The 144,179-nt window shown below is 36.0% G+C and overlaps 7 protein-coding genes and 1 pseudogene across 11 annotated transcripts; 3 read left to right on the top strand and 5 right to left on the bottom strand.

The window, feature by feature from the left end:
• Window positions 1-26,576: 26,576 nt before the first annotated feature.
• On the bottom strand, window positions 26,577-29,485 carry LOC148789638 (high mobility group B protein 10 pseudogene; annotated as a pseudogene).
• A 5,977-nt stretch (window positions 29,486-35,462) lies between these two features.
• Window positions 35,463-41,838, top strand: LOC104592348 (SH3/FCH domain protein). Its single transcript, XM_010251676.3, has 4 exons — window positions 35,463-35,613; window positions 35,745-35,827; window positions 35,998-36,088; window positions 41,608-41,838. The coding sequence occupies exons 1-4, from the start codon at window positions 35,585-35,587 to the stop codon at window positions 41,636-41,638; spliced, it is 234 nt and encodes a 77-aa protein (XP_010249978.1). The 5' UTR covers window positions 35,463-35,584; the 3' UTR covers window positions 41,639-41,838.
• A 4,126-nt stretch (window positions 41,839-45,964) lies between these two features.
• LOC104592347 (uncharacterized) lies at window positions 45,965-46,381 on the bottom strand. Its single transcript, XM_010251675.3, has one exon. It carries the CDS (start codon window positions 46,379-46,381, stop codon window positions 45,965-45,967), a length of 417 nt encoding a protein of 138 aa, XP_010249977.1.
• A 4,334-nt stretch (window positions 46,382-50,715) lies between these two features.
• Window positions 50,716-55,603, bottom strand: LOC104592346 (cytochrome b-c1 complex subunit 7-2, mitochondrial-like). Its single transcript, XM_010251674.3, has 4 exons — window positions 55,436-55,603; window positions 55,196-55,353; window positions 54,166-54,213; window positions 50,716-51,103 (listed from the first exon to the last, which is right to left on the bottom strand). The coding sequence occupies exons 1-4, from the start codon at window positions 55,530-55,532 to the stop codon at window positions 51,035-51,037; spliced, it is 372 nt and encodes a 123-aa protein (XP_010249976.1). The 5' UTR covers window positions 55,533-55,603; the 3' UTR covers window positions 50,716-51,034.
• A 5,259-nt stretch (window positions 55,604-60,862) lies between these two features.
• On the bottom strand, window positions 60,863-63,031 carry LOC104592620 (transcription factor MYB98-like). The gene is made up of 3 exons (XM_010252063.2): window positions 62,395-63,031; window positions 62,154-62,280; window positions 60,863-61,819 (listed from the first exon to the last, which is right to left on the bottom strand). The coding sequence occupies exons 1-3, from the start codon at window positions 62,946-62,948 to the stop codon at window positions 61,235-61,237; spliced, it is 1,266 nt and encodes a 421-aa protein (XP_010250365.1). The 5' UTR covers window positions 62,949-63,031; the 3' UTR covers window positions 60,863-61,234.
• A 29,314-nt stretch (window positions 63,032-92,345) lies between these two features.
• Window positions 92,346-99,247, top strand: LOC104592345 (potassium channel AKT1-like). Its single transcript, XM_010251673.3, has 11 exons — window positions 92,346-92,675; window positions 93,371-93,736; window positions 93,824-93,881; window positions 93,969-94,286; window positions 94,590-94,835; window positions 94,922-95,020; window positions 95,251-95,283; window positions 95,410-95,595; window positions 95,905-96,099; window positions 96,206-96,281; window positions 97,971-99,247. The coding sequence occupies exons 1-11, from the start codon at window positions 92,491-92,493 to the stop codon at window positions 98,837-98,839; spliced, it is 2,631 nt and encodes an 876-aa protein (XP_010249975.1). The 5' UTR covers window positions 92,346-92,490; the 3' UTR covers window positions 98,840-99,247.
• Window positions 99,248-104,996: 5,749 nt separating this feature from the next.
• LOC104592344 (putative boron transporter 7) lies at window positions 104,997-111,286 on the bottom strand. The gene is made up of 14 exons (XM_010251669.3): window positions 111,006-111,286; window positions 110,038-110,143; window positions 109,580-109,662; window positions 109,236-109,428; window positions 109,012-109,150; window positions 108,742-108,907; window positions 108,475-108,641; window positions 108,048-108,221; window positions 107,868-107,963; window positions 107,657-107,773; window positions 107,148-107,470; window positions 106,746-107,028; window positions 106,535-106,656; window positions 104,997-105,357 (listed from the first exon to the last, which is right to left on the bottom strand). Exons 2-14 carry the CDS (start codon window positions 110,139-110,141, stop codon window positions 105,297-105,299), a joined length of 2,028 nt encoding a protein of 675 aa, XP_010249971.1. The 5' UTR covers window positions 110,142-110,143; window positions 111,006-111,286; the 3' UTR covers window positions 104,997-105,296.
• A 9,995-nt stretch (window positions 111,287-121,281) lies between these two features.
• LOC104592343 (EG45-like domain containing protein) lies at window positions 121,282-133,305 on the top strand. Of its 5 annotated transcripts, none has more exons than XM_088892590.1 (4): window positions 121,282-121,454; window positions 132,420-132,538; window positions 132,695-132,995; window positions 133,091-133,305. In XM_088892590.1, the coding sequence occupies exons 2-4, from the start codon at window positions 132,421-132,423 to the stop codon at window positions 133,095-133,097; spliced, it is 426 nt and encodes a 141-aa protein (XP_088748716.1). In that variant the 5' UTR covers window positions 121,282-121,454; window position 132,420; the 3' UTR covers window positions 133,098-133,305. The 5 variants fall into 5 exon arrangements, with proteins under 5 accessions (XP_088748716.1, XP_088748714.1, XP_010249970.1 ...); XM_088892588.1 differs by having other exon boundaries at window positions 132,415-132,538; XM_010251668.3 differs by having other exon boundaries at window positions 121,282-121,537.
• The last annotated feature ends 10,874 nt before the right edge of the window (window positions 133,306-144,179 follow it).

Below are 144,179 nucleotides of genomic sequence, written 5' to 3'. Positions count from 1 at the left end.
ATAAAATAGTCACAAATGCTTATTTAAGTGCTTATTAGAGAAAAAGATTTACCAAACACCCAACCTAATATAAAATAGGTGCTTATTTTTTAAAATAAGCATTTGAAAAAGTTGGATGCCAAATGCAAATAAGTGTTTATTCGAATAAACACTTAATTTTAACTTAAGCACCCCCAAACATAGCGTAAGTGCAGGCATTGTTACATCAGTGCTATGTAGGCATTTTGAGTTTAATGGTCAATTTGTTGTTTGGTTGGAGACTGTTTTGAGTAAAAACAGTCATAAAACGATTGTCGTGAAAGTCTATGTAGGCAGTGTTTTAAGAAATATGGCAAAGTCTAAATACTCTGATTGAAGTGATTCCGATATGTGGATTATGTTTGGACCATGCCTTAGCTGGTCGAAGGTACCACGTGGATGCCTCTATGGCCGATGTGTTCGGACCATGTTAGTGTGCTGCCTACCAAAGAACGTGGATAATCACTTAAGTTAAGACCTCGGAGATAAGCGCAACCCCTCATGGATAAGGATAAGTGTTGCCTCCCAAGGATAAGCGCCCCCGCCAGGGAAGGCAAAGCCTTTAGAAGACCCTAGTGGGCAGCCTCATCCCTACAACCCCGCAAGGAGAATGTCCAAGTACAACATGAACACTTGGCTATTTAAAGTTATCTCCCTTAAGGTTCACCATCTTTACCCCTCTCACTCTCTTGCTCTTATTGCTCTCTTACTCCCTCCTTGACTTGGAGCAGTTTTTCCTTAATAGCTCAGCCTGACGGCTTCGCTCTCTATTACTAATTTGAGCATTAGAGTGCCTTCCTTGGGTACGTCTTCCTCGGGCCTCTGACTTTCTTCTGTTTGCAGATCTGATTCATTCAATGCACCACCTTGTCCTTACACTTCGGCTTCGTTCAAATTGATGAGATTATCTGCTGCATATCTGATTCGACTATACCTCGTATCAGACAGCATCCAATTACATGGATGAAAAACACATAGTTTTCGTAAAAAATTGAAATACAAAAAGTAGTGTTTCACCAAATACCAAAAAAAAACAGTAGTGTTTCAGTGTGAAACATTGATAGTTAAAACACCAACATAAATGGTTGGATTCATTTAATGCTGATTCCGAATCCAGCAATCCTTTAAATGTGGAGAAATGGCAAAATGGATTAAACTGCTTTGCGCAGTTCGGTGGGCGATATAGGTAACCTTTGTGCTTGAGCTCCATAAAAAAGTTGCATGGGAAATTGGGTGCCCTGTGCTCATTCCCTTGTTTGCTTCTTCAATTTAATGACACACCGTTTATATAACTGATTTCATAGTAACAGAGTGGGGGAATGATTTTGCCACGTCAATTTTGATAATTGGGCACATCCCCCAATCAGAAAACAAAAGATATTAGATTCCCCTATGGTCAAAACTAAAAGACGCTCCTTTTGTCTAATCCTTGGGGTTCTCAATATCGATTCTTGAAGTGTCAAAATCAAAATAAAAAATTTCTAGGGATGGAGACTCCCTCGGATTGTTATTAGAACATACTATTTGATAATGGAAAGCAATTAAATACTACTAAGTTAATGCTATTATGCTTTTGATTGCAAGCAAAGCCATCAGAAGCAGTGCTATAATATTAGTAGCTGTTGACAATACATGAATAACTGAATGATAATGAATTCGATGGAATCGAGTTGCTGCACATCGAGGGATTTTTGGTCGAAAAGACTGGGGAAAAGGACGGTACACCACGTGCTCTTTGATGAACAAAAGTTCCGGCTGTTTGGTTGTCCAGCTCAGATGTAAGAACTGGTCCCAGAAAGCAGAAATGGGCTGAAAGTTGTTTTTTTCTAATAATTCTTTTTTTTTTCTGATATGATGATTATGGGCTGAAAGTTGAAGTTCACTAGAGGAGAAGAGGGTGGCATGCAGTTATTAACAACATCAACATGTGGATTGTCAGCCAGCTTATATGTTCCATTATGATTCTCTTCAGGTGCTTTACTATTTAGGCTCAATTTGGAAGGAGTATAAATATAAAAATACAATATAAATACATATAAAATAATACAAAATACAAGGTTTTTGCATTTCTAATTCTGACAAAAAATACATTAAATCTCATATTACATTGATGTATATAGTCCGAAGAGATAAGATGAGAAATATATCACCATATGGCCGCAAACGGATCGGATTGAATCAGATATAGGCATATCCGAATTTGATTTGTTAACATTTGAATCCAAATCAGATCATATTTATTAAATATCTAACTGATTCTAATTGAATTTGGATTATAATCGGATATTAAATAATTAAACTAAAAATAACCAAAATATAATATATTATTAATAAGATGAACTAAAAATTATTTTAATAACATATTTTATTAACAAAATGAATTGAGAATTGCATATATAAAACTTGAACATATGAAAATTTAGTGAAAATACAACATTAACACCAACTTCAACGGTAGATATAATATATTTTTTAAGTATATATGAACATATATATTTAAGTCGAATCAAATTGGATTATATTGGATCGGATATGTACAGATTCATATTTGATCCAATTATAAATGGATTGAATTCGGATCAGACTTAATAGGGTCGAATTCGAATTCGGAATCAGATAATCAAATACCATTTGCAGCCCTAGATCACCAAACCAAGTTGTCGAGGTGTAAATTGGGCCGACCTGACATGACTTTACAAGGATACCATGCTTTGGCGGGTCATGCCATGCTGGCCTGCGGTCTGTGCTTGCTTCCTCTTGGATACTTTAGAGGTCAGGCCCAACATGAGTCCAAGCAGGCTTGGGCCAGGCCAAGATATGAGAGGCATTTTAAAAACAATTAAAAAAATTAATAAAATAGACACAAATTGAAAAAAAAATAATCTCGAAATTTTATTTTATATGAATTTTTATGTATACTATCATTTATATATAAAATTATAAATTCCAATACAATTAAAATAAAATAGTATAATAAAATAAAAACAACATATATTATATAATTATTATATATAGGCCATGACGGCTGTCGGCCTAAAAACCCAAACCTGACACGACCCATTTGTTATAGTGACTAGACAAGCCTGACCTGATTTATAGCTCTACTATACTACCAAAGAAAACCAAGTAGCCTTACTTAGAGAATGATAGCTAGTGCTATCAGTGGACTACATATTGGTCCAATCCGATCTGGTCCATTACTTTGAGTCCATTATAGATTCAGGCCCAATTTAATTCAATTAATTGCTGACTTGTGAAATCAGCCCATGTGAGGTACACCAAGGCACCAAATTGTTGACAAACTAAGATCCTGCAAAAACGCGCTCAAACTCTGGAATAAAACCTAGTTTGGCCAAATACAAAACCACATCCGGGGGCTTTCTGAGAAAATATCAAATTTACAAATGAGGGCTCTATCAAGGGAAGAACAGCAACAACTACACTCTTTTAAAAACCAATATAACTACTGGCTGGCCAAAGAAGAGCAATTGTGGAGAGTGAAATCAAGGGATTTATGGCTTAGAAAAGGTGACAAAAACACCAAATTCTTTCACTACATGGCTAATTTCAATAACTCTAAGAACACCATTGATTGGCTAAAGTGTTCAGAAGACTCCTGGTCCTCTAATAGGGACTCTATAATTAGTATCTTCAAAGATGCACTTCTTCAATTGGGAGGCCTTCCCGAAGACTTTAATCCAGATCAACTTAATGATCTAAACCTCCCCACTCTATCCCCACAACAATGGGACTCACTTTTAGTTCCACCTACCTATGAGGAAATTTCATCAGTGGTTCAACAATTTAACCCTCAGAAGGTCCCATGTCCTGATGGCTTTACCCCCCTTCTTCTTCCAGTATTTATGGAATATAACTGGTTAGGACATTTACTCCATGGTTCTTAGGTTTTTTAACATAGAATTTTTGCCTAAAGCAATAAACAACACAAATGTTGTCTTTGTTCCTAAGAACAACAAGCTGGTTGATGTCTCCAGCTTCAGGCCAATCAACTTATGTAATGTTCTCTAGAAGATTATAACAAAATGGATGGTGTAGCGTCTACAACCAATTCTACAAGACTTAGTCTCACTCGATCAATCGGGTTTCCTAAAAGGGAGACAAATTATAGACATTGTCTTGCTAGTGAAGGAGATTCTACAAAAAATGAAATCTCAATCCAAAGGTAAGAAATACATGGCTATCAAATTAGACATGTCAAAAGCTTTTGATCGTATGGGCTGGTCTTTCTTATTTCATCTACTTAGTAAGATGGGATTTCCAGATAAATGGTGCAATTTAATTCACCAATGTATATCTACAACCTCCTTCTCTATAAAAATAGAAGGTGAATCTCATGGCCACTTTTCTCTGAAAAGAGGATTAAGACAAGGTGATCCAATCTCTCCATATTTGTTCATACTGGGGATGGAGGCCCTCACTCAGCTACTAAACAAAGTAGTGTCCTTGGGTCAGCTTGAAGGAATAAAATTAAGCCGCTCCGGTTCTCCCATCACTCACATTCTCTTTGCTAATGACTGTATCATCTTTTGCAAAGCGGAAGCTAGGGAAGCAAGATCTTTGGTTTCAGTTCTGCAAGAATTTGAACAAATGTCAGGTTAGAAAATAAATTATTCCAAGTCAAGCCTATTCTTTAGCCGAAATGTCCCCAAGCGTCACCAAATAATCCTCTCCCAAATGCTCCACATATCCCGATCTATGATTGGCTCTAAGTACCTCGGTACCCACATTGATTCAAACCAGTGCTCCTCACATAAGGATATCATAGAGAAGGCTTCTTCAAGAGCCTCGTCTTGGAGCTCACAACTTCTTTCTAAAGCTAGGAGAACTACTCTAGTTCATTCGGTACTGCAGGCTATACTAGTGTACACCATGTCCATAGAACTAATCCCTCAATCAGCTTCGGTGAAGTTGGAAGAAATTAGAAGATCATTTTGGTGGGGGAAGTCCAATAAAGCATCTACTCATACAATCTCATGGAGCAAAAAATGTCGGCCCAAGAACCTGGGAGGTTTAGGCTTCAGATCAATAAAAGCCATGAACAAACTTATGTTTCCGAAGCAAATATGGAGACTCCTAACAGCCACCTCAAGCATTTGGAGATGCCAAATTAAGGCCAAATACTACCCTCACAGTTCGCTTTTCGCAGCCAAGAAATGTCACCGGAGTTCCAAATGGTGGCAGCATGCCTTCAAATTGCTACAACAGCTTCGGGGTAACCTTCTCTGGGCAGTGCACAAAGAGAACTCCATCCATGCAATTTCAGACCCATGGGTCCCTACCCTTGCTGAGAATAAACGACTTCTAAAAGACCCATCATTACAACCAACATCCACCAACCTACTTGCCTCTAACCTCCTAAAACCAGATGGTTCATGAGACTTTCATAAGTTACAACATTTTTTCAAGATTTTTCTATTACACATATCACAAACATCACTCCAGAGCCTAGCTCCTCGAATGACAATATGATTTGGAAAGGTAACTCCTTGGGAACCTACTCGGTGAAATCAGGCTATAGACTTTTCGTATCAGAAGAGGGTTCCACATCCACAACCTTTTATGAGTGGAAACTCATAATTCCATATAGGTTCCAACTATTCTTATGGAAGCTAGTGTGGGAAGGCATCTCAACTAAAAATAAATATCATGTTGGTTGTGGGAAGGGGACCAATTATGTGTTCTCTGTAAGTCCCAGGTAGAGCGGTTTGGTGTAATGCTCAAATCGGGTTGGTGTGATGCTCAAATCAGTTTGGTGTGATGCTCTTTTACTAGAGCGGTTTGGTGTGATGCTCAAATTGGGTTAAATCCATCATCCTTGCCCATGAAACCCATACATAAGATCATAAAGGAGTGGTCCATGAATTAACTATTCATTTCAGTAAGTAGCAAGCTATAAATAGCTTAGCCAACTTCAGCATCCTAAACTATCAGATCTGGAAAGCTAGGAATAAATAATTATTTGAGTTGGTGGATTTAGATCCGAAACAAATAGCCAGCCTTGTGTCCCACTTCCAGTACGAGGAAACAACAGCACAAGCCTTTCCTGACGCAACTAACCGATCTCTCAGTGGCATGGATACATATTCACTTTTTGTAGACGGCTCTTTTGATCCTTATCTTGGCTGTGCAGGATGTGGGTTCTACATCAGCCACTTCAATCACCACCTGGTTTTCGCAAGAGGAACACCTTGCTGGGATGTCAACAGCCACGACGCTGAAGTTAGAGCACTCTTAGATGGATTACGGGAAGCGTATGGCATTTCTCATCTGAAGGTTTTCTCTGATAATGAATCTTTGGTAAATATGGCTAAGTTTGGCACGTCAAGTCACTGAGTTGATCAGCTACACATGAGCCAACTTAAAAGTTTAATATCTACTTTTAATTCTATCTCTTTTGAACATGTACATAGGCAGTTTAATCAATTGGCCCACACTTTTGCTTACTTATCATGTAAGGGCCAGTTTAAGTTACAATTCAACCCACGCTTTTCTCCTTTTATCTCCTCATGTAACTTTCAGTTTATAAATATATATTCTATATATTTTCAAAAAAAAAAAAAACTTTGTACCCAGTCCATTTAATATATATTATTGATTTATTCAATCCGTTCAAATTGATTTTGATTTGGAATGGAGTCCAATCTAAACCTAATCCATTAATACCCCTAATTTTAACCAAATGATTGGCTACTTGATTGTCATTTCTACAGACATGATGAATGAGATTGACTTTAAGTTTGAACCACTAGAAAGAATGAATTCAAACAAATTTCATAACTCAGTCAAAAAATGATTTTTAGAACCACAAAATTAGTAATTGAAAGCATACCAAACGCAACCTAAGTCACGAGAATGAAATATTCTTGATGAGTAGTCAATTTGCCGGGTCTGGTTTAGAATAGGGTGGACCAATTGCGAACCAATTATTAAACAGGTTAATCGGATGTAACCCAATTATACTCGACACATATAATTTTGCCTATGAAATAACAAATTGGACCTTCATTGCATAACCTTAATAAAAGTAACTGTAAATACTATATTATTTATATATTGATTAAACAAGTGCCTTTAATCAAACTTATTTATATATTATCCATAGTTTTAAAAATCGACCTAGAAATGGAACCATTCTGGCCACCAGTTTTTAGGTTGATGATTTGACCGTTCGATTCGAATGGACGACCCGTTTTAACAAAAAAACTTACAAAAAATAAAAAGTAATTAAAAGTAAAAAAACTGCCAAAAACTATTAAACGGGTTGACAGGTTGACGGTTCAATCGCCCGGATCAACAAATTATTACCTGATTCAATGCTTTTTGGCCAAAGACGGGGTTTGGGGTAAAACAGAACCTATTAGTTAGATGGTTCATAGGCTAAATAGTCAGACTGTGCAGATCAACAGTGATTTGAAAACCATGATATTATCTATACAATTTATCCTTTCAAACATAAATATAGCAAAAAGACACTTTATATATTATTAACTACATAATCAATTCAGGTCTTAATTAGTTCAAAATCAACATAGCAAGATTCTCCATTGACTTGTTTTCTCCCTTTGATGCCTACATTTCCTTTTTCTTATTTTAATATTTAATAGTACCCACATTTCGTGGAAGGCATGAATTGCATTCCCCAATGTTGAGCCACGTTATCTGCTGGAAACATGTTCAATACAAATTTGTAAAGTGAAAAACCTTATATTTTATATATATATATATATATATATATTTATACTCTACAAATTTGTATTTGTATTCTTTGCAAACCGAACCTAATGCCCAATTTGTCAAAACTAATAAAAAAAGTCATTAGTGGATGCAAATACGCATAATGCTCACTAACAAGATAAATGGATAAGTGCGGTTCAGATGAGATGATTTGTATTAATGGCAGTTATTTCTTTGGTAATACTACTTATCAAATATATATAATTTAATTGTTCCTAGGCGAAGTAGCGTGTAGAATTATTAATAGTCACTGCTCCAAAAATGGTGAAGATGAAACATAACTGGTACACTTTGAATAGATTGTTCAGTTGTTGTGAAGGTGATCTTAACCATGTGCCTGGAGTAAATACCAATTGGGAAAGCTCCTTGTCATTTATCATGGGTTTCTGTGCAAAGTGCCTTAAACGCTGTCCTCGTTGGCTGAGAAGAACATGAATCTGCTGCTATTAGTGCTGAAGTGAAGGGCCCGTTCAGTTGCGTTTTTGATAAGAGACCTTACCAACGACTCGAAAAGAATCTAAAAGCATAAAAAATACTTAAAAAAGTTATAAACATTTTAATTACATGGGATTTTTCGGTCTTCCTCCCATTTTCGACTCTCCCCCACCAAGCCCTAAGCTAGAAGCATCCATCGGCATGATGTCCGTAAATGTAAAAGCCACCGGTGGATAACATTAAGGGCTACAGCGTAGCCTTGTTTGCCGCTGGATAGCGCGTATTGTCGTCTCCGTCAACTACCGTCTTTCGCCAGAACATCGGTACCCGACACTGTACGACGATAAATTCAAAACTCTGGAGTTGCTCAACTCTAGAAATTGCGAGGGGTTTCAAGTTAATGCCAATATCACTTCTTTATCAGTACCTGAACCCCTTTTTCTCTTAAATGAACAACCACATCCCCAAATCGTTGGTATCTTGATAGAAGGCAATCCACCGAAGTTCCAACAGTTAACTCTCTACACCTGCTTTGTTTCACCAAATCAAGATGGGCATTTTTCTGCAAGTTGTAGGCTTTGCAAGCAACGAGTAAAAAAATCCAAGTTTTATTTCTTTTACTTGTATCCCAAATTCAGTTTGTAACAATGACCTTGAAGTGAAAGACTTGTGCATTTAAAATTGGTCCCCGTATATATAAAAAAAGATATTGATTAAAGTTAGTCAAATGAATGGTATGTATGTCTAACAAATCATTTTTAGCCAAAATTTCTAGTTTCGCATCATTATTAACAAATTACAATGGATGAGTGTGTTTTTGTATTTCCCTGCACAAAGTGCTTGGCTTGTCTCAAATGTCTTGTCACTGAGATATGTATAAAATCCAAAAATGTATTATTCCAGTTATAATGCATATGGGGTTTCATGGAAGAAGACGAAATTTGCCCGTAATAACGCCGGGAAAGACAATTTTGCGCTCTTGGGAGCCCAGAAAATACAATCCATGCATCTCTTCTTAAGGTTGACGTGTCCTTTCATCCATGCGATTATGCAATGAATCGTACAATTTTGAACCAATGCAATTTACCATTCATTCTCTTTAAATTATTCCAAAGCTGGATCACCTTTTATGCACCAAGCCAAACACACGGTGTCTCAAAGTTTCTTTTCTTCTTAAATGTGAGATGTCCCCGACCCGGAGTCCACCAAAGAGGACGACAATGCCTTTAGGCTACGCCTTGGTCTCTTCTCCATGTAAAGCGGCTGCTGAGCCCAACACTTGTTCTCTGAATTTGAGGACACCTATCTGCTTGATGCTCTGCTTTCCTCAGAGATGGCCCCGCTTAAGATACGATGGCTGTGGGTGAGTCGTGAGTTGGACTGTATTGTCTTGTCTTTTCATAACGTTGGCCTTTTTGAAGGAGAGCTCAGAGCTCCTTTTAAGCTTTAACTAACAATCATGACTAATGAGACAAGTACGACGTTAACAATCTTCTATTTTCCTCTCTTGTGATGCCACCGTGACCATTTGACTCCGTCGTCTCAATTCGACGCAATTGAAGCTGAGGTCCACAGTTTGGAGGTAGAAGAGGCGGTGGTGGTTGGGCCAGTGCCGTCCGGTTCGTGCAGAGGATTCGGGTTTCATAGTGGTTGGTTGGCTCAACAGTTCTGGGAGTGGTCGGTGCAACTTGATCCGGTACTATAATGGCGTTTTGTGGTACATAATTCTCCAGCTATAAATCGTGTAAAGCCGATCTCCTCTAAAAGATGGTGGCGGCCGACACCACAGGTTGGCGTCAATCGGTTGACACTCTGTCGACAAGCTTTTGACGACGCATAGATCGATTTTGCGTCGGCTCCGGCCATGCTGCGTACAAGAAATTAAGAAAACGACACGGCAACAAACAATTGAGAGTTGGGTCTGGGAAGTGAACCCTCAGTTTGGGACAAGATCAACGGTCATCAACCATCCACGTCCCCTGTACGCTTTATAATGGAAATGACTTCTAACTTTTTCTCTCCAATTCAACGTTAACCTTCGGCATTCACTGGGTTTCTATTGGGCTTGGGCCCTATCTGTGAGTGGGAAGTGGGAACCTGATAGCGATCTGGGGCCCATAGACAAGAAGAGCTCTTGCCTCTTTATTGATCCACTGCCCACCGCACTTATTTATTTATGGGCCTGGAGATGTCAACATGAACCCGGGAACTACGAGGCGGATTCAGCAGATTTCCTTCTTGGAAATGTGCAAGGGGATTTCCGTGCTTTCAGATTTCGGAGTTTCAAGGGGATGGCAATTATTTTAAAATCTGCAGAATTGGGGCAAGTGAGAATTCAATTTTATTCCTGCCCAGTTGTCCAAATTTGAAATTTCCTAAAAAGAACTAAAAGCTGACGTCAACTTAGCTAGTTAGTTGTCATAGAGACCCTTCAAATAAGACTGAAAGGAAATGAAATTAATCTAAGTTCACCTTCTCTCTTCTGTATTATCAACATTACTCATAGATACAAGTTCTCTCAAATTTTCTGAAAGTTGACGACGCTGTACAAATATAATTAAGATAACTAATTGCGTTATAATCAAGTCGAATTAAGCTGTACAAATATAATTCGATTGGAACTTTTTTTTGGGAGAATGACGGTTCAGCCCCGGGTCAGAATTTGTAGGTTCAAAATATTGTTGGGTAGGTGTTAGCTTGGAATTGATGTTAATTCACGGATGGGTATTGGTGCATAAAGTATAAGTTATTGACATTTTGAATATTTATAACTTTGCAGTGGAAATCAGAAATCTGCATTGGGCCTATCCGTACTTTTTAATTTATTATTTGGTTTGATATCGATTTAATTAGACATTTGATGAATTAGAGCTTGACCCAAAAGTTTGAATTATTTGAACATTTTTATTGGTCGAATTTAAGCCCGGACTATATTTTATTAAAGCTCAATTCAATTGCATCCCTAAATTGCGTTTCTTCTGTTAGATGAGTTGTATGGGTCTGGAGCCTAATTCAAAGTCATATTTTATAGGGACGCAACAATAGCTTGACAGTTCTGTTTGATATCTTTATCCAACTATGGAAGCAAGAGAGGTTTGCTGAGGACATTATCAGTCATTTTCCTGGGCTTTATTCAACCAATTCAACACAAACAGCTGCAGAGACCACAAAATAATGAGAATTCAATGAATTGGATATGGTCATGTTTAACAGCTGGACTGCTCCATTTTGATTCATTGTATCAGTAAGCAGTTTAATTAATCCAGGTTGCGTGAAATGTAATTTTTTTTGTTAACTTTGAATGTCCTCACATGTAAGGGGTGTCAATTGGACCAGATTTAGTCCAATCCGATTTGATCCCCATATGAGTCCATTTTTTATGGACCAGGTCTAATCCAGTCCGATAAATACTCTGGACCATTTTAGACCAGTTCAATTGAATGTCTAGACGGTCCAATACGTTCAAATTGGCTTTAATTTAGATTTGTTCTAATCCAAACCTGGTCCATTGGCACCGGCATTCTTGTCTTCTATCAATGGACCTGGTATTGATTCAATCTGACCCAACTAATATAAATTCATTACGGATGGGCCAGGTCCAATCCAATCCCATAAATACTTTGAACCATTAAATCTGGACCGGTCTAATTTAATGTCTTATTGGACCATCCAATCTGTCCAAATTGATTTTGATATGGATAGGTCTAACCCAAAATCGGTCCATTGACATCCCTACTCATACGTTACTAAGACTACATTTGGCATTCCTTATTTTAAGGACTAATCATCTTTTTTTTGCAGTTGAAATGCCCCTATAAACACTGACTTTTTAATTACAAAAACGGAAATAAGCCTTTAAAATAAAAAATGCCAAATGCAGCCTAATGCCTTTACAATAATCAACTTCTGTGAAACTAACTAGAATTCTAACTATAAAGAGTTGAACAAAACAATCAAAGTCATAGAACCCTACTAGGGCAATCCAAATCATAGATAAATAAAAGAATGAACGAGAAGGTGGCTTGTTACTATCAAACCAGTACCCTTTAAAACATGGGCTCATGGTCTCACATGGAATGTCCAATAACGGATTGTGACATGGGCTCTGATTTTAAATATTACTAATTAAGTGATGATAACCAAGTATCTTTCTTTGTGATGGCAACTACTTAATTCTGTATTTTCTTTTTCAGCCTGCAATCTATGTATTTTAAATATTCTGTGTTTTTTTTTTTGAATTTATGACTTTCGACGACTAAATATTTTTCCTACTAAACAGGAAAAAAATAAAATCATAGATTGAGTTTTTAAAAAAACAACCTATACGAAAAAACATGCCAAACGGAGCCTCAATTGACATAGAACTAAACTTGGTGATACTTTTTTATGTTGATATCCGGTAGTAGCACATATGGCTCCAAATGCTGAGATGTGGCAAAGCAAGAACGATAGCAAAAGATTAGGTTCACTGAATACCTACTCATCAATAATTATATTGAATTTTGAGCTAATAGAATAATCTATTAGGTGGGACCCTTTCAATGGTGGGTCCTGATCATTAATCCTCTGTTCACTCGACTTTTTCCTTTGAAATTTTGTAGGCCTAAGCACGTGTGGATCACATTAACGTGCCAGCATTTCCATCTGATTATCAATGTACTGAAATATAAGATATGAATGGAACAAGACTTTTGGGGTGGGGTCACACGGGAAGGGGTACGTATATTGGGTCTATTTAAATTGTCTTATACCAACAAGCAACAAGCAGAGACAATTGGGTGGCACGTGCATCAGTTTTTGGTGGGTGGGTACATATGAATTTTTTTCTTTCTTTTTTATTTTTATTTTTCCTTTTCGTGGGGCACATAAAGTTGGTTAGAGAGGTGAATGCAACCCTGATTAATTATTTAAATGTTTTCTTTTCTCTCAAATAAATAAATAGAGAAATAAAATCCACAATCTTTGTATTGATGCACACGTGCAAAAGATAATAATTTTTGGAATGTGAAAAGGGCAGCATTAAATGGAAACTTTTTTTTTTTTTTCAACTTCCTTGTGTTCTAAAGAGAAGGGTTGGATTTTTTTTTTTTAAATTTTAACTATGTAAATTTTTTATCAAAATACGGGAGAAACATAATAATATGAAGGGAAAATTTTAACAAATTTTGTAAGATTCATTAAGAATTTTCTATCAATTTTCTGCTTATTTCTTATTTTTTAGCAAATCAAACACAGCAGTAAGAATTCATTAAAAGTTTCCATTTATTTGTTTATTACTTGTATTTTTTATCTTTTTTTATATTGTGATGGGAGGGAGTTGGGGAGGTCTAGGTCCACTACTATTCCACTAGGCTTTGCCTTCTGTCCATGGGTTAATCAAGTTTCAGCTTAGTAGCTCTTGCTTTTTGGCAAAACAAAGGATTGGTGCAGCTAATCATGTAGGCTCTATTTGGATTGATAGACGAGGAAAAACAGAAAACTGGGTCAGAGTTCTTAAGAAATTTGTTGATGATCGATGAAAATTTTAAGCATGTAACCAATAACACCACTTGTGGGAAAAGGCTCTAGCTTTTAGGGTATAGAGGATTAGGGGTAGATTTGAGTTGAGCTGAACCAAATAGTAGGTTATTTGAGCTTAGCTTAACAGAAAAAAAAAAAAAAGAAAAAACATGAAAATCAAGCTAGAATAGAATATAAAAATGAAAACTTGATTGGTGTCACGTTTTATCTTATGGGAAAATAAAGAAAGTAAATTGATTGAGGAGACCGTCCTCCTCAGGTTCTTGATGTTGAAATGGGAAAGGAGTACTAATGGAGATGGAGAGGTACATGTGTGGGAGTTCATGAGGAGGTGGAGAGACAGACGTTAATGGGCAAGCATACATGAAATCACAGGCATGCATGTACGTGCATGGCTAGATTCAGTTTTGAGTTAGAAAGTATAGTCAATTTAAGCAATGGGAGAGCCAGCTGGTTTTGTTGTTTAATTTATTATTTAGAGGATACACTTGGTTAGAACTAACTTAGAACAAGGATTTCATCCTTCTGTTATATATGGGTCAAATGCGCTATCAAACAAGAAACTATTATCATTACTGATGGAGACATATGGTTAAATGTACAGCGAGCGACCAGTAAGACGGAAATACATCTTCTTTTCTTTTTCTCTTTCTCAAGGGATCTGCATTATCTCAAGGTACGGGGGTTCTCATCCTGTCATGTCGGCAAATACAGATAAAAGCCACAGCAAACCAAAGTATCAAACAGATGATTTCTTTCCCCAATTAAACCAACCATTGTTAATTATTGGGAAGCTTTTTTTTTTTTTACTTTTCCTTTTAATTAAATAATAAATCTCTCTCTCTCACACAGCTAATATTTTTAAATTGTCATTGACTCGGATGGTCAAACCGTTCAACCCAGAAATGAGCATATTTGTGGTTCCATTTACCTTATGACATGCCATTTAGAAAAAAAAAAAAAAAAAAAACTATTTAATTTAATTATCAACAAATAATTGACCTGACCGTTTAAACCATTGAATTGTTTAACCCATAAAATGGCTCGTGGGTTAACTATAGAAAACATTTTAAATTAATCAATTAATTTATGAAAAATAACAAAAAAGAATCTGTTTTTATTATTTTATTTATGATATCATAGATTGATTCAGACGGTTGAATCACTGAACCCTGACCAAAAACAAAAAACAATTCTATTTCGGAGTTGTTTTTTAAGACGTTACTCCAAGCCTTTCTTCCGCTTTAAGCTTCTTTTGGGGTGAGGCATATGGATAAATACAACGCAATAAGCAAGTAAATGATGGCGTCTAAGGAATTAAAACAACTAGTAGTGACCTACAGGTCGTGATTCAATTCATACATGACTACGTGAGTTGCATTTCTCTCTTGGCTTATACCACAAGGTCCAAAATTATAACACGGTTTATATGGGGTTGGCCATCGTACCAAGCCTATTTTGTCTTCTATTGGATTGTGGGCTTTGTAAGAACCTATCTTGGGCTGGGTTGGTTGTTGTGGAAAACAGCATATTTTCGCTAGCCCAAACAACCCAAACAAAAAGGTCCTTCTTTCCACTCTGGATCTAACCACAAACTTTTCTTTTTTTTTTTTCACATTCCCAATTCCACCCGCAAAAGACTATCACCATGTATTTGGGAATATCTCAGAAAAATATTCTCATTGCACGCCTGTAGTATTCCGTGGGTAGGAGGAGGGATGTGGGAAGAGTTTGCGGATAAGAGATCCGAGATCAGTTTCAACCTGCAAACTCAATAACCAGACAATGGGCATTAAAAGCGGCCCATGCTTCTGCCACACTAATTGAGCAGTTCTAGTGCGTAAGATTTGACCCCGGTTATCTCTTACAATACACCCAATTGCAGCTAAACTCAATAACCAGACAATGGGCATTAAAAGCGGTCAATGCTTCTGCCACACTAATTGAGCAGCTCTAGTGGGTAAGATTTGACCCCGGTTATCTCTTACAATACACCCAATTGCAGCTGATCAGTCATTTTTCCATAATGGTCCATTTGGTTGTGGAGAAAGGATGGGATGGGATGCGAAAGGATGTGATAAAAAGAGAATTTTTTTTTCTCAATCCTGTCACCTGTGTTTGTTTGTTGAGATCAATTATCTTGCCAAATTTATTTCTCACTATTTGATTGCAGAGTAAATTTTACAGGATTGTTAGATTCATCCCAATTTGACAAATCTATGCATTCTCCAATTCCACATCACAAGACTTGTTTTGGGGATGACGTGGCACAATATTATTCGAACAATGAAACATGTAATATTGACATAGCACGATTAAAAATTCCTATGTAGTAAATATAAATCATACTTGAAATAGCTAATATAAATAGTTTCGTCAAAACATGTCATAGGTCAGTTCCCTAGGTTTGTAACAACCAAATATTTGTAGCCATCATTTGAACAAGTATAAGATTGACATAACCACCAAACTAATAACCAACACAAGAATGACCATTGATGTGAACGGTCTTCTTTTGATAAATAGAGATGACTTGAAAATTTACGATAATGATGATGCATGCTACTACTACTGGTGTGGAATGAGATGACCTGAAAATATAATAGAAAATATAACCCACCAGAAATTGTAAAAAGAAAAAAAAAAACAAGCATAATATAGAGATCTTTGCTGCTATGCATCATCATTTGTAACAGAGTACTCAATACCCAAATTAATATATACTATTCCACTACAAAAAATGAAAACCCCTTGCATGGGTTGACTGAGATGTAATACCTAACCTGAAAACCCCTTTCGTTGGTTGCCTAAAATGACCTGAAACACAACAAAAAATGAAAACAAAAAAAAATACAGATATGAGATCAAGTATTATTGAGATAATAAAATGCTAGAAGCCTAGAACTGGAAAAAAAAAACAAAAATCTATAATAAACCTAAAACAAATCTACAACACAAGAAATCTAACATAGACAAACGTATTTCAAACTAACACCATTAGATCTAACGGCAATTCTGAAAAAAATATATATATATAACATAGAGCAAATCTAGAAAAAAACACCGGATATAGAAAAATGCAGATACCAGAAGCTAGATCTGTAGCTTCAGCGTTAAAACTAACGCCTTTAATGGTAGATCGGATGCTTTTTTGGTTATGGGCGACCACAGATGGCTCTAGTTGTTGGGAAAATTTCGTGGGGAGCTCATTCAATGAAAACAGGTAAAAATGGTACAGAAACGAACGGAAATCATGAGAGGAACCCAAATATAAGTTTACCTTCGAGAAAGGTTGCCGGAGATGGCATCGGTGAATATATGGTTGGACAGCGACTGAGAAGAACACAATGCTCAACTTGCCTCCTTTGGTAAAAGTTTCTCAGTTATTTCTTTTCTCAATGGGGTCACACCTATTTGGTGAAACCCCGCGTCCCAAAAATTGAGAACACAGTTCTTATCGCATCTCATCATTTCACCCAAAATAAACATGAAAAAATAAGAATCTTTAAAGAATATTCTTATTTTCCCATCCTATTCGCACAAACCAAACATACTATAAAGTATCGAAATTAATTTTTAAGTTAGAATCACTAAGCAGGGTCCATTTGACCCATTCTGTTTGCCTCTCGTGGGCCCTCTTAGTGCCAAGGGACACCAAATTAGACTCTTGATAATCCTCCTTGGCCTTCTCCAATAACGTTGCTGGAGGGAGGAGCCTATAAACTTCTGCAAAATGAACTTCTAATGCTTTATTTTGGCCCGATAAGCCCGATAAGCCGTGGAAGTGCTTTTTGAAAACCCGCAAAAGCAACGTAAGTGGCTTCTCCATCTTTGCATTTGCGGCTTGGACAGTGAGTCATAGAAGACCATTCAATCAATTACTGCGCCCTAGTCTAATGATTTACAAGTTGGGTGAAGGTTTAGTTTCGTAAAGGTTTCTGGTGTTGTCTGTATGTACCTGTGTTTGTTTACTTCTTAAAGAAGCTTGGGACCGCGCCAGTACCAATTCCAACCTGAAAGAATGGATAAGTTATAAATTCTAGTAATTCATGACATAGGAAATTGGAACTGGAACATCAGAGTACGTACCTTTAATGCGCCTCTGTCTATGTGTTTCATTTGATGTTGGTAAGCTTCCTTCTTCGGTTCTTGTCTTAGACATTTGCATGGATTTGTTTGACAAATGCTTTCAGAAACTGGCCTTTGCTGTATAGAGAGCTGGGGACCATGACAAATTCTTGTTTCTTGTTTCTTGTTTTCCAGAAACTACTTGATATATATGGGGTTTCTTTAAGAGATCATTGATGAAGAGTTGCCCGTGGAATGCTTGGGTATGGCTGCCTTGTGTACTACATCTGTAAATGTACTCATGTACATGTCTGAAATAAGAAAAGGAAAAAAAAAACAAGGCCAAAAGACAAGCTTTGATCAAGTTACACATGATTTCATTAATTTATGGTAAAGTGTAAGAAAATGCATATACATCACCTCCTTGAATTTGTTATTAGAGCATAAAAAATAAAATGTTTTAGGTTGTGTTTGGAAACAATGCAAATGGAGTGCAAATCCCGGTTTAGGATAAATTATGCAGTGACAAATAACAGACCAATGCATATTTATATTGCTAATAAGATATAAAAGTACATCAATAAAAAAGAAGTAAATTTGCATTCAAGTGGGTTTTTGATTAAAAAAAAAAAAAAACATATGTTTTATTGGAATTCATGTTTGCATCCATTATAGCTAAAAGTCTGTTTGGTAAGAAGGTAAATTTGTCTGTGCAAAACTAACCCAATTTTGTAATTTATATGAACCATTTTACACTCTACATATTTGCATTGTTTCCAAATGCAGCCTTATTGTTTCCAGAAAAGGGTCATCACCCATTGCTGGACCTAACCCTGGCAATAGGGTGTCAATTGGACTGGATTTTGTCCAATCCGATTCAGTCCAATGTGAGTCCATTATAAATGGACCAGGTCCAATCCAATCCAATGAATGTTCTGGACCAATTTGGACCGGTCCAATCTGTTCAAATTCATTTTGATTTTGATTGGTTTTAACCCAAACTCGGTCCATTGACACCTATATTCTTTTCTTATATCAATGGACTAAATATTGGTTTAATCCAATATAAATTTGTTACAGAAGGATCAAGTCCAGTCCAGTCCAATCTAATAAATATTTTGAACCAGATTGGTCCAAGCCAATATATCTTGTTGGTCTGTCCAATCCGTCCAAATTGATTTTGGACTGGACGGGGTCCAATCCAAAACCGATGACACCCTTACCTGGCATCTTTGGAAGTAAGTTGTTGCTCTAGGATTCTAATTTTCATTTTCGTAGTTGTCAGTCAGAGAACATTTTAATGTATTTATTTGAAAAATCCAATCAAAATCGCCAAAAATAATCTTAAATCATGGCCCTGTATAAGTCCCCTCTGTGGCATTTCTATGTACTCCATGTGCATAAGGTGTTGGTCCCATGAATGCGAAGCATTAACTTGCCCACTCATAATAGCTTGCCAACCTGCTGCGCATGATTTTGTCTCTAATGTATCCGCGTGCGTTCAATTTCACCATAGTTTGATTTTATTTGAAATCTTGCCTGTTTTGCAATTTAAAAAATCAAAGAGAAAAAAAAATACAGGATTTTTTAAAATGAAAACAGGGTTGTGTTAAAGAGAATCAGAAAAGAACACGGGAGCAAGCCCTTCAACACCTCGTTGAACTGGACTGATGTTGCTGCTGCTTCATGGTGTTTTATAGCACCTTCCTTTGATGAAAATGATCCTACATGACAATTTTTCTAGTGGGTTAAAAAATCAATTCCTAAGGCTGCATTTGGCATTCTTATTTTAAGGAATTATCTCCTTTTTGTAATTAAAAATTCAGTGTTCATAGATGCATTTTAACATGAAAAAGGAGATAAATCCTTAAAATAAGGAATGCCAAATGCAGTCTAAGAGGTGTTTCATGTTGTATTGATATGTTGTTTTCACAGAAAACGTTTTTTGTTTTATTTGGCACTGTTGCTCATTCTGCCACATAATCATTTTTAGTAACACATCAGCATACTGTTAAAATGAAAAGCACCAAAAGAGGTGCTTTCTCAGATCAAACCTTTATTGATTTCCAAGACATTGTCTGAGAAAATATTTTTCGGAAAAACATATAACCAAACATCAGGTATAGATTGAAAAAACGGATTTCAAACATGACACTGTGATGCCGTTTTACAAGAAAACGACATCTGTTGCAAACACCGGCATCATCAATAGAATTCTTTTGAGTTTTAAAATCTTGTCAATGGAATTTCCTTTTTGATATATTAAGTAACATAAGCATCATACAATAACAACATTCTTTCGATTTTTCATCTCTCTTATGTACTACTTCCTCAATGGGCATTTCTTTTAACGCAAGATCTATGGTGCACCAACTGTACCATGTAACAACAAATGTGAACCAATGATAAAATTACATATTACAACTGGCATATTTAATGTTCTGAAAGTCTACATGGTTATGCACCTTATAAAAATATAAACCCAAAGTAATTAGACTACAAAAATATTTAACATGATTTGAGATCTTAATTTAACATGTACCAAATATTAGTGAATGCATTGTAGTTGCTCTCTTTAATCTAATTCACTAACATGTATTAGACAAAAAGCCTTTGTTTAGCACATAAACAAAGGGTATGTTTACCCTGCTACATCAACACCATCTAGGCATTTTGAATTGCAATGAGAATTTTTTATTTGGTTGAGATTGTTTTAATTCAAAACCAAGGTTTTGAAAACTGACCCGGAAGCAGAATCATTGTGACCATCGGTTTTTTGGTTAGAAATTTGACCCTAGAAGTCGAATAGTTCAGGGGTTTGATGAGATTTGAATATTAGGGTTAGGGCTTCATTCCTTTTACTCTTTTACGAGGGAAAAGAAAGTGGTTGTCGATTGAGAGAAAGATGAAAGTTAGAAAGGAAGAAGGGAAAAGAAAGAAAGGAATGGAGGGAAGAAGAGGAGGGGGAGACGGCAACAATGGCATTCACCGGTGATGGAGATGGTGACGGTGGTGTTCACCAGTGATGGTGATAGCCACGACAGCAATAGAAATGCAGTGGCTAGGGGCAACCTTTGTACTTGTCTCCAATCTCAGATTTGCTCTCTCTCTCTCTCTCTCTCTAGGATTCCAATGATATTAAATCTGAGATCATTTTGTCTCAGTCCCTCCAACTCTCTCAATCTCCTGATTCCTTATTAACCATGAACCGTTGTCTAGGTCGAACAGGTCGATGGTTCAACTAGAGGTGTAAAGTGGGCCATGTCGGGCCCCATGTGGGCTTGTACCATGCCAGGCTGGCCCGTGGGCCAAGCCTTGGCCCAAGTCGGGCCATGGACCAAGCCAAAGCTATTTTTGTCTACTTATTTAAAAAAAAATTGAAAAAAAAACTTAAAATTTTAATTTTATATGAATTTTGATGTATACAATTGCTTATATATACAATAATTAAATAAATTAGTATAATAAAATTGAAAAAAAAATGTTTATTTTATTAATATATTATATACTATATATTATTATATAATTATAATTTACATAATATATTATATATATAATATAAATATTATGTATATATATATAAAATATATATAAATAGTATATATGGGTCGTGCTAGGTCGTGCCATGCTGGGCCGACCCATGGACTTCAAACCACAGGCCCAGCACAACACGGACCATCGTGTCGGGCCTGGCACGGCCCGTGGACTATCATGTCGTGTCTGGCCGCAGGCGGCCTGGCCCGATTTACACCTCTAGGTTCGACCACTCAAGTCAATGGTTTTTGACTAAATCAACGGTTTTTGGACCAAGAACGGGTTAAGAGGGAAACAGAGCCAATTAGTTGGATGGTTCCCGTGCCAAGTGATCCATCCCTTCGGGTCAATGACGGTTCAAAAAAGCTACTTAAACAGTCAAAAATTTTTTGTCTAAAAATAGTAACGAGGGACGTTGGAGGAAATGTCAAACTGAGGTTTCCCCCAACGGCCATTGTGTCTCACAATGTTTTAGCTGATATGGCACTTACCTGTCATTCGATGTGGCATGGTGATGAATTGATACAGTGCATCATGTATCATACAACACTTCAACGTGATATTGGAAAATTCTTGTCAACTAGATTGGCATAACAATAATTAGAAGTAGGGGTGGCAAATGGGTGGGTTGGGTTGGTTTGGATAAGGGTTGAATACCAATCCACCCATCTTGACCCACCAATCCACCATAACCCATCATCAATGCTTGTTAAAGGGTCAACACCCACCCTAACCCTGACTCACCCTGACCCACCCATATTGACCTACTTGACCCATTCATATGACCCTTGCACACCCTCACCCATACTAACCCACCTACCATCGTATATAAATACATAAACAGGTCAACCCAACCCGTTTACCCTAAACAACAATTTTTGAGAGAATCAACTCTCTCGAGACTATCAAGTGGTATACACGGGTTGGATTGACCCATGTACCTGAAAATAACATTTTTTATGAAACACCTCTCAATTAGACCTGTTCATGGGTCGGGTGGCTCGACGGGCCGGCCCAGCCTGGCCCGACCCCCGGACGGGCTTGAACAGGTATATAGGCCCGTAGGCTTAACCTCGGGCCAAAAAGCCCGGCCTGCAATAAATTCGAGCCGGGCTCATGATTTGTCAAAATAGCCCGGCCCGGCCCAACCTATAACTAAACCTAAAAACCCTAGTTGAATATCCCTCTTTTCTTCACCTCTTTCCCTTCTTTTTCCAACCAAATTCTTCTTCTCCACATCCTCTTTCCCTTCTTTATATTCTTTTTTTAATATAAATAAATTTTGAATTTATATATTTTTTTAATGTAAATAAATTCTGGTTTATATTGATTATTGAATAGGGAAATTTTCTAATTTTTTTTATTAGATCGGGCTTCGGGCTTTTTATTAGGGCCGGGCTCGGGCCCAAGTTGTAGGTCCGTTGGTTGGGCCGGGCTCGGGCTCGGGCCTAACATATTTCTGTTAATGAAGAGTAAAAGCCCGGCCCAAGCAGCCCATGAACATGTCTACTCTCAATGATGCCATATGGCAGAAATGGGTCGTGTCAGGCCGTATGCCCAAAAAAACAACTTTTTGAGAGAAACAACTCTCCCGAGATTGACGTGTGCTATAAACGGGTTGGGTTGACTTGTATACCCAAAATAATAGAAAATACCAGAAAATGCTGAAATTAATCAAAAAATTTTGCAAAAAATTCACAAAAAATGCAGAATTTTGCAAAAAAAATTCAAGAAAACGCAGAAAAATACGAGAAAATTGCAGAAAATGTAGAAAAAAAAACAGAAATAGCAAAAAATGCAAAAAAAAATGCAGAAAATTGTAGAAAATTAAAGAAAATACCAGAAAATAGCAAAACAAAGCAGAAAATTGCAGAAACTTCACAAAAACTGCAGAAAATTGTAGGAAATGCAGGAAAATAGCAGACATTTGTCGAAAAATAGCAGAAATTTTAGAAAATATCAGGAAATAACAGAAATTTGTAGAAAATGCACAAAATATAAAAAATGAAGAAAAATACCACAAATAGCACAAAATTGCAGAAATTACAGAAAGTTGCAGGAAATGCAGAAAATATCATAAAATTGCAGAAAATTACCAGAAAATTACAAAAAAATGCAGAAAATTATAGAAAATGCAGAAAATATCAGAAAATAGCAGAAATTTCAGAAGCTCGGCCCACTATTTTGTTTGTGAAATGAAGGAAAAAAATAGACAATATGAGAAGAAAACTAGAGGGAAATGATGATGCATATATATATATATATATATATATATATATATATATATATATATATATATATAATAGCGAGGTTCTTTAATATGAGATGCACATGCTCATTGATTTCTATCGACCAGTTGATGGACCCAACATAAATGATCCCCCCCCGCCCCCCCCGACCCAAAATTAACAAAAACTGATGGACCCCGCATGACTATTGTGTATTTTCTTTCTAGATTTGTTTCTTGACTGTCTACCCAAACAATCTAATTGCATATGTAGCTAATTAAACTCAAATAATTAAGCAGATTGATAAGCATGAGATTATAAGTGGTGGCTTTTATGTTCAATTAAGAATTAGTCCTATAAAGAAATTATTTAGCATGTGTTAATACTGTCAATCTCTAAAACTGAAACTAATTCAAAGGAAATTAATGTAATCAAACGATAATAACATGAACCAAAGTTATTAAACATTCTACTCATCACTAATACAAAGTCTATATATATACTATGCTCGATCAGCTATACAATTCTAATTCCCTTCACTAATATTCATTCACCGATCTTTAGTCTCAAACGAGTCTTTTCATTTTAATAACGTGTTGGTTAAAATGCCTCTTTTCTCTAGCCTATCTAAAGCTTCGATTGAGCTTCGACTGAGCTATTTAAAGCTTCGATTGAGTTTCGATAGCGTGTTGGTTAAAATGTCTCAATCGAATCCCAGATCCTAGAGCCGCAAAATTCCTTTCATGTGAGTGATTCCTACTTCACTATGCCAACCACAATATAATATCTATGATATTCAAGAAGATGAAAAATGTTTAATAGATAAAAACAAATATATTGACAATTAATTTGAAAGTAAAACGATTTTCTTGCCTTCTAGTGCTAGGTAAGCAATTCAATCATTTTGGGTCAAATAAGTTAACAAATAATACCATAATTAAATAATAAAAAATTAACATAAATAAAATATATCATCCAAAAAAAGAATTGGGTATATCTAAAATATTGTATATTAATTATACTAAACAAAAATAAATATGGAATGTAAGAAATATTTTTATTAATGATGAAAATGGAAATTCCAAATTTAAAATCAACCTATAAATGAAATGATATTGTAGTCAAATAATAAAAATTTTAAAAATAATAATACAAAGAATAACAAAAATAGAAAAATAGAAAAAAATTTGGGCATATGTCTAATGTTATATATTTATAAAAAATAAAAAGAAAAATATTGGGTACATTTCTAATGTTATGCATTCATTATATTGAACACAAGTAAGTATTATATAAGAAATAATTTTATTAATGATGGAAATGTATTACAAAATTTAATGTCTATTTAGAAATCAAACTATTTTCCTTTTTGGGTGGTGGGTTAGTGGTTTGGGTCAAATGGATTAGTCGATGATATAAAATTTAAATCTTTAAAAAAATAAAAAAGTACAAGTAATTAAAAAATTATATATTAATTAATTATGTGAAACAAAAAATTAAGTATGATAAGTCAAAATTATTTATATAATATAGATGAAATATATAATTTAAAACTGATATGAAAACAAAGTAATTTTTTTATCTGGATGGTGGGTCAATGATCCAACTTTTCAAAGAAATCTATGATGTTATAATTGAATAATAAATATTTAAAAAAGGGTAAATTACAAAAACCCCCTTTTACTATAAGATCAGTGACAAAGACCCCCCTGCACTATTTTTTGTGACAAATACCCCTTGAACTTTGGCCATTAGACAAAAACCCCCCTCCATTAACAATCTGTTAGTTAACTTTGAAAAAAATATTCTCACCTAACTGATTAAAGTTTTTAAAATGCCCAAACTATCCTTTTCTAACTTAACTTTTTTCTCCTTTTCTACTGTTATCTTCATCCCATTTACTTTTGCTCCACAACGTCTTTGCAAGGTGTTTTTTTTTTTTTGTATTCAATATCCGCTATTGAGAAATTGCATCTTCTGGTGTTAAGGATTGTTCTCTGCATCGAACGCTGTCGTTGATCTCAACAAACTGATCTCGTATGGGAGGCAACCGGATAATTGGTTGTTAAAAAAAGCACCTCCACCAATTGTGCCTTTTAAATAGGCCAAGCTACTAAATGAAAATCGAGTTAGCTGGAGGAGGTGAGTCAGATGACAAGTTAACCAGGAGCCTAAACAGAAAATCCCCAACAAATTCAATATTTGTGTGTATGTGCATTTAGAGAAAGACCTACAAATGTTTTTCCCTAAATGTTGTGTGACAGTAGTGTAATCATTTCCAGAATTGAAGTGTAGGAGGTTGCTTCCAGATTCCCTCTCATTCCAATGCCTTGATCAACGGGTTCATGCCATAAGCACAATCTGCACCGGAAGATGCCAGAAAACAGAGCTATGAAGAAAAATCAATAACCTCAAGAAAGGGACCTCAGATATGTTGGGTTGTCCTCCTCATGAGGTGGAATCCATAAATAAGAAAGACAAAAATGAAAGAAAGTGAAAGGATAAAAAGGGAAAATCAACAAGAAGAGCCTTTTGTATTCTTGGTGTCCAACGAATTGGGAGAGTTCATATATTCCACTCTTTTAACTTCAGCAACTCTCTATGAAATAACAGAGAATAGAGAAGGGGTTTTAAGAAATTTTTGGAAAGAAGAAGGAGATTTACAAAGACTGAAACGAGGAAGACAAGTCCGTTTTTCAGCATCTCTTCTTGCTTCCATTGCTGTATTTCCACCTTTGGTAAGAGATTTCTTGTTTGCTATTTATTCCATTGATGTTTTTGTCGTTGGAACACGAGTTTTCTTAATAGTCATCATCAAATTCTCACTAGATAGAAAAACATTGTATCTCATTCTCATTGCTGATAATGGATGATTTTGACTTCAGTTCTGTGGTTTTTACCCTCACATTGAGGGGTTTTCTACGTTAAAATTTGGTGTCTACTGTTACTTGCTCTGTTTTTTGTTATTCATTTTCTCAACAATATATATTGAGGTTTTCAAGCATTTGATAATTTTCTTTACTCCAAATTTTCGCTTTGATATCTCTCTTTATCATGCAATCCTTTCTCCTGATAAACCTGTTTTTCAGCCTCAATCAGTTTGCTCCATAGGTGTCCAATCTTCTTGCTGATGACTTTTTCTTACCCATGGTGCAGAGGCTTCAGTGAGGCATAATGCTCAGCAAAAAAAGAAATTGTAACCACTCCTGTTTGGTTTAGGATGAGAGGGATCCTTCAATGCCAACCTGGATCTTTTCTAGTGACAACAAGGAGGTATAGTTGAAGTATTAGTACCCCAGGACATCACAATTGAAGTATAAGAAATCAGAGGCATCTGTAACTCAGGAGGAACATGATACAGGACACCTTTCAACTTATTGGGACCAAAACTCAGAGTCACTAAATATCCATTGTCAAATTTTCCATCAATTGTCCCAGTAACCCGACAACTAACACTCAATTTTGAAGTTTTTGCTAACCCATCCATGGTGGTTTGTTTCTCACAAGTAGATGGTGTGGCTCCTATGCAACCGACAGGGCTTTTGGCTACAAAATTAGATGCCTGGATTGAAGGGTTGTTTTTAGGAAAGGAATACAGTGTTCATAATGGTGAAGCAATGATATGTGGTACTTGTACAATGCAAAGGATGCGTTAGTAATGGTGCTTGGGAAATTGAAAACGGTAATGGCATCTCTCCATTTGCGATCTCTTATAACCTCCTCAAGACCACCCTGTGGTGAGTCGATGTAGATCTAGAAACTTCCCACCCATGGTAGGTACCATAAACTTAGTTCCCAACGACCTGTGAAGATCTTTAAGTGTTTCTATGAACAACTTCCTCGTATTTCGTAATTGGCCAAGGGTAGAGCTTAGAAGGGTTTGATTCTTCATATGTGTTGTTCGGTGGTGTTTGTGGAGCCACTGTTGTTTTTGTAGTGGTAGCCATTGAAGTCAATACCAACAAGTGCCTTGACGTTGTTGTCCTCCGATGAGTGATCACAGTAGAAGCCAGTGTATTTGCAGATTCCGGGGCCTACCCGCACTGTTGATGGTAGAAGTCAGAGTTGGGCGATCTTCTCTGCCCTGCTCGCTGGTTTCTTGTATGATGCCGAGAAGGGAGTGAACTAACAAACACCCCCATTTGCTAGTAATTGAGGCCGGCTGGAGGTGGCAGTGGGGATGTTTGTTCCGATTGTTACGATTCTCGTCACGGTGGGAGTGAACGAACTAACACCCCCATTTGCTTGATGCGGTGAATGAACTATTACGATTAAAGGTTTTTTTTGGTTAGTAATGTTTTAAGGGAGAATGGTAATAAAAAAAAAAATAGAAAAAGTTTAGTGGGGTATTTTGATAATTTAATGTCTTTCCTTATCTGATTTAGAGAAGGGGTTTTTATAATTTATCCTATAAAATACAAAAAAATGAAAAAGTATAGAATTTTGTTAAAAAGATTTGAAAATATTTCTAATATTATATATTTATCATTTATGATAAATATAAAATAAAAATTTAATAATAATTATAATTTAAAATTTTCATTTACAATGCACATGCATATTTACTATAATATCTAAAATGAATAAAAATTTCTTAACTACAATGCACGTGATTAATTATTACTCCGAGGAATTTGAGCTTCTCATAATCCGATTGAACTCAGATGTGGCTGGAAGTCGGGGAGCCTATCCGAATCCTTGGTCAACGGGTGCGGTCTCGCCATCGCAGTAGATTACTGACTTTATATCCTTCAATTCCATTATAAGATGCTGCGACGTCACTCGTCAGACGTGGAGTTGGACTTTCATCCAACTAAACCATAGAAGATTAAAACCATCGATCATAAACTTTTACAAATGAATTCATCGTCTGATTGATTTGTGATCCGACGATTGTTGTTGTTTTGGGTTTGGGTATCCTGTTCCATTACGCATAGTCTTCACTAAAGCGTAAACAGAGTAAGGCCACTCATCGCCTTTAATCGCAAACTAGATTAATTATCAGCAGGGATGATTTTAAACTTTGTTCATTCATCATATCCATTTAAAAATTAAAACAGTCCAGAAATAATTACAGGAAAAAAAAGGAAGCTAATGGAATTTCGGTTGTGTCGACAGATTTGTTCCCAGACAAGCACGCCGGAAAGATTCACCGGCAGTGAAAACGTTCCAGAGGCCGAGGATCATCACCGATCGGATCGACTCGGAATATCCGAAGCGAGCCGGGACGCGATCGCCGAGTGGTACATGATGTCGTGGAAGTTTGCGTTCTCCATCGTCTTTATCCTGAGCTGTCTGGCCTTCTCTTCCGTCAAGCATCCCGGAGCGAATCGAGATCTTGGGCGTGCGATTTCGGAGCCCGTTTCAGATCTATTATTTGTATCTGCCGACACATCGGAGTTGCCGCTGCTGTTGTTGTTGTCGTCAATGTAGTCGGGATCGGCAGCCCAGTCGAAGAGTGGGGCCCACCAGTTGGATGAGGAGGCTTTCCGGCGATTTGGGTCGGGCTTCCTCTGAGGCGAAGAAGCGCAAGCTTGGATTCCAGTAGGTCGGAAAGACAGGAGAGTGGTCGCCATGAGGGAGAGATACAGAGATACAGAAATAGAGACCAGAGAGGGAGGATGAATGTACAAGAGTTTATTAGTATTTTAAAGGAAAGACGAGAGGAATGGATAGGATTGTACATGTGGCGGTCTGAGCAGAACAAGTTCTCCGCGGCCCGCGCTTTTTGCTTTTTTAAGCGCTTTTTACCGTCTACTCCGGTATTCTCTTGCTTTTAAGATTAGGCGGAGACTTGGACCGACAACATGTGAGGAAACCGGCAAAGGCCCATAGCAAGTGATATTTTTTGAAATATCTTTCCCAAATCCCAACAAAAGAAAATATGTACCGTAAACATATCTTGATGAACTGATGTGTATGTGAGGCGCCCATTTGTGAGGAATAGATCCCGTGTCGTTTAAATGCTGGGTCCATGAGCATGTTTTCTTTGCAGGAAATTACCAAACGGGAACTCGGTTGCTTTGCATGAAGTTTCGAAGTATTTTTTTTACCGACACGTGTCGTTATCGCTCGGAATTTACATCTCTGTCGCATCGTGCTGTTGTGGAAACTGTGTGGAAAGACAATTTGCAAATTGCAATGCAAGAGCCGGCGAACTTACACTGTTGAACGCTGACGGCCAAATTTGAATACTGGATTCAAATTCGATTCCTTTGTACTCGAATTTGGATCAAATCTTAACCATGGATTTAGGAATATTCGATATTATTGATAAACTAAGGTGTGTTTGGTTCATTGAAATAGGGTTTAGAATCGGAATTGGAATGGGAATCCGAATGGTCCATCCTGATTCTGATTTCAATCGTTTGATTGGACGAATTAGAATTTTATTTTCATTTATCCATTTAAGGGATTCCTTTCTCCTCTGGGAATAAGAATACATTCCAGCTGATTATGATTTTGATTCCCATTCTAACTATAAATTAAATGGATTTTAAATTTAAAATAAGCTCAGAATGTAATGAAAAAATATAGGCTTAAAAAATTCATGAAAATATTAGTCTCTTGGGAAAAGATTTTCTCTTCTACGTAAATTCATTTATTGACTTTGTTAAGCATCCAATAAAAATGAACAACTGTATTGCTAGGAAAATAAAATAAAATACCTTTTTTTTACATTATAATTATGTAACTTGTGGAATGCACTGAATGGCGGTTGGCTTAAAAAGGGCATGACTGAACACTCTCCTTTATATCTTTGAGTCAAGATTCAAAGTATCGGATACACTTAGCATATCGGGAAGGCAATTTTAAGATATATATCGAGATATAACATAAAAATTAAGATACGCATAAAAACACTATAAAAACTTCAATATAACACAAAAATACATCAATAACACTAAAAAGTTTAATATACCAATGACCAGAAGAAAGAAACTTTTAATGTCTCAAAAGGAAGAAACTTGGACCCATTGAACCCCTCCCAAAATAAATAAATAAATAAATAAACTTTTTCTCCTTTTAAAAAGGTGGAAATGGCTTCCATTCACTATGGATGACAGGTCTGTGCTTCTTTGTTTCTGAAATTTTCTCTTCCCATAAGGTGGCTTTAGATATCCCGTAAGGATCAAAAGATTCAGAAGCTAATCCGCTTTATCCAAAATCAGTACAAAAGCTTTATTTAGAAGTATTTGGTTATATCGTGGTTTTCAAAATCAGACCGGACTGAATGGTCGGATCAGAAAAACTGGAAACTGGTTAGGTGATTGGGTTCCTTTTTTCTCCAAAATCGGATATTTGCCAAAAAATTGACTTGGGCAGTTGAACCGTTCGCTGGTTTTGACTGTTTTTTTTTATTTTTATTTTAATTTTTGGTCAGAATGGGCCGACCGTTTGACCCAAGAACCGGACCCTGGCCGATTTATTGTCCAAATCAGATTATATAGAATACATTCATTAACTACTATTAATATAAGAGCATGTGTTATATTTGCAAGTATTAACCATATATGATATATGGTATTTAGATTTAACTTTTATATGACTTGCAAGACGTATTACTTTATATGATATATATATTCTCTTCGGTTGGTTGATCTCATTGCAGTATATTTGTAATGAGTATAACAGTATAACACTTTGGCCCATAGTTTTGTCTAAGCTTTTATGCATTGTCTAATGTGTGTTTGCAGTGTACCATTATCCCTCCTAGTTGTATTGAAGCTTTAAAAGAGAAAATCCCTAAAGGAGAAAAAAGAAGCCTAGGACTTGGCTTTTCGATATACCACTTATGTGGGTTGTGGACTACAAAATTTATTGCATTAGTTGGTAAAAAATGTGAGGGAGTGTTCTATAATGTGGTTGTGGCTCATTTCCAACTATATAGGGACCTTATTTTACACCATTCCATTTCCTTGTACATGACCTTCCTTTGATTTAGGAGGTGTTTGGGATCGATGCTAATTGCTTCTATGGGACTTTTCAAAACTTAGTGAGATCATTGATTTCTCAAAAATTAGAGAAATTGTTTATTTGGCACCCTTTCTACCATGTCAGCCAATTTCTTATAAATTACTTATGAGTTTGTTTAGTAGTGATAATCAATAGTGATTTTTATGTTTGTAGGAATTATATCCCCTATCCATATCAAATGCTATATCATTAAAAAATAATTAGAATCGGCTTAAAAAGACGAATCATCAAATTTGTTGATTTTCCTATAGCCCAATTTTAATAATCGTTTTCTTATCAATTTGACTCTCTTTGCTTTGTGGGATGGGAAGGGAAAATATGAAATATCCTAAAATATTCTTCCTTCTCATGTTTGGTTTGAAGGATGTCATGAGATGGGATGAAAAAATGTGAGATTATAGATCCCATTCTTGGGAATGGGATGTGAAATCCTACCGTTTTGGTGGGACACAAGTGAGAATTGATTGGGGAGCTTATTTAATAAAAAAACATCTTCCATGTAGTATTTCTAAGAGTTAATATTCAAACCATGGCCTATTCACAAATGATTAATTATTTCATTACATATTGATAAAATAGTTTAATTAAACTAAATAATAAATAAATTAATATAATTAATAAATAAAACATTAATCAATTAAAAATAATTTAACAATTAATTAGTATTTCACAATAAAAATAAAAATTATTAATTAAGTAATAAGTATTCATAAAATAAAATATAAACTGAAAAAGTTAAAATAATGATTAATGTTAATAATTAATTAACTAATTATTAATTTTATAATTAATAATTAATAATAAAAAGTATTATTACTTAATGAATAATTAATTAACAATCAACAACAAAATAGTTAATAAATATTAAAAACCTTAAATAATTAAAATAATGAATAATAAAATATATAAATTGTTAATTAATTCATAATAAATGTCAATAAAATAAAATTAATTAAAAAGGGAATATTAATTCTTAATTAATAATTAATTAACTAAATCTTACTATTAATTAGATAAATAATTAATTACAAAACTAATTAATAATTGTTATTAGGGTTGATTTTCCCTTTTCCAACCAAACAATGAAACATGAAAAATTTCCACCCATTTTATCTTTCTCTTCTCATCCCATCCCATGCTATCCCATCCCATAAAAATATTCCATCAAATCAAACGCAACCTTTGAAAAATCGGTTCACCAAACGCCAAATAATCAGGTACTTTTGTATCGTTGATGTGGCATCAATTTCTGAGAAATCAAAGTGGGCCCCAAACACCAACTTAATAGATGCTTTGTTCTTTTCAATAAAAAAAAAAAAATTAAATGGGTAGAATACAATTTATGTCCAACCCATGACAAGCTTTAATCCCATGCTCTCATCTTTAATCTTCGCCCTACACACAAAGTGGGGTTTAGGTCTAAATCAGATTTCATCCTCGCACGTCTTCACAGTCCCACGTGGCCATACATTTGGAATATTAACCCATAAATAAAAACATATAAATACAGATATATTCTCATTGTACGACTGCAAAAAGCTGAGGATGGTGTAAGAACGGTTTTGTCAAAATGAAATCTGAACTTGTCAGGATCTGCCTAATAACAATATGGTCGCAATAACGTGCCAACAAGTTATTACATGCAGCCCGTAAGGATGAGATAGGATCTGCTCCGCGCTTCACATGCACATCTTATCATGCATTTGGGATCATCTCTTGTATTTGTTAATTATTATTCACGGGAGATGTTTTCAATGCATGGTGGATGTGCCTGTAAGACGTTCATTTGTGAGGAGCAGATCCCGTCACCATAAGAATGTATGGGAAATCATATTCAATCCTCACAAAACCATCCTTACATCCTTGCATGGTGCTCATAGCCACATGTAGTTGTCATTGGGAATAGGGGTGAGCATAATTCGATTAAAAATGAAAAACGGTTTTGGTTTAATTGGTTCAGCTTAATCGATTTTTTGGTCGGGTTCATATTTTTTTGGTTTTTTGTATTTCGGATTTCGGTTTCGGTTATCAGACGATAAATCGGTTAACCAAAAAAAACTGGTTAAATATTATAATTTATAATTTAATTTTATATTAATATTTAATAAATTAAGAAGCATATTTGGCTATTTGCCAAATTCTAAAATATGCAAACTGCAAAACGCCTTAGACAATAAACTTTCTTGTCACGCGGGCATCTAAGAGTCAGACAATCACTCTGTCAAAGACTAAGACCCTTTCTCCTTTCTCTCTATTCCTATCTCTTTCGACTTGCCATGGGGACTCTCGTCTAATTGTATTCCAGTTCCAAAACAGAGTCCAGAGTCTCGTCTCTTCGATTGTCGCTGTTGCCGGATGTCACCGGCTCACCCAGCACTAGCAGGAACACTGAACACAAAGTCCTGAATGGTGTTGACTCGTTGCCAAGTGTCGCGGCTGCTGGGTTGCATCTTCCTCAGTTTGTCTTTTTGACTACCGCGGCTGCCGGACGTCAGTTCAGTTCGTCTCTTCGACTGCCGTGGTTGCCAGATGTCACCAGTTCACCCAACACCAGTAGGAACACCGAACACGAAGTCACGAACGGCGTTGACTCGTTGTCGAGTACCGCGGCTGCCGTTGCTACGCTGCATCTTCCTCAGTTCCTTCAGGCTCTAGGCTTTGGTCCTCCTCTTCGTTCTCTATAGGCTCCGAACACGAATGGCGTTGATTCATTGCCGAGTGTCGTTGGCCACCTGCATCTTCCTGCGCTGCGTTGTATCTTTCAGGTTAAATAATTTCAGTTTTAACCGAAATATCTGAAATAACCAAAAAAATTTTGGTTTGGTTTATTCGATTTTCACATATTTCTGTTCGGTCTACCATATAATTAAATCGGTTTTTAAAATTTCGATTTTTTTGATTAAGTTTTGAACTGAAAAAACCGAATGCTCACCCCTAATTGAAAATATCTCCCATAAATAAAAACATACAAATAGAGAAATATTCCCGAAACCAAATGTTCACCCTTAATTGGACAATATCTCACATAAATAAAAACATACAAATACAGAGATGTTCCCGATGCACAACTGCAAAAGAATGTGAGCACAATGTGAAGACAACCTTGTGAGGACCGAATCCGATCTCGATGTATGGCTACAATGGCTTGTTGGGACGTAGTATATTTGGAGAAGATCTGAATCTGGGACCCATGCCAAGGATTTTGGGTTTTTTATCGTTCAATCCACCCCCGTTAAATTTACTATAGTTTGTAATTTGTACAATTGGAACTTTCTTGGTAAACATCGTTCGAGGAATGAATCAAATTCAAGGGGGTAAAGAATCATAGATGGATGTATTGATAAATAAAAGGGAAAATTCCCGATTAGTACCATGTACTTTAGGCCTAGTGTCACTTTGGTTCTCGAACTTTAAAATGTGATAATTTACTATTCGAACTTTCAAAACGTGTCAATTCAATACTTACCGTTAACCAGCTGTTAATTAATCGTTAAATGACATTTGAAAAAAATACAAATGCCCTTCTAATGTCATATAATTTTCTTTATCAATTACCCAAATGTTATAAAAAATACAATGCCCTTCTAGTGGGCATTGGACCTCAACTTTATTGAACAGAAGAAGCAAGGATTTTTGATTGTTAATTTTTTTGTCAATGTTTGGATGCTTGATAAAGAAAGTTAGATGACACTTGAAGGACATTTATGTCATTTTAAAAGACATTTAAAGGCCGATTAAAAGCTGATTAAGCAAGGTACAAGTTTTGAAAGTTCATATATTGAATTATGGTATTTTAAAGTTTAAGGACTAAAATGGCACTAGGCACAAAATACCGAGTAGTAATCGAGAATTTTCTATAAATAAAACTCAAAAAAAAAATAATAGTCGATGAGGTGGACTGAGCTCTAAATTTCTAGAATATCTTAAATCTTAACCACGTGCACAAAAGATTGCATATTCCACAGTGCAACTCTGGAACCACGATCAAAAGCTATATCCCCATTCACCTTGTATTGAAGGTCGGAAACTGGAGAGATTAAAAGACTACCATGGCATCCTCAGCCGATCTTTCCAAAGGGTGAGTTATTCGAGTTTTATTCCTTTGATCGTTTTGCTTGCCTACCATTAATATTCATTCCTATGATTTCCATAAGAAGTTGCATTTTTTCCCTGTAAATTTCGCTTAAATATGATCCTTTTTGATTGAAGAGGGGTTGCTGTGACAAAACAAAACAAAGGTCCCCCTTTCAAGTTTCTGGTTCCTCTTTTATATGCCCCTGTCCTTCCCCTCAGTAAGTTTACTTTTCTTTTTTATTTGTTTTGTTTAGCTCTTATAAGTTTTTTTTTTCTTGGAATAAATTTTCAGCCTGTTATTTGTTTTCAGAATTAATTCAATTTCTTTTTCTTTTTTCGCTGATTTTCGTTGATGTTTCGGATTACTTTGGTGCATTTATATTATCAGTAAGACTCGGGCTTCGGAGGAATCCAGTTTTGAGGGATCGATTGTTCACCGTTGTCTTGGCAGGCGGTTTTCTTCATGGATTTTATTTGGTGTATCCTTTTTTTATTCTCTGTCGTGGTTTACTGTAGTCTGTTATAGTCACAAATATCTGAATCATCCTATATTGTTTTACATTTTATCTTGTAGCATTTTTGTTGATTTGTAACATATTTATATCAATTTTATGTAGTAATCATTTGGATTGTTTAATGATTCATTGATGTATGAAATTGCCGAGTTGTTAGAAAGGGAAAAAAAAAGAAAAAAAAAAAAAGAGAAGAAGAACTGAAGAAAAAGAATAACCTTAGGCTGTGTTTGGTTTGAAAGAAGAGGTAGGGAAATCTGTACAAGGTTTATATGGGTTTCACTTCTTTTCTCTATCTTTTCTTTCGAACCAAACACAGTCTTTTATTGCCCTTAGGTGTATGCATGAGGAATAATGTTTGGTTCTGTTTATGTGAACCACGAGATCCCATTTGTGATGAATGGCCAATATCTATCTCATAACTTGTTTTTTAGACACTATCAAGCCTGAATTGAGGTTGGTTTGGAAGGGTGCCAGTATAAGTTGACCATAGAAGCCATGTGAGCAACAACTGAGGCTCCGTTTCAGATGAGTGTGTTAGAGAATATCAACCTATTCAAGGACCTCACCTAATAGCTTAAGCTTTTAGATTGAATGGTTCTTTGAGATGGTATCAGAACAACTTTGACCAAGTGGTCTAGTGTTCGATCCTCATTACCCCCATTATAATTAATTAAGTTTTAGTACAAGGTATGGGCGAGCCTGTACTTGTTCACACTTCAAGCCCAATGAGCTTTCGTGTGAAGGGGCGTGTTAGAGAATATCAACCTATTCAAGGACCTCACCTAATAGCTTAAGATTTTAGGTTGAATGGTTCTTTGAGAGAGTAGAATGTGCAAATACAAATATGTACGTGTCATACACAGGCTGCATTTGTATTTGAACTGAACACATTTGTACTTACACTCTTCCCAAATGGATCCCAAGTTGCACTTAAATTTTATAGATGGAGTGGAATGGTGAAGCAGGATTTATTTGGCCATGCCAACCCCATATAATTCAGATGAGGTTTTGTTGATTTCAGTTGAGTTTGATGTGGGCACCGGAAGCAGCAGCAGTAATTTAGTGTTCTTAGCAGCAGCAATTTAGTGTTCTCATCCTATCTTATCTGCTTTCAGTAGCAGGGATTAGTAAGAGTCTTATCTATTCAGTGTTCTTATCTTATCAGTTCAGTAGTATGGATTAGTAGGGAGTCTTATCTTATCTTATCTTATCAGTTCAGTAGGATAGATTAAGGAAATCTTATCTTATCTTATCAGTTCAGTCTTATCTTATTAGTTTAATAGGATAGAGTAGTAGATTAGCAAGGAGTCTTCCTAAAAGTAGGATTCTACCTCTTGTAATCTCCTATTTAAGGAGCTGATATTATTCAATAAAGGTATCGAAAATTTCAGTCAAGAAGAGAGCAAAAGGAGAGTTGGTGATCTCTTGAACAAATCACCTTTAGGGCGGCAAGATAGGTTCTTCAACAGGAGGTTTCCCCGTGGACCGACCCGTGACGAGATCCTATTCCCGGGTCCATAACAATTTGGTATCAGAGCAAGGCGTCATGGGTGACCTTGAGCAGTTGAAGACTAGGGTTCAGGATCTGGAGCTCAAGATCGTGGAAAACAGCACGGAGGTGTGCAAGATCAAGGACGACGTCCGAGAATTAAGGCGCTTGATGGAGTTGTACTTTTCCAGCAAGGAAAGGAACCCGGAAGGGGCTGCAACCACAACCGGCCGCCGACCAGACGTGGCAGAATCGTTGGGCGAGCAGCAGGTCGTTGCCCCTAGCGCAGGTTAGCAACATCCAGAATGTCCCGATTAAGCAGGAATCCGGTGTCGTCGAGGTGTTGCAGAATCTTGGGATTGCATATCTTCAAGTTGTTGTTGGTGCTGGGGCAAGTGCTGGTGAAGGAGCTTGTATGCCTCATGTTGCGGCTGCAAATGTTGCAAAAGATTGTTTGTTAGCTGCAGTCAGATCAGATCCTAGGGCTGCACATATTTGGGTGAATCTTGCTAATGCATACTATTTGGCTGGTGATCATAGAAGTGTTGGAAAGTGCCTGGAGAAGGCAGCAAAACTGGAGCCTAATTGCATGTCAACTCGAAATGCTGTTGCGCTTCATCGTATCAAGGATGCAGAAAGGTCTCAAGATCCCACTGAACAACTTTCATGGGCTGCGAATGAAATGGCTTCAATACTCAGAGAAGGTGACTCTGCAACAATTGAGCTTTGGATAGCATGGGCAGGACTAGCCATGGTTCACAAGGCTCAACATGAAATTGCAGCAATAATTGGAACTGGACATAATGATTTGACGGAAGTGGAAGAGCGAGCTCTGTACACACTAAAGCAGGCAATAGAAGAGGATCCAGATGATGCGGTTCAGTGGCACCAGCTTGGCCTTCACAATCTTTGTACTCTACAGTTCAAGGCATCTCAGAAGTACCTTAAGGCTGCAGTTGGCCGCGGAAAAGAATGCAGCTATGCATGGTCAAATCTTGGTATCTCACTACAACAGTCTGAGGATGAACCCTCTTCATTGGAACCCGATCCAGGAGGGCAAAATCATTCCACCTATCCGGGATTCCTTTGACTGTGTTTCAAGACACCCATCCTGAATTCGAGCTTGAGGACAAGCTCGTAGTCCAGGAGGGGAGTAATTATGTGGGCGCCGGCAGCAGTAGCAGTAATTTAGTGTTCTCAGCAGTAGCAATTTAGTGTTCTCATCCTATCTTATCTGCTTTCAGTAGCAGGGATTAGTAGGAGTCTTATCTATTCAGTGTTCTTATCTTATCAATTCAATCTTGAGCTCCAGATCCTGAACCCTAGTCTTCAACTACTCAAGGTCACCCATGGTGCCTTGCTCTGATACCAAATTGTTATGGGCTCGGGAATAGGATCTCGTCACGGGTCGGTCCATGGGGAAAACCTCTTGTTTTCCCTTGTTCCTCCCTTTTCTTGAAGAACCTATCTTGCCGCCCTAAAGGTGATTTGTTCAAGAGATCACCAACTCTCTTTTTGCTCTCTTCTTGACTGAAATTTTCGATACCTTTATTGAATAATATCAGCTCCTTAAATAGGAGATTACAAGAGGTAGAATCCTACTTTTAGGAAGACTCCTTGCTAATCTACTACTCTATCCTATTAAACTGATAAGATAAGACTGAACTGATAAGATAAGATAAGACTTCCTTAATCTATCCTACTGAACTGATAAGATAAGATAAGACTCCCTACTAATCCATACTACTGAACTGATAAGATAAGAACACTGAATAGATAAGACTCCTACTAATCCCTGCTACTGAAAGCAGATAAGATAGGATGAGAATACTAAATTGCTGCTGCTGAGAACACTAAATTACTGCTGCTGCTGCCGGCGCCCACATCAGAGTTTATGACGCATTAACAAGGGACTATTGCAACAAATTTTTAATCTTGTCAGTGAACTATAAAGAACTTGAAATGGGGTGTCTAGTTGTAATGGTCATTCTAGTGCCCGTTTTATTCAAGTGGTATTTAGGCCTACTGAGAGGAATGCGACTCTCTCTCTCTCTTTCTCTCTCTTGTATGGATTAGTTTGTATTGAGAATCAATGTGAACATAGAGACTATTAAAGGTTTAGAGTCTCTTTAGTGGAGTTAGCAGAAGAAGATTTTTGTATGAAATATTTCTGATCATTTTTGGATTCTAATATCCCTTCCATCGAGTCCCTTGTCTGTATTTAGATCAGGCAGAATTAGAATTGTTGGTGGAATTGAAGGGGCAATTCTATGAGTCTCTGGATTCAACTTTTTGCGTCATTTCCATTGTGGAATGCAAGTCATCAAAATTTAGATTTGTAGCTTCAGATTCCGCTTCTTGCAGAATTAGGCATTGCAATCTTTTTGAACATGCTCTTATTTTAAGCAAGTATTGGATGTGCTTAATGGAGCTCTAGGTGGTCATCTGCGGCTTTTGGTCACTTTTCAATTTAGACTTTAGGATCATCTCATGGATGGTTCTCAAGATTCCATTGATATCTTTGGTATGTTTATAAAATGTGAGAACTTTTTAAAACTAGAATTAGAGTCTTGGTGTCAGATTGAAGTGAAAAATTGTGGCCCGAAAAGGATATTAGGTTGAGATTGGTAAGTCATTATTCATTGCTACCCTTCTGTTGCAACCTGCCCTGCCTTGAAGTCCAACTTCCATCTTTTTTTTTTTTTACACTTCAATCTCGAAGTTCCTAAACCACTTCAAGTCTTGCAATTTGAGATTCCCAGTGTTATGAAGCATGAAAGAATATCATGGAGCCATTGAATGGTAGGATGTGTAATCCCCTCTCTGTTTTTTACTTTTTCTGTTGGGTGGGGTCTGTGGCTAACTTCATCTCTATTCATCAATCAATTGGTAGAAATCTGCTCTGATGGTATTTGAAATTTAGCTGGTTTCCTTTCCCTTAATTGTTTACTTTTGTAACCAGTGACACATGGACAGGGACACAGGAATGAAAATCTCATGCATATCTAGGTGTCTGACTCCCCAAGATGAATAGACAAGGACTTGCAGACACATCTATAGAAAAGTATAAACTGTTAAAGTAGTTCACCTTTTTTTTTTTAAATAAAAGTAGTTTATCTTCCTTACCTGATCAAAAAATAAAAGTTTATCTTCATTACTTAACATTATATTACCCATAGAATTAGAGCAGGATGGGCAAAATGGAGGAGTGCATCTGAACTTTTATGTGATAGGCGGATGGCACTTAGATTAAAAGGAAAATTCTATAAAACAGTTGTAAGGCCAGCTTATGTTGCATGGAGAAGAGTGTTGGCAGAAATGTAAATGCTAAGATGGATGAGTGGAAAAACTAGGAAGGATAGGATTACAAGTGAAATCATCTGTAAGAACCTAAGATGGTTTGGTCACATGCTTAGAAGACCACCAACAGAAACAGTTAGAATAAGTGATTTGTTACAAGTTGTAGGGGCTAGAAGAGCTAGGGGTAGATCAAAAAGGACATGGGTAGAAGTAGTACAAATGGATTTAAGCACTAATAATTTAACAGTGGGTATGTTTTTAAATAGAACAGATTGGAAAAACAGGATTCATGTAGCCAACCTCATATGGTTGGGATAAGGCATGAATGATGATGATGACTTAATAATATTTTTATGGAATGTTAGTTGTAATTTATGCCAATTATGCAATGAGAGAAGGGAACATGTTATATAAGAAATGTCTCTTAAGATCCATGGAGTGTCTGGACAGACATGTCCGACACAGGTATTTCATTTGGGAGAGTCCTTGCAACACTAAAAACTAAGCTCAAGCCAGACTAATTTTTCCATAGTTTCAATTTGAATAAAATGGTAAATTTGTATATCATAGGAGTTTATCTCTGAGATTGGAATTTACACTACAAAGTATTTTTGATGAATTCTTCTGGTTCACTGGAGGTTTGTAAATATTCTTCTCTTTCTATCCAGATAAGCATTTCCTTAAATTATTCCAGAACTGACTTGTACGATATTGAGAGCAAGTGAAATTGCAGAGGTTGAGAGACGCATTGTTTCAAAGCTTATTGGTTTTGGTTTTTGTTTGAAGAGATAAATGTTCAAGAATTGCTTGTGACAGACTTGGATAAGCATTCTTTTCATTCCTTTATGAGAATTAAGCTGTGTTTTGTATTACATTTTCCAAATAAAAAGAAAAAAAAAGACCAAAATCTACTTTGACCAATTCATACAAGCTCTCTTTATTGGTGAAGTATTAAAATGCATATGCAGCCATCCCCCTGAAAGTCTGGGAAAGTAGTTCAGTCTGTTACTACTGCAGAATGGGAAACCAGTGCATATCTGATACTATTTTGTACCCTCAAACAGAACCCACGGCGGGCATTGGAAAAGGGTGATCGATAATTTTTTTTCCCTTATTACAAGAAAGAATTAGAGAAGGTCGACTTGAGAGTTCATTTGAGAGTTGAGACTGTTGCTTACCACTATTGCGTACTGTTATTGCCTGTTTCTGTTACTGCCTACTTCTGTTAACAGTTATATTATTACACCTCACCTTCATGCACACTTAAATTTAGATTTAGAATCCCACACTTGATCGATTATCCTATGCTCAGTGTGAAGGTTTAAACTCACTGATCTGGGGTTTTCACAGCCTGGTTTACAAAGTTATTACGGAGTGGCGTTAACAACCATTCACAAGCTGTTGCCATTAATGGCGATCCCTTTATTAACAACAAACTGTCACAACTGAGAGACAAAGTTCCCCTCTTACAAGAAAGAAATTGAAATTAAGGTCTTTGGGTATACTGTTGTCCAAAAGTTGTCTCCTGTTTGGGCTAGAATCAATAAATGGGGTTGGATTGTTGTAAGATGTTTTTTAATTTAGAGCAAAACAAAACTTTATTGCTGGAGGGAATTAGCAGAAGATACAAAGAAGTCCTTTTAATCAAATGGGGGCCATATGATTGTTGGTTCTGGGTATATGTGTGATGCTTACAGAGTGGAAACATGTGAAAAGATGCAAAATATTGTCTATGAAGCCTGGTTGAGACCATTATCATTCTGCTTTCCTGTCTTGAAGTTTCAAAACCTCCTCTTTTGCATCAGAAAATATGATTAATCTTTTAATACCGCACTCAACAACTGCTTGTAAACCTGTGTTCATTGCCCATGGTTCCATAGCTAACTGTTGGTAATATTTCAGACCTTGCTCGCAGCTGAAAGGCAGAGATTTTGAGCATTAAATAAATATAACTCACTCCTGCTCTTTGAGTTTCTGGATCATAAAGTCCATCAACATATAAACGTGCCAGGTTGTCTTGAATGAATGTGGCATCTGCATTAAATTCCAGTTGTTATAACCTACTCCTTGGAGCTAAAAATAAGGATATCATTTGGTTTTTGGACAATGGTACCATTTATCTGGGTCTAGTGCCACTTTGGTCCCTGAACTTTAAAACATGACAGTTTATTATCCAAATTTTCAAAATGTGTCAATTTAGTACTTACCGTTAATCAGTTGTTAAGTGGCACTCGAAAAAACACAAATGTCCTTCGATTATCATCTAATTTTCTTTATCAATCATCCAAACGTTGACAAAAAATGAATAGTCCTAAATCTGTCTCTTCTATTCAAAAAAGTTGGGGTCATATCAAGGTTTAAAGTATCGGAAACGTAAGGTGTATTGGAAAGATAATTTTAAGAGATGTATCGGGATACACTTTGTATACATATGGATACGGACGAAAAATCAAGATATGCATAAATATGCTAAAAACTCAAATCCTAAAAAATATATTAATAACGATAGTTACAAGTTTTATGTGATTGTAAATAAGTTATTTAAAAGTAAAAAACTTTAATTTAATGGTCTATATAAAATTTGAGATACCGGGACAGTTAATAATTATTGATAAATGATGGAATAACTAAAACGTGAAAAAACAAAAAAAAAAAACTAAAATGTATATTGATATACATTAGTTTTAAAATAATCAATACGGTTTATCTTAATATTTATTAATACATAAATTTTAATAATTAATTCTAACATTTATTAATAAGCATACACTAAGAACAAGAGAAAATTTACTTAACAATAAAAATTCATAAACCTATTGCAAGCAAATGGGCGTGGCTTAGTGGTGAACCTCTAATTGTTAAAGCCTAATGGCTAGTGCTTGAATCTTGTTATTGCTAAGTTTTTAGTTTTATACTAACAAAACGAATTTAATGAGAAAGAGGGTTATTAATTAATGAAACAAATGAGAAGAGAATTCCTATTAGGTGCTAAAATTGAAATTCAAAATTAAAATTATGCATTAATTATAAGAGTAATTAACTAATTAATGAGAGTGAAATTGCACTTAAATATAGGAGTAAATATAAAATTAATAAGAGGTAATTCGGCCCTAAATATAATTTAATGAAATTAATGAGAGAGAAGGGGGCTTGTATCAGGCTGTATTTTCGAAACCATATTGGCCGATACAAACTCAAAACAGTTCGATACAGGGCCCAAAATAGTCTAATACAGACCTATACATACGAAAAAGAACGCTACAGATAATTTCTATGTGTTCCATGTATCATACTTGTACCAAAACGATACGTATCGGTTAATACAATCCGATACGTTGTGAAATTTTGAAGTTTGGGCCACGGCTCAGTGGGCATTCTAGTGACCCCAACATTTTTGAATAGAAGAGGCAAGATTTGAGGCTGTTCATTTTTTATCAATGTTTGGATGGTTGATAAAAAAAATTAGATGGCACTCAAAGGGCATTTGTGTTTTTTTCAAATGCCACTTAACGGTTGATTAACTGTAGGTACTGAATTGACACATATTGAAAGTTCGGATACTGGATTATCATATTTTAAAATTCAGAAACCAAAATGGCACTAACGCCAAATTACAGAGTATTAACTAAAATTTATGATTTCTTACATCACAAAGAGACGCATTATGCCAAAGAGATTTTGCTTCTAACGTTTGATGCTTAGATTAATGCCAAATGAGACACATTTGAAGAAGAGATGGTTAAGTGTCTCTCTTCACGAGGAACACAAAAGACAGAGGTCCTCCACTTTTGCTTTTCTTTGGTCCATAAACCTACTTCTAACAATTACCTTGTGAGAAAAGCTTGTATTTATGAGTGAGGGATATTTGTCTTGTAGATGCGCATCCATTTGAAAAATCCACCAGATGATTGAGGTTTTTGCTGAGGAAAGTTCTTTTCCACAATAATTTATCTCCTTTGTTCTGCTTGGGATTGCTTGTTTAAGTATTATGGTGCCAATGCAAGTTTTAAAACAATGGCGTTGGAAAATGATTTTGGTGGCAAGAAATTTGTCTTCATGTTGATTTTCGAAATGACAGCTCCAGTAGGGAGGATTATAGGCTGGGACTGTGCTGAGCACCTATTGTAGGTGTTTGGCATTGATGCCATTGCTTCAGAAATGTTTTTTGAGAAAACAGTACTGTATGCATGAGGGTCGTTTTCTCAGAAAATGGCTCCTTTTTTTGTTTAACATCGATGCTGTTATATAGGTTGCTTTTTGAGAAAACAATACTTGATTTTGTTTGGTATCAGTGCTGTATAACTGTTTTCAGCATTGGTTTACATTATCCAACACCCTATGACACATTAATGCCACACCATTGCACTGCGGCAGCAATGGGCTGTTTTCTAAGAAAACATTAAATTTAATGTTTTTTCAGACCATATTTTTCTGATTTCCAAGATATAGTCTGGAGCAATGTTTTTTTTTTTTTTTTAAAAAAAGGATACTAAATAAAAGGCCATTTTCTGAAGCATCACTTTTTCTAACATGACACCGATGTGGTATCATTTTCTCATAAAACAATTATCGATGCCAAACAGTGCCATTATTAGGGGCCTGGCTTGGCCCTCCCACCAACTTGGGCCGGGCTGAGGTTGGTGTGGAAAATCATAGATTAATCCACAGTTGATTAATTAATTAATGACTCAAGTAAGAGCAGTTTTCTCATCAAACCCATAATAATTCCATGTATCAATATCATATTATATACAACTTTGTTTTAGAAAATCATATTATATACATCGTAATGATTGAATCTTTAGTTTAATTTGTACAAAATCCAGCATCATCTTTCCATTTGATTTTGAAAAAAAAAGGAAGCCAAGAACAGAAAAACAGGTAAAAAACTAAGGCTATGTTTGGTTTCATAGAAAATAAGAGGAAAATTTGTTAAGGAATTTCAGATTATTTTCTATCAAACCATACACAGCCACAAAACTAACGGATATTCATTTCGAACTTCGTCAAGTATAGTCACAGTTTTAGAGGGACAGGGAAATAAATAATCCTTAACCCTCGTTGGAGTCCGGGGATCCTTCCTCATTGGCGCGATTCGGGGGATCCGAAGCGAGTCGGGACGCAATCGCCGAATGGTACATGATGTCGTGGAAGTTTGCATTCTTCATCGTCTTCATCCGAAGCTGCCTCGCCTTCTCTTCCGTGAAGCAACCCGGTGGGAATCGAGATCTGGCTTTCGCCGCTTTGTAATGAGTTTCAGATTCGTTCGTTTTCTTGGTAGAGGCGTCGGAGCTGTCGTTGTTGCTACTGTTATCTTCAGCATGGTCGGGATGAGAGGAGCAGACGAAGAATGGGGTCAACGAATTGGAAGAGGATGCTTTCCGACTACATGAATCGGGTTTACGGCGACCGGAGGAAGCGCATGCTTGGATTCCGGCAGGTTGAAAAGACAGGAAAGTGGTAGCCATCAGAGAGAGAGAGAGAATGAGTTACGGCAAAGGAAGGGGGGAAGAGTTTATTACAAATTTAAAGACGAGGGAAGGGAGAAACGGATAAGACCGTTGAAACAGCGGTTTGAACAATGAACAGAGCGCATCCGACGTGGTTTTACAATTTTGGAACCGTTCCTTCACCGTCTATTGCGGATTCCTGTCGTCAGGTTGGCCTGTAACCGATGTAAACGGGTATCCGATTGCTTGGGTGTACAATCTACGCGGCTCCGGTTATATATGATTTGATCATAAATTTTGGACCCGAAGATAGTTGGATAATTCAGATCTACGTATTTCAAGACCTATTAAGAATCGGATTCAAGGTCAAATCCACCGTTTTTTTCATTTTTATAAAGTTTAGAGTTTTGTGTTATTCATGGTAATTTGTCCGTGTTCGCACGTATCCGAATAGTTCTGATCATTTGATGGGGTCCGGTTTGGAAAATTTATATTTGATCCATACCCGATTATGCCGGATTTTGTCTTTTAAGGAAATAATAGAGTGTGAAGTGCATTACCATGATTAAATATTTTTTTTTAGGATCATTGATTAAATTAAACTCATGAAGAATCCAAACTGAAATAAACCGGGGTGGAGCTGTGGAAGCCTGGAAACCTTGAAGGAGATATTATATTAGTTGGGTCCTGATGAGGGCAGATTTGGCCCTCCAGTGAAGTTGCGACACGTGGTACCTCGTGACAACTAGGCAAGCCCCCAGGCAACAACTTACCAAGTTGGTCCCCCCCGGGCATCGGTCTGGCTGGCCTGGCGCGACCTGGCGCGGCCTGCGCGCGACCTGGCACGGCCTGCGCACGACCTGCGCGGCATGCGTGAACTGCGCGAACTGCGCTTCCTGGCCGGATGAGCCTGCCACATGCGCCGACCTGGCAATCTGGCCTGGACGCAGGCGCCGACCTGGCGATCTGGCCCGGACACAGGCGCCGACCTGACAACAAGACCCGGACACAGTCGCTGACCTAATGACTTGACCCGGACACAGGCGCTGACCTGGCAACCTGGCCCGGACACCGACCCGCCGACTGACACAGGCGCCGACCTGGCGATTTGGCCCGGACACAGGTGCCGACCTGATGACCTGACCCAGACACAGGCGCCGACCTGGCAACCTGGCCCGGACACCGACCCGCCGACTGACACAGGCGCCGACCTGGCGATCTGGCCCGGACATAGGCGCCGACCTGACAACATGACCCGGACACAGGCGTCGACCTGATGACCTGACCCTGACACAGGCGCCAACCTGGCAACCTGGCCCGGACACCGACCCGCCGACTGACACAGGCGCCGACCTGGCAACCTGGCTCGGACACCGACCCGCCGACAGACACAGGCGCCGGCCTGGCAACCTGGCCCGGACACCGACCCGTCGACTGACAGGCGCCGACCTGACAACCTCGAGGAGTTCATCACCGTACCCCGGTTCTGACGGGATATGACGTCTTACCATTTGAAGGCTTTTTACCCACCTAACCCGCGAGGGCACCACTATATAAGGACTCCGACCCCCAAAGCCAAGGAGGGGAAAAAAGAGTATGGTAACCCCCGCTCTCTAGCTCTCTCATTTCTCTCCAAGCCCTCTGTAATCAGAATGCTAACTTAGGCATCGGAGAGTCCCCGCCGGGAAAATACCCCCGGGTCCTCTGATTCAGTTCCCGCAGGTCCCTCAGCTCCCGCTGTCTACAAAGGAGAGAAAATCACCTCACGCAGGGGGTAGTCGGGTAGCGCTGCACCAGGGAGCTCCACCATCCTCTGAGTTGCAGACCGCCTAGGAGCAAGTCAAGTGACGAGTTCGCCATTAGGGAACACTACCAGGTAGTTCGCCACCAGGCAGTTCGCCATCAGGCAGTTCGCCACCAGGCAGTTCGTCATCAGGCAGTTCGTCACCAGGCAGTTCACCATCAGGCAGTTCGCCACCAGGGAGCACTGCCGGGCAGTTCGCCACCAGGCAGTTCGCCATCAGGCAGTTCGTCACCAGGCAGTTCGCCATCAGGCAGTTCGCCACCAGGCAGTTCGCCATCGAGCAGTTCGCCACCGGGCAGTTTGCCCCCAGGCAGTTCGCCATTAGGCAGTTCGCCACCAGGAAGCATCACCAAGCAGTTTGCCACCAGGCAGTTCTCCCCCGGGAAGTTTGCCACCAAGTAGCTCATCATCAAGGCACGTCACCACCAGGTCAAACACGAGGTACTTAGCCAAAAAATTTTACACATCCCAAAAAATGGTACGTGACCAAAAACGGTTACATCAGGTCCTAAGTCCAAATCGCACGTTTTCTTTGCTATCATTTTTCTATTTCTTTCGCTGTTTTGTCAAATGCTTTAAAACTACCAGAAATGCAATTTTCAAATTGAGCTAATCCATTCTCATGACTTGGGCGGGTCAGATTGAGCTTTTACCAAAATTTGAATGGATTCGGTTGAAAGGCCCAAGCCCAACAGCCAAAGTAATCCCTCTATATTCATATTCGCAGGGATGGAGACCGAGCTGTTGACTGTATCGCGAATGAAAAAGTTTTGCGAATGTGTCGTCCACCTATTCTTCTTAAGAACTAAACTACATTTTTCCTGGGTTTTTTTCTTGAGATACTTCCTGTATATATCCAAAAATAAAAAGAAAAAAGAAAAAAAGAAGCCGCCAGTTGCAATGTAGAAGTAGAACCCAATAAAATAGAGATTGAAGGAAGAGGTGAACAACTCTACAATTCTGACTTAGGCTGCTTTTCTTTGCAGGTACATACAAAACAAGTCCGGATCTGCTATCTCTTCTCAGTAGAATATGGACATCTTTGAAAATCTTCATATGTTAGGAACTGATAACAGAAAATTGTGGTATGTCTAGCGTAACGTCTAGTGTTGTTTGTAGGTAGCAGATCCAGATGCCTCACGGGGACAGACCTATAGTATTTTGACTCTGTATCTCCTGCCCACTAGAATTTTACTCACGCCTATCCACAAAACACTACCTCCATGCATTGAGAACATCCACATGTAAGAGGATAAGATGTTCCCCATGTGTAGCTGTGATGTGTAGGTGTGGGTAGGAAATCCAAACTCTTCAACAAAACTTCTTCCAAATTATGGCCATGCTTAGGAGTGTTTATGTTAAAAATAAGTGCTCAAAAACAATTGCTTATTTGAAGAAACACTTATTTGTATTTGGCACTCATTTTAAATGCTTATTTTAAAGAATAAATACTTATTTTATATTGGCTGTTTGATGGTCTTTTTCTCCAATAAGCATTTCTGACTCTTTTGTCCTTTATTTTCTTTCAAATTTTCAAAATATACCTTCAGTTTTTCAAACTTATGTGGGTGATTGGTGGGCTCTCTCTCTCTCTCTGCCCTGCCCTCTGAAATAGGACATTTAACTTTCAGGAAAAACAATTATATTTGAGTGGATTAATAGAACAGCTGCAAGAAGTGGATTACTATCTGGTTTAAGACCCTTTGACCATTTCATTCAAAGCAAATTTGAGTCTCAATATGGAGAACAAAAGTAAATGATTAAACAGCGACGCCTCACTGTAATATTCCAATTAGAAAAGCATTAATTATTAAAACCAGGTAATGACCAATTTCTTAAAAATGTCGAACAAAATTCTTGCTAGAGCCCACAATTAGGGAAAAAAAAAAAAGAACGGGACAATCGTAACATGGGATTGGGCTTTCACAGAGTTGGGATGCTTGTCTTTGACCATTTCACCTGTATTGCATATATGGACCTGAACTCGTTTTCTGTGACGGGAGATTCCAGTCTCTCCCGATCTTGGGATGCTTGTCTTCATGTGAGAACAGCAACCTGATGCAACTCTTGTAGATAGGGAAGATGAACGGAGAACCAATTGATGGAGAGGAAAGTGGAAGGGAAGAGGAGGGAGAGGAAAGGGTGAGCAATGTGAGGGAATAGAGAAAGACCTAAAGGAGAGAGGTTCTTGCCACTACTCTGTTTTTCATCTCAAGGTAAGAGATGATCAACAGTAAAATGGAAAAGGTGTTTATTGTGTAAACACTTGAGAAAAGCTGAAAATTTGGGCTTAAAAAATAAACTCTTATTTCCTAAACACCAATAAATGCTTAATGATATAGTCCCAACTCTTTCTTCAGAAATATCGTTTTTATTTCTCCAAATATATCATCCTCATAGAGAGAAATAAGGATGATATCACGCCAAATCTCTAATTACAACCATAATTTAGCTCAAATTATTGAATCCGAAAGTTAAAACTCTCTCATGCAGTCATGCCAAATGGGGATGGCAAATACAGTGATCAAGCATAAAACGGCTGGCCAAATGAATAAGTCCACACAACTACCCTTCATTTTCCAAATCAGTGCAATGTGCAATAAATACTACTCAAGTTAGTTCAACAACAGAAATTCATCCAGTTTTGGATAGGGATTATTACTTGTTAGCAAGTAAACCACTTGCTTAGATATGGCAAAAATGATGATCGAACCATACCCAACGATGCCAAAAGAAATTCGTCAACAAAATACGATACCATTTTCTGAGACGAATAGATACCAAACGTCTCAGTTATCACGGTCCACCACTAAAGAATCTATCAGAAAACATGATGAACAAGATCCAGGACTGGTGCAACAATATAATCAGGGAATGGTGCGTTGATAAAGAGGTAATGCTCCCAATGCCTCCCTCTCTGCTCTTTCCTTCTTTACCTGCATAAAAATATAACCCAACATTGATCACAATTGGAGCTTATTGTCACCTCAACACAAAAGAGACATTGCAATAGCTGTTTTACAGATTTTGTGCTGATAGTTTAGGTTTACCCTGCAGAGATCAACCTGTTTGAAAGGATGATATCTGTATTGAATGGAAAAAGGAATAAAGTGACCACAATCCATTCTCAAATATTCAGTGCAGGTAATTGAGAGCATCTAATTAGAAGGTGCACATTCAACCTCCAGACAAACCAAACAGGAATACCATGTAATTCACATGTAGAGCTAAAAACTAGGAAAGAAAGTGAACAAATAAAAGTGACAAAAGTATGAATTTTTTATTTTTTCAAGGTGTAAATTTGGAGTGAAGTTATTTATCGTGCATTTGTTTAAACACTGCAGGAGAAGAAAATTCTCCTTCACTGTTTGTGTGGGCAATCATATCCTTCCAGACCTGAGATGCTCACAAATTAATATGAATTCAGAGAAACAAACAAGGACTTTACAATTGGATAAATTGAATAGAAACTAGGAAAAAGAAGAAAGATGTCAGTCACTAATCATGGGCATGATCATGAGAAACTCATACCCTCTTTTTTGAATCAACCACCCTTGGAATTGTAGTTCCAATCACTGGCGAAACAAACTACAAACCATACCCACTATCAAGCAGAAAAGGGAAGAGACAATCTCAAGAAGTGGACAGTGAACAGCTAGAAAGAAGCTAACCTGCATAACCCTTTTAGAGTGAGCAGTGCTACCAATGCAGTCAAGTATGAATTTTGGCTTCCTTAGTTGATGCAATGACAAATTGGTGGCTTTTTTTCGAAAAGATAAAGTAGTTATGACTACTGCCAAAGAAAATAGCTCTCTTGCCATATGAAAATCCACATATGAACGGCAGTCGTATGGGAATAAATAGGATCTTTTCTGGTGCCATATGAACTTTCATAAAAAGATAAAGCATAGCAGAGTCGAAAGCACTTTTTGTTCATGGCTGGTTACCACAGGCCATTTAAAGTGCTACCGTATAGCAGTTTTTTTTTTTTGGGTTGGGATATTTTATTCATATAATCATATGTATACAGAGTATACACTTTATACAGACCCATTGTACAGCCCTTTGTGTACAAGGGTTTTCACACTTTTCAAATATTATCTTTTTTATAAGTACTTTTAAATATACTCTTATACATTACATTTTTCCAAAAAAAAACAGAAAAAAAAAAGATTTCAACACAGAAAGATCAGTAGAATGTTTTTTTTTTTTATCAGCGAAAGATCAGTAGAATGCTGGAATTATTAATAGATCCCAAAACCTTCATAGAATAAAGCGGTGGTCCTTTGAGACACTAAGAAGCAAGCAGTTCTTCAATGGTTAGCTAATCTTGTTAGTAATAGTTTACCGAACTCATCACAATCTTCTTGGCCCAACCAGTTCTTCAATTTGTGCCCAAGGTGAGAGGCGCACACCTTTTTGAAGCAAGGTGCAAAAATACAAAAAAATTGCTAAAAATAAAAAATGTCAGAAATATTCAAAAAATGCAAAAAATAAAAACATTAAACATAATATTAATAAGAAATATAAACTTAAATGTTAAAATTAATGGTTTAAAAAAACCTATTATCTAAAATTAAAATACATAAACTTAACATGTAAAGCATATTCAAATGAAAATTTAAAAATAAAATCAAACATATAAAACATTTCCAAGCATGTAAAGCCCACAATCACTTTTTTTCCTCAATTGCAATACTTCAAGTAGCTAATGTGATGTAAAACATATTACATTTTTTATTCTACAAGTCCATGTTAGGGCCTTAAATTCTTAATTCTCACACAAAAAATAATGATTTTACAATTTTAATTGCCTTTTAAGAAGATATTTTACTAAGATGAATGAATGAATACCATTGGGCCAAGGTGCAAGGCACATCAAGCACACGCCTAGGTGCACCCCTTTTGAAAGTGCTGCGTCGCCTACCCTAAAATGCGCCTCGCCTGGGGGTTCTCGGAGCTCCGGTTCGCCCCCAGCCTAGCCGTTAGGCCAAGGTGAAAGGCACATCAAGCACACGCCTAGGTGCACCCCTTTTGAAAGTGCTGCGTCGCCTACCCTAAAATGCGCCTCGCCTGTGTGCCTAGGCGCACTTGAGGCACGCCTTTTAAATCACTGGGCCCAACAAAATTGTGAAAAATATATTGGTTAAATAAAAGAAAAGAATTAGAACAAGCACTTGAAGGTAGTGGTGATCACCCCTATTTGAAGGAGAAGTTACCCCCCAAGAAAATGATTCCAAGCCATGACTGAAACCTACTCAGAGTTTTCCTTCTTTTGAAAAGTAAGAAAGAACATATGTAATGAATACTATAGGGGAAAGAAATCCCTATTGAATTTAGAACATGCACAGATATCCTCAAGTAAAAGGAAACCTGAAACAAAGTAGAGTTTACCACTTTATCTACTCCCATTACATCTCTGTGAACGAAGGAAACATATTTTCCTCTAAAGAATAAACATAACATGTTCTCAGACAATGAATAAACAAAAATAAAATAAATGAGAAACATAACATGGTCTCACACTCAAATGCAAAAAAGATGAACCTTACCCACCTTGATCTCCATCAATCATAAGTTGGTAAATGTTTGACTAGAAACTTCCACAAATAACATAACAAGTTATATTATTTTTATCAAGGAAAGGAACATGGCATAACATTACAAATGTTAGAAGGATACCTCCACAACCAAATATGATAAATCACATAACAAATATAACAATTAATAACGCATACACCTCAAAGGTAAAATGCAACCATTCAAAAGTTAACGCATTTAGCTGACAGTTAAGTTCTGTAGCAGACAGCCTGGCCAAAGCAGGATCTCATAGGGATTTCTTATATAGCGATAGAGGATAGAGTTAAGCCTATGTAGTGTTTAAGTGTGTTTTAGTGCTTCCATTGTACATTCTCTCATATACACTTCCTCTTTTAATGAAATTTGTTACCTTTTAGCTCAAAAAAAAAAGTTAATGCATTTAGTTAGGACCACTTACTAGAGTTAACATGTCCTGAAGATAGCTCCTAAACGGTGTCTGCATTGCCTGCAATAATGTAGAAAATCTTATTGCATAAGAGAACACATACTAGCAATTAATAACACATACTAAGTAATTGTATCTAATTAAGAATATTTGCTCAATTTCTTTTTTTTTTGGTTTCTTTTAGTACAGCAGGAAATAAAATGAGCAATAAAAAATAGACAAACATGCTGCTAGAGATTCACTCTGTGACTTTATTGCATTTGGAACCTCCTAGAATGCTCAAAATCTAATATTAACTAACCTGCATCATTACACCTTAAGCCAATTAAGTTGATTTCATCACAGGAATCACTAAGACAAAACCACATCTGAATATAGAATTGCATTTCAAATAAATCGGTTCCAGATTTTACCTATATTTAGTGTTATATGAAGTTACCTGTACATACATGAAGGGATGCCTTTGATTAGCATGTTCAGAGCATCGGGTGTATGAAATGCATTAACAATCAGATACATATTTTCTCATTTTAGTGGATGTATTATATAGTTATATTTAGTATTGTGATATATATATATATATATATATAGATTTGTATGATGCACTGCAACATACGGATGCCTTGTTCCTACATTAGCAAGCGAGATGCAAAGCATAGGCTTGATACATAAGCATGACAGGAAGAAAAAACTCAATGCTAGTGACATTTATAAGAACGATAGATAATAACTGCTCTACAGCTATTAACCTGTGAAAGCATATAAATTCCCAATTCGTTCATATCACGTCTACAAGTATACACCTAGAATTTACGGTTACAATAATGAGTATACTGCATCCATGCCCCACCCTTCCCCCAATTTTCTGATTCTCAACTTGCAACGATGCCAGTAAAAAGTCCAGTGGAACAATGAACAAAAGGGATTCTGCAGAACGGTCTAAATGAAAGATTACAGAAAAGGAAATCAAAATACAAACAATAGAATATCAAGAACAAAGTGAGGAAAGAGAAAATTAGCACAAAAGGAAAAAAAAAAGAACCTGTAAATCTTCGGGAAGGTACTCGTGTTTCATGGAAAGATCCATGGCGCGCTTGAGACGCTGAATCCTTGCGTCAACGATCTCACGAGGAAGGCGAGCCAGTGCTTCCTTTATGTCCAAATCGTACATCGGATCGTAGAGGTCATCATATCGAAGCCCTATAATGCATAAAGAAATCAACTCAATCAAATCCAGAAGACATAATAAGGAACATTAACCGGAAGAAGAAGAAACCCTAACCGTATTTCCTGAGGCGTTTGGAGAGGGCTTTCATATGCTGAGCAGCGAACCAGTTCTTCGATGGATTTAAGAAGGATTGAAACAGGGACGAAGCCATGGCTACGAACTTCTCTGCAACTCTCTCTCTCTCTTGCGCTTCCTCTTACAACTTTCACAGCCAAATAACGATTAAAATGAATTAATCATTCCCTCACGGCTTACCCCGTTTTATGACCATTGTCGATTAGAGCCGTTTGATTTGTGGACCATAACAATTTTGATGATCATCCAGTCCTCCACAATCCACATGAAGAAATCCGCGGTGGCCGATCCAGAGGGTCTATGGGCCGGGCTTTTAGGTCAGTTCAAGCTAAACGTAGGCCATGGAACTTGTTATTAAGTCTGGGCCCAGCCAAAGTCTACTGTCCTTTTAGCCGCACCCAGACCATAAGGCTTTATTTGTCATTTGCTTGCAGACCTGCAGTGCAATTTCATTTACTCTGGTGTAAAAGTACGAGAGTATAAAATAAATGAATTGAATCCAAAGTTTGCACTAATTTTGTTGTAAGTTCTACTTTTTATCGTTTGTTTGCGGTGATGGAAAAACAAAATAAAATCTGAACTAAAAATTAACCAAATTTTGCAATTACTGATTTACACCTCTTATACATTTGTACCAGTGCAAATGAAAAATTGGCCAACAAGCAGAAACTAAAGATAAAGCCCAGCACATTAAACAATGTATATCTAGTTTCTTTTTCCCTTTCGCTTACAACATAAGGATCCATATTCAATATAGATTCAGATGAAAAGAAAAGAAAATATATTTACAATAAATTCATTTAAAATTTGACCCAGATATCTATTTCTATACTAATATAAAAAGCACGAATAAATCATGAGATTTCTTGGATTTTACTTGACTAAAATACCCCTGATTTTGAATTTAGACATTCTTTATTTTGAGGGGTAAAAAATATAATTTCAATACCACTATTCAGTTCATTCAATCCCCTCTCATTAAATCCTATATTTAAGGTATTAACTCCTATTGATTTCTAAAATTTTTCTTGGCTAAAATACCATTCATTTTGAATTTGGACAATTTTCATTTTGTGGGCAAAAATATAATTTCAATAGTACTATTCATTTTATTCAATTCCCTCACATTAAATCCCATATTTAAGGTATTAACTCCTATTCTCTATTGTTTACAGAAAAAAAAACTATTCTCTATCACTGAATACTATATTTAAAGTTTTTTTTTGTTTTTTATTTTTAAATTCTATTAATTAAGTCTATAAATAATGATTTCCATAACATAAAAACCTATATTTTTAAAAACAACATCGAAATGAAACCATTCTTTCATCTAGGTGGTGGGTAAGTAGTTCAACAATTTGGGCCAAATGGATCAATCCAAAATGTCATAATTAAATAATAAAAATTAAAAATAGATAAACATATAAAAGAATAAAAAGCAAAGAAAATTTGTAGAAAAATTTGGACACATCACTATTGTTATATATTGTCATATTAAACATAAGTTTGATATGTTTTTTGTAAACTAAAACTATAAAAAAAAAAGAAAAAAAAGGAAGCTTATACAATAGAAGTACCCAAATGGAGTATGCAAAAACCTGGGCCATACAATAGCAACCCAACAAATAAATATGAAAAATATGAAGTATTTATCAATGATGAAAATAGAATATAAATTTTAAAATCAAACAAAGTTAAAACCATTTTCTATCTAGATGGTAGATTAATGGTTCAACCATTTGGGTCAAATTGGTCAACCCATGGCTTCATGATTAAAAAATAAAAATAAAGAAATACAAAAATATGAAAAAAATAAAAAATAAGGCAAATGTCTAATATTATATATTTGACATATTAAAAACTACATGTGATAAATAAGAATTGTTTTATTACTAATAGAACTTGAATATAAGAATTAGAAAAATTGATGTCTAATTTGTGATTCCACTAGCTAAGTTAAATGGTTAAATTAGGCCACCATGATGATAAGTAAATGGTCCTTTGCAAGTAGGTGATTTGGTTGTAAATGGACTAGAAATCATTGTTAGGTGATGGATTTACCCATTTGACCAGTTTATTTGACCATAAGATAAAACCATGTTCTAAAAGTCAATTGCAATTGCATTTCCCTCCCAATTAAATAAGTTAACTTGTAACGTCATAAAATAAATAATGAAAATACAAAATATAAAAAATTATAAAACTTATAAAAAATTTGAACATGTCTTTAATATTATATATATTCTTTCTATCTATGATGCTAGAAGGTATGATACCAAAAGAATTTTAACTAATCATACCCCACTAAGAAATTTTAATGAATGTCACTTGATTGGTACCTGGCATATGAAGGAACCTAGAGTAGCTCAAAAGGAGAAAATTGAGAGAAAGTATATTGAGATGATTTGGTCATTTGCATGTAAAACCATATATAAATCTCTTTAAAAAGGTGTTCAATTTAATCTTGAAGGGCTAGAAAAGCCAAGGATAAATCAAGAAAGACTTAGGTGACGATGATAACCATGGTGAAAGGGGATTCATATAGCTGATCCCATATAATTTGGACAAAGCTCTTAAAGGGGATTCAATCACTTATCTTTGAAACACAAGCTCTAATAAGAGCATTTAAATTTTAGTATCATTATCTTTGGAAATTGCCACATGCAATGCATGTGGACATTTACTAGTTGAACCAAAAAGATGATAAAATCAATCAATTGGGATACTGAGAAATACTTCAAAAATTTACAACCAAAATTTAGAAAAACAGGACCAGGCATCAAACTAAAAGTGGCTAACTAGGCACTTTGACATCAAAACTACTTTTAACAGGCAGATTTTATTGAATGCCCTTTTAGGATAGCCGAGTTGAACATTCAACTAAGCTTATTTAACTGTTTTGAGGCACTCTAGATAAGTTATCTAAAGAGGTTGAGGTGGGCAACCCAAAATATGACTGGCTGACAGCTGATTTTCAGGTTCTTTACCCAGCATAGCTTAAAGGCTACCAGTGTAGGATCCACCTCGAAAAACCAGAAGCCACTGAACTTCAGTTGAAGAGTTTGCATGCGCACCCCATAGAAACATCCCAACCATGTATTAAGAACATGTAAATGTGGGGTACACTGAGATGTTCCTAATACACACTGAGATGTAAATGTGGGGCACCAATGTATAAATTCACTTCAGTCCTAAAGGCTTTCAGGTGGCAGCTTTTGACTTTATAAGATGGTATCTATCCAGATAGCGTATATGCAATATTCGATAAAAAATGTATAAAGCCCAAATATACGGTGGTTCAGCCAGAAAATGTGAAACTTCTTTTAGTAGTTTCCTCAAAGCAGCATATTAAAAGCATCTCAAGCAAAACTACAGGCTCCCTGTCCGTCCAATTTTCAAAACACATTTTGATTGTATTTGGTTTAAAGGAAAATGTAAGGAAAGGAAGGAAAACTCTCAGCATAATAACTTATCGTTTCTTAAACAATTAATAGTTTCATATTATTCTTTCGACACATACTATGGAATTGACATGATGGCTCCATTCATTTCATGATGAATGGGACTGAAATCTTTTTCACTCTAAAATGTTTCAGCTATACTTGGGGGAGTGGTTTGGGCACATCCCTTATTGATTAAGAGGGATACATGTTAGGAATGGCAATTTTCTTCATTCCTGATAAGGATCTGACTTCTCCAATCTGATGGGGTCGGGGACGGGGATTGTTTTGGTAGGGAGGGGATAGAGACGGGGATTAATAGAAATCTCCGATCAGGTTGGGGTCGGGGATGGAGGACAAATTTTATCCCATCGAGGATGGGGATGGGGTTAATTTCAGAATCGGGGACGGAGACGGGGAATCCCTGCCCCGTTGCCATTCCTAATACATGCTTAATTTAAAAGATAGAAGCTTCCCTATGTTTTGATTTTGCAAAAATATTTCAGTAGGGATGTGACCTAATCAGTCATGATTACTTTATATTTCTACCAATTTTACTATTAAAGTAAGGTTTTCTGAGTGATCAACACTTATTGAAGCAAATGTTGTTGGGAATTGAATTTAAATGTATAGAATTTGGAAAAGTTTATATACTAGAATTACTGTATATTGGAAATTAATTGTTTTGATTGTTAGAGAATAAAAACTTATTTAGGGACCTCACCTAACACTTTAAACTATTATGTTAAACAGTTCCTTGAAATGGTATCAAAGATTGTTTGACCAAGTGATCTGGTACATATTCGATCTTCATTGCCCCCATTATAATTAGTTAAATTTCAGTACAAGACATGGGTGGATAGGTGCTTATCCACGCTTCAAGCCCATTGGGCTTTTGTGTGAAAGGACGTGCTAGAGAATGAAAACCTATTCAGATACCTCACTTAGTTTAAGCTTTTGGGTTGGACGGTTCTGAGATGGGTGATGCATTGGAATTGATCCACTTGATCAATAACAATACAAAGTGCCAGTTAGACCAATCCACCTGAGTCATGCTTCAATTACAGAAGACTTAAAATAACTTTTGAAAACTTTGCAAATATTTACTCGGAAATACACTTGTTTGATGTGAATTTATGTTCATTTTAGACTTGGTTGGTTAATCTTCAACTTAATTAGGACTCATATATAAGGCAAGTTATATAACCCTAGAAAGTTTGTGGATCATGTGTCCCTAGGCCTAAGCTTTTGCTTTATGTTAAGTTGAACCATAGAAAATATCTTTATCATATATCTCTTTTATTAATAAACTTTTCATCATATCTCTTTTTCTATATTTTCTTGTTTTAATATTTCTTCCATCTACATAAATATTCGTCACCATTATCATGTTAAGCGATGTATGTCATGACATACCAAATAGTTTCTTATTATTTTTTCATTAATATTATATTTGCCAAGTCATATATTGTCATGGATCAAATCATTGTTTATAATTTTGCATATGATTAGTCAACTTTCTACTACACAATTATTTTCTGACATTTTTCTTTTATTTGATATTTACTGATTTTAATTTTTTATTGAACATATGAAGGCTTCTATCATTGTTGGGTTGATTTTGTTAATTGTGTTTGGTTGCAATGCAAACAAACTTGTACCGATGCAAAGCTATGGCAGTGCAAATGATTTTAATGTAAATTCTGACCTATTTTTGTTTCAAATTTTAACTTATTTTGTTTGATTGCAGTACAGATGAAGTAAAGAAAGACATGAAGCAGAATAAAATAAAACCCAAAACAAAGTTAAACCAGAATTTGCATTTTTTTTTTCATTTGCACTCCCATGCATTTGTACTAGTGCAAGTAAAATTGCACTGCAACCAAACGCAGCCACCTCATGCATTGGGTACATTATGAACATGGGAATTGCTTAAAACAACATCAATTGGAAATTTAAACTCAAATTCTCAAAAATGTATGAATTGGAATTCCACCATTGACACATTGGGTACATTCAAACGCCCAAAGCCAAAACTCCAACCTTCAACCATCTCATGCATTTGGTTCAAGTTTTTTTTTTTGGCAAAGAACATTTGTAATAAAAAGTTGAGAACACAAGTAAAAAAACCAATTGTTTTATTTTTATCTTCCTTTCTTTTCCCTTGTATTCCCTTTGCTCTTCATCTTTAAAATCACCAACCCATCCATTCCCTCTTGCTTCTGCTCTTAAGTGGAAACAGCAATTAAAATGTTCAAGAAAAATATCATCCAAACTAATATATACATAGCTTGTATTGCAGGGGTGAAGTTAAATGGGGCGACTTGTTAGAGCTTAATTAGCTGTTGCCTTGAGTGATCATCTCCACCAAATCCATTTCCCTCTTGATCACTTCACCATCCATCAACGGAGACATATCTAAAGGCATATCCATCTTCAAACTTTTCTCATCCACAATAGATGCATAGGGCATCTCCTCAAGTAAAGATTCAATGCTGCATCTCTCAGGAAATAATTTGGTGCCCGAAGAGAAATCCGTTGTATCACCAAAATCATAATCAGAGACTAAATGATCAGCTGAGCAAGAATCTGTACTCTCTACTTGAGTTGGTGATCTTAGCGTGGTATGAACAGGCAGCATGTTTGAGTTGGTGAGCATGATGTGTAGTTGATCCGTCTTGGTTGATACTGCAGTCAAGCTCATGATGTAATTCTGTAGGAGGGAACTTGCTGATGATTTGGAACACTTGGAGCTTCGGCATCTTCGCCTTGAGAATTGTCTTCTTTTGGTTGCATTCCAGTGATTTTTTATGGAGTTCTCGGTTCTTCCTGGTAACCTTTTTGCGATTTCTGCCCATTTGTTTCCTATTTCTGCATGGACTTGAATTAGAATTCTGTCTTCTTCCTCACTCCATGTATCTTTCTGCAAAATATATAGAATTTACCCATAAAATTATCCTCCACAAATAAATGTATGCTTTGTCATGAATTTATCATGAATAATGTATGAATGAATGAATTCGAAAGAAGAAGAAAAAGAAAACCAGTATAAATTCATGCATTTAGATATGATCAATGTGTATGCATGATAGGCAGGCCGAGTCATAACACTTCCACATACATGCAAAGATGCTCGTTAACATGGATATATATCGATGTATAAATGCATGTATGTATATATAGTTACTTACATGCTTATACAATATTGTTATCTGGAATGACTGAATTCAAATAGAAAACAAACGAAGAAGAAGAACCTTGATATTAGGCCTTAAATGGTTGTGCCATCTCTCTCGACATTGTTTTCCTATCCTCCCATTCAACTTCTGAGCAATTTGAGACCATTTTCTCATTCCATACTCTTTCACCAATTCGACTAATTGTCTGTATATGCACATTTTCATGATCAATTCATCTACAGTTCTACTATTGAAAAGAGCACCAAACACAGAAATCCAGATGACTTAAACAGGAAGTAAATTAATAAAATATTTGTACCTGTCTTCTTCAGTGGTCCATTGCCCTTTAACTAAGTTGTGTCTGGTACGAAGCTTGCTTGTCTTTCTCATCGACACACCCCTCTTGTTCAAGCCAACTTTCCTATAAAATTCATTGTTTGCAGTAATGCATGAAATTTCATCTGAAAACTCGAAGCCAGACGATTCAATTTCATGGAAATTCAGAGGAGGATGACTTGTATCTTGTTCCATCACATCGACTACAGGAGTCATCTGAGGAGAATACAGTAAACCAAGTGTCCCCATTCCACAATCGTTTATGAAAGGCTTAGACTCGGAAGCATCCAAAACTGTTGAATATCCATTTGCTAGTGTTTCCAGTTGATACAAATACGCACTTGGAAACCCAAATTTCATATTTGATGATGACCCATCAACATGAAATTGATCAAAACAGTGATTTTCTTCAAAATATCCATTTGATGAGGAATTTTCTAAAGAAAACCCGTCTCCGAAATGGGGTTTCGAGCAATTCTCTGATAAAAATATGGGCTCGAAAGCAATATCATCTCTGTAGTTTTTATCGAACTCCATGAGACACACCGAGAGAGAGAGAGAGAGAGAGAGAGGAGAGAACCGTGGAAGACGATTGAGTTGAATTTGGTGCTGTTGGATGTTTCCAGCTAGATCAGCTCCCTCAACGCACGATAAAGCAAATAAAGACTCCCTTCCTTATCTTCAGTTACTACTCTCTCCTCTCTTAAATTTCATCAGTTACTTGAGCTAAGATTGCCTAATTTTTATCCCTTCGTTTATGAATTATATACTCCGTTACTATTAAACCCCATTAATTATATATTCTCTCTCTCTCTCTCTCTCTCTCTCTCTCTTCCTACCAGAACGTTCAATGTCTTCATATATGCGTTAGCTGTATTTAAAGCTCTCTCCAGTTTCCGTTAAATTCCTATGGGACCTCTGTTTGAACTGTTGGATCTCTCTGGCTTTAAACCATCAGCTTCCGCTTCCCTTTTGATTTCCTTAATTATATTATAATAAATAGTAAACGATGAAGTTGTACCCGAGAGCCCAACTCTTTATCTGGAACGCAGGAATGTTTTCGGTGATGAGAACAAGAGACAATATCTGCCCTTTCTGTAGAACACAGGCGAGAAAGCAGGAAAAAGTAGATTCCTTCTCAGAAGACTGAAAGATACATGGGATAAGTCCAATATAGCTATTTAGACGACTGTAGGGTTTTGTGTTGGAATACTGGAAACCCAATCAGGAGGAGAGTTTGGAGACACAGCTATGGCATGATGAAGCATGCATGGTCATCTAGGAACAGCAGCAGTGGACTGCGTTTGATTATAAAAAGAGAAGGCAACTGTATTTTGCAGCTGCTGCTGCAACAACTCCTATGCTATTTAACTGACAGTTCTTCAGAAATTGCTGAACCATGAATTGCCCAAGAAGCATTGCTTCTTGCAAGTTGCAACGACTGAGGCTGCAAAGATTATCAAACTCACTGAACATTATCAGATTAATTTCTATATAAAAAGAAGCGTGCCTGTCTCCTCTGGGAGATCAACTCGAACTTCAACTTTATTACCCTTTGTCTCCACTCCAGTTTTCCTCTTCAATTTCGTGGGATTTCAGCAGTGTAGTTATATCAGAGTTTCTGGGGAAAGTGGGCAAAAATCATGTTTGCTTATGCCCCTCTGTGCAGAATCGCCGATTACCGCATAATTCGAATTTTGTGGAGTCCGGATCTGCTGCACTCGTCTTGCAATTGCACTTCGCATTCAAGTTTGTAACAGATGTTTCAGTACTACACTATGGTCTCAGTTCAAACAAGTGCATGCGCAGCATATCCCAACTCGGTACTGTGGTGTTTCGTTCCGTCTTCCATCCAGACAATGCCACATAGGCGATTCAATTTGAAAGAAGCCAGATTTTCTGTAGACCCAATGAATGAACGCCACCTGTTGTTTGCATAGGTGATGGTGCTCCCATGTATGCTTTACTACTTAACACACAACCCACTGTTTGTCTAACAGCAATTACTTCTATTACTTGTATTTTTAATTTATGTACACGTAGCCCATAATTCATGAATCCAAAAATTTCATGTTTTTTCTTTCCTTCCTATTTTCACTCTTCATCTCTTTCTTACCTCCTCTTCCTTCCCTAAACCCTAATCTACTGGTTTTCTGGTATATGGACTGAACCAAAACAGCCTAAATTCTTCATAGAAGGATCAGCATACTCCAAACTCTCATATTTACATATTTGTCATTGGGTAAGTCTTAGATTTAATTTCAACCATCTAAGTTAAATGGTTTGATTATTTGAATCCAATTTTCCCCTCTTTTGACTGACAAATAATTATTATGTGAGTTTTTTTTTTTGGGTAGAAAAGATAATCCATTAAGAACAAAAAATTATTATATGATTGTTTTAAAACTTCTGAAACTTCGGTAGAAATTGAAGTTAGAAGTAATCAATCGAATGCTCCAAGAAAGACTTTCTATTGAAAATTATTGTTAACAAAACTTGAATTCTTTGGACTGGATCCTTTCCACATTACTGTTCTTCAACTTTTCGCATTGAAAAGTACAGCAACAGCTGGTCACTTCACTGGGTATGATTAATACATAAACAGTTCTTTTATTCAAGTTCCATATGCGAACAATGCTTGCAGAAGAATAAACTTTTGCCTAAATTAAATACAGGCCAAGTAAAAAGAAAGTAGAGAAGCAAGGATATATTACAGTAGTTAAACTTTAGTTGAGGACATGAGGTCATGGCTTTGGGTAGGGTAGGTTAGAGTCTGGGGAAGAAAGACGATTACATGGTGGTCATTCATTGGGTCTACAGCAAAGTCAATAGCTATAGGTCTATAATAGATCCGGCTTCAATTTGAAATAGGATTAATACAATAGCTTGCCTTTGAGTTTCCCTACATGCATGCACACTGAAACAATAGCGCATTCACTTGCATTAGGTTTTCCATAGCGAGTTTACATCTGCGCCCCACAACGTCCCATAGCACATCTCCATTATGTATTGGAAACATCTCTCGATGATAATACCAGAAATAATAATATAATCATCGGGAGATGTTTTCAATACATGGCGGAGATATGCTGTGGGACATTGTGGGGTGTCCCCTTATGGGGCACAGATCTGAACTCCCCTGCCATCCCAACTCATGAAGTAAAGCCTGTTACAAAATAGAACGGAGAAGCTATGTTGGAATAGCTTTAACGGAAAGTGGATTTTTCCATTCATGTAAGCTTTTTTTTTCGAATTTCTGGATTTTTAGCTCATGCAATGCCAACGCTAGAAGCCGTTGTGTGAAAACCCTCCCAAATGGGCACTAAACATACCACAAGCAGTTTCACTTTTTCCCAAACAAACAATTTAGTTAAAAATACAATACAACTTATGAGACTGTAGAGACCAGTCATAGTGGTTATAATTTCAACAATTTAGTTGAAAATCCTAAGAGCTTTGAAATGTTAATTGATAGATTTTTCAGAAAAGTATGGACAGGCCTAATAAAGATTTCTGAATGACGCTGCAAATCTATAAACATTCGAAAGATTCAAAATCTACACTCTGTGCATTCATATCTATCCGTGAATTGGCATTAATTCCAAACTGGCATCTACTCCAACTGTAATTTGGGCTTATAAATTCTGATCCTAGGCTGAACAGTCATTCTCCCTATATTTTTCTACATCTTGAATTATAGATGTCATCTTCTCTTTTGGCTCCCTCTGGAAAGAATACTGCAAGTACAAATATGATCCGTGCAAACCTTGTATATGTTTCATACTTATTTCTTTTTTTTTTCGATAATATGATCAGTGCAAACCTTGTATATGATCCATATTTATATTTCTTTGTTTTTTTTTTTTTTTTTTTTGATACTACAGAGAAAAAACAACAAAAGGAATCGTGACGCTTGGAGAAATGCCCCCCAAACATCAAATTAACAAACAGTTCATATCCGAGATACACGAATGTCCATATTTATAATTCTATGCAAAGCCTTTGCTAGTTGTTGTTGTTGTTTTTTTTCTCTAGTATGTTTTCAAAGGTCATATAGCCGAACGTGAGAACTCAAATCATGAGACTTTGAGTAATACATTTTCCGTTGAGAGCCTTTAATTTATTGCTTATTCTCCGTTGAGAGCCTTCAAAACTTAAAATTCCGTTATTTTATTAGTATGGAACCAGCAACATATGGTTAGGATTAAGATTTAAGCTATTAAAGTAATACATTTTCTGCTACATTAGAAACAATTAACCTAAGGGTAGGCAACGTTTTGATTAAAATTCTGCTCCAAAAAAATCACTATTTGAAGAATGAGTCCTGAGCTTAAAGAATCAATTCTTAGAACGAGTTTTGAAATCAGAAAAATAATTAATTCCAACAATTTTCATAAATTTAAACTTAAAAGTGATTGAAATAAAAGGATGCCAAACAATAAGCCAAAAAACCACCCAAATCTCATTCTTGTTTAAAAGCCAATTTCATTATGACTAGGGATGGCAACGGGGTAGGTTCGGGGTGGGGATCATATTCCCCGTCCCCGACCCCGATTATGAAATTAACCCTCGTCCTCGTCTCTGATCTCCGTTGGGGATAAAATTTGTCCTCCACCCCCGATTTCCAACGGGGATGGGTTCCTCGCAGAGACCCAAATCCCTGAATTTTTTTTGATAACAGTATTTATTTGAAAAATAAATTTACTTAAATAAATAAATATTTTAAATTATAAATAATTTGTTAAATATATTATGACATATATATAATACAAATAATATAATAATATATATTTAATATAAATAATATAATATATATACATATTCGGGGTCGGATTGGGGCAGAGACCTCAATCCCCATCCCCGACCCCATCGGGTCAGGGAAGTCGGGTCTCATCGGGGATGGAGAAAATTGCCATCCCTAATTATGACCTACTAATTAATGAGTAAAGATCCAAAATGTGTTATGATCACTGAGACCTGCTCCCTTGAAATCTTTGGATGATTGATCAGAAAATATTAATGCTATGGAAACGCTCCAGTTTCATTATGAAAATGCAATTCTCTAATTATTCATATTAGGAAGCTATTCTTTCACTTGCCCTAGGAACTTTCTTGGAGAAATCAAATAAATAAATTTATACTATTATTAAAAGTGTGAATGAGAGTGTTAAACATTTGTTTTACCAAAGTATTCCAAATTTTTATTTAGTTGCTCTTTAATTGTAAGTACAAAAATATAATTTTAACAACCATTTTTCTCTTCATTCAAATCTCTCTCATATTAATACTTGTACTTAAGATACTTATTCCGGTTAACATTCATTGAATCATATTCTAAACTAAAATACCCCTACTTTTGAATTGGGTCCCTTTGGGCACAAAATATAGTTTGAACTATTATAATTCTCTTCATTTAATTCACTCTCATTAAGCATTATATTTAAGGTATTAAATCTTATTATTTCATTCAATCCTATATTAATTAACCATATTAAAAAAATAAATATGGCAAAGAATAATTATTTTTATTGACGGTAGAAATAAAATGCAAAATTAAAACTAATACGAAAAAAGAAAATTTCCTATTTGGTGGCAAGTCAAATGTGTATACCCTTTATATCATAATTAAATAATAATAAAAATTTTAAATAAAAAAGATGAAAACACACATAGATATAAAAAATACAAAAAAAAATTATAGAAAACATTTAGACACCTCTCTAATATTATATGTTAATCATATTAAATAAAAATAAGGGCGACAAATAAGAATAATTTTTATAGACATGAAAATATAAAAGATTTTTGAAAATATATTATTTATTATGATCATCATCACCATCATAAAAAATTGTGATGTGCAAAGCACATGCACAATTAAACAGTAATTTATTAACTAAACAAGACAAAAACGTTAGTTTCCCTCATTGTTAAAGGAATTTCCATGTATATAAAGCTCAGATATGTGATTCAAATTGCTGACGAGATGTTCCTCAATGATTAGTGAAATGGAATTAGCCCCAGGACTTTAAATTAAAATGGTTGAGATATGGGTTGGATCAGAGTAGAGCCTTTTTTTAAGCCAATTGTAATGGCACTGCTCACAAGTCGGGTTGTATCACAGACTCGAGAAAGGATGGACAAACAGACCAAGTAAAACAATTTACGACTGAGGTAGCATGCTTGGCAAACTTGTGTGAAACTGAGCAATGGGGAAACCTTTTTTCATGAATTCTCTGCAATCAGCGATGAGATGGAGGAATCACCGCGGAGGAGAATTACTCTACTCCAACAGAGCATTAATGCAGGTCAGATGAACCCCTTGAAAAACCACATCGCTATTCCCAAATTAAGTGTGAACTTGGTACCTTCCAAGAACACCATAGCTTCTAGAGTCAGAGGTAGGGGTGTTAATGGACCGGTTTTGGATTAGACCCCATCCAAATAAAAATCATTTTGGATGGATTGGATGAACAAACAAAACATATTGAATTGAAGCAGTCCAAAATATTCATTGAATTAAATTGGACTAGATCCATCTGTAATGGACTCACATTGTATTGGACCAAATCCAGTCCAATTGACAGGATCGGACCCAGGCACCTGGAGGGGCACGAGCACAGTCCAAGACCCTCAGATCAAATGATTTGGTCCAACCAATCTTTTAGGTGGGACAATCCTAATGAAGGGCCCAGATCAAATGATTCAAATCCTCAACACGCATAATAATAGTCAGTAATTGATGGGCCAGAGCGTTTTCATGGGTCATATAACCTTGGACACTAAATTTTCTCTTGTGCAAAGAGCAATTTCATTGCAACCAAGATGGGCTTGGGCCGATGTCACCATTCTTAACTCTTACAGTGCGAGGTGCCTAATTGGCACTAGAAGGAGTTTTGGATTCTGAACATACAATCAACCATGATGGCTTAAGTTGAAATTCAAATGTAATGATTCAGAATAGAATGAAATCTTGCTTCAAGAGACCAACCAGCCGATCCTCTTCTCCCAGGCCTTGATACCTGGGTCAAGCCTGCTCTTATGGGCTCGTAGACCTCTAAGGGTTGGATCGGCCAAACCTCCATTTTCAACCAAAAATTCCACTCATCTATGCAATCTGTCGACCACAAGTCTGGGCTTTTCATATTTTTCTATCATGTTGACTGTCTTCATTTCTATAATGGCTTCAAACCAACTAAAGGAGACACACACACCATTAGTGGAAGTCTGTCAGTCCAAAAAGACTCTAATTGGAGGTAGCACCTGCACTCCCTATCCACTCCTTTCATGGGTCAGATTTAGCTAGTCCTCTCCTTTCCTTCCATCTAGAAACCTTGTTTAATTCAGTCTTTTTCTCTCTGAAAATATCTTTGCTTTCACATCTTTTTCTCAACATATTCATCTAACTCAAGAGACCCCCCCACCCCCACTGTAAAGAATAGTAGACCACTTTTAGTTATTCAAAAAAGAAATCTAAAATCGGTGGTGGGGTTGCAAATTTGGGTTAGGCCAACTCGGCCGAACCCAATCTAACCTGACTAAAATAGGATAGGGTTGAAGTTAGGGTCGGAAAATGCTAGCCCAATATAAAATTTAGGTTGGATCAGGGTTGAGAGGTTCAAACTCGGAAGATCAGATTTGATTAGGGTTAGGGTTGAGAGTTTAACGCATTTGGGTGAGGCTGAGTTAGGCTCAACCTGAGCCAATTCAGCCTGAGTTGCGTCCCCTGGTTAGCCAAATCAAGTTGCTGAACAAAAAAAAATGGTTTGGTGGAACAATTCATCCATCTCATCATTCAACACCCCACATTTTATTGGGTTTGCCACAAAAAGAAGTGAAGAGAAATGATCAAATAGGAAGAACAGGCCCATCAATAATCTCCCTGGTGATTTGTTTAGTTTTTCTTTTCGATCCTGAGTGAATCTTGAGCATAATTGTAGTTGAGTATATGGCCCCTCCAATAAAACCGTAATGGTCTGAAATGAAAGCACCAAGCTATGGTAGATCATCCCTTCAAACGTTTCGAGATATTTTCTGAAATGAAAGCACCACTCTCCCCCCCCCCCCCCCCCCCGACACACACATTTAGTTTAAAGTTTAGAATAACTGTCCAACTCTCAACATTTAATTTAGCTTTGATCATTGATCTTGTTTTTTTCTTTTTTAAGTAGCTTGATGATTGATTGGCCCATATGCACCAATATCTATCCTAGCCTACATACTTTTTCAACTTTTTTTGTTTTATTTTTTTAGTGGATAGCCCACTTCTTACATGACCCATAAAATAAAAACCCTAAAAACCAAGTTGGTTTATGGGTTAAGGCTAAAGCATTTCACACTCAAGGTCAAATTGAATTCGAATTAATTGAACAATTTAGCTGTTCAGTAGGTTGTGGAACCAATGATGAGGTTCCACGTTAATAATAAATTTATGAGCCCCACTGTAAAGATGTGGAATACATATAACCTTATCATTAATTCCACACCCTATTCGTTAAACAGTTAAAGTGTTCAGTTACGCCTTATTCGTTCAAATCAGACGAACTTCATATTATTGAAGCTTCTATTAGTTCCTGGTGATCATTTGGGTTCGATATGCTCAATTCTCAAGCCAATATGACTTCCAACATGACCTGTTCATGGGTCGGGCCGGGCTTTCATTATGTATTAACAGAATTTTCTAAGACCCGAGTCTGGCCCTCATAACAAGTCCAAAGCTTGGGCTTGGGTCCGAGCCCAAAATTTAGCCCATACTGTTAGCGGCTGAGTAGAGAGAGAGAGAGAGGACAAATCCTAAGCCCGGCCCAAAACACAATCGGGCTTACTGTGTTAGGCCCGAGATTAGGCCCGCGGGCCTAATTACATGACCAAGCCCGACCGGGGTGCGGGCCGGGCCATCGGGCTACTCAGCCCATGAACAAGTCTACTTCCAACCTATCCCATCAAATTATTAACCCTCAAATATGGAAGGTATTAGAAGAGACCCGTGTGATATACGGGATAGTGTTAAAAAGATACCTATATTACATTCATTTACTTAATTGGTTGTGGATCAGCTTAAAAGCCCAACATTTAAATTTTTTTATTTTTAAAAATTCAAAAAAAATCACAAAATTATAAGGGAGTTGAGAAGCAATATGAAGAGTCAGACGTGGACGACACCATTTTAAGCATATAGATTAGAAGAGACCCGTGCTATGCACTGACTGGTGTTAAAAAGATGTCCGTGTCACATTCAGTTTTATAATTAAACTAATTGAGACCCGTGCAATGCACGGGATTTCTGATATAACGTGACGAAAAATGATCGACATTCTAAAGCTTTTCGTATTCAAACAAAAAATAGTTCCATATTTAATTGATTGTGGGTAAGGGTGTCAACGGACCGTTTTTGGATTGGATCCCATCCAGTGTAAAATCAATTTGGATGAATTGGATGGACTAACAAGACATATTGGATTGGATCAATCCAGTCCAAAATATTTATTAGATTGGATTGGACCTGATCCATCTGTAACAAATTTATATTGGATTGGGTTGGATTAAGCCAATATTTGATCTATTAATATAAGATAAAGAATATATGTATCAATGGACTGGATTTGGATTGAAACCAATCTAAATTAAAATGAATTTAAACAGATTGGAGAGTCCAAACATTAAATTGAACCGCTCCAAATTGATTCAAAACATTTATTGGATTGGATTGAGCCTGATCCAATGGACTCACATTGGACCAAATCCAGCCAATTGACACCCCTTATATGTGGGTGAATTTAAATAACCCTATATCTATTTATTATTTAAGAAAAACAAATTATGAAAGAGTTGAGAAGCAATACGAGGAATCTGTTATGGACAGTTGAGTTTTAAGTATATAGAGAGATCGGAATCCCCAAGTTTCCAAGTTTTATTTCCAACCATAGACTCTTCTACACGCAAGAGTAGAACACAGACAAAAGAATCCGCGTGGGCCCTGTTAAAATGAAGTGAACAATCCATAGGTACATGGGTCGTGGGCCTCGTAGTTACAATAATTTGAGCAATCATGCAACGATGTGAACGTATTAGAGATTCGGTGTGTTGTAGGTTTTGGCCCATGGTTCCATGCCAAAAGTTAAAAACCGGTGGCCACACACACGCCAATGAGACAATTCTGGTCACCCAAGTCCCAAAGGGACAAACTGGAACAACCTTTTCTAGATGTTGCCCTGCTCCACCTTCCAAGCTGTTGTAGGACCCACAACCTCCGAAATCTTCTGGTTTGAGCAAAGGCCATCTTCGTGTTCCTCTCACCATATCCATTCATAGGGCTTGAACGGGTCGGATATATACTCGATCCATTTATGATTCGGGTAAAGCACAGGTTGGATCCTAATTAAACAAATATATGTACATTTTCATATATACTTGGCCGACACTTATTATTCACTCAAACCGGGATCTCCTGAAAGTGAAAAATGTGTAAATAGAAACAAATATATGTTTTGAAAATAATGCATCCTGAAACACATTTTACAGGTATTTCGGGAATTTATCTTTTTTTAATAAAAAAACTTATTTTTAGCTTCCTAAAAAACTAAAATTTGAAAGAAAAAAATTAAAAAAAGTATTTTGTGTGATTCTAAGTACCAATATGATAATGCTAGCGTATCAATACTTTGAACCTTGAGTATAGTATTTATATCGTACTTGTATGTTAAATTTACAGGGAGATGTATGTCATGTTCTCATATTATTATTTTCCTATTATTCTATTTATTAGTGAAGCAGTTAGATTTCTAGATACCAGTTTCTTTTATGGCATTGATTAACAAAAACTTCTCACAATTATTCATATTTTATAAAAATTAAAATGTCAATACAATACACCAAAAAAAATTTATAGATACAACAAAATACTAGGGGTTTGGGGTTTTTGAATTTTGGGATGATGAAACAGAATGGCATCCCCATCAGGCTAGCTGTTAAAGTTCAAATCAGATGAACTTCATATTATTGATACGTATCGATATTTTGAACCTTGACATTACTTTACTAAAAATAGACGGTGTGAAAATTGGCAGTTCCAATTCTGTTGGGTGGTGTCAAATTTAACGCAAACCAAGAGATTTAATAGAACTTTTCCCTGTTTGCCTTTGAAAAGTTAATAAAACACATGATTGAGATTACTTTTGAAGTTGATTGGTATACAAATATGAACACGTGTGAACGCATGATAAAATTTAGTCTAAAGGCTACTTGTGATTTTTCTATGAAAGAGCCAATAAAACCAATAAATCAACCATTCAAAACATGACCAAATTCTGATAAGGAATTCATTCAAAAATAATATATTAATAATCAAGGGTGATTTTTAGTGATTATACAGATCAGATGCCTCATGCATGCAACCTAACAAATGGAAGTTGTTGTAATCGTTATTCATGTAATTGAATGAAATTACTAATGGGAAAAAGAAAAAAAAAAAAGTTAAATGTGGAATAGGGTGTATCGTACTTTGAACCTTGCATCACCTATTTTTTTATAGTTTTTGTTTCAAAAAAATGTTAGAGATAGGTCTTAATCCTGTCTACCCCTGAAAAAGGCTAAAACCCCAAAACAGCCTTATTTTATTTTATGTATCAACGATCCACCGATACGATACAGATACTGGTGTGACAAAATTTTGAAAGAATTAATCCTCCTTGTCGAGCTTAACACTTACTATTCTCGCAAGTGGGTTTTAATGAGAATATTCTCTCACTGTTTAGTACTTTAGTTATTATAAGGAAATAAGGTCGCACAATTGGTGACTAAGCAAGCTCTGTTAAATGATGCACCTACCGAGCTGCCCAGCTAATGAATGACTGGGCATTTGGCTTAAAAGAACAACACAGAAAAAGTGGGTCTAAGGTTCAAAGTATTGATGTATAGTGTTGATGGCTTCTTGATACGCTTCTCCAGAGATTGTATTAGGTTAGACACTGATTCAAAAGGTAGTCGGGCCTTAAACTAATTTCTCTGAACTGATTTAAAATAAATAAATAAAACCTAAACAAAATACGGATACAAGTCATTAACTACATGAATGAGGGTACATTTTATGGTATAACTTAATGAGTAAAAATACAAATATATATGGTATAAAACCTTATTTATATATAATATTTCTAAACCTTGTGCAAAAACTTACATACAATATTTTTAAACTTTGTATTTACACTCTTTCCAAATGGAATATTAGTCCAATTGCTCTAAGATCGAAGAATTTAGTAATCTAAAGATTGCAGTAGGGCGAGGGCGTTCAGTTGTCGGTCCAATCCGATTTGCAAAACATGGGTGAAAGTAGGGCCTTGGGTAGGATCAACGTTTTCACCCCCCAAATGAAGAAAAAGAGAGCATAATTCATTGCATGAATTAATGCTTTCAGGATCACATGAACAAACAATGTACTCATATCACATGCTTGGCGTTTCTTCCTATTTCTTTTTCTACTGGGTTTGGTCAAGTTTTCTATTCAAAGCAAACACGGGAATTAATAGACTGGTTAACTAACACAGACAGTCAAAGTAGTACGTTCTAAGGTAAGATATTTTCTTGTGATAAAGCTTAAACTATTGACCCATTACTATGTTGAAACTTAAGAAACATGCTATTGCTAGTGGGGACTTGTGCCATGTACAAGTTTTGTTACATGAAATTGACAAATTAAACGAGTCCTATATATATGCTGTTTCAGAGGGGAAGACAGAAAATATAAGAAAAGTACCTTTCTTCTTAAAATTAATTAGGCTTAGATAGCATTTTTTTTTTTGAACTTGACTAGTAGTGAATGGCCTATTGATCCATTTGAAACATTGATTGAACCTTTTGACCCAGTCAAATGACAACAGGTCAGATATTAAATACCCTTTTGTATTTTTTTTTTGTGTTTTTAGCCATTTTTATCATTAATTAATAACAAAACCATTTATGTTTAGTATGATGAATATATAATGTCATTTGTTTTATGTAGGTTTATAATGCATGTATATATGTATGATATCATATAATTGCATAAAGGTTATAATTAATAAATTTAATGTTTTATATTTATATAAATTTATTATTGAAACTTCAAATCCAAAACTGATATAAAATTGAAATATTGGATTTGGAATCGACTTTGAATGTGGCTAGAGCCAGTTAGGTTGTTCCAAGTTAGCATTTTACATTGCTTTGAGCTTGGCCCTTCTGATCAATCCCACAAGTTTGACAAAAGCCTAACCCGATCAAATTCACCCAAGTTGCACCCCTAGATCCAATCCAACTTTAACTCAATTACAGCCCCAATGGCTAATTTTTCTGTAATTTTTGTATTTTTTGCATGTTTACATGTTTTTTATATTTTAGTCTATGATCTATGATGTCATATGTCCATATAGTTGAATTGTTGACCCACCTTGGGTCCAAATTGGCTGAATTACTAATCTGGAACCCCTCCTTTTTTATATATAATACTAGTAGGGCCTTGTGAATCGCACAGGCTTGGTTGAAAAATGGATTCACTGTTCTAGTACACATTAAACCAACCTCACAGCATGTTTCAATTGTGCATCTGAAACATATCATGTACTTGTAAATTTTTATTCATGGGGAGATGTTCCCAATGCATAACTAAAACGTGTTGTGAGGTTAATGTGAGACGTGCTCTGTCAAGAGCAAATCTGAATTTGTAGGAATAGACCTAGAAAAATCAAAACAATACTAGTTTTAGTTCACAAATAAACCCAACAATAGATAATAAAAAATCACCAAGTTACAATGATATATACATCAAGCATCCATTCAAGGATCTTAAATGCTTTGTGTTCTAGAGAAAGTTTTAGATAATAGTGTAAGGTTGAGCGATATGGATATGAATAGCTACCAACTTTAGAATGGTATGATTTTGCATTATAATGGTGGAATTGATAGACAAAAAATTGCATAATAAGGTATCCATTCCTTAGAAGCTGACGAAGGGCAATTTGATCCTCTAGTGATGTGATGATACGTGGTACCTCAAAGCAGTTTCGACATCTCAGCACCACATAAGCAGACTTTGGGAGCGCCTCAGACATCTTGCACCCGCTCTGATGACCTCGACAGACTGAACTGCAAACAGCCCAGTAAGACTTCAGGTTGGTGTAAGAGGTGACCTGGCCCAAGTTCAGCTAGCAACCTGCCTGACGTATTGGGTGACCTCCTTGTTCAGTGGGTTATCATCTCCGACTTCCCCGGATCATGATGCCACGTTGGAAGAGCTGGTTATCACTCCGCCCGCTTCGGATGGGACTAGATAGACACTACCCGCTTATGCAAGTCCATTTCTGAGTGTAAAACCACCTCCGAACCAAACATGTCGGAGATCTTAGACGTGCTTTGTGAGTCTCACAGTAGCTAACCTATATAAAGGCATCCCCATTCACGGAAAATGTATGCACGATTTAGCACTCAAACTCTCTAGCTATCTCTTAGAAAACTCTAATTCGCTAACTTAAGCATCGGAGTGCCAACACCAGGTAAAGTAGCTCAGGTACTCTGATCTTTTCTCCCTCTCCTTATAGTTCGACCAAACAACCTATCTAATCCGGCATCCGAATTATCCTCCAACAAGGAACTATTAGATCGTGCACCATCAAAAGCCGAATTTGGTGCTGTATTGGAAATTATATGTCCTTTGTGCTCTCAAAAGAATGAAAAACAGATAAATATTTGTAGTTTCAAACTCAAAGAAAATTATGGAAGAAAATCTACAACGTGAAAGATTAATGACATGCATATCTGCAATTTCTTATATGTCAAGAGGGTCATAATTATAATTTTCATATACCTCCTGACGACCTTGCTGCTTATATTGTAAGCCAAATTAAGAGAAACCTCTTGGACTTTGTTTTTCACCTCTACAGACTACAAACAGAGAGAGTCATAGAGCTGTGAATGTTGGCCTCCCAGAAGCTTATAGCACCAGTACCATAGATCATGTTTCCTGAGATACTAGAAGCCCAAGCTTATTCCTCATTGTTGGACCTCACATTTCTTCATTGACATCACCCTCCAGAACTTCTGTCATACTCTCTCAAACCCATTAAGGCCCTTGTTGTATCTACCTTGGCTGCTTCTCTTCACTTCCTCTTTGGTGGCCCAATCAATGCTTATATTAATCGGAGGTCATCTTTTGACCCGAGTAACGGAGAATGCTTTGGTACGTAGTGCAAACATCTCCATTTCGTTTAAATAAAACCGATAGCAACGAAATTATTAATCTTTCATTCAGACACTGCCAAAAAAAAAAAAGGTTCTCAACTTTGAAAAAACGATAAGAACAGAGTAAGAAACAATAATCTTACAAAGGACTTCATTCCAGTTTCATCCAAAACCTATGCCAAAGTAACAATGAAAATGAATGTGAGAAGAAGAAGATGCGATGGGATCATGAACATGATAAAAACTGCAATGGATTATGCAAGATTGGTTAAATTAATGAAATTTAGATATCTCATAAACAAATTCAAATAAGAGTAAGCTTAAACCAATGAGTTTATACTAGTTTCATTTCTATAGCTTGAGAAAAATAGAATTTAACTAATAGCTTAAACATGGTATAAACCGATAGCTTGAACACAAAAACCTTAGTTCATGTCTTTATGGGTGAAAATAGTAAAGAAATGATGGGTGAAAGATGGTATTGAACTAATAGACTTAGCATTTTTGGAAGATGTTTCAGTTTTGGACGAGAATTGAAGGGGTAGTGAAGATGGAGGAAACCCCCTCATTTCAAACAATTTAAAAAAATAAATAAATTAGAAAAAAAAAACATAAAAATCAAAAATTAAAGAAAAGAGATAAAAGATAAATAAGGGAGAGTGCCGATGTGGATGACTGTTGTAAGGGTACTGGTTTGAATGTTATTGGGAGAAATTTGTTTCTTTTGTTTTAAGAGATTGCAGGTTTACTTTAGTTACATTAAGTCAAAGGTTGATGTTTAGAGGAGATGTCTTAGGTGAGAAAAATTTTAGGAAAAGAGAGTAGATATAAATATTTTAGGTGAGAGAGATTTTAGAATTAATTGTAGAGTGGGGTAATATGATACATTACTAATTGGGGAGAGAGAGATTAATAGAGAGGGAGAATCTATAGATAGGGCTTAATGGGGGTGATTGGAATGGAAAGGGAGAAAGAACTAAGGAGAATGCAAAAAGGGGGTTTAGAGAAAGGAGAGGCCATGTGATACGGAGAATCTATTGACTTGGATTAATGGGAGAGGTAGGAATGGGAAGGGAGAGAGAATTAAGAATGCATGAAGGGGGGTTTGGACAAAGGAGAGGCCATGTGGCAAGGACAACCTTGCTTTATATATATATTACTAGTAGGGACCCATGCGATGCACAGGAAATTTTGAAAGATTGAATAATTTTATTTACTATTAATTAATTGATAAATTAATAATCAAAATTTGCTATTAATTAACTAAAAGTATTCAAAGTTATTGTTAATATTTAAAATTTTAATAATTGTATTCTCATTTAATATTGATTTATAGAAAATAATTGTTGTTAATTTAATATGAACATTTTTTTAATAAATTTACTTTTATTAATCATTTGTGGTAATTTTAATATTTTTTATTATTTTTAAATGAAACTTTGATTGACTTTAAATAAATAAAAATAATTACAAAAGCTAACATTTTTATTAATTTCACTAAGAATTAACAATTATATAAGAATGGCAATGGGGTGGGTTCTAGGCAGGGCACCTCATCACTGTCCTCGTTGCATAGCCAAGACACTCTACCCCATCTCCGCCCCGTCCCCAGTGTTAGGAGGGTTCAGGGCAAGGCACCCACTCCTCGTTAGCGGGATAGGGATTCCTCGAATTTCCTTGCCATGTCCTCGGTATCGGGTGAGTTCAGGGCAAGACACCCACTCCTCAACAAGGATGAGGAATTCTCAAATCTTCCCCATCCCATCCTTGGTGTCGGGTGGGGTTCAAGGCAAGGCACCCACTCCCCATCAACCCAATATTCAATTTGATGACAAAAATGTTCAAAAGGATATATACTAAGTATCAAGCACATGGTAAATTTCTAAAAGTACACTAAATTGTCTTTAATTTTAAAAAATGTAATTTTATGAAAATTTTATTACATTTGTGTAATTTTAAAAATTTATTTTTAAATTGTTATTAAATTTATTTTCTTTTTGAATGGTTTACTTACATAATTACACTAATTTGTCTTATATTTTCTAATATAAACCAATCAAGAATTTCCTTTTTTCCAATATTATACTAATTTATCTTAGTTTGTTTAATTATTGATTCAAATTACTGTTTTCCCTTTCCCATACACATTTATCTTTAATAATTTTCAATAATTTACAATGAGTATTATATATTTTTTCAATAGTTTTCCAAAATCAACCAAATGTAATCAATTTTCCTAAAATTTCCAAAATGTTACTTTACGAAAATGTAGTTTTATGAAAATTTTTGAAAATTTTATTAAACTTGTGTAATTATGGAGGTTTATTAAAAATTATTTTAAATTATTATTAAATATTTATTTTTATTAGATAGTTTACTAACAAAATTACACTAATTTATCTTTTATTTTCCAATATAAATTAATTAATAATTTCATTTTCCAACATTATAATATTTTGTTCCCCCATTGGCATTCGGTTATTAACTATAATAATAACAATACCTAACATTTTGTACTTTTTGATAATTGTTAAATATAATTCTCAATTTTTCTATAAAATATTGTTAATTAACATGAATATAACAATATTGACCCAAAATACTTTAAAAAGTCATGATGAGTTAATTAATAACAACATTTATTAATTTTTGGTAATTTACTAACCATACTTATTAACTTTTGATAATAACACTATTTAATACACTTTGAATACCGTATTTAACTATTTATTAATTAATATGAATATTTTAAATGAGAGTGAGTGGATATAGATTGTGGGAGAGATTTTAGGAATTGAATGGGGTGTGGGGTAACATGATACCTTAGGAGTGGTGAGAAGGGGAGAGGAGAGAGAGTCAAGGAGAATGCAAGTGGGGGTAATGGAGCAAGGAAACTCATGCGATGGATGGGTTTTGTTAAGGAAAAGCTAAACAATAGAAATACATAAGAGTATATAATTATTTTATATTTTAACTTTTTAATAACCAATTCGATCGAACTCAACCAAAGTTGGTCGGTTTTCTAGTATTTCTAACCGACTTTGGTTCAACAATTTTTCAACCCGACCAAGTTAGGTCAGTTTCAGTTTGGCCATTTGTAAATTGACCAAAACTGAATAGAACCAACCATATATATATATATATATATTATATTTTAAATATAATTTTTTTAATACAAGAAAGTGGGAAAATATTTTATATCATAAATTTATTTTTTAATAATACCACTGTAACTAATTAAATTTAAATTTAATTTTTAATTTTAAATCTTTTGAACAAACAAACTAAACGGAAAATGGACCCAAATCGATACAACCCGAAGTTGGTGGGTTTTCGCTAATGGTCAGTCGGTTTCGAGTGACAAACTTCCGACCTGAAAAGGTCGATTTGGTTTGCAAAGCAACCTGCAACTGAACTGAACTGATCCTTGAAGTTGAACACTCCTAATTTCAACTAAATTAATAGTCTAATCTGTAATAAATAACAATAGTTTAATCTCCAATAATTATTGAAAATTTATAGCAAAAATACACAACTATTGAAAATAATTTTATAATAGAAATACAATAGATATCTAATAAAAATACAGTAATCACAAAAATACAATTAATACTGAGAATATATTAAATTAGTCAATAAATAGTGTAATATCAAATAATAGTTTAATCTCTAATAAATATTAACCAGTAAATTATAAAAATACATAATTACTAAAAATAAATTTATAACAAAAATACAACAAATTAAATTTTAAAAGTTAAATAATAGTTGTTTAATCTCCAATAATTATTGGCAATTTTCTGTTAAATGACAAAACAAAAATAGATCTATAAATAATTATTAAAAACATATTTATCAAAAAATAAAATAAATATTAATTTTAGTATATATAATATACAATGAATATACACTATTATTGAAAATTTATTACCAATAAATATTAATTTTTTGAAAGTTATTTTCTATATTTATTAATTGATATAAGTGAAATTAGTTATTTACAATAGTATTTAATTATTTAAATAATATTGTTATTTAAATTTTAAGATATTAATTATTTATTGAATTCAATAATCCATAAAATTATAATTAGTACTATTATTACATAATTCGTTATTAATTTTGTAAAATATTAAATTATTATTAATATGAACATTATGAAATATATTATAATTATTTTTCTACTTTTATGATTTTTTTTAAATTTATTACATAATTTCGTTATTTTAACTATTTAAAATTTAGTCATGTTAAACATTTTGTTATTTAAATATTTAAATAATATCTAAAATATTTAAAAAATTTTATTTATTTTAAAAGTTATTATGTAATTTAAAATATTTTATTATATTATTATTTAGATATTTTAATGTTTTTTATTTAAGATATTTAGTTTTTGAAATATTTAAAGTGTTTTATTTTTTATTGTTAAATTCTATTGTTTGAATAACATTTAATTTGAATAATTTATAAAATTATAATTTATATTGTTACTACATAATTTCATGATGAATTTTATAAAAATATAGAATTATTAATAATATGAATATAAAATCTATTATAATTAATTTTTGTGTTTTGAATAAATATTTTAAATTTGGTATATAATTTCATTATAATATTTAGATAATTGTGAATATTTTTTCCTTGGTATGTTTTGCCTCTCTCTTGCTTTTCTTTTTTTTTTCTTATGTATTTATGGGATGGGTTGAGAGTCTTAGGGAGAGTAAGTTGTATTCTGGGTATGGGGCAAGGCGGGATATGTCCTCCCTTGTTTTTATCCTTATTTCTCCTTTTGGAAAATGGTTAATAAAATCTTAAGGTGGCCTCCCCTCCACCCGGAGTAATGTTTGGGGTAAAAAAAATCAATTGTGAATACTTTTAATTGAAATTGACTTTAGATAGATGTAGATAAAAAGTGGGGGAAAGTGATACCATTTGGCTAAACATTAGAAAAGCAAATCCCTCTTTCATTATAGTTGTTAGAAATAGTTAAGCGTATGTTATTTCCGTATTGGTTTAATGGGTAATTATGTGGAATTAAAAATATAAAAAAATAAAAAAAATAGAAAATTAGGAAGGGGAGTTTGGAGTAAGGTGAGGCATGGTGACATGGACCGTCTTGCTATAGATAGATAGATAGATATTTGAGTTAATTGTTTTATTTTATCAATAATATTAGAAATCAAAAGATATATGGAGAACTCCAATAGTTTATACTTTTTACAAATGCATCCATGATGAATCTTTTCATAGAATATCAGATTAATATAAAGTTAAAATTGAGTGATAATTAATAATAATATAAAATATTTTGGTTAGAAATGAGACAACCAAATTAATTGATTCATTTATTTTAACATTAGTGGACATTTAATGTCATATTAATACTTGTACTTAGCTTTTTATATTAAATAAAATTTCTAATGTAATAAATAAAATGTCATAAATACAACATTAAATTAATACTAATTTAAATGATGAGAAAATTGATAGGCATCTTTACTATTTGATGTCAGTTATTGTCTTGGTTTCATTCGAAGGCATTAAATCAGAATATTTTAATAGTATTATATAATGTTAATTATTGTTAAAGATAAGTGTCTAAGTATTCTAATCTTTACATTTAATCACTAATTTAAGACATTTAAAGTGTGAATGAGAGTGTGGAAACTTTGCCTATCTAAACTACTCTATTTCAAGAATTTGGTCCCCCTCTCGTTGTAAGGACAAAAATGTAATTTGAATAACTTTTTTTCCTCATTTAAATCCTTCTCATTAGGTCTTATATTTAAGGAATTAACTCTCATTAACATTCATTGATTTGTGCTCTCTCTCTTTCTAATTGTGGGTACAAAATGTAATTTGAACTACTACATTTTTCCTCATTCAACTCTCTCATTAAGTTTTAAATATAGGGTTAACTCATATTCTTTCATTGAATCTTATATTAATTAAACACATTAAAAAACAAATGTGATAAAGAACAATTGTTCTTATTGATGATAGAAATAAAATACAAATTTACCAAAACAGAGTTGTTTTTTTGTTTCATAGTGAATCAACAATTCAAACTTTTGGGTCAAATGTGTAAATCCTTGATGTCATAATTAAGAAATAATAAAAATGAAAAAATGAAAATACACAAAAGTACAAAAAATGCCAAAAAATTGTAGAAAACATTTGGGCACATCTCTAATATTATATATTCATCGTATTAAATAAAAAAAAGTGTGATAAATAAGAATAATTTTTATAGAAATAGAAACATAAAAATGTTGTAGAAAATTTGAAAATATTTTATCTACTATCATCATTATCATAAAAAATTATCACATATAAAGCACATGCACATTTACTAGTTAACTTGAAAAACTGTGCTTGTTAAGCATTCTAGTTTTTGGTTTGATTCAAGTCTTACAATATTAATTAGTAGAGAATTACTAGAGACCTATGAGATGCCAACCCAAAGTTCTTACCCATTACTCTCTACTCGCCTTGAATTGCAGCCACACATCACCATGAGATGTGTGGTTGTGATGCATTGTGGGTAGGGTGCAGGTAGAGAAAGTATGTAGGAAACCTGGGTACCTGAGATGCATGATCTAGTGTTAAAAAGATGTCCACATTACATTTGACCGGTTTCTCAACTGAATTAGTTGTGGGTGATAGGGGTGACCAAAATAAATAAATAAATGAAAAACTGAATCGACCAAAAAAATCGACTGAAACTAAATCGAAAAATCGGTTAATCGAATCGATCGGTTAACCGACTAGCTTCGGTTTGGTTTCAGCTATCGGTTTTTCAAAAACCGATAATACTGGTTCAAATCAAAGAAAAACCCCACGATTCAATTAACCGAACCATGAACACCCCTACCCCATATTTAATTTCTTATTTTAGAAATTCAAAAAACCACAAAATTGTAAGAGTTGAGAACTACAATTTAGGAGGTGTGTGGTTCTATTGAAAACTATGCATATTATCATTCATGGGGAGATATTCCCAATGCATAGCTGTAGTATGTTGTGGGCAGATGTGAATAATAGATCCACAAAAAACCCATCCACACCTACCCAAATGATATTACAACTGTACATTGGGAACATAATTTCTCAAGTATTCTAAATCTAAGTTCTAGCTCCTCCAATACCAGTCCATATCACAAAGTTATCAAACTGTAAATCATGCAACAAACTGGATAACCATCACTAATCGGAAAGAGGTCAACTGCAAATTCCCAGATTTATCGTGCACGTATATAATACATACCTCTCCATGAAGGAATCTTGAATCAACCCACGGATGTAGTTGCAATTCCACGTTTTCAATCGAAAAAGTAGAGAGAGAGAGAAAGAGGATAGTAAATAAAGTCAGCAATGAACATGAAGTGGCTAGAGTCGACCCTGCTGGTTTTGGCACTTTTTACCATCTTATTTTTGTCTGCATCTACCATGTATCATGAATATTTTGAACTACCTTGAAACCACCTTCATGGATACCAAGGGCCTACTACTACTACTACAAAACAAGAACAAGAGAACAAAAAAAGGAGTTGGGCTTTTATGGTTGTTCTCAAACAGCCTTGCCGTCATGGACTTCCACAATTTGGTTCCACTCTTTCTTCCAAGGGAAATAAAAAGCTTTTGAAAAGGGGAAAAGGTTAAACAAAAAGATATTGAGCTATTACGGTTGTTTTTCAATCGGGTCGACTATGATATAGAAAAGATATGATATTCAAAAAACAGTTGATCAAGAAATTGGAATAAAAAACATCGTAGCCAATAAGATACCATATCTTTTTCGTGTCATAGATTTTCCCTTTTCAAAAAGCCTTGCCGTCATAAAGTTCCAGATTTGTTTGTCCTCTTTCTTCCCAGGAAAATAGCTCTGCGGGTTGGGCCACAGGTCCAACACAAATAAATTGAAAGGGGGTTTTAAAAAAATAAGGGTTATTATTTAGAATATCCCACTACTTTTTGTACTTTCTCTTTTGACTTTTTGTGATACCTCCAGCCTCCAGGAACCCCTTTCAACTCCATCCTTTGAATCAAATTCTGATGCTTCAATTATTATGAAATTCCTTATAATTTTATATATTTATTAAAACCTACCTTTTTTTCTGTGTATCATTAAAACACTCCTTATATTTGTTATTGTTTTATTTAATTAATTTTTTGTCAGAAATTATTTATATTTTCTTTTTTTTTTTTTATCTGAGAATGATCATGTGATTTCTTAAAATGAGTGGAAGATGCGAAAGGGCATGAGTCCTGGGTTTTTTATTCCAAAAATATCTCTGATAGTTTTTATCAACCTATCAGAAATAAAGCCTTCTCCCCACTGATAGAGGTATTTTTGGATCAAAATTCTCTGGATCCATGCCTCTTTTAAAATTTTCATTCATTTTAAGAGATCACATGCATGACCATTTTCGTGGGTGTTTTAATAATATACAAACTAAAAGATAGATTTTAGTAAATACGTAAATTATAAGGAGGTTTTATGTAATTGACCCAATTCTAAAAATAGGCCCAAAATTCACTCAAATAATGAGCTAAATGGAATATATCGTTGATGGGGTGTGAGATGAATGAACATGTAATAAACAATAAAATTGGGGAGAAAAATAAATCAAGGGTATTTTTGTTATATAAAAATTAGTAAATAGGGTAGGCAAGCAGGTCAAGGTTATTTTTGTGATTAAAAATAAAATTGACACATGTGGATCCAGTTCTGTTGCAATTGGTATGCATTTTTTTTTCCGGAAAAGTAAGGATACACCCTATCCAGAATTCTGAAATTTTTAAATAAAAGGAGTCATCTGGAGGTATCAAAAGACAGGGTAAGTTCAAGAGAAAAAAGTGAATTTCAGATATAATAACCCATTGGGAAATACATGAAATTCAGTAAGGTTCTGTCAGGTTAGATGTGCAGACAAACTTCAACCCATCCATAGGATCTCATGGATCTCAGCAGTGTTTGTGTTATGTGAACCCAGATGAACACACAGTAGGTATGCAAAATTCAGTGGTCCCCCAGTCAGTAATTCTGCTGCATTACAATACTATATTATTCTCCACCCTTCAAATTTCCAATCCCAAGACTATTTTAACAGGGAAATCTTTTCCTGTTTGGAAAAAAAAAAAATAATTTGAACTGTTTGGGAGCTTTATTGACACGTTGTCGTGGGCAAGGGGTAAAAGAATATTTGCAACCAATAGTCATAATCAGAAAACAAACAAGGACCTGAGTGGGTGTTTTTTCCAAGGAGTCAACGTTTTTCTATTTTGGCACGTTAAATTCAATGAAAATTGTTGGTTAGATTCTTCAACAAATGAATCATTCTCTTTCTTCTTCTTTTTCATTTTTTTTTTTATTGTGATTTGTTTGTTTTCACAAAAGAGATCATTCCAGATAATAGCTTAAAGGTTCCAATTCTATGGAAAACAAAAATGGAAACAATTGATTCCACATGACCACCAGCAGTATATAGTAAATTCTTCCCAGGTTGGAGAATATATAAATGAGACCTTCTAGCTCTTCTTTCAATGCCCAATTCACAGGCGGCAGGTCAGGGCAAGCCACTGAAAAAATCTGAAATCTAAGAAGATCATTCAAAGTTTGTATGTATATATAATTAATTTGGTCAAACAAAACCACCGCCACATTCTCTTCACGCCCAGCCTCCTCACTAAGCCACGACTTAAAAACAGTTTAATAATTGTGATGGAATGCCGCCGACCAATGTTGCTTACACTAATATCCACACCGCAATAGAGAGTGTATGTGTAGAGTTCACATCTGCGCCCTACAAGGAAAAGCCTCACAATGCCCCACAGAACGTCTTCACCTTGTATTGGGATAACAAGTACGGAGATGATGAGACATCATTAGAAGATGGTCCCAATATAAGGTGAGGATGTTCTGTGGGGTATTGTGGGGCTCAGATGTATGTGTGATTTGTCAAATGTTCAAGAAGGTCTGCACCACCAACCATTCCATTGGTATTAATTCCTTGGGATGAGACTAGTGTACTGTATTAATTGCATTGTATAGGATGATCATTTACTAAAACACCTTTATTGTTATATCAATTTATCAAAACCTATCTATATATATAATTTGCATTTTACTAAAATATCTTCTATAATTTGTAATCAATTTACTTAATCTACCTTTCATTAGATCAAAGTGGCAAACGATAGTTTTGACCCCAACCTTTTATTTTTTATACAAAAACATTGGTATGTTGTTATTTTCAGATGATAAAACAAATAAATCTCGGTGAAATATCAATTAAGAAAATACATTACAAACTATATAGACAATGTTCCCATAAAACGAAAAAAAAAAAAAAACATAAGATAGGTTTTAAATAAATCTATAAAACTATAGAGAATGTCGTAGAAAATGACTTTTTTTTTAAATAGTGGAATTATTAAGAGGAGATATCTCAATAGGTCAACCCATTTTGTGGTTAGAATTGTTGGTTAAGTCAGCTGACATATGCGCTGTTTCTCTTTGATCCGCCTCATCAACTGCTGCTGCTAATCCAAACCCAACTATCTTTAGTTTGAAGGGTTGAAAGTCGAAAGAGGGGGATCGACGGGCGTAAGGAATGAGCTCAATTTGTTTACATCTTCACAATTTACTGCAAGTGGTTTCCCTTTTCTGGTCTACGAAAGGCTCCTTAGCTCAGCGACCAGTTCAAACCAGGTATGTGACAGTATTAGGATGGCCAATCATGGTAATTATATATATATATAAATATGACACCAGCTTTTGAATTTAAAGGGAAAGAGATGGTTTGGCTTATCTTGTGGCCTAAAGACGACAATTAATTCCTTTGAGGTCAAACCACTTGCTTCACCTTTTTTCCATTCTTCTTTACTCCTGCCAAGTGGTTTTGGATTTTTCTTATTATTAATTAAAAATACAAAATACAAAATTAAAAGTATGAGTGTACATATATATATATATGTATAATACATACGTGCTATCTGAGTATAAAAAAGGTGATGTCTCGTAGCAGTTATAAAATGCATATGGCCCACAATCACTCATTTTCTCACTTTACATTAATGGCTGACATGGGGCCATTTTCATTAATTCTACAGCCGGGCTATACCTCTATATATTGTGTTCAGCTACTCGAAATTTTTTATCTCCATACTTTATAATAATGTCTATTAAAATAACACATCTACATACTTTATAATAAGTTTTTTGTTTGTCCCCCTATCTCGTGATCCGCGGTGGTTTGACTTTGTACAATAATGCATTATTATTAGGTTATTAGGCTTAGACATGCCACGTTACTTTTATTTATATCATGTATATAAATATTTTAATTAGTATGACCGTCAAACAAATAAAAACACATTTCTCTGTTTGTTTGTAACGCGAATCTGAATCACACTTTAATTGGTTCAGTTTTGTATCTATTTGTTTCTAATTCTGATTAGCACTTTTATAGACATGAAATTTATACTTTTTGTCTCGTTTGCACTTATTAGCGGTATAAATTACAGATTTTGCATCTTTGGTTATGTTTGATTACAGTGTAAATTTATTTGTACTAGTACAAATGTATAGGAGTGTAAATGTAAAAATCGTTAATTTTTGTTTTAATTTTGTTTTGGATTTTACTTTATTCTGCTTCATATTTTAGTTTACTTCATTTATACCATAATCAAATAAAATATACTAAAATTTAAAACAAAAATAGGTCAGAATTTACACTCAAATCATTTGCACTGTTATATGGTTTTGCATCACTGCAAGTTTATTTACATTGCAACCAAACACAACCTTGTATTTGTAGAATGCAGAACCTTGTATTTTTATATTATTTTGTGTATTTTTGCACCGTACATATTTGTATCTGTACTTCTTACTGTATTCACAAACAAATAATCATCCTCTTGCTTCCACTCTCTTGCATATAATGTGAGACAACATAATTTTATTTCCTATTCTATATTTGTACTTCTTACAAGCAAATAAGACAAAGTCAAATTTAAAGCAAAAATAAACTATAATTTACACACCCTATTTTCACTTTCATGTATTTATACTAAGAGGGTCCAATCGAGTCAAATCAAGCAGAACTTTGGTATGTCTCGGCTCGAATAATTAATTGAGCTTACCTTGAGGTTCAAACTCATTTAGAATCTAACTTAAATCGGACTTAATTGAACTCAAGCCCAAACTATTTGATTAGAGCTAGATTCGATTGTAGTCTTAAAAATTTACACTAATGCAAATGAATTTGAATAACAATCAAATTGGACCAAAAAATTTGGTTAAAAAATTACTCATTTTGTTATATATATAAAAAACAAATCATACATAATCACAAATACCCCCAAGTGTAGAATAATTTTAATGTGGAATATAGCTATAGTGCCAAAAAGGTATGATAACTAAAACAATTTGATATTTTCATTTAAATTCACATGAAATTTTAATTAGTTAAAATGTTTTGGATACGGTGACCTTTTCGTATCATAAAATTGCCAACATTGTTTTTAGCAAATGCTTTTAGGGTAAATTTATGATGCTAGAACTATATGGTATTAGAAGAGCTGTGACCAATCAAAACCCCATAAATTTTGACAAATACCACCTGATTAGTTACCACTTAGTTAAAGCGTGGGGATAGTACAATGTGATTATCAATATCTCAGCTACTATGTCATTAACACAATAGAATTTTAGTGTTTTTTGGCTATTGCAACAAGTTAGGGATGATCATAGAAGGCCAGGCTGAGTTTTTACAGGGTGTCAATATCATTAACCCCACACCCTGCCTTGATATTATATGTCCTCTTTTCTTCCCAGGCTAAATTCACATCTACATCCCACAAAAGGGCGCACATTCTCACCTTGTATTGGGAACATCTCCTAGTAATGTCTCATCATCTCCTGTATTTGTTATCGGGAGATGTTCTCAATATAATGTGGAGATTTGTTGTGGGGTGTAAATGTGAATTCTCCCAGGCCGGGTTAGAGATCTGACCTGGCTCTTATGAATTAAAATTAAAATTTTAATTTAATTTTATATTTATAATTATAATTATATTCATTAACCCCACATTGCACATCTCACCGTACATTGTGAACACCTCCCGCATTTATCATGGAGAGAGATGTTCCCAATACACATGGATGGGAGGTGCTGTGTGGAGATGTAAGATGTTCTCAATGTATATCTGCAGTGACCGGTTGGGATGTTATTGGAAGCATTATATTGGTAGAAGATACCTGAACCCTGCATAGACATGCATAGATCACATCTGCGCCTCACATGGACATCTCTACGTGCATTGGGATCATCTCCCAATACAATATCACATCTCTACCCCACAAAGGAATTCACATCTATGCCCCACAATGTCCCACAGCGCATCCCCGCCATGTATTTGAAAATATCTCCTGATGATAGTACCAGACTCGATGATATCATCATCGGGAAATGTTCCTAATACAAGGCAAGGATGCGCTGTGGAACGTTGTAGGGCACTGATCTGAACTCCCCACAAGGGGCCGCCCCACAGCACATCCTCGCTGTGTATTGAAAACATTTCTCAATGATAACATCATTAATTCTAATTCTATTATGGAAAAATATTCTCAATACACGATAGGAATGTGCTGTGGAATGGCCCCTTGTGAGAAGGAGATGCGAACTCTCCCAATACACGGTGGGATATGATGTGGGGTGTTCGTGGGGCGCCCTAAGTGAAGCGCAGATATGAATAGTTATTAGTTCCATTGCTCATGTCATTTTAATATTTTATTGGAGAAATTCGAGACACAATTTCCAAAAAAATTCTCTACTCACTATTTTATTCACGCGTACGGTACGAACTGTTTACCACTACCATTAACTCACCCAACTACTCATTTATTTCATAATTCAGAAGCAGTAAATTCGAATTGGGATTTGCTTCTGGCTTTAAAAAAATTTCGGATTTGCTATTATAGATTAGTCCGCGTCTCACACCAACCTTAACACGTTGCAGCCGTACATTGAGAATATCTCCGTACGGAAATGTTTCAGATGTTTCGAACTCAGTATAAATGCTCTTCATCTAACACTAAAAGATAGGCACTTTGATGACACCGCCCATCAGCGAACGGGTGGGACCCCTTCAGGTTAACAATCGGACGGCATCCGATCCTTATTATTGGGCACAATAAATTCATCCATTCATTCCTACCGTCAGATTAATAGGAAAGAATTTACACAGTCTAAACGGGACCCACAAAATAAATTAGATCTCAATTATATTCATCCATCCATCCCCTTTCCCTTAATCCCCCAACCCCCGGTGGCAGTGGGATTTGGTCTCTACTACGACGAGTCAGAGAATCTACCAACTGAGCCACCATCAGTGGCCTAGTTTACTACTTTCCTTTCCTTGCTTATCAAATTTTGATTTTCCTTTTCAGTTAGCGAGTTTTATTTGGTAATAAATCAGGGGCATTCGATTGGTGGTTCTATTTTCGGTTGTGAATTACGATATGTTTTTCTGACTTCTGAGAAAAACCGAACTTGGTTTAAGATTTCTAGAATCGGAACTCAGCGAACTTCTACTTCATTCCGAGTATCAAAGACAAACTCAATGAATCCGTCAACCCCAATACCGCCTCAGTCGGTAACTCGGTAAGGACTAAGGACTGAAGTACTAACTATATAGAGCCGTGGAACAGGTGGTAGGACTAAGGAGCGATGGACTACAGACAAGACGAAGAACACAAGAAGCAGCGAAGACACTAGACAGCGTCTTCGAGAGGGAAGAAGAATAAACTTACTGGAGAAAACTCGAGGCCGTTGGGGAGCATTGGAAAGTTGCAGCAATGCCGGAGAGAGCTAGGAGAGGGGTTTTTAGGGGCTACGTCTGTGGGCAGGAGATAGAACAGATGTCTTTGGATGGAAGCCATTACAGCCTTACAAGCGAGATTCTACCTTCGCTTGGGGCGAGAAGCAATCGCAGAGTTAAGCTTCGTAGGTTCATCATTTCTCCTTACGATCGTCGTTACAGGTGATGATAATCCTCTTTTTGTTTCGTTCGAATATCTTCATTATTTTTCGTTCTTTCTTTCCAAGCTCTTGATCATGGGCTGCGTTCTTTTTTCTTTTTTTCTTTCCTTCATATCTTGTTTTCATTTTTCTTCGTTCTTTCGAAGTTATTGATCATGGGCTGCATATTTTTTTCTTTTCTTTCTTTTGTATCTTGTTTTTTCTATTATTTTTGTTTATTGGAAATAAGAAAAAAAATATTTTCCTTGCTGTGTTTTGCTGCTATGTCGATATTTTCCTTGTTGAGATAGTATGTTAATTTGTTTGGTATGGTGTTAACTTCTGAAAATACTTGAATTTCTTGCTGGTTAAATGCAGTACTTGATGATACTCACTTGGATTTTGATGGTTTGCTAGAGCAATATTTTCTTTCCATTCTTACTTTGGCGGTTGAGTTTGTGTTATATTTCAGAGTCTGAGAATGGACATAGATAGAAGATTGTAAAGTCTTCTATTGAGTGAAATTCACTCTGCAGCGGTTGTATTGGTTTAATTTTTGGCCTTTTGGAATCTTGTCATTCCTATCGTATGTATGTGTCTGGCTTTCTGTCTTTAAAAGTGTGGAGGTGATTATGCGACCATTTAGAGGTTTTTTGCTCTCATAATTAAACAGGTCTATGATTCTTAACTAACCCGTTAATCAACTGATTCTTGCAGAATTTGGGAATCTTTTCTGGTCATTCTTGTTCTCTATACTGCATGGGTATCTCCTTTCGAATTTGGATTCCTTGAGAGACCGAAGGGAGCACTAGCCATTACTGATAACGTGGTTAACGCATTCTTTGCCATAGATATCGTCCTCACATTTTTTATTGCCTACCTTGATAAAATTACTTATCTTCTCATTGACAACCCTAAGCAGATTGCTTGGAGGTACACTAGTACCTGGTTAGCCTTTGATGTCATATCCACAATCCCTTCTGAACTTGCTAGGAAGATGTTGCCCTCTTCTCTGCAGTCGTATGGATTCTTTAACATGCTTCGTCTCTGGCGTCTCCGAAGAGTGAGTTCTATGTTTGCCAGGTATGGTTGTATTCAAGCCTTTTAATTGTAGAGTATGATATGTGGATTTCTGGATTACAAATGTTGGTGGTGTTCTATTTTGAACAGATTGGAGAAGGACAGGCACTTCAATTACTTTTGGGTTAGATGTGCAAAGCTTATCTGTGTAAGTGTCTCAGAGGAGCCTTGGGTTATTATTGTTAAAAGGGTGACTCTTTATTTGACCTACCTTATTTTTCGGATCTTTCTATAGGTCACTCTATTTGCAGTTCATTGCTCTGGCTGTTTCTATTACCTTATTGCTGCACGGTACCATGACCCCAGCAAGACATGGATTGGAGCATCTATAGAGAACTTTCTTGAGACAAGCCTGTGGATTCGCTACGTGACTTCACTTTACTGGTCCATCACTACTCTCACAACTGTTGGTTATGGTGACCTGCATCCTGTGAACACAAGGGAAATGATCTTTGACATCTTCTATATGCTCTTCAACCTTGGATTGACAGCATATCTCATTGGAAATATGACCAATTTGGTTGTCCACGGGACTAGCCGAACTCGGAAATTTGTAAGTCACTTCTCAGCTCTTTGTCTATATCCACAATCAAGGATGGAGCCTTGAATGATGAAAATTGCAACATAGTTGGTTAATTACTTTTGCTGTTTGTAATTTTCATCTTGCTTAATAACTAGCTATTCATCATTGCTATGATAACATGGCAGGGAACTACGTAGTATGCTATTTCTATTGATTTTGTTTTATTTAATATTGAGGGATATTTGCCTATGAGCTGTGTTTTTCCTGTTAAGGAATTAGGTTCACTTGTGGTTTTGTTGTGTGTTTATCAATTTTCCCTACTTGGAAATACAGAGGGATACAATTCAGGCAGCCTCAAGTTTTGCTCAGAGGCACCAACTCCCAGTCCGCCTGCAAGACCAGATGCTTGCACACTTGTGTTTGAAGTTTAGAACAGACTCAGAAGGGCTGCAGCAGCAAGAGACTCTTGATTCACTCCCTAAAGCCATCCGATCAAGTATATCACATTTTCTCTTCTACTCTCTTGTTGATAAGGTGTACTTGTTTCGTGGGGTATCCAATGACCTGCTATTCCAACTGGTAATATACTAGTAGCACCCCAAAATTTAATGTACTATTTATTCTTTCTCCTTACCTTGACATTTGGTATTCTATAAATGTTGAAGGTCTCAGAAATGAAAGCTGAATATTTCCCTCCAAAAGAAGATGTGATCTTGCAGAATGAAGCACCTACAGACTTTTATGTATTGGTTACTGGTGCTGTGGTGAACACCTAACTTCCTTTAGTTTTTCACTTTTTTCCTCTATATTCTTTTCCTACTATTTGATTTATATATCCGGTAATAAAAGTTATGCGCTCAAGCATAAGCATTGATTAATGGACCATCATTCTTCTACTTCTCACTCAAGAGCTAGGAACTCTGACCTAGACCTAGTCCTTATAGGAAAAGAAAATCAATTAAAATAGCTTCTAATTGTGAAGTTAGCTTTGCAGGACCTTCTGGTGCTGAAGAATGGAACTGAACAGGCAAGTATAAGCATTAAAACCTTACTGTATAATATTTATTATAGGTGGACCTTTGAAAATGTTGCTAATGTAGATTTTCCAAAACACTGGGATCACTCTCTAAGACAGAGCAACGGATGATTACAGGTTGTTGGAGAGGCAAATGCTGGAGATATCTGTGGTGAGATTGGAGTACTCTGTTACAGGCCTCAGTTGTTCACTGTCCGCACCAAACGACTGAGTCAACTTCTGAGGTTGAACCGTACTGCTTTTTTGAATATTGTTCAGGCCAATGTTGGAGATGGCACTATAATCATGAATAATCTCCTGCAGGTTTGTAGAACTGATAATCAAAATGACATTTATGGGAACATTTTATTAGCTAAGCTATCCAAGGATAGGAATTTCTTTTAATTATTTGAAAATCCCTAAACAGTTTTACCTTTTATAGTGTTTGAGCTTCTTTTAGTTCATCCCTATTCCTTAACTAATCTGTGTATCCTCAATCAAAATTAGTAGGATTTGGAGGTATATATTCCATTTGTCATAGTAGGCTTATGATATTAAACCCCTATAAGTTGTATGGCCAGCTGTAACATGCTAAATTAATATTGGACTTCTTATCCCTTTCTATGGAGGCAGCATCTGAAAGAACTGAAGGACCCATTGATGCAAGGGATTTTAACAGAGACAGAGAACATGTTAGCTCGGGGTAGGATGGACCTTCCACTAACTCTGTGCTTTGCAACGCTTAGAGGAGATGATCTGTTGTTGCATCAGTTACTAAGAAGGGGTTTGGATCCAAATGAATCTGACAACAATGGGCGCAGTGCTCTGGTATGAAAATTTCCTCTTCTAATTTATTTTTTTAGAGACTTTGATTTCTTTTAAATAAGTCTCTTATCTGTGCTTTTTTTTTTAATCTTCTATGATATATAACCAGCACATAGCAGCATCCAGAGGAAGTGATAACTGTGTCCTTCTTCTACTTGACTATGGAGCAAACCCTAACAGCAGAGGTATCTAATAGCCAAATCCATTCATAGTCAATTGTTGTTAAAAATTTTATGCTCACTCTGTTTTCTCCTCTCCTTATGTTGTTTTGTTTTCCTATTCTAGGTTCTTTTATCTTTTATATTTCTAATTGTAGGTTGACTTGATTGCTCAGATTTTGAGATTATTACAGTACCTCATTAGTCATTGCATATCCTTTTTCCCCCAATGTTAAAAACAACCTCACATATGTTTCTTGTAATGCAAGTATATGTGATGTTTGTGAGCTAATCCAGAACCCAGTACCATCACTGAGTACTACCTATGAAATAAATATGCTCATATATACATGACTTGTCCAGTCAACTGTATATAAAAATGTCATGTTTCAGCTATAGAAAAAAGTCAATCATAAATGATGCTGGTCCCATCATTCCTGAAGATTGTGGATGAAGGATCATATATGAAAGTTTGCGTTTGTTAATTTCTCTGCATCTTTTTTATGGATGAAGGATCAAATGGATAAATAGATGCAGAAGTGAATAAGTGGCAGCATAACATGCTTGTTATTTGCTTGAGCAATGCATCTGCTATCAAAAGTATGTGAGAGCCTTGCTGATAAAGTAATAGGCTCCCTGACTAAATTCATAATAGTGCAAGATTTCATCGGAATGGTTTTATGTTTTCTTTATTTCTTCAAGTTGCTATATTTACTTTTCTCTTGTGGAAGCTGTTATGTTGTCCTTGAGAAAATAGATTAACAATATTTTGCTTGTGATGACTTTCCCTATAATTGCACAAGTTGCATTCTACTTATAAGGACATTATAATTAAAATACTGAACTGAAGGAATCCTGTCTCTGTTACTTGTCATCATGACTTCAGAAAGGTTTCTTTCTCTGATACAGACACGCTTATGTGCTGCCTTCTTTGGTATTACATGTGTCAATTATGTGGTACTTGTTCATTGAATGATCCCCTCATTGTATAAAATTTAGCCAAGTTCTTTTTATATAATAGTAATAATAATAATAATAATAATAATATACACAGATCTTATATCTTTTAATTTTACCCATTTACCCAGTGTGACATTGACATGTGCCCCCTGTACTTTTTTAAATGTCTCCATTGGTCAACTATGAAACCAACTCATCGAATCATCTTCCATTTATGACAAATGCAAGTATAAAAAAAGGCCATCAGCAATGATGGTCCTGATTACCCTGGGGCTTGGGAGTGGTGTAGTAGATACAGATCTAACCTTTGGCATTTTAGCATGAAGTGGCCACTGGCCAGTCTCAAATTTGAGCCCGATGTTCTCATACTCATAGCCCAAGGTATAATCATTGCACAAAAAATGGCCCTACCACTAACCAATACATCCTTTCTAATTTCAATAGAGTTATTTTTTTTTTTTTGACTTACGGTATTATAAGAAGAGCAAGGGAAGACCAAAGAAAATGTGGTCTGCAGTGGTAAAAAGTGATTTAAGGTCTTATGATTTGACAGTACATATGACTCTTGATAGAGCACAATGGTCCGACAGGATTTGTGTAGCTGACCTAAATAGTTTGGACTATGGTTGAATTGAGTTAAGCTTTCTTTTAGAAATATATTGGGGTATGTATTGTATGCAGATCTGGTAATCAAATTTACACATTCAAAACTTTGTTAGGTACTAATCATAAACATGAATGGTTTCTCACATGCAGATTCTGAAGGAAACGTTCCCTTGTGGGAAGCAATAATGGGGCGGCATGAACCAGTGATCAAACTTCTGAAAGACAATGGTGCAAACATTGTTTCAGGTGATGTGGGTCAGTTTGCATGCACTGCTGCTGAGCAAAATAAGTTGGACTTGCTCAAGGACATTGTACGCCATGGTGGAGACGTTACACTCTCCAGAAGCAATGGAACCACTGCACTTCATGTTGCAGTTTGTGAGGGGAATATTGAAGTAGTTGAGTTCCTTTTGGACCATGGAGCTGACATTGACAAGCCTGATTCCCATGGTTGGAGCCCCAGGGATCTGGCAGAGCAGCAGGGCCATGAAGAAATAAAAACCCTCTTCCAATCAAAGAAAGAGGCAAAGAATCAGTCAACCATTATTGTTTCTGAGCAGCAAAGGGTACGCTACCTTGGGAGGTTTACAAGTGAGCCATCACTCTATGCTTTGTATCCAGGTGGTGCTGCCATTCACCCAGAGATGCCTTGGAGGGACCGTCGAAGGCGGAGGACTGACAACTTCCACAACTCTCTATTTGGTATCATGTCAGCTGCCCAGACAGGTGATAAGGGTCTGGTTCCTCTAACAGCCCATGTTAATTGCAGCAAGAGTTGTGGCAATTACCCTGCCAGAGTTACAATTACTTGCCCAGAGAAAGGCTTGGTGACTGGAAAACTTCTACTCCTGCCGCAGTCCATTGAGGAATTACTGGCAATATGTTCTCAAAAATTTGGGTTCTCTCCATCCAAAGTCTTAAGCAAAGAGGGAGCCGAAATCGATGATATACAGCTGATTAGAGATGGTGATCATCTTATTATTGCTAGTGATTATGGGACGGAACGGGCTAAGGATTGAAGCTGGGAATTTTCCATGGATAGATTGCCCTTTGTTTTCTTCTTTTCCTCCTCTTGGATTGGTCCAATTGTGCGATTATATCCTTGTGGAGCCCATATGGATCGTCATTTTGACTTTTGGGGGCTTGTATGGACCAAAGGAGGATGGTGACCGGTGGTGGTTTGTACTTTGTAGAAAAGAGGGAAGAGAGACTGATGATAGTAAACAATGATGAAGCTTGCTTACAATAGTGGAGAAAATAAACAAACGAAATGGATAGATGAACCTCTTGGAGGGGAAAACAGCTTTTAAAGGGTTGAAGATCAAAGTGTAAATGCAAGTTATTTTCTTTTTTTATATTTAGTTGAAGAGAAGAAGCTTTGTAACCTTTAGAAGGGAATCTAATTGTAAAAAGAATTTTTGTTCTCATGGCTTCTCTTTCTTTTTTGGACTTCTGTCTAAAATATTTCCGCTCTAAATCATCATCATCATCAAATAATAATAATAGTATCATGCACCAAATTTCTTAAATTCTATAACAATAACAACTACCACAATAATAATAATAATAATAACTTTTTGCAAAAAATTGACCAAACTAATTGACAATTTCAATTATGTTTTAAAAATAATAGCAAATTGAGTGAGCAGGAGAAAACATGAAGTTTTTAGGACAAAATTATCCTTTTGTTAAAAACAGAATCCATCAAATCCAAAGAGTGTTCATGTTTCTTTAGTTTGACTCCATCCATTCAAACTGCGACTAGTTAGAAGCATCTTCAATTTTGAGTTCGACTCTGTCCATTCAAACTATGGCTGGCTGGAAGTATCAACTCCATCCATTCAAACGACTTCAGATTTGGAAGCATCGATTCCATTTGGTTAGGAAGCATTAACTTAATCAATTCAAACTATCTGGCTGGGAAGACTTCCATCTTCAAAGCAATATTCCTCCTACTTCGAGTTCCAGTGATTTGGGGTCCCATTCTCTAAGTTTGAGTTTGAAATTACTGTTTGTCTTTTTGCAAACTTCAGGGTTAGCAAGAAGGGGTTTCTTCTTCTAACCTCGATTTGGGGTCCCATTCCCTTTATTTTTTTTCTTGTTTCTTGTTTCGCCAACTCTTTTTAATTGGCCTAGGTAGATTTTACATATTTTGTTTTTTGTTTGTTGTGTCTTTGTATTTGTATTTCATTGTTTAAGTAATTGATGTGATTCATTGGTCAAATTCTGATTGTGTATTCTTTTGTTTAAGGAATGAAAGTGATCCCCTTCCTCTCAAAATGCAACTAAATGATGATTTAGTCGAGTATTTGCAAAATATAAGTAGAAGAAATAAGACTTAGAAGTCAATAGAAAGTTGGAAATGAATGGTTGTCAGAATTACATAAATGGCAACTATATGATGATTTGAATGTTGAAGAACCTACAATTTCTTTTGACCAAAATATCAGTATATAATAGCTCATAAAATGAGTTAATATACATAGGATTCTAGAACGTGAATTATATAAATGGCAACCATATGATGATTTGAATGCTAAATAAGTCCTAGTAGAGGCACTAGAGGTAGAGATTTATGGTTGTGCACAAACATGGCTTGTGTGCTTTGACATAGTGGAATGGCACCTACACAATAAATGCATGATGCAATTTGGGTTTCTAAGTCTATAAATATGAGAATCATATAGAACCAAGAGGTTCATTGAGTGCTAAATGATTTTGATGGTGTAACTATGATGCAAAGTGATAGATATTTGCAACTATAATTTATGTTTTAAAATGCCAAAAAAATTATGTTTCAAAATTGCGAACAACTCTGTGTAATGCCGATGGTATCCAGCTTTGTAAAAAACTATCCGGTCTGTGTAATGTCGGATGGTTTCCAACTCTGTAATAAACCATCCAGTCTTCTCCATGCCGCATGGTTTATACACTCGTGAGAATCACATACTACCGTATGGAATGTTGGTCTTTAGATGATTTTGATGGTGTAAATACTATTTTATCACCTGAGGGGGCTAAAATTTACAACTGCAATTGAAGATTCAAAACTGAAATAAACCATCCGATCTATGTAATGCCAGATGGTTTCCTACTCTACAAAACACTATACAATCTGTGTAATGCCGGATGGTTTCCAACTCTGTGAAACACTATCTGGTCTCTGTGTGATGTCGGATGGTTTCCAACTCTATAATAAACCATCCAGTCTATGTAATGCCGGATGGTTTCCAACATGGTTTTTGAATTGCCATTGACCCAAATGGTTGGACCGTTCAGCCTAGGAACCATCCAGGCAACTGGTTCCGTCTTACCCCAAACCCAGCCCTTGGCCAAAAACCATTGAATCGGTCAATGACCCATTGACCCTGGCGGTTGAACCGTCGACCCATTCAACGGTTTTGGCCATTTTTATTTTCAATTATTATTTTTTTATTTTTGTTGTTAGAATGGATCATCCCTTCAAATCAGACAGTCGAACCATCGACCCAAAAATCAGTGGCCATAATGGTTTCGTTTCTGGGTTGTTTTTTAAAACCATGGTTTCCAATTCTATAATAAACCATCCAGTCTTCCCCATGTCAGATGGTGCCTAAATACGTTAAACACCACCCAAGTTGCTCTATACCAGATAGTCCAAGCAAAAAATCTATTCTTGTTGTTGATCATATAAGTAGATATGTAGTTTGAATATTAATCACACAGATAAGCATTATGAGCTATATTCAACTGTCTTGCTATTTTAGCCAATCTGGCATTACCATTCACCACCTTCCTCTAGTACACTTGCTTTGAAGATGGAGTCAGTGCTTCCCAACCAGCCATAGTTTGAATCGATCAAGTTAATGCTTCCCAACCAGATGGAGTCGGTGCTTCCCAATCTGAAGTCGTTTGAGTGGCTGGAGTTGATGCCTCCAGCCAGTCGTAGTTTGAATTGATGGAATCGAATTCGAACTTGGAGATGTTTCCAACTAAATGGATGGAGTCGAATTCAAACTTAGAGAAGACAAACGGAATATGAATGCTTTTTGGATTATGTGGGTTCTATTTTTAACAAAAGGGTAATTTTGTCCTAAAAACTTCATGTTTTCTCTCGCTCACTCAATTTGCTATTATTTCTAAAATATAGATGAAATTGTCTTTGACCAAACTTGGTCAATTTTTTTTTGCAAAAAGTCCTAATAATAATAATAATAATAATAAGTTTTCAAAACATACACAACCAATAACATTGTTTAAGAATCAATGTTTTTTTCCGAGACAAGGTAACTCACGGGGCAAAGTGATGAAACTATTTTTTTTTCTTTACTCAAACGTTTTCTAATTTGGATTTAATCAACTAATATTATAAACAAAAATAGAGTTGAACTTAATGATAGGAAGTGGACTAGAGGTTTGGTGATAATCTATTAATTCTTGTTTGTAACGATATAATAAGTTAATATTCGTGGGTGTTAACCGTGAGAACCCCTAATTAACAATTGTAAATTATGGAAGGCCGTTTAGCTAAATTTCATTGATAGTTTATCTATAAAAAAAGAAAAGAAAAAGAAAGAGATTCCATCAGTGTTTCAGAACAAGAAAAAAAGAAAAAAAATCAGGATTAACAAGAGAAATGTCTAGGTTTATATGGATCCAACACGAGTAAATTTAGTAAATCAACAAGACCTCCCCAAGGTTTTTTGACTTATTGTAAAACAACAAGAGTCTAAGATCTTTCCTTTATTAATGGCAATGGAGCAGGTTCGGGGCAGGGATCATACTTTTTGTCCCCAATCCCAAGTTTTAAATTAATCCTCGTCTCTAACTCGAATTGCCATTGGGGAAAAAATTAACCTCCATTCCTGGTTCCTAATTAATGAAGACGGATTCTCTATTAGGGACCCAAATTTTTAATTAAAAGTTTGTTTATGAAAAAATATTTATTTAAAATGAAAAAATTAAAATGTAAATGATATTTTTTTGATATATGTAGGGTTGGGGGGTCGGGTCAAGGACTTCACTCCTCTTAGTGCAGAGCACAAGTATATTGGTGGAGGGGTCCTTAGCCCCCTCAAACTTTTTGTCAAGGCTCTGCCACTACTCTCCATCCCTGTCCCTGATCGAATATCCCCATCCCCACAAAGATGGTCTCTATCCCTGTCCCCGCGGGGTCAGAGAGGTTAGGCACTCAACAGGGATGGAGAAAATTGCCATCCCTACATTCCTTTTGGTTGTACACTTTTACATATTAACTTTAGATATCCTTCATGTCATGATGGCAGTTTTACTAATAATGCTCAAAGGGCTTATGCTTTTGTATGTCTGACTAAGAATGGGCTTTTTGTGGCAGGAGGTTTAGATGGTAGAGTCGGCTCTTCAGATGGAGCTATGTGCGATTGAAGCGGCTATTTCTTTTGTTGTGGAAAGATGTTAGGGGTTATAGCAGATAATGGCAACTTTTGGGCCCTAATATCAATAAAAGTAATACTTTTAAAAAAGATTCAAAAATATGTTAACTTTTTAAAAATAATATCAATTAAGGGTAAAAACACTGTTCATCTTCTTCCTCTTGCAATCCATTCATTAGCGCTGCCGCCTTTGGCAACGTTGCCGGAGGTGGGCGGAGGTAGAGGCAGCGGCGGCGGCGCTGGTGGGTGGAGGTGGCGGCATTGGGCAGAGGAATGACCGCCACCGCTGCCTCTGCCTCTGCCCACCTCTAGCAACATTGCCGGAGGTGGAGGTGGAGGTGGGCGGAGATAGACGGCGGTACTGATGAATCGATTGCAAGAAGAAGAAGATGAACAGTATTTTTGCCCTTAATTAATATTATTTTAAAAAAATTAACTTTTTTTTTTAATTTTTTAAAAATATTACTTTTATTGATATTAGGACCTTAAAGTTGTCCTTATCTGTTATATTTCCATAAAAAATTTCTACTTTTTCTGATAACATTAACTTGTTAGTTAAATTCTGGGTTTGTAAATATTGGCCCGCAACTGTGGCATGTGGTGGACCAAATCTTATTTTGTTCTAGCACTTTGGAAGTTTATTTTCAGTATACCCTAAGAAGTTAATTACAAGAAGGGCCCAAATGTTGAATGGGGAGGTGGCACATTTTGATATTCCTTCCCTTTTTATGAACTCTGTATATAAGAATTTTTGTTCTTGTAATGGTAATTAGTAGTAGTTTTGATTGGATAGATCCTTTTTTTTTTAAATAGATTGGATAGATTCAAGTATAAATGTTTGTAACATCTTCACATCGGGTTATGTATTTACTTTGGAGGAAATACCTTTTTGAGGTTCTTCTTGGGAGTGTTTACACGTAATAACACTTTCTAATGTCTCTTGTGAAGCACGTAGTGGGGCTAATGTGATTCAATCATACTATTCATATTAAATACAATATCCGATGCATCAGAATATAAAATTATGTTTGAATCTCCTGTATATGTAGCTTCCTGTAAGAGCTCTCTGATTAATTCTCACCATTCAGCTTCTCCTTCTAAATCGGATCATAATGTAATTTGATTTATTATATAATGCAAAATTTGAAGTTGCTTTTCCATTCACTGGATCATAAGCTCCATCAATATAACAAGTATTAAGGGTCCATTGAACTTGCAGTTGGAATCGGAATTAAAATTTTTCAAATAAAGAAATGTTATTTCAGCAGAAATGGAAATAGGATTCGGATTCCGTCCGACCAAATAATTAGAATCGAAATAACCCACTCTAATTCCAATTCTAGACTCCTATTCTTCCAAACTAAACGGGACTTAATACTATTTGAACATGAAATGTCCTGTCGCATGCATTTTTAAGTGAATATTGCATTAAGACTTCTGAATGAAAGGTTACATATTCCCTTAGCTTGCATGTTGTAGCAATTGAAAAGGATTCAGTAATGGATATTATCATCATGTATCTTACTATTCCTCTTTATCCCAGATTTTTTTAACACACACAAAGCTGCTTCATTAATAAGGAAAACGGGGGTTCTGAATACACATATTCCTCCTCCCTACTCTAATATATCGGCATCCGAAAAACAACAATGGATCAGTGTTTCCTCAATCCTCACTTGGGTTACACAAATAACACATTTTTTTCCCATCTTCCGGTGCAAAGGATGATGGTTCTTTTTTCGTCAAATACAAAAACAATTAAAATAGTGTAATATAACGCAATTACTTAAAAAAAAAATAACGCCAAAATTTCATATATAATACAATTACTCATCATAACAAGAATTAAACAAGGGCCAGTGCTTCATTCCAATACCAAATGCAAGATATCTGAATCTAAACTCCTTCACAAGCCCAATCACGTCCTCTCTTTAAATTTGGACTTATACCTAAAGAAAAACAAAAAAAAGAACAGCAGCAGCAACCTATTCCCATTTGCTGCTTCCTTCCCTCTCTTCTGTATCAATAGAAGATGAAGTTATTCCAACTTTATGATGGGATATCATTTCCGTCCTTGCCATCTTCATCATTGATCACTATCACTATCACTACTTTCACTTTCATCATCGGCCACTTTCAGGGTTAATCTGCCATAACACAAGAAAGGAATTATGAATGCAAAAAACATGACATGTATGCATAAAGTATAAACCACCCCTTGGCCCTTACGACAAGAAGGAAACTAAGGTCCTGTTTGGCGGTGTTTCATATTTTGTATTTTCAACAGCGTCAAAATATAAAGTACGTGATATTCTTTTGGTTTTGTACTTTTACTTTAAAAATCTTTTGAATAAAAATTTTTCAAAACAAAAATAAATAATAGTGTTTGGATACAATAAAATGTTTTACATGTTACGTGGCATAATGTAGCATTTGAATAATATGGAGATGACACATGGCATTTGAATATGAGTCATTGACATGTAAATGCCACATGGTGACATATATGGCTGCCATATGGTATTTGAAGGTAAGTCAATGGTATTAAGTGCCACGTGGCATGTAAGTGTTATTAATTATGTTCAAATGCTATATAGTAGCATATATATGCTATGTAATATCATATATATGAATTCCACGTGACAAATGAATGTTGGATCAATAACATGTGAATGCCACGTGCAATATAGATGAATGTCATGTGGCACTTGAAGGTAAATCAACGATACCACACATGTTATTTATTATGTTCAGATGCTATATGGTGGCATATATGTTATATGCCATGTGACATCATATATGAATGTCATATGGCATTTGAATGTTGAATCAAACACAAATATGATACTCTTTCCATATATAAATGCCATGTGATATCATTTGGTACTCTTTCCAAACTATCTAACGCTTAATTTGGAAGGAGTATAAATACAAATATGTACGGTGCAAATACATACAACATAATACAAATACAAGGTTTGCATATATACAAATGCAAATGCAAATATATACAATATAAATACATACAAAATAATACAAAATATAAGATTTTTCACTCTAGGTATTTGCATTTGTACTCCTTCCAAACTAAGCCTAAGTAAAAAAACACCCCACACAAACGCATTCCATTACGTCAGAGATTTCTTTGAGCTCAGATATGCTTCTTTGCGACCCCCCTTTTGAAATACGGATACGTCAGAGATGGAAACAAATTCAAAGAATCGCGTGGTCTGTTTTTTCATTTCCATCGCCGGCGTGTTCGTTGATCATTGGAGGGTCGCAGCAGATTATTTGAAGCAATGGATTGTTTAGTAATGATATCACCTGGTTTCTTTGAAGCTTTTAGTTCTAAGTTTCAGTTCCCCTCTACTGGTGGTGAGTTCATCCAGTATCTCTGCATCGCATACTTCTCGTTCACTGTCCACGCATAAAGATCCCTCCATTTCCTACACAGATGTGGCAGATTGAGTGAGAAAGTAAGTTGGATTTGAAATCCAGGCTGCCTGCATAAAGGAAAAAGAAAAGAAGAATCGACCTTGATTGAGAGGGTGCCGCGACCTCGGGAAGGAGTACCATCAACTTCCTCGTACTCAGCCGCATCTAATTCCCACAGGTGATCTGACTGAAACATCTTGGGAAGGATGTGCTCTCTTATGCTTATGAGCAGAAAGAATGGCAATGGGAACAGTATTCCAGCAATCGGTATCCATGTCAACCCGAAGCATATCAGAAGATATACAAACTGGAAGATTGTAAATTTCGCAATGATCTTGAACGGTACCGACTCCACGAAGGAAGCATGGTCCCTTTCCAGAACCCTGCATCACAAGTTCAAATGGCCAGAGAGGCAAGTCGTCGATATGATATCAGGTTACTAGTACAGAAATACCACTACTCTCGTTAGTTAATAGAACTTGAGATGGAGGGTTGTACACACTTGAATCGCCGGCGAGGAGTAACGAAGAGCAGTAATATCCGTTCCCAGAACTGGTTCCCTGGGAGGCTGTCAATAGCCATGTAGGCAAAGTATCCCCAAAGAACTGATGTGGGTATGGCTCTGATTATGGGCATCGCAAATACAGATACCCCTACGAGGACGGATTGTAAAAGATTGCTCACTCTCTGCTCATTAACTCGAACAGGCAAGTAGGCCTCAATATGCTTCTCGGGATCAAATTTATCCTTGTCATCTCCCCCAGTGCTTTGGCTTCTCATCACTGCCTCCTTCAAGCCCTTCAGCTCCTTTTTCACTGATGCAGTCTACATGATATGACACATGCAACAGTTTAAGGGAAAGCAGGTAAAGTTTTTAGGCCCTTTCACAGGAAGTAACACCGCTTGATAAGCAACAACTTGTTAAAAGAAAGGCAGAGAGAGAGAGAGAGAGATCAGAACTTGTCAAGCTAAGCAATTTGCATATAAAAACATATGCGTTAGAAAACTTACTTCAGGAGGTCTGTCCATTTGTATGAACACTTCTTGCATTCTCCCATAAATCTCTGAGGTGCTAGCTTGGTGTTTCATGCACTCTTTGACATTCTCCACCATCTTCTTTCGAATCATCTGCATAACACAGATCAGATTATATGAGCATCTAGAGGCAAAGCAACTATACTTCATGATAATGCAATACAAGTGTGGGAAACCCTCAACCAACCTGCCTCTTGAGAACAGCTAGGCTCTTGGTGTGCATGGGGGATTGTGGAAGGACTCCATTTGAAGGGGGTAATCCAATCAATCCACACAATAGAACCTGAATCCAGAGAAGCGCATAAGATTAACACAGTCTAGAGGTAATGCAGATGAACAAATAAGATTTAAAAAAATCAGCTATTACCATGAACCCAAGCAATAAAAGGTCATAATGATAAGCGGAAGGATTCTTGAGATTGAACTCTTTTTGCTGCGCCATCTGTGCCGCAACACTATGGTCAAAAAAGTATAGACCTGCTATCATCACAGCCGGTATAATTGCAGCAAAAATATACACCGGTGGGACCTTCCACATATCCTGCATTTTGGGTGCAAGAAACATATCATTCAGTGATAGTAAGCAAGAAACAATGTGCCAATAGGCGAATTGAATTGGACCAGTCCCGATTTAATGGGACAAAGTATTTATTGGATTGGATTGGACGTGATTTGGATTGGACCTGGTCCATCTGTAAAGGACTTATATTGGACCGGGTTGGGTTGGTCGCATATCCGGTCCAATGGGTTGGGTTGGTCCCAAGGGAGGGTGGACAAGACGCAAGACGGTTTACCTCCATTACTGTCCAATGGTATAATGACGCTGGTTCCCAGGGAAGAGGAGCAAAGAGCCTCCTGGGAACTCCAGAGGGGACTCTGCTTGGAACGCTGAATGACAATGCTGTCCATATCAAGACCATCAAAGGAACCCCATAATCCGCAATGAAGCTTCTAAAAGGCCCTACATTCAGTGAACGTTCAGGTTGGTACACATGCAGAGTTTCTTACTGGAAAAAGAAACAAGTTAGAGCACACATGGTCATGAGTGTTCGTTCAGGAACCTGTTCCATATAGCCATGCTCTTGCCCTTCTGCTTTTTAAAGCAGTGAAGAGTACGCCAAAGGAGAACACGATCCCCAGCAACCCATTTGTATACCGCCACTGGAAATGATATTTTTCTTCGGTAGGGTCTTCATCTTTTGGAATTTGGAATTCACTCACCAACCCCTGTCATCCAAGCATTAGCCACTGTCAGGTGTCAACGACAGCTTTTCCTCAGAAGCTGTACTAAATACATCATACATGGGTGTCTTTAGAGATCACCCAGATACCTTGATGGCCTCTTGAAAGAAAAGAACAGTTATTAACATCCCAAAAAGTTCCCCTGCAACCCTTGTAAATCTGGTGATGATCGCGCAAGCATTGAATACGGCAAGAAGAAACAACAACAGCGCTGTCCAGATGCAAACCCTGCAAAGAAGAACATCTTAGTAAATTAAGTCAAAATGTAACATAAGACGCAGGGAAAGCCGGAGATAAAGCTGCTTTCCATTACCATCCAGCCCAGGCCAAGTAAAGCTCCTTTCCCAAATCCGACCTTCCTTTACTGAAACTGTACAGATAAGTGTACATTATAACAGTGGGTTCTGCGACTCCTAGTATTAGCAGAGGCTGACCACCGAATACCGCGTGTATGATACCACAAATAGCTGTAGAAGCTAATGTTTCCACTGTGCTCAAACTTCCATCTACAACAACAAACATGAGCAGTCAGACTCATAGATGGAAATTTATAAACAATAGCAGCAACCTATTATCTTTAACTTGTAGTTGGCAGAAATCTCCATTATTAAATTGTAGAACCTATCAGAAAAACGAAAACTTGATTTTAGTGCTGACCTGTTTCTCTGCTCATTTGCTCCCCAAAGGCAATAACTGGAAGAGCCGAAGCAAAGAAAATATAGGTAGTTGGAGCCAATATCCTGAAAACAGATGAGTACCAGATTGAATGAACACGTTTTGCAGAGCAAAATGAGGAGATATCAGAGCCACCACTCTGTTCTAAGGGGGCGTTTTTTTTTGGGGATTTTGAGATGGGAAAGTTAGTCAATGGGGATCAAATTTATGTGGGCAGAGAGAGAGTTTATTTTCCTCCCTATCACTTATCCTCGTAACTGATACCTATCTCCACATGGGGAAGTTACTAACACTAATGGAAAAAAAATACCCATTTTAATAATGAATTTTTATGGATAAAATGATAATTGCATTATTTACTTGGGAAATAAAAAAATATGGGTAACTGGATAAGTAAATGAAAAAGCGAACAGGACCTAAAGCATACAAATCATATATACCTGATGCCAGAAGAAAACCCATTAGTCCAATCTTGCTTATAGCATGGTGCCCTTCCTTTGACATCTTTAATAATCCCTTTGAGTGGAGTTTTGAATTCATTCATTGCTGAGAGCATGCAAATACAAAAATGAGAGAGAGAGAGAGAGAGAGAGAGGTTTAAATAACGTATACAAGGGAGAAAATACACAAAGCTGTCTCTTGGATCCCTTAAAATTCGAAGAAGAAAATGTTCAGATTCAATGAATTCAGAATCTATTTCAGTTATTAAACAGACAAATGGTTACCCACATTATGCTGAAGAAGAATCTATCAATCCTTGGAATAGAAGTGGTTGAAAAGAAAAACAAAAGGAAAGAACAGAGCATTAGTGAAACACTCTGTTTGACATTCAAAAGGATAGAAGTATACGAACAAGAAATTCCTTGAAATCTATAAATGAAACGACAAAAAGGCACCGTCGAAAGATGTCACAGCATTCATACGAGAATTTTTAAGAGTAATACGACGTAGGACGAACCCGGAGTTTCTTAGAAGAAGAAGAAAGAAGGAAAAGGTCACCCGAAAGGTTTCATGCGCAAAAGGTAGGCTTTTATCCAGGCCTAGTGTATCAACAGACTGTTTTCTTCCAAAAAATCTGTTACTCCAAGTGAAAATGCACACGAATAAGAATGCTTCTTAACGATAAACGAAGCAAAAAGGAAAAGAAACTTTTTATTCATCAACCCGAGAACAGAACAAACAAATAAAGAATATAACGGCAAATCTGTTCTCCGAATCGATGACACTGTAAAAGAATCCATCTTCGGTGAACAAAACACGATTACAAACATCCATGTACCAAGAAACTCGACTCCACATCCGTTGATCCAGAATACAAAACCAACTAAGCTAAGCCCAAAAAAAAAAACAAAATCCCTTTGAGGAAAAAATAAATACGACGTGATAAAAGAGGCCAAGAAAAACCTACCGAGACCTCTGATAGCAGGCTCGCCGTGTCTGTGAGCAAGAAAGGAGAAGCAAATGTCCTCTGGTTCTGGCTAGGCGACGCTCATGATAAGAGAAAGAAAAGGAAAAGAAAACCAGCCGGAGAAATTTTCAGGTTCCCTGAAACGAAAACGTTAGGAGAAGCTAAAAGTCGCCGGAAATGTGAGATGTTAAGCGGGAAAGAGTTTGCCTGGAAGAGAAAGAAAAGAGCTTCGTGTTGGTTATATTGTTCAGGTGGGTTGGCTGTTGAAGCGGGAGAGAGATGAAAGCCTCTCCAAGTCTCTACTTTGAAAAACCGCGCGACCCGGTGCTGGTCCCCATTGCGCTTACACACTTTCAAGAAATCAGTCAGAAACTATTACCACGTGGCAATTTTTTATAGGATCCAATAATAAGCGGTTCCGCCTATCCTGACGGGAGGTTTTTCGCCGTTACGACGACTTGACAAGAGGTTAGCTACTAGCCATTAGCCAGCGAATCGCTAGTGTGTTTGTCCCAACTGCTAATAGGTTGTACTTGTTCATTAAAGACTAATCATGATTACGTGTCGGTAATATACAACGAAATTTGGTGTGCATCGCATCGTTATTTAGCATCCAAAATCGGGTTTGGTTATCATATCGGACGGTGAACAGCAAGTTGTCATGATTCAACCGAAAAAGGGGATGGAGAATACATCACATAATATTTAGTTATAAGAGAGAATATGTCAGGGATGAAATTGGGGTTGGGCTCAAGTTAAAATTTTACACTTTCAGCCCTTCAGGTTTATGCTTTTTTAAGCATCTGCTGTACACTTTTGGATTCTCAAAATATCTGTTAATGTGGTTTAGTTAATAATTTTAAAATAATAATAATAATAATAATTTAACCTACTATTAATTAAAAGTGTTAATAAGAGTATAGAATTTTGTTTGATTAAAATATCATATTTTTTGAATTTGGTTGCTCTCTAATTGTAAGGACAGAAATATAATTTGAATAACCATTTTTATCATTTAAATACCCCTCATATGTTAACATTCACTAGATCCTATTCTGACTACTCTCTAATTGTGAGGGCATGAAATGTAATTTGAATTACTACATTTTTTCTTATTCAACTCCCTCTAATAAATTCTTATATTTAGGGTATTAATTCTACTAATTTCATTAAATCCTATATTAATTAGTCATATTAAAGAAAAATAAGTGTGACAAAGAATAATTATTTTTATTGATGATAGAAATAAAATACAAATTTAAAACCAACCTAAAATGGAATTTAAAAAGATGAAAATACACAAAAGTATAAAATATCTAAAATAATTGTATAAAAAATTTTGGATATATCTCTAATATTGTATATTCATCGTATTAAACAAAAATAAGTGTGACGAATAAGAATAATGTTTATAGATATAAAAATATAAAAAAATTGTAGAAAATTTTAGAAACACAGTATTTACTATCATAATCATATTCATCACCAAAAACTGCAACATGCAAAGCACACACACTTACTAATAGTAGTAATAATGATGATGATGATGAAATGAATCGTTGATTCCTTCCCTCTCAAGTGGTGCTACAGAGAATCACTTGGTATATATACCTAGCGCGGGATGAAATTCTTGAAATTACAGGGTTTTTATGATAAGGTCAGCGGGCCTCGTGCATCATATTCTGTTCCCACCCCTTCATTCTCCTCTAATGTGTATTATGTTTATCTTAAAAAAAAAAAGGAATGCATGCTCGGGTACTATGCAATGCATTTGGGGTATGAATTATGAAATGTATTCTCTAGGCAGCACTAACGGATTCATCGGATTCATTTCTATGAACAAGAGGAAAAATTAGAAGATATGGCCCTCTATGTAGTGTTTTGAGCATAATTCGGATTAACTGAATAGATGGCCGTTCAGTTGGCTGTGAAACCAATGATAATATTCCATACTAGTTATAAATTCATAAACACAATGTGGGAAGTGTGGGTCCCATGTATTTTATTACTAGTATGGAAAATTATCATTGATTCCACAGCCCACTGAACAGCCATCGTGCTTAACTAATCCTTCCTCTCATTGATGCATTTTTTATTTTTTATTTTTTGAAGGGGAAAAGCTATTATACAAGAAAGACATGATGTCAGAATAGCTTTGATCAATTGTAAAAAACAAAAGAAAAACTTTGACCAATCAAAGCACTCTTGAATTTTGATTAATACCACCTCATTGGTCCACCATTTATACCTGGCTGTAAACCAATATCATAGTTGAATCCTTTCTGAAGAAAACAAACTTACATCACATGTTTCAACTTATCGCCCTATGCATCTATGAGAAAAAAAAGTTGTTTTCTGCAGCTGACGAGCATGTTGTAAATCCACCATGACCCAACCCTAGAAGCTTACAAAAATAAATAAGTAAATAAATAACCAGGTTTAAAGTTGTGTTAGGGTGGATGGGTCAGATTTAATAGCATTGGAACAATTTGTAAAACTAGCTTTGGCTGAGTATAATTGTGGGTAGGGATGGCAATTTCTACCCTACCCAGAGGGTACCTATTCCTACCTGCCTTGTCGGGGCAGATTTCTTTGCTTGAAAGACAATTTTTGGGGTGGAGATGGATTTTGGGATTCTACAACTCATACGGATACGGGTAAGGTACAGTATTAGGCTAAATCAAACCCTCCTCGACCCACATATTGTTGAAAAACATATGAGCTTTATGTATTAGTTGTTGAAATTAATAACATTTTGAATTTTATGTGAATGATAGTTGATAGTTTGTGTTTTTTACATCTCTTAATCAAACAATTGGAAATTTTATTATTTGTTTATGTTATTTTACTTATTTATTGCTTATATAACAAAAAATAATAGGAAAATAGATGCGGGTTCTAAACCAAACCCACCCTACCCTTAAACACGGGGAAAGAAAGGATAATGTTGGAGAAGATTTTATATTTTCATGTGCGAAGAGGATTTAAATTCTTAAAATCCAATTTGCTATAGATTTTAAGGAAGATACGGGTTGGGGGGGGGGGGGGGCTAGGGATGCAGTTAGGGTCTTGAATTTACAAAGCCCTCCCCAAACCCACCCTTCTTACCATCCCTAATTGTGGGATGGTTGGGTAGCCCCAATCTATTTAATTGGATCAGGTTTGGGATGGAATGACTTCAAATCAGGGTTTAGGATGACTAAATTCCATACAGACCCGATTGGTTGTTTTACCCAAAAAAACGATGAACAGCAACTCTAATTGGGAAATAAACTCAATAACCATGTGATAAGTTTTAGGCTTCTAGCCCAATAGCTTTCTTGATATGTCTTAAAAAAATTCTTACCCAAAAAGTTTTAGGATTCTCGGGATTTAATGTTCTTGTTAGTAGGAGATTTTACCATTTGCCCTTAAATCATGCATATGACATGCTTGGCATTTAGCACCACCCTACTCATTTTTTCAAGATGAAGCATTTTAGTTAGGGGTGCAACTTGTATCAGGTTAGGTTGGGAATTTGTTGAAATTTTCAATGGGTCCAAACTCTTATCCGCGCATCATTAGTTGAAATTTTTCAAACCGGACAACCCAATTAGTAGTCCTAATTTCAGCTGTGTATGTGCCAGTGAAAGAGGTGTTTTGGCCAACAGTACTAACCCATCCGGGGCTGTTTTAATTCTATCCCGGCTAAGTATGTATTGCATTGGGTCAATTCATGGTTTTTAAAGCCAACCCGGTGATCGAACCGGTCAGGGGTTCGGTTACTGGGTCAAACAGTTTGATCATTCGAATTGAATGTTTGGACCGTTTTGACAAAAATTAAAAAAATTCAAAAGAATAAAAAATGGTCAAAACCATTCGAACGGTTCGAACAGTTAACCACAGTTCAGTGGTTTATTGACCAAAATCAATGGTTGTGGGGGAAAATCTGGATTTTGGGGAAAACGGACCAGTTCCCGGTTTTTTTAGCTTGACCGTCCAGTTTTGAAAACCATGGGTCATTTAGTAAAATACCTCCTGTAGTTTTATGAATTTACTAAAATACCTTCATTTTGAGGCAAGGTAGGTTGCGTTCTCTCTGCATTGATTTTTTTTTTCTTTTTACTTTCAATGGTGTTTAAGACTCCGAGTCTCCTGCCCACGTTTACCCACAATATATTACCCCCGTGAATTGAGAACATCTCCCCCTACGTAATATTATGCAGGAGGATGAGATGCTCTTCATGTATGGCTACGATGTTATATGGGTAGACGTAAGTAGAATTTGTGTGAACAGAAGATCCAGACTTGTTTAAGATGGCTACCCCTCCACCTGTAATAGATAAACTTGTAAAACTATTCTGGTTTGGTCCGATATGAAATGAATTTATAATCATGGAAACAACTCGATCATTAGATTATAGTAAGGTTCTTTTAACCAAGGAATAGACCATAAATTAAAAATGAAAATGAATAGAACATGGGAATGGGAGGCAATTTTTTTATGAGGTGATGGGCTTGAAAATTACATTGGAACAACTTATATAGAAAATGCCCTTCAAGCATGGCTGTGATGTTGTGCGCACTGAGATGAGTGCTCAACAGATAAAAGTCCTGCTGAGATGGATGTGCTGCGGTGGACAAGTTGTGCTGGACGAGATGAGCAGGACTGCAGGACAAAGTGATGGAGATTCGTCGGGGTGGGGGGTGGGGGCGTAGGGGTGCCGCTGTTCTCCTCGCTCCCCGCCGAGGGAGGCTATAACCAGCTTGTCGCCTACCAGTCTACCACGTGTCATCTCTTGGTTTGAGGTTTTTATTGTGGGAAAAACTTTAGCTGTTGGGGTCAATAGTATATGCTGTTGAGAGAATTTCTGGGAATGTTATATTACTATGAGAATGGATAAATTAATAATTATATATTAATTTATTTTTACTAAAAATCAAAACATGGGCGTGCATAGGTGAACTGCCCAGAACGTGCCCAATCTAGAAACTGTCTCAACAGCCTCTACTGTTGGGCCCCAACAGCCAAAATTAACCCTCTATTGTATGCACAACTGTCGGTTCGATGTGTGATGGTGCTCTACGTCATCGACTCAGCCAAGGTCGTAGCCAACTCTTCAGCCACATCAGTGCCCACATGGCTATCAGACTAGGCCGGGGTATGGCCCCATCAGGTTGCAATTTGATATAAACATCTATGCCAAGGCCAATGAAACTTGTTAAGAGTTATAACAAAAGACTTTTTTTTTTTTCTTACCTAATGTCGAAGTTGTGCTTCACCATAAGGATGTTAGTAATAATATAAATTGATCTTGATCTGATCCTAACCCAATCTTAATCATATTATAGTCATACATTGGAAACATCTCTGTGCTTGTACATTTTCATTTATGGGGAGATGATTACAATGCACGACTGCAAGTACTGTGAGGAGGAAATCGGATGCCCCTATTAGCATATTAGCATTGAAACATATAAGTATGGCTTTGACTGAGTAAAGGATTATCATTTGTACTTGTAGGACGGATTGGGTCAACTTTGCTATTCTATATTCAGTTGGTTGGGCTGGATTCAAGTTGCAGTAAGATTCAGGTTACGCAAATTCATACCAAATCTGACTACATAACTATTATATTTGGTTCTATGAGTGTTTATTAGAAGAAATACCACTACATCAATGCCACCTAGGCATTGGCTTTTATTGTGCATAAAATCATTATTTGGTTTTAATTATATTTATGAACATGAGGTGTTGGGAAAACTTCAAATTTTGGTTTGAAGTATATGTGTATTTCCGGTATCCTAGATTTTTCTCTACTTGAAACTGGAACCTATTTACCGAAAAAAAAAAAAAAAAAAAAAAAAAACCTTAAGAGTTGTCAAAGGGCAAATGCCACCACGTCCACTAATCCAGGGTGAGGCAGCTCAAACTCACATTACTTGACATTGTTTTTTTATTTTTTAATTATTTGGCATTATATAGGTGGAGATGCTTGAAACATGAGTAATTATGTTTTAGATTCAATTTATGATATCTCTGAACTCGACTATTTGCATCCAATTCTGTGTCACTAACATCATTAAAATTTGGATAAATAATCATTTGATTCCAGCATGAATTTTGAAACAATGCAAATACAAATAAATATGTATTATGTATGGTACAAATACAAAGTTTAGAAATATCTTAGCCAAGGTTTTGCATTAAATATATTTATATTTGCACTCCAAATTAAGCCCAAAAACTAGGGCAAGAACAGAATGCGATTACAATTCCACATCTATATATAATCTACACAACATAGCAATCAAGGCAATTGTGCATTGCATATATATATATATATATATATATATATATATATATATAATTGTAGGTAGCCTAACCCCCCAATCCTAGTGCAGGTCATGCTTGGCTCAACTAGGGGAGGATTCGAGCCAAGCCAAGCCGAATATTTGAGTATTCGAGCTCAACTTGGTAGAAAAATTCAAGGTTCAAGCTCGGGCTCGAGCTCGATTCAAAATGGAAATATAAACTCGAATTCGGCTTGGTTGCATGATTCATATGTTTGAGCTCGATAAGTGAACAGTTCTCTTTTCTTGGGCACCAATTGAATTTACGCATGAAGCAAAACACCACTCCTAATCCTCCAAAGTATCAATGCTCAATGGTGAACTCTCGAATACCACAAATTGAATCTTTGCAAGAAACAACAGAATACGTCTAATGGGTACAACATCCTTCAGCCATTGCCGTTGGAGGTAGGCCAAAGGCTGAAACAGCAAGGGTATTTACAAATTCCAAATCTTTTTTTTTCCTACATAGTCTCCATAATAATAGTTGAAAAAGCAAGGATATTTACAATTTCCAAATCTCTACTAATTTTTGTATTGAATTGGGGGGTGTTACCTTTGATTTCCAATTACTCTTGTTTCCTTATGGGGTGGTAGTCTTTATTGTCCACGAGTGAACCCAAAATGGTTCTTCAAGTCCCAACTGTAAAAAAATAAGAAAAGAAAAAAAAAATCATCCACAGGTTCACACAACGAGAAGAAGGAGGAGGAGGAGGAGGAGGAGAAGTCTTGTACCTTAAATCTCTATTAAACAACTTCCTTAGGTTGAATCTATGTTGAACAAGCTTTGTAGCTTAAATAGAGAAGAAGAATGAGTGTCATCGTCTATTCATGTCGTATTTATATTGTCTTCGACGGAATAAAGCATCAGAGTTTGGATTTGGAGTATGCACTTGCAATCGTATGTGATTGTTATTGTGAGAGCTGAGAGGTGAGAGTTTGAGAGATGAGAAGCTTGATCGAATTAAGGTCTTCTCGATTTCCCTCTCTTTGGTAACTGAGACAAAACCATCCTGTAGCGGGGACCATGAATGTAGTTTGTACCTCACCAGTGGAATTCATTAAAATAGTATAATAATATATATAAATTTAAATATATACTTAATATATATAAGCTCTAAAGCTCGTGAGCCTAGGGAGCCGAATTTCAAAATGTTCGAGTTTGACTCAATTTACATACGAACTATATATAAAGCTCAATTTGGGTCGAGCTGAGTCAAGTTTTTCACAAATCAAGCTCGAACAGCTCATGAATAGCTCAACTTGTGTCCACCCGTAGGCTCAACTTTCATTTTTACTCATTCTTTTCCATAACAGAATTTTAGAATGGGCAAAAATGGGTACAAATGGGAAGAATGAGTGTAAACATCAAAATTTTCACGAGCTTTCAAATGGGCCCTACTCCCCATTGGCCTCAGTGTGGATCCTTCTATTTGGATCTTGTTCCATTCTCTTAAATATGTGCATGGGCCTTAACGTTTTGGCTTTGTTTTTGCAAATCCATTAACACAATGGGAGGGTCTATTGAAATGTGAATTACAAGTTTTAATGCTTTATGGAAGAAATAATCCAATTAGAGTTCACTTCACGATGGAAATCTAGTCAACGATTAAAGAGAGAATAATTGATTGAAAAATCATTCTCTCCATAAATGGCAAATTGTCAACCTTTTTATAAAAAATGTAACTAGAGATAAGATGAACTAATCAAATCCTCAATCAAGAGGAGGAAAGAAATTAAACCAAGAAATCTATAAAATAGGGGTTCCTATCAAGATGGATGAGACTTTTGGTCAAAGAGGTAAACTATGTGAAATAAGAAGTCTTGAGAAGAATAAAGCACATACACTAAAGAGTAAAACCACAATACCTTTGAAGTCTAGCAGAATCATTCTTTTGATCAAGCTTTCAAAGCCAATTAAAGAAAGTAATATTCACCATTCTCTAAAGTACATAAACACGTCATCCAACCCTCGACTGCAATTTAAATGCAAATATTCAAGTTGTAAGAAGTACTTCATCAAGAGAAAAATCGGAACTGCTATCTATTTTGTAGGAGAATTCAAATACAATGAGTTGTATCCCATTTACCTTAAATATAAGAAAATTAATTTATTTGAATATTTTTCATTTTTTTGTGTTTGGATTTAAACACAAAGTTTGTGTTGACAATGAGAAAATGTTGCTACACACCAATTTTTTTTCCAAAAAAGTGAATTCCTTTTATGGCAAGAATGAAAATAAATTTTGAATACGTTTGATTACAAACATATAGTGGAAACACGTAAGACCCACCACACCAACAAAACACAAATCAACCATGTGACCCGGTATCAATAACACAAATGGTTTGTATTACTTACATAGCAATGGAAACTGCCTAGAAAATTTAATAGCATGGGCCCATGTTATTTTATTTGGAAAATATCCCTAGAACTTTATATTAAGCTTTTAGAAAGAAATAGTGTTTGAATTTCAGATCTACCAAACAGTGTTTGGTATCGGCATAATGACAAAGAGAGAACAATGGCATTCGAGCTTTTTCATCTGAAATGGCATGTTGATTGAACATAGTTGTTGCTTGCAATTTACTAAGGACAAGAATGATATTTTCATTTTGTTTTTTGGTAGATCAAAAATGTCAATTTTCATTTTGTTTTTTGAAGATCAAAAATATCAATTTTCACTTCTATCTAATGAAAAGTAAATATTTTGCAAAGTATATGTTAATTATAAGGTATGTTTTAGTAAATTCATAAAACTACAAGGGTGTTTTACTAAATGACCCTTAAATTTAAAAATACTAAGGCTATGTTTGGTTTAAAGGAAAAAATAGAGAAAGGAAGAAAAAGGTAGGGAAACCTTTACAAATCTTGTATGAGTTTCTTTACTTTTCCTTTCCTTTCCTTTTCCTACTTTTTCCTTCAAACCAAACACATACTAAAAGGAAAAACATAATGGAATGAGAGGAGAGAGGAGTCCATCCAATGAATTAGTAAATAAGGCAAATATATAACCCATTTTTTTAATTTTCCTATAATCTTCAAGAGGCACTTAATGATATATATATTCTATCACGGGTTTCTTTATAGCAAAATAAATGCTGGCATATCCTTAAAATAATTTCTACATTCAATACCTATTTATTCATTAGTCTAAGAATTGATTGTCTCATAAATATGCATTAATATTTTCCTCAAAATAAGTAAGAATCCGTTTGGTTTTCGAGAATAGAGTCTAGAATCGGAACATTCTAATTCCAAACCGAAATCCTATTCCAATTCCGTCAGCTGGACGGAATGGCATTTCCTCAATAAATGGCCATTCCCTCCCCTTTTATTAGGAATGAAAATCCATTCCAGCCAGTTATGATTTTCATCTGAACCAAATAAATAAGAAAATAGAGAATCTGATTGGATCCCAATTCCAACTGTAAACCAAATCGACCCTAACACATTAAATTCAATATTATTAACATTTTTCCCTACTCCTCAGCTTTAAAGCTCCGTCCTGGTTTTTCTACATCTTTTATGGTGGATACGATCCTTTTTTTTACCTCCAATGCCCATGCCGCAATTGAATAGATAAGAGTTATGGGTTCTAGAAGCATGCGGTCTTCTTCATTGCAAAATGACAGAACACAGAACCACCGATATCGTGCATTAGGGTCCAACTTGGGCGGATACGGGTTGAGCATTTCTTCAGTTATGAACCGACCCCATGGGTGCAGTCAAGTGCACCGTTTATTACTTCATCTCTAGGCTTTACTTGCAAATAAATGAGACAGCTTTACTTGCAGTGTTGAACCACTGCTAGCTTGGCTTTGGGGCCACGGTACATGTTCAAGCAAGCAGATGACCCATTTCCCAAAGGATTGATAAAAACGTTACGTCCATATTCAGAATGAGAGAGGCCAGGTTGCTAAGCTGTATCCCACAAAACTGTCTTGTGATTTAATTTGCCGTTTCCGTATCCATCCAAAATTGAATATTTATTTGTTTCTGTCATTTGTCACTTGCCCTAAAAGCAAATCAATCACAGTAATACAAAGGAAAATTCATTCAATCCGCCATTAATTAAGGAATAGACATGGCCGAGGTCGTACTACAGTCTTAAGGTATATATTTGTTTTTGTGTATTTTCCTCTATCATTGTTAGGAGCCACCATATTCTCCATTCCAAGGTTCTCTGCAAAAAGAGGTATTCTTTCTGCTCTTCTCTTGGTGCTTTTATAAATGTATAGAAATGATCAATCGCACTCCATTGTTGAATCTTGATGGTTTATTCATTCTAGACTTGTAGTCCAATTCTAATCGGATTGATCCCGTATAATTTCTGTTGGATATGTATCATGTACCTCAACTCGTCCTAGATAGTGGCCCACCACACCAAGGACACTTACCTGGATGAACGGATACATTCCTTCCATCCAGATACCAGATACATTCCTTTTTTTATGTTAAAAAAGGGGCTGTTTGGTATGATGGTGTTGTCTTGCCTCGTGGGTTCATTAACATAAATCTGTATGAGAGAAATTTTTTGAATACTGATTAATACAAATTGATACTCTTTATTTAAAACGTCAAATTTAAAGTTTCTCAGATCATGAAATTTTTTAGTTCAAATGTCATATGTGATGTAACAATACATACATCCTTGCTCTGCTTTTTCCTTGGGAGAAGGCCAAGGGAACTCCAAACAAGGCTTTTCTTTTCTCAAATAGATAAAGGAACATAATAGAGATAAGGGTATAATATTTTTGTCCTGTCCTTTTTCTCATGCCTTGACTGTTAAGGTGTCCCTACTCTAAGTAGACGAGTGTTTCCCTCGGCCCTTCATCAAGTGTGCAAGTTAGGATTAAGATATCCAATTCAACTATATTTATATGTTGGGATGGACAAACTTTAAGAAAAGATCCAAGTTTCGTCAATCATCAAGTGTGCAAGTTAGGATTAAGATATCCAATTCAACTATATTTATATGTTGGGATGGACAAACTTTAAGAAAAAATCCAAGTTTCGTCAAGCCCTTCACATTTATACCTAAGGGGGTGTTTTTTTTTTGAATTCTGAGAGGGGGGAAATTGGTCAATGGGATTTTGGTTTTCATTGATGAAAAAACTCGTTTTTTTTTTTTAGATTTATTTGGGGACCAGAGAAAGTTTATTTTCTTGGGTATCACTTATTCGAGTAAGTGATACCCATCTCTTAGGTGGGTAAATAACTTTCCCACTTAGGGGAAAGTTGCCAATACTTGAATGGAATAAAAATGGTCATTTTTAATAATTAAATTTTATAGATAAAATAATTATTGCCTTATTTACATGAGAAATAAAAAAACATGGATAAATGCACTTGGGAAAGATTTATCCAAGTAAGTGCATTTACTCGGATAAATAACTTACTGAAAAGCGAATGAGGCCTAAAAGCAACTCATTCTATAGGCTCCATTTGGAAGGAGTACAAATACAAGCTCTACATAATTGTATTTGTACTCCTTACAAACTGAGCCAAAGGAAAATGGAAGCACTCTCTACATAGGGCTGTAAACGAATTGGATTTTCAGTTATATTTACATCCACATCCAATAGTAAATCTTTTGGATAGGATTTAGATTTAATTAACAACCATCTTATTGTATTTAAAATGATGAAAGTTTTAAAAATAAAATAGCTAATTATTTTTAACTTTATATATATATATATATATAAATTAAATTTGCATCCAATTCGATTATTAATTGAACACAAGTTATAACATCGAAATGCAAGATAATCAAATTAGAAGTTGTATCGGATATTAGACTTTCAAAATCCATTAACAGCCCTACCCCTATGAGTCACCAGTGGTCCAACATATATATAGCTGAAGAGATAGCCAGTCATGTGGGGTGTTAGATCAGAATATCATAATGGTTTTTATTTTTTTTAATAGATAAAATATTAGAATGGTTGATCTAAAAGTTCAGGTCTCAAACATCCCTCCTTCCAATTCCTATTAACCATGGGTCACTGTTTTTGTGAAAGTGTGGTTGAACCCAAATTTTACAGCAAGCCCTTCAAGAACAAGATTCAATATGAGCCGTTCTCATCTGCCACATAGCCATTAATTTGGCGCAGTAAGCTAATGGATGCCTAACTCATACCAATGACCCAATCATGTCTCTTTTTCGATTTCTTATATGTCATTTACTTAGACAGCCTATATAGCTTCACATATTTATTAAAATGTATCCTCTAATTTATATATTACTAACACACCCCCTTAATACCCTTAATTTGCAATTGTTTTACTTATTCAATTTTCTGCTAGGAACTGTTTGTATTTCCATTTGGGAATAGCCATTTGAGCTCTTAAAATTAGTGAAAAAATGCGGGAGGACATGAACCCAAGTTCTTTATTCCAAAACAATAGCCTTAAAAGTTCTCACATTACACATAGTCCACTCCTTTTCCAAATACAGTTATAAGGTCGGGATATGGTTTATTTGTTTCTCGAAAAGGTTGATAAGAAATTTATTAAGGTTATTTTTTGAATGAAAACCTTGGACCAATATTCCTTTATATTTTGAACTTGCCTTAAGAGGTCATATCGCCATTCCAAGATGAAAACACAAATGGTTTTTGATTGATGGTCAATTAAATAAAGCATATACAAATTATAAGGGTGTTTTAATAATATTCAAAATAGAGGATAGGTTTTAGAAACCATAGGGGTGTCTAAGAAAATGACATTTTTTTTTTAGATATTGCCTTTAAAGATTGAAATTGAATTTCAAGTCATAAAGAGACACCAATTTTGCAGAATAGTAAACAAGGAGTGCATGAAAGTCTTGGGTACCTTACTCATGCCTAATTTTGTTTTATAATGTTTTGTTGGGCAAGACATCCAGTTTACTAGTAATCCCTCTTTATTTGTTTGTTTATAGATTTGATTATTTGACTAAGGAGTCCAGACTAGCTACAAACAAAGTTTTGTACAATGGGCTACAAAATCAATCAACACGTCAATGTTCTGTACATACTGAAGACATTAATTTGTTCGTAGCTTACATGAAACCTTTTACCATAGAGACTGCCTTAGTGTCTTATAGGTAGGTTTTGCTTGTCTTTAATTAGGAACATCTTGGCCAAGCTTTTGCTATAATGATTGGTGGAAATTGTTTCTTAGGCTCAGTTTGGTAAGAGTACAAATGCATACAAAATAATATAAAATACAAGGTTTTACATTCTATATATATGTATTTATACTTCTTCCAAACTGAGCCTAAAATAACTGTGTTTCTTTCTTTCCATTGGCCCACAATATGAAGATATTTTTCCCAATAGTCCTCTGGATACAATTTTTTTAAGGGAATCTCAACCACCATTCTTGAATCTAGAATTCAGTCCCTAACCGGTATCTTCTATAGAACCCCATGCCTCGAACAATTTCTAGTTTCTACACCTTATTCTTCTTATTCAAAAAGACATATTTAGAGTCATTGTTGATTAAACGTCTTTATCACTCTGAATCTGAAACGTCAAATTGAGAAGCCATAGTTGGCATTTGATAGGTGTGATTTACAAATTTACAATTGAGACGAATAGGCATTTGGGTCAATGAGGACAGTAGAAAACCTAATTCTTAAATAGTTGGAGGAGAACTGATTTCTATTGGTGGATGGAGACCCTAGCTCTTTCTTGACCTACCAACATATTTGGACAAAAATTCCATGACAATGCCACGGGCCAGATATTACAAGACCGCTGATGGGCGTAGTAGGAGTAGGACCCCAGATGCAGGTGTAATTGACCATCCATCCTCCAGTTGCCATGAAGGGATTGAAAGACGTCTATGGCCTACAAACACTTTTTACTTCCAAAGCGTAGTGGGTTCTTTGAGCTTGGGTTTGGCCATATTTTTCCTTTTAAGCCCTCAACCACTTAACCTAGCAACATTCGTTACTTAGTTAATGTAATGTTTAATAATGGGTAATTTTTCATGGGGTCGAACCCTTCTTTTTTTTTTTTTTCATAATTAGCATGTAGGCCTGCCTACCTGGATGAATAAATTAATGAGGGGCTGTTTGATAATGATTCATGTGGTTAGTGATCAAATCATTCTCATGGGTTAAACTCAGGCAGTGTTTGGTCTGAGATATTCTCTAAACTGCATCAAACTGGACTGCGAACACCCCTACTTTTCAGGCACGGTGGTCGTTCGATTGTACCTTCGAAGTTCGAACATCGCCACTGAACACAGGATGTAACTTTGAATTCTTCAAATGGTGAGTTACCTCTGTGCCTTCGGAGGTAGTGCACGAAATATTTTTTCTTGTGTTGTCCCTATAAAAATTCAAAAAAATTCAAAATTACTCGTGTTCTTCCAACCCAACCTTAAAAACCCTTTTTCGTTTTTTACCATTCTTCCTCCATTATAGAATGCAGCAGGCTAGAGGTGTAAATCGGGCAATGCTAGGATAGCATGGCATGACTTTGCGAGCCACCCGTGCTTTAGCGGTTCATTCCGTGATGCCCTACGGGCCTATCGGGGCGATGACGGCCTCCTCTAGAATCCTTAATAGGTCAGGCCTAGCACGACCCATGGCATGAGCCCAGGTGGACCCAAGTCGGGTTGTGTCATGCCACAGGCCTGGCCCAAGCCATCAGAGGCATATTATTTTTAATTTTGAAAAGAAAATAAAATTTTTAAAATAAATTAATAAAATAGATAAAAAAATTGAAAAAAAATCTTAAAATTTTATTTTATATGAATTTTGATGTATATAATTATTTATATATGAAATAATAAAATGAAATTAAAAAATTACAATACAAAAGAAATAAAATAGTATAAGAAATTGAATATATATATATATATTTATTTATTTATAATATTTTTTACTGTTTTGTCATTTTATGTTATTTTTTATTTATATTGATATTATTTATTGATTTTTATCATATTTTTTATTTTTTATTTTTTCATAATATTTTTATAATATCCTATTACTTCAATCATTTTCATATACTTTTATTTAATCCTTTTCCTCTAAATGCTTTTAGATCTTTTTCCAAGGTTTTTTTTTTTTTTTGCTTCTCAGATTTCAAACTTTAAATTAAATGCCACCTCAGTCTCAGTTAGGTCAAGTTGAGGTCAACCTTAACCCAATTTGTTGAACCTTCAATCATGACCCTCAAGGGTGGTGGATACAAGCTGAGCCAAGCCGAATAATATTAGATAATTTGAGTAGACAAAAAGCATAAGGCTCGAATTTGGACTTAAGTTATGACTTGAACTAACTCAACTCAAAAGATCATATGCTTGAATTGGACAGCAAATCAAACCTTATATAAAAAAACTTAAATATATAAGATTGATTAGAGCTTTAGGATCCGTTTGGTTTGTAATTGGAATCGGAATCGGAATAGTTTATTCTCATAGTCTATTTGGTTCAGATAGTAATGGAAATGAGAATTAGAATCAACAGGAATGAAATTTCATTCTCTCAAATGGGGGAATGCCATCCCAGTAAGAATGGAAGTAGGATTCCAATTCTGCCCAACCAAATAATTAGAATCGAAATATCCCATGGATTTCAGACCCCTATTCCAGTGAACCAAACGGGGCCTTATATTATTTAAGCCTAGTTCAATTGTTAATTGATCTTATATATTGGACTTAAACTATGTTCGAAGCTTGATTTAGGTCATGTTCAGTAGCACCAAATGCACCATCGAACGTTGAAAAACTTGTTTTTTCAGTGCTCGAAGGTGTTTGGCTACACATCTGAATAGAGGAACTGAAAACTCCTCCAATTTATTCAGACTCCAAGCTCGGAGGTAGCGCACAAAATTTTTGTTCCACTGGTGCCCTTGTGAGAACTCAAAAAACCCAAAATTACCCTGCACCTTAAATCATCCCAAACCCACTCAAACCCTTCTTTATTCTGACAACCATTCTCCCACTCCAAAACAGCAATGCCAACAATCTTCATCAAACAGAGTTGAGGTTCTTTTGTTTATGGAGGAGATGAGGGACCTTAAGCACATCAAAACTTCATGCATGCACTACATGAAGAGATAGCACAGACATTGTTTCATGGTTGATTTGATATTTGATTAGGATACAATACAAAACCATTTTCTTTGTTTATGGGGTTGTATTAGATTATGATGTTATCTTTTAATGTTTATTTTTCACCTAGGCATTTGCTATCGAACTATGTATAGGGTATCCAAACGAATGGTAATCTCCAAGTACTTATGAAGTGTGTTCTTCATTAAAATTTTACAAGTAATATTTGCTATTGAATTATGTTAATTCCAATAATTGGGTTAGTGTATTTTTTTCTTATTTTTTAATAACAACTTGCTTTCTTTATTATTTTTAAAATATTATTGAAAATATCTATTTATAATATTTTATTTTAATTTTACATTATTTTTAATAATAGTTAATATTTTTATTCTCTTTTATTATTGTCTTTATTTAGAGTTTTATTATTTTAATAAAATTTTCACTAACTTATCTATTTCTTGATTTTTTATTTTTTATTTATTATTATTATTATTATTATTATTATTATTATTATTATTATTATTATTATATCAATAAATTTTTACTATTTTATCTCTTTTTACATTATTTTATCATTTATTGATATCTTTTACATACTTTTACTATTTTTATATTATTTTTGTCATTAAATGATCTATTTTATATATTTAATTTTTATTACCGTTATTCTTTTATTTTTTACATTTTATTGTATTTATAATAATTTTTACTATTTTATCATTTTTACATTATTTTTATTTTTTATTGATATTATTTATTAACTTTTATCATTATATATTTTGTATATAATATCCTATTACTATAATCGCTTTCATTTACTTTTATTTATATAATGACTTTGAGGAGTAAATTTGTAAAATATAAATTTTTCAGAGATTACAACATTCAGATTATGGAACAACTCCACTATAATGTCTACAAAAGTGAAAAAATCAAAATTTTCTATAAAACTTTTTCGAAGGTTTTTTTGCTTTTTCAGATTTCAAGCTTCGATTTAGCGAACGCCACCTTAGACCAAATCAATCATGATTTTGGAGAATCAAACTTGAATGACTCGTGAATAACTTGATTCATCTCCACCCCTTTTAACTGTAACCCTTTTTTTTTTTTGGATTCGGAAGGTAGGGTTCATGGGTTGGTCCGGTTGTTTCATTCCATCTCGTTAAAGTGTCCTCATAGCCTTACAGTGATTGCATTACCTGGACCAATTTACAACTTACAACTGTTGAATGAAAATGGCTCGGATGTGCACCCGAACCCATTTTTTTAATTATAGGAAATTCTTATAAATGAATAAAAAAGAAAATTCTTATAACAGTAGTTCAGGTAGGGTTGTGCCGTTGAACACGTATATATATATATATATATATATATATATATATATATATATATATATATATATATATTAATACGATTGGGTGATTCATGGCACCCTCTCGTTTAAGAAAACGGAATCTTACTGTAGATTCCCACCCACGTACTCACACTCGAACGTGTGATGTTGAATTATCAGGTGAACTCGGATATGAATAAGGGAAATAGGATATTTGATCGCATGTGCAACACGTGCCCGTGAATCATACATATTTTATAGCATGATATTGTACGTGTCTATCCCTCTCTGTGCTAAACTGTCTGTCACGATCTTTTTGTCTCTCACCTCTCTTACACATGCCATTATTCTCTTCTCAATCTATCACGATCTTTTTCTTGTTTTTAAAAAAACTCTCTTGTCTATTTTCCCACCTCTGTATTTGTCGGCCCTCTTATGGTCTCTCTTCGCCGTATCTTCCTCAATTTATTAGTCATGATATGTAGGTTTTCAAGATGGTTGCGACCCATGTTTCAACTGAAGCTCTATTTTGTTTTAGTTTTTTTTTTTTTTTATCATTCCTTTTTGGTTTGTTGTTGTAGGTTTAGTGGTGTTTGGGTTTGGGGGTGGAGATGTTCCAGTTGAGTTTGCTTTTCTAAATTTTATTCTAGAAACAAAGTTCCAAAGAAGCTCTGATGTCCCACTTTGATGTTTCATCTGGTTTTTTAGAAATTAAGTTCTATCCAGCATGCAACATTAGCTGCATGACCTCTGTGAGCAGCTTAATAGCATGAAAGAGAGAACACGCTGAAATTGGGTCTGACATGTTATTCACAAACAACAAGGATTTCCTATTTAGTGAAGATATCAAACTTGGTCAGACTGGGTGTTCTGTAGTCGTGTGGTTTGCAATAAGCTTCGTATTTCAGAATGCATGTAGTGGACATGAAAAATTCAAATTGCTTTCTCCTAACCCCTGTTATAAATTGTTTTTTGTTTCATAGCTTTGTTTGGGTTCTTCTTCAAAAGTCTTGATGTATCCGTGAATACAAAGTCATGATTCTACCTTGAGGTTTTGGATTTTCAATTCTATGTGAGGATTACAATTTAGGCCCGTCAAAGTCCTGATTCGTCTGAGTTCTTCTTCAAAAGTCTTGATGTATCAGTGAATACAAAGTCTTGATTCTACCTTGAGGTTTTGGATTTTCAATTCTATGTGAGAATTACAATTTAAGCCCGTAAAAGTTTTATTGTTGCTTTTTTGTTTGTTTTTTTGTTCTACTGCAGAGGCATGTTTTTATTTTTCTTTATTTCCTTCTCTTTTTGCTTCTTGCTTGAGGCTGAAACAGGGGCTCTGCCTTATCTTCTTCTTCTTTGTGATGGCGGCTAGCTTTTCCACCATTTAGAGAAACATGGGAGGCTCTCTAAGTCGAAAACCCTAGTACTTTTCAGTCATCTGATGCAAGTTGTGATACCGTGATGTATTGTCATGACAAAGGCATTTGTATGTCAACAACTTGTTATTGGACTAGCAAGTTTAGGCATTTGTATTATGGATTTGTCATTTTGGTATGTTGGGTTTTAGATTCATAGGAGGGAAGAGGCAAAGAAAATGCAAGTTGTGTAAGGGTGATGTTTTAACTGTAGATAAATTGAGTCGCAAGTGAAATGTTTTGGTTGGTTGTTTTGGTCTTTTAGTACTAGATTTTTAAATTTTTTTATTTTGGATAATCTATTCTTAAAGAAAGATCTATCCTTTTCTAGTTTTCTTTGTATGTTTTGTTTATATCTATAGAGCATATAGATATTTTGTTTACATTATATTTAAGAATTTTGTTTCGTATTTGTGGCATTGACAATATCCAATAATTGTTACTTCATGAAGATTTCTTCTAATTTAAAGGATGGGACCTCACATTGAACGAATGCACCACCTAATCAACTTAGAAGGCTTCTTTCTCCTTTCCGCCTCTGTATTTTTTAATTTATTTTATTTGTTACTCCCTATAATTTGTATACCTCTCTTTAGTTTACAAGAATGACGATGGACATGTCTTTAGAACTTTTCTTCTAACTCTCTTACTCATTATCAGCGGTTAAAATGGTGACTCATTATATATCCTCTTTATTACTCTTTCTCACTCATTAACTCTCTTTTCTTTATTTCCTTATTCAAATAAAAGAAACACAGAATAGGGAAACCAAAAACTAATAACCAGGAAGTAATTCTATCAAATGGGGGTGAACAACAAGCAATGTTTAGCCTACCAAAATTTTGCATCCAACTAGGAATTCCTTTGAAAAAAGGAAGAAGATATACAAGTTGGGTTATGTGTGCTCTGGTGTAACATATGGATAGATTAGGCTGTGCAGTAGATTGATTAAGCTTTGGATTTAGAATTTAATCCTTATGTTGGAGATTTAAGATTATTTTTGGCTTTTGCACAAGTAACTTAGTGGTGTCTAATAATAATCTAATATCTAATGTTCTGTTAAAACACATGTGATATGTTTCCAAAGTTTGCTACTTTTATCATGATCATGGTACACGGTCTATATTAGTATATGGATCCACACATGGATCATAGTTAGGGAAATCCACTTTTGGGTCATTCAAAATCCTTTAAATAGAGATTTTGATTTTGAGTTCGTTGGAAGGATCAAAATTATCTCCTAATCTAATATTGTAGGACAACCAGTCTATTGAAAAGCTTTTTTTTTAGAATGTATACTTGTGATTTCCATTTTGAGTTCGTGGTTTGGGTTTGTGGGTTTGTCTTGAGCCAATAAAATATAATTTTGTATGTCTTAAATTCATAATTCAGTTAATCGCGACCCAGGTTTTATATTTGGCTGAATAATTTTAAATCATGACATATATAATGACATGAGTTCCATGTGCTACAAATATGTTTTTGTGGGCACATGAACTATACATTCCAGACCAATGTTTAGTAGCCAAATTTTAGCTTTAGGCAGGATGGTGTTGCTACTATAGCATGTAAGCTATTGGTTTTGTTATTTATGATTTTAGATTAACGGACATTCCAGACCAAGCTACTTGTCCAGACAAAAGAAGCAAGTTCAAAATTATTGGATAATGGTGAATTGGTACCACTGTGTTGGAACCATATTTAGGAAACATGGAGATCCCACCTTTGATTCTATTTATTTTGTACTTAAATATGCAAGAAAGAGTAAAAATTAGAAAAGTTAATTGAGATTGAGTTTTTCTTTTCTTTTTTTTTTATATCAATATTTTATATAAGAGTGAAAGAATTTGTAGGGACAGGATAAAAAGATATATCTTTGATATAATTTTCCGAGACCAGGATTTTAATCCAACTACCACAATTTTTTTATTCTCCCAATTACTCGCCCGTGCTGAGCACGGGCGCCCCTCGCCAGTTATTTAGTTATTTACGGTGATCAAAGCGGCTGGCATGCATTGAGAAACCCGCTGGAATCAGCCGGCCTTATCACTAATATAATCCTCTTGACTCCTGGGAATGCTTTTTTTTTCTTTTTTTGTTTCTCCGGTCTATACACAGCAGCGATAGCCCATCCCCTTGACCCTGGTGACCGCTGGATTTTTTGATCTTCTCCATTACAGCCAGCCAGGCAGCCAGAGATCTAACCAACTTAATTTGTTCTGAGAATGTGATTGTGGGTATCGAAGTTTTGAGCAAATTCCGTTCATTCAGTGCAGGATGTGGATTCATCGTCATCATCAACTCCCATATCTACTCTTCTTCGTATTCGCAGTGCTATTTAGTTCCTCTCTCGGCGATGTGGGCACCGCTTCTCTCTACAACCCTCCGTATTTACGTAAGTGCCACCAACAATCCACCGTTTCACAAACATCCTTCAACTGTAAAATTTCATCACTACTCTGAGAATGTATCGTCGTCACACGAGAGCTTGATTCAGAGTTTTTATTTATTCTTTTCTATTTCTTTCTGTGCGCTGGATGTAAATATGTAGCGACGGCCTGTTATAACAATGATGTGAGCCAGTTTCCGGCAAACAATTTATTTGCGTCGGCCGGTGAGGGGATTTGGGACAACGGGGCGTCTTGTGGGAGACAGTATCTCGTCAGATGCCTAAGCGCGACGGTACCGGGAACTTGTGTTCAAGGGAAGATAATTCAGGTAAAGATTGTTGATCGAGCGGCTTCTTCTGTCTCTCGCCCCTCAAGAGCTGGCACCACTATGGTTCTCTCTGCCACAGCTTTTGGCGAGATTGCGAATGTATCGGCTAATGTCATCAACATAGAATTCCAACAGTCAGTTTCTTCTTTCTTATGCTTAATTTATTGTTCATTTCAGAACCTCTCTCAATTCTTCTGGGTTTTGATAGATTGCCCTTCTCCGTGTGCAGGGTGTAATTTTGGACTACTAGCTAGCTACAGCAACGGAGGCCGGAGGGAGAGAAAGTGAACAAAGTAGCCAGAGACTTCGGAGCAAATTCTTGTTGATGAAGCTGATGGAGAAGAAGAAGTAGAAGGGAATCTGAATTGTGAAATCTGCTTTCTAGAAAGCTTTTGTTAAGAAGTCTCAATTAATTATTAATAAAACGTAATTTCATGTACACTACATCACTTTGGCCGTTTGCGTAATTCATTAATTGGTGTAAGTTGACCAACCACTACGCTTTGAATTGTTCTCAGAGAAGACTTTCTGCATGGAGCCTGCATATAAGTCGTTTTTGCTTCCATGTTCCAAGTCTTTCTACGAAGCTTCTGCTAATCAATGAAGCTTACTTGGGCAACGCCTGGGTAAAGCTGCCCCCAAAACCCTTTTCTTCTCTCTCTCTCTACATACACAGTCACAGACCATTATCATTCTGAGAAAAAAATCGCTTTCAGCTGTGTAGTGAAGGAGGTAATGGCTCATTAGTCCAATAATACAATGGTAATTAACGTGAATCTAGGCTAAGTAATAAATATTAGGGCGAGGTGGGGGGATTTTGGGCTAAGGCGCGATCAACTAGGCCGGGAAAGTTAGTATCCAAATTTTTAAACTTATCACAGTAGCTAAATTTTCAAAAAGTGATAAGTCCTTGGCTTTTACCTTGAGACTCAACTTGTTATCTTTAAAGAAAAAAACAGAAAAAAAATATATATAAATATATAAAACAGTTATATATTTATATATTTATATATATATTTATATATATAAATATATAAATATATAACTGTAGGGACCAACTTGACACTTGCTCAAATACTATTTTAACAGTACCCCCAAAGTTGATAATATTAAAATGGAATTTTCCCTAATTGATATTAAGTATTTGGTCAACTTACCAACAAATATTCAAACAACACATGGGTATCTCCTCCCATAGTTTGAAAAAGATGGTGCGATTATAGAACCTATATCTACTTTGAACGGTTCAACTAGTCAATTTGTAAACTGGGGAGACAGGAAAGAATGGCCAGATTGGACAACTTATTCAAAACCGATCAATTTATTCAAGCTGAATTTTTGATCATATCCCATCTACTTCTTAACTGATGAACGAACACCAACGACAGAGTTGGATAAGGTGAAACTAGTCTATACTTTCTGTAAAATCCATCCAAACTCTCTCTCTCTCCTTAGACTTAGGACATAGGAGTGAGGAGGGTATAGAATAAAAACATTCACATGCCTTGTACCTCGTTAATGGTCAAGAGTGGTATAGTAGAGTAGAGACCAGAACATGGTACGAGTGGAATGGGTTGGTTCCCATCATCCATACGGCACCATATCTAATCTATATGATCAGTCAATTTATACAGATTGATATCATACAATTCAATATGGACAATGTGCTGGCAGAATGATTCGTGTTGGTTGGTACTTTCAAGTTTCAAGTTTCAAGTTTCAAGCTTTCCTTGTTCATCGAGGGTTTAGCCGGTGGTATTGGTCTTTGTTTTTTTTTTTTATGGAAAAATGGTATATGGATGTAGATGCTTTTGACTGCTCTAGTAAATTGGATGTTGTGGTTAGGGATCCTTACGGTTCGGGTGGGCTTTTTTGTGAATCAAATTGGTAGTATCGGTTTTTGGAAAATTGATAATCGGAACCAGTCAGTTAACTGGTTGATCGATTTGGTTAATCAACGGTTTAGTTTATTGGTTTTTCATTTTTTTTAACTTTATAATATTTATTATAAAATATATATAAATTATTATATTTTAAATAATAAATAATATATAATATACTATAAATATATATAATACATATTTATTAATTTATAAAATATATATAATAGACATAAATATATAGAAAACATGTATATCAGTTAATTTGATTAACCGCCGGTTTTTTAAATTGGTTAACCAAAATCAAACCGACCAACTTGATTAACCGATTTTTCGGTTAGGTTTTTTTATTTTTTTTTGCTCACCCCTAGTTGTGGTTTGTGTATGCCGAATCTCGTAAAATTGGAATGCCAATATTATATAAATAAACTAACTCATATAAATCTGCTGCCTTGCATGTTTTTAATTAGGTGATTTTAATGTCTCTAATCCTTGTTGGATAAATGATGATGATTTGATAGATCGATGATGATGATTCTCAAATAACTTCTCTGGTTCTAACTGGTAATAGATAAGTTAATGGGGTTCTTAAGGATTTAATTAATACTTTTAATTTGATTGAAGTTGATGTTCAAGATGGAGCATTCACATGGTCTAATATTGGCAGGTCAAATTCTGGTTAAGTTAGGAGAAAGTTGGACGGAATATTAATTTCAGTGGATTTTATAGTGAAATTTCCTTAACTAGTGGCCATGGTTTGTCGTGAGTGGGGGTCAAATCATAAACCTATTTTCCTTGATTTAAATCTGTTTCAAAGAATTTCATATCCTAAGCCCTTCTTATTCTTTGAATTGTGGCTTGAAGAAAACTATTGTGTTAACATTATTAAGGGTGGAATCTTTGAGTAAACAGATATATGCTACCTTTAGAATTAATTGGGGTTAAGCTTGATGCCTTAAAAAAAAAGATTAAAATTCTGGAAGACTGGAACGTGTTGATTAAAAAAAAAATGATTTGTAGGACAATTTCGAATCAATGCATAAGGATTTGTTACTATGCCAAAATAGATTGTTAAGGACACTCGAATACTAAATTCTTTTATCACTAAACTTTTATTAGAAAGAGGAGGAATCAAATAAATTGGTAGGATGAGGAGAATAGAGATTGGGTGCATGACCATGATCAAATTACTGAACTTTTGTTAATTAAATATTTTGAGAGCTTGTTTTCATCTAACAGAGAAGAAAGTTTTAGATCTATCCCTGGGATATTTTATCTAGTTATTTATAATCTTGACAATTTATGCTGACTGTTATCCCTTCATATTGGAGGAAGTTTATGATGTTGTTAAATCTTTGGGCAGGTTAAAAGATCGTAGCTAGGCCAAATGGAATCCTTGTCCTTATATATCAAAAATTTTAGGAAGACATGAAGGATACGATATTTATGAATTTGTTTGTGAATTTTTCAAAAAGAAAAAGCTTTTGACGAGAATTAATCATACTTTCAAAACTAATGTAACCAGTTCTGGTCACATACTAATTGTTTTATTTTTTAGCTAAGTACCTCGTCATTTGATCTGGTCCTAGGCAGCCTGTGACTCGGAGAATGGTGGAGTTCCCTGGTGTAGCGCAACCCGATTGCCCTCTGCATGAGGTGATCTTCTCTCCTTTGTAGGCGGCGGGAGCTGAGGAACCTGTGAGAACTCCATCTTTTCCTCCTTTTTGTAGGCGGAGAGGGCTGAGGGACCTGCGAGAACTCCATCTTTTCCTCCTCCTTGTAGGCGGTGGGAGCTGAGGAACCTGCGAGAACTGAATCAGAGGTCTCGGGGGTCTTTACCCAGCGGGGACTCTCCAATGCTTAAGTTAGCACTCTGATTGTAGAGAGCTTGAAGATGATATTGGAGAAATGAGAGAGCTAGAGAGCAGGGATTACCTCCATTTTTTCCATCTCCCTTGTCTTTGGGGGTCAGAGTCCTTATATAGTGGTGTCCTGTCAAATCAGGTGTAACAGCCTCTGTCAAGTCAGGCATAACAACCCCTGTCAAGTCAGGCATAACCGCCTCTGTCTCTCTGCCGCAGCTGTCACTGCCAGAGCTGAAGTGGCGGGTGCAGGCAGCTGTTGCAGAGTACGGCTCTGCTAGGCAAGGGACAACTCTCAGGGCTGGCAGGCACGGCGCCGCCTGGCGAGAGACGTGGACGCAAGTCTCTGGATATGTCAGGTACGGTTGTCAGGCAGGAGATCTTCCTGCGATATGAAAATGTGCTCTTCTGTACCGAGCTACCCTGCAAGTGGCGAGCTGCCAGGGGGGGAGCTATGCTAAGCTCCCTGAGCTATGTCGAGTTGCTAGTGGTGAGCTATGACGAGCTGCCTGTGGCGAGCTGTGGCAAGCTCTGCCGAGCTACCTGTAGTGAGCTATGGCAGGCTCTGCCGAACTATCTGTGGCGAGCTATGCCGAGCTGCCCGAGCTGCCCAGTTGTCAAGAGGCTACACTTGGCTTGCGTGAGGTGCCAAGTGTCACAATTTCACTGGAGGGCCAAATCCGCCCTCATCACTTGCCCCCCACTCCCGAGTTGAGAGTAACTCAGCGAAGGGAGTAGATTTCTTTTTTTGGCCCGTAAGTCGATGAGCTAGTAAGTGCTGATCCAATTCCTTAGGCTTTGGGAGCTGCCTGCAAGTGGCGAGCTGCCCGTAAGGTGAAGAGGTCTCCGCTAGTTTAGTACTATAGCCCTTAGGCTCTAGGGGCAACTTATAGTTCACTTTTGCTGATTTTGCCCATGTTGAGGAAGCGATTGGGTTTTTAGCAATAATGTGGCCCGTAGCGACTCGTAGTCCACTCTTCTTGACTTTGCCCATGCCGAAGAGGCGACTGGGTCTTAAGTAGTAATGTGGCCCGTAGGCTTTGGGAGCGACTCATAGTCCACTCTTCTTTGACTTTGCCCGTGCCAAAGAGGCGACTAGGTCTTCAGCAGTAATGTGGCCTGTAGGCTTTGCCTGTGAGGTGCTAAGCAACTTGTGAAGTGCCGAGCTGACCAGGTGTCGAGCTACCTGTGAGGTGCCGAGCTGACCAGGTACCGAGCTACCTGTGAGGTGCCGAGCTGCCTGTGAGGTGCCGAGCTACCTGTGAGGTGACGAGCTAACCAGGTGTCGAGCTACCTGTGATTGCGCTGCATCAGCCTCGTAATGCCGATCACCCATTCCTACAAAAAGCTACTAGGAGCTCAACCCTCGGGGGCAGCACTACTAACTTTGGGTCACCAGCTCACACGGGAGCCTTGGAAGGCTCGACCAGCAAGGGTGCCTATGTAGTCTGTTGGCCGCCAACTCCCGCGGAAGCCACGAAGAGCTCATCTTTGTAGAGGGGACCTTGCGGAGAGGACTGATGAGGTTTTATCTGAATTGAAAGTTGGTAGAGCTGCTTAGTCTGTTGTCTCCATGCATAGTCTTTGAGTTCATAGAAAATGCAAACTATAAAGCGAGAGCTTCAATTTCTAAAAAGTGAGGACTTAGCTTTCTGGGAGAAGAGGGCTTAGCTTTGGTAGGATGAGAACTTAGCTTTTGTAGGATGAGAACTTAGCTTTTTGTAGCGTGTTCCCACAGACGGCGCCAATTGATGTAACTGGTTCTGGTCACGTACCAATTTTTTTTATTTTTTGGCTAAGTACCTCATCATTTGACCTGGTCCTAGGCGGCCTGTGACTCGGAGAATGGTGGAGCTCCCTGGTGTAGCGCAACCCGACTGCCCTCTGCATGAGGTGATCTTCTCTCCCTTGTAGACGGCGGGAGCTGAGGAACCTGCGAGAACTCCATCTTTTCCTCCTCTTTGTAGGCGGCAGGAGCCGAGAAACCTGCGAGAACTGAATCAGATGTCTCAGTGGTCTTTACCCGGTGGGGACTCTCCGATGCTTAAGCTAGCACTCTGATTGTAGAGAACTTGAAGATGATATTGGAGAAATGAGAGAGCTAGAGAGCAGGAATTACCTCCATTTTTTCCATCTCCCTTGTCTTTGGGGGTCGGAGTCCTTATATAGTGGTGTCCTATCAAATCAGGCGTAACAGCCTCTGTCAAGTCAGGCATAACAGCCTCTGTTAAATCAGGCATAACAGCCTCTGTCAAGTCAAGCATAACCGCCTCTGTCTCTCTGCCATAGCCGTCACTGCCAGAGCTGAAGTGGCGGGTGCAGGAAGCTATTGCAGAGTACGGCTCTGCCAGGCAAGGGACAGCTCAAAGGGATGGCAAGCACGGCGCCGCCTGGCGAGAGACGTGGGCGCAGGTCTCCGGATTTGTCAGGTACGATTGTCAGGCAGGAGATCTTCCTGCGATATGCCGACGTGCTCTTCTGTACCGAGCTACCCTGCAAGTGGCGAGCTACCTGGGGGGAGCTATGCCGAGCTCCCTGAGCTATGCTGAGATGCTTGTGGCGAGCTCTGCCGAGCTGCCTGTGGTGAGATATGTCGAGCTGCCTGTGGCGAGCTATGGCAAACTCTGTCGAGCTGTCTGTGGCGAGCTATGGCAAACTCTGTCGAGCTGCCTGTGACGAGCTATGGCAAACTCTACCGAGCTGCCTGTGGTGAGCTATGGCAGGCTCTGCCAAACTGCCTGTGGCGAGCTATGCCGAGCTGCCCAGTTGTCAAGAGGTTGCACTTGGCTTGCGTGAGGTGCCAAGTGTCACAATTTCACTAGAGGGCCAAATTCGCCCTCATCAAGAACCATGATACCTAAGTCAGCTAATCCCTCTCTTGTTAAAGACTTAAGGATTATAACTTATAAGCCTTTGTATTGATTCTAAGGCTCAGTTTGGAATGAGTACAAATACAAATATGTAGAGTGCAAAATCTTACATTTTGTATGTATTTGTACTCCTTTCAAACTGAGCCTAAGTGCTTAGGGCTGCGTTCCTATTTTTTGTGTTAATAGTAGAAAGGTCAATTTGAATTACATTTTTGACAAGATGAAAAGCAAATTATCTGCTGGAAAGCTTCTAGTTCATCGTATTCAGATGGACAAACTTGACAAAATCTGTTGTGCATAGCATGCTGAATCATTGTATAACTATATGCAATTCCCAAAGAAGTGTTTGGCAGACATTGACATAGGTGAAACTATGCAAACCTAGAAGCTAGGGAGTTGTGGCTTTCTAAAATGCTAAAGTGATCAATAAAGTTTTTATCCATAAACTTGCTGGGAGATTCTTGAATGATGATGATGCATTATTGATTAAGCTTTTGAAAGCTAAATATTTTCCTATCAATGATAAAGTGCCAAGGAAATTGTGAAAACTGCATCCTATGTGGGCAAATCTATTGATATAAGAGCCTTTGTGTATATATATATATTGGTAAAGCCTTGATTAATTTGTTTTCTGATATTGGGGTTCAAGTTCATGTGAATTCACAGATAAATGTCTAGGGGTTATCTTGGATGGCTAAGTCTGTGTTTGGTTTGAAGGAAAAAGTAGGGAAAGGAAAGGAAAGGCAAGAAAACCTATATAAGGTTTGTAAAATTTTTCTACCTTTTCCTACTTTTTCCTTCAAACCAAACATAGCCTAAAGGTAATAAAATATTTATTTGTATTGGCAATCAGGCAACTATGTGTTATCGGTTAGAAATCTGTTGTTGAATGGTAATTGGAATGCTAACAGAGTTAATCCGGTCGTTAATGATGAGGAATCCAGGACTATCTTGTCCATAAGGTTTTATGAAATAGAACAATTTTTTTCCTTGGATTTAAAGAATTTAGAGATTAAACTCAGTTTAGAAAGAGTATAAATACAAATATGTAGAGCATAAATACATACAAAATAATATAAAATGTAAGATTTTATATTCTACAAATTTATATTTGTATTCTTATGAAGGTTAATTACTAAATAGGTTGTTGTTTAGAAAAATAAATTAATGGGGGACTGGGTTAACTGGGACACAGAGGAAAACTGTAGAGCACCTCTTCTTCCATTATCCCTTTGTAAAGGCTGTATGGTTTGGTGTTTTGGGATGGCAATCAGATGAAATGCATGGGTCTTACTGAGAATTCAGATCTGCGCCCCACAGTGTCCCAGCACATCCCGGCTGTGCATTAGAAACATCTCCCGAGTCCCGATGATAGTACTGTGGGACGTTATGGGCCGCCCCACATGTGAACTCAATAAGTGAATGGTTGAAAAAAGCAACTCAGGGACACTAATTATCTTGTCCTGATATGCAAATGCTACAGACCCAGGCTTTGATTTGTGGATGATTGTCTGACCCAGAATGATAAAACTCATCAATGGAGGCTGTTGAGTCCCCACTTGAGGTCGTAATTAAGGCACATATCAAAAAAAAAAAAAAAAAACTGTAATGGAATTGATAGTGGCTGTAACTAATGTCTTATCAAAGGTGACTGTTCTGTTGTTATCAACCATTTCAAAGACAAGCTGATTGAAGCACCTTGAAAGTGGAGCCATTTGCTGGTGGATGCCACGAGCCTTACTTCTAGCCGTGGCCTTATTTCAGTACGGTACATTCAAGGTACTCAAAATATTGTTGCTGATGCTTTCGTTAGGTGATGCATGTTTATTGTCAAACAATGCCTTTGGAGACTCACCTAAGAGTGCTCCCTCATGTATCCTATCCTTTTTTATCGAATTAAAACCTTTTTAGTAGCGAAACAAATTATAAAAAACCGCTTTGTGATCTGAAAATTAAGTTTTTAGTAGCCAAACAAACTATTGTTTTTTAGCTTTCTTAATTTAATTTATTGTATATTTTTGTTATAAATTTTTAATAATTATTGGAGATTAAATTATGATTTATAGGTTGATTCGGCTTAGGTTGTTTGGTCAACTAAATCTACCTATTTAGGTTGGGGGCTGGTCACTCAAATTAAATCGTTTTGATAAATTTTTGGTTTAGTCGGTTGGTTCAAAAGATTTAAGCTTAATAATTGATATAAATTATTTTAGCCTAAGAAATATTAGAATTTTCCCACTTTTTCATATTAAAAAATATATTTAAAATATAAAATATGAATATATATATCTAGTGTCGAGTTGTTCGATTTTAATCAGTTTACAATGGCCAAAGCGAAATTGATCCAACCCAGTTGGGTTGAGAAATTGTTGAACCAAAGCCGATTAGAAATACTAGAAATCGGGTTGGTCAATTTTATTAGTTTGATTCGGAATGGCAACCAGGCGGGGCAGGGATGAGCCTCTCTCCATCCCAGTCCCTCTGAAAATCCCCATCAACATCCCCACTAACTGGGACAAAGCTATCCCCATCCCCATCTCCACTAGGAATGGCAACGGAGCGGGTTCGGGACGGGGATTACATTCCCCATCCCCAACCCCGATTTCCAAATCATCCCCCATCCCCGTCCCCAATCTCCATTGGGGAAAGAAATGCTCCTCCATCCCCGACCCCGTCGGAGACCCAGATCCCTGATTGTCTAAGAGAGAGAAAGAGACTTCAGACTTGCGACTTGTGAGTTGCAAAGTTTTAGATCTGTAACATCTCACATCTGTTTGAGATTTCAAAAATAAAATATTAGACCTGTGAGCACTGAGTTGAGAGAAAGAGAGAGAGAGAGAGAGAGAGAGAGAGAGATAGTACCGACGACAACTACTAATACGATAGATGAAGAACGAAAGAAAAAGGGTAGGGTTTTGAGTTTTAGCTGCCACCGCAAATTTTTTTCTCTATTCTTTCTTCTTTGTTTTTCGAGTTAATTAGTTTATGTAGTAGAAGAGAGTCAAGAGTCTTAAGTTTTTGTCTTTTACTCTTTTTGAGTTTTTGTTATTTGTGTAATTATAATATAAATAATATAATATTATATAATATATATACATATATTAATCGGAGGCGGGGCGGGGCAGGGATTGCATTCCCCATTCCGTCCCCAAACTACCCGGTCGAGGACTCAGTTTTAGCCCCAACCCCGACCCCGCCAAAGCACTCCCCATACCTGACCCCACTGGATCGGGGAGCCCGGGAACCCATCGAGGACGGAGAAAATTGCCATCCCTAATCTCCACAGGGATCCCCACTCCTCGTGATTCTTTATAATGACAGCCATTATGTTTTTGTTTTTATTTTATTTAAAAAATAAAAATAAAATAATTAAAATTTATAATTCTATTAGAAAATATTCAAACATATTCCACCATATTTTTAAAAATATTAACATATAGACATATGTGTACATATATACATATATATAAACGTATGCGTATATATGCATATATTAGTGGGGATCCCATGGAGCGGGGATCGGAGTCCATGCGGGGCAGGGAGTGCTCTCCCCATCCCCACACCGTCCCCGCCAACTATGATGATATAAACAACCATATCTAAAATTAATTATTATTATTTTTATATTATTAAAAATAGTATATAAAATATAAATAATTATTAATTATTATATAAAATAATTGTATACTCTTATGTTCCCGCTAGTTATTAATATAAAAAGGAATTACATCTCTTCTTGAAGGTAGCTGAATAAACGTGCATGATTGGAGAGGAAACTACCAGGATTATCAATAAGCATTCACTCCCGCAACAGGAATATGAGATGAAGGGCAAACTGATATGGAGATGGATTACACATGAAAGTATACAGAACGCTTGAGGTATAAATATCTGGTGCAGCAACAAACAAGTTCGTCCAATGGTTGTGAGGCCTTTCCCGGCACGGGCGAAACTTGGGTTGTTTAACAGGATAAGACATTTGATCCTAAGCTTGCCCACAGCCCAAGCCCAATTTGCTAAACTAATGGGCCTTCTCTTCACCAATTGCTGAGGAAGAAGTGGAAACTGAAGCATTTGAAGGGTGCCTTCCCTTCACCAAAGAGGCAAATGCCTTAGTATCACATGTTTACATCTAGACGGTGATGCCCAGTGTATTGTCAAACTTCTGGTTGGAGGTGTTCTCCTCACCTCCAGGGGAATGTAGAAGCCAGTGTGGCAATTGCCCCAATGACATTTGAAAAAGTTTTATGTGGTTGTCCCATTCTTCTTCTCTTTTTTTTTCAAAACCTTGTGAAGAATTACACAATGGGGGTAGCCCATCTTCTAACCCAGGTGCAGGCAAGATTCGATCCCAAATGTCCACTACAACCAACAAGAGACCTTATCAGCGAGTTGGTTGGCACCTTGCAATTGCCCCCATTCAAATACAAAAGAATGACTTCTATGACACTTACATGACACTTATGCCTTCTTTTTGTTTTCCAATATAACAAGCATTACCCTTGAGAACTGAAGGGAACAGCTGAATCATATATCTCTTTTCAAGTTTAGGGTTAGAGCAAGTTGTTGGACCGTAAAGGAGGAAACTGGGGAAATGAACTAGGTAGAGTCCTTCCTTCTATCTCTATTCATTCTTGAATGATGAAGCACACTCGAGTTTGTTGATGTATTTTCCCCTTCGAAGTGATATCTTTCAATTTATGTTT

The sequence above is a fragment of the Nelumbo nucifera genome, chromosome 8 (genome assembly GCF_055504915.1).
Source record: "Nelumbo nucifera cultivar China Antique chromosome 8, China Antique-T2T, whole genome shotgun sequence".
Taxonomy (NCBI): Eukaryota; Viridiplantae; Streptophyta; class Magnoliopsida; order Proteales; family Nelumbonaceae; genus Nelumbo; species Nelumbo nucifera.
Note: the sequence above shows the minus strand (reverse complement) of the source record. Positions and strands in the feature narration are given on the sequence as shown.

Bases quoted from the DNA above. Each gene is read 5' to 3' on its own strand.
- LOC104592348 (XM_010251676.3), top strand. From the start codon at position 35,585: ATGGCATCCTCAGCCGATCTTTCCAAAGG. The intron at 35,828-35,997 runs GTAAGTTTACTT...TTATATTATCAG, and splicing joins TGCCCCTGTCCTTCCCCTCA to TAAGACTCGGGCTTCGGAGG. The intron at 36,089-41,607 runs GTATCCTTTTTT...AAATTATTCCAG, and splicing joins CTTCATGGATTTTATTTGGT to AACTGACTTGTACGATATTG.
- LOC104592347 (XM_010251675.3), bottom strand. From the start codon at position 46,381: ATGGCTACCACTTTCCTGTCTTTTCAACCTGCCGGAATCCAAGCATGC.
- LOC104592346 (XM_010251674.3), bottom strand. From the start codon at position 55,532: ATGGCTTCGTCCCTGTTTCAATCCTTCTTAAATCCATCGAAGAACTGG. The intron at 55,354-55,435 runs GTTAGGGTTTCT...TATGCATTATAG, and splicing joins CAAACGCCTCAGGAAATACG to GGCTTCGATATGATGACCTC. The intron at 54,214-55,195 runs GTTCTTTTTTTT...ACATTATTGCAG, and splicing joins ACCTTCCCGAAGATTTACAG to GCAATGCAGACACCGTTTAG.
- LOC104592620 (XM_010252063.2), bottom strand. From the start codon at position 62,948: ATGGAGTTCGATAAAAACTACAGAGATGATATTGCTTTCGAGCCCATA. The intron at 62,281-62,394 runs GTACAAATATTT...GTGCATATACAG, and splicing joins TGGACCACTGAAGAAGACAG to ACAATTAGTCGAATTGGTGA. The intron at 61,820-62,153 runs GTTCTTCTTCTT...TATATTTTGCAG, and splicing joins ATTTAAGGCCTAATATCAAG to AAAGATACATGGAGTGAGGA.
- LOC104592345 (XM_010251673.3), top strand. From the start codon at position 92,491: ATGCCGGAGAGAGCTAGGAGAGGGGTTTTTAGGGGCTACGTCTGTGGG. The intron at 92,676-93,370 runs GTGATGATAATC...TGATTCTTGCAG, and splicing joins CCTTACGATCGTCGTTACAG to AATTTGGGAATCTTTTCTGG. The intron at 96,100-96,205 runs GTATGAAAATTT...ATATATAACCAG, and splicing joins ACAATGGGCGCAGTGCTCTG to CACATAGCAGCATCCAGAGG.
- LOC104592344 (XM_010251669.3), bottom strand. From the start codon at position 110,141: ATGAATGAATTCAAAACTCCACTCAAAGGGATTATTAAAGATGTCAAA. The intron at 108,642-108,741 runs GTTCCTGAACGA...CACTGAATGTAG, and splicing joins AGCATGGCTATATGGAACAG to GGCCTTTTAGAAGCTTCATT. The intron at 106,657-106,745 runs GTCGATTCTTCT...ACATCTGTGTAG, and splicing joins GCGGCACCCTCTCAATCAAG to GAAATGGAGGGATCTTTATG.
- LOC104592343 (XM_088892590.1), top strand. From the start codon at position 132,421: ATGTGGATTCATCGTCATCATCAACTCCCATATCTACTCTTCTTCGTA. The intron at 132,539-132,694 runs GTAAGTGCCACC...GTAAATATGTAG, and splicing joins CTACAACCCTCCGTATTTAC to CGACGGCCTGTTATAACAAT.